We start from the raw sequence: 144,179 nt of genomic DNA, 5'->3' as shown, positions 1-144,179 counted from the left end.
CTCTGTGCTTATGGTTGACCTGTGGGCTTAAACTCCTGCACTTAGTACTGGTGGGTGGAATACATAACCACTACACTATAGTGTCACACATTAAGTTTACTCATGTTAATTCAATACATGTAAATGATTTTTAGGGAATATAATTATAGTCCAAACAATTTATTCATTATTATTGGCACAGTAATAAAAGCTAAGCGCATTATTTACATCTGTAATAATAGTTTAAATATCGACTCACCGTACAATGAAGAACCTTAGGTAACATCCCAGCATGACTTTTAGTCAAAAACAAACTTGTTTAATTGGTACACACCTGTCAGCTCTTAATGACTTCTGTTCACCATACTCTCTGGCGTTCGCACCGGCATTTAATTACCTAATTAGTGTGGTAGTTAAAAATACCTTGCTTGCACTTCTGTGTTGTTGTGAGTTTCACAATTCAGGGTAAGTAGACTGTAGATGGGCAGTAATAATGGGCATGGTTTTAGGATTTATTTTCTTATGCTATAATCACTTTTATTAAAGTGGTGTTTTTTGCCCCTACCTTAAAAACACATTAGCACTCTGTGTTTAGTGTTTCACTCCCTTCACATTTGTACGCCACATAAAGGTCAATCTAACTAATCTGATTTGTGAAAGGGTCTATGGCGATGGTAAGTATCACGTTTGCAAGCACTTTGGTGGTGGTTCTATATGACTATATGGAGTGTGGACAATTAATAGGGTTTGTTTATGTAAATATGTTAATTTTTTGTTTTTTTTATATCTTAAAATCTTTTGACTAGTAAGAGATATAATGCTCATGAAGCCGTATAACTGAAAGTCACCTATTAGTAATAGGTATGTGTCTTGAGAATAGTAGACTCTGCGAGGTGTTAAAATATTAGTTAGGTGCACTTTGCCAATCTGTAAAGTTTATTTACCTTTGTTGTTGAGGCATTAATGGAAATGGGTAGTTTTGTTTGGAGGCTAATTATACAGTATTAAGACGTTGTAACCTTACTATTTGGCCTAGATTGTAGTTTGCCCTCATATATTAGAATGTTTGCATAAAATTTTTATGACGTATAGTTGTAGTCTTAAAAGGTTTAATTTTATTTTTTCTTTCCTCTCTTCCTACATAGGAGACAGTGCGTATCCCTCCTGCCCTTGGCTCCTCACTCCTATATTGAACTCACACACAGAGCGGGAGGAGGCCTATAACTCGGCTCATAGGGCCACCAGATCGGTAATAGAAAGGGCTTTTGGAGTTCTGAAGGCTCGATTTAGATGCCTGGACCGGTCTGGTGGCGCCCTGATGTATGAGCCGAGGAAGGTTTGTAGGATCATCGCTCTGTGTGTGGTGTTCCATAATATTGCCATCAGGAGTGGGGCACCAGGGGTCATGGACGAGGTTGCTGGGGTGGACGAGGCGGAGGAGGATCAAGTTCCCCCCCCCCCCCCTCGTGAAGCAGTGCATGGCTCAAACTTCAGGAGCTATGTTGTCGATCGGTATTTTTGAGGTAATAATTTTTAATGCACTTTTTAACCCTTAACATTTCAAAGCTGTGTGTTAAAATCATCGGCAAGCTTATTCAAGGTTAGATGATATAAGGTATGTTAAGTTCAAATGCCAATATGAATCTACATGGACTGGTGTGATACTGAAATGTATAATATGTGTAATAATTTGTATTTCCAAGCTTTGCTACCTGTTTTTAACCTTTACAATGTGTGTAGAAAGTATAGATTCATGTCTGTAGGTTTTGTCTCAATGTCTTTTGCTAAATGCACCTTAGTGTGTTAGATTTAATCGACAGTTTTTTTTTTTCTTTTTAAAAATATTTTTGTTTAATGTTTGATACACTTTGGCCAGTCCAGACTTTGCACACTTGATGCTTGTATTTGCTAAGTCACAAAAGGCATTAATGTTGTAGTATGTAGATGTCCCCTAGTGTCATAATGTGGTTGCTAAATTGTGACCATGTAAATGTGGCCTAACTCTGGTTATTTATCCATGCGAGGTTTATAGGTAATTGTTTGGCACATATAGTGTGTTGTAGTGGACATTTTTCTAACTGTGTTTTTATTTTCTTATATTTACAGCCTGTATATAACACCTGGCCTGGAGTGGTGGTCTTTGTGGCATTAAACTCTATATTTTGTTTGCTTTTTGGAGTGGTGCAATTCGTGTCTCACTACATGTTGAAGTATTTCTCCAGAGCTCCAAGGCTGCTTATGTCTCTCTTCAGTCTGGCCCCATTGGCATCTCTTCATCCAAGGATCTTTGCCACACACAGACCATTAACTTCTTTGCTATGTTTTTGTTAGCCCGTTTGGATTCATATATGTAATAAATATATCTTATCCTGCAAATGACTCTGCAATCTGTTGTCATGCCATTTTGTATAATTACTATAGTGCTGTGATTTCTGTTTGAATACACACAAATCCTTGTGATTTGCTTTCCTAACTATTGTGTAACAGGTATACTTTGAAAATATAATATTATTATGTGTGGTTCTTTTGTCCTTTGCCACAGACACAGCACAGCCTACAAACACACTCTATGGTGTTTATGTTCAGTTATAGGAAATGAGTTTAGTTTGGAGGTTTGTATGTGTGTTTGGTTGCTTAGTAGTTAATTTCTGGTACACTTTACAGCTTTTAGAGGGAACATGGTAGGTGCATAGCAATATAGGCATTATAAAATGTGTAACGCATACAAATAATGAAAAAATGTTACCGGTTGTCACGCTGTAGGCCTATGAAGCTGAAGATGATATGACACTAACCGGTATTTGTGCCACTGATCGAACAGGCGCGGAGTCTAACGTACCCCTGGTGTTCACCAGGGACCCCCGCAAGGAGGTTTGGACTTCGCAGCAGAGAGCACGTAGGTCGCAGTCCTGTTAGCCAGTTAGTTTAGGAATCCACGGCATCCTTTGGGATTACCGTCGTATTTCTCTGGGGTTGGAATCCGTAGTGTTCTAGAGGTAGCCAGTGCTGCGCTTGGTGGAACAGCAGCCGGAGCAGGATCAGGAACTGGGGCTGCTGCTTGAGAAGTGCTCAGGGCATCCAAGCGGGAAATCACTCCTTGTAAACACTGCAAGAGTTGTGCTTGGTTGGCCTCCTGGCGTTCTACCCGTACTCCTAAATGGATGAGGAGGTCTCGGGATGAGGGTTCTCCGGTACCGTCAGTCATGGCCAGAGTAAACTGTCATGCTGTAGGCCTATGAGGCTGAAGATGATGTGACACTAACCGGTATTGATGCCACTGGTCGAACAGGCGCGGAGTCTAACGTACCCCTGGTGTTCACCAGGGACCCCCGCAAGGAGGTTTGGACTTCGCAGCAGAGAGCACGCAGGTCGCGGTCCTGTTAGCCAGTTACCAGTGTAGCGTAGAGAGGTCAGACGGTTCCGGGTCACAGCAATCAGGAATATCAGGTACAAAAGGGTAATCCAAAGAATAGTCGCCAAGCCGAAGTCACAGTGCAGAATGGGTCACACAGAAGAGTAGAATGGTCGCCAAGCCGGGGTCACAACAGGTAACCAGGAATCAGAATACTCAGGAGTATGGAGGAAATAGGGAAGCCAGGAACACTGGTGGTGAACCTGTTACTCTGGCACCCTAATGGCGCCAGAGGCAGGTTTAAATAGAGTCTATACTGACTGATTGGTGGAGAGCGGAGGAGGCAGCGGGAACAGAAGCAGCATCCCGTTGCCTAGCAACGGAACTGAGACCAGGACGCATGCGCCCGCTATCCGGAAGTCCAGCGGCAGCCGATGGGGAGATCAGACGTCCGTTCCCCATCTGACAGGGGAATCAGCGGGGACAGTACCCCCTCCCCTCCTCCCTCTCAGAGAAGAATTGCCTTTCCTCAGAAATTTTGCAAGGAGACGAGGAGCATGAAGGTGGAGGAGGAGCAGGTTCTCTGAAGAATTCGTTGAGAATCAGCGGTTTCAACAATGAAATATGAAATGTGTTATGGATTCTAAGAGACGGAGGTTATGCAAGTTTGAAGGAGACGGGATTAATGACTTGTGATATGGCAAAGGGACCAATAAACTTAAGAGCCAATTTCATGGATGGAACTTGAAGTCGAAGATTGCGTGTAGACAACCAAACACGGTCTCCTACCCTTAGTACTGGAGCAACTCTTCTATGAAGATCAGCCGCTTTCTTCTGTCTCTGTACAGAAGTGAACAGTGCTTCTTTGGTTTGAGACCAGATTTGAGAGAAGTCATGGATGAGAGTATCAGCCGCCGGTACTAGAGAGGAGGGAGCCTCGGACAAGAGAGGAGGAGTGGGATGTCTGCCGTAGATAATAAAAAATGGAGAACGCCCAGAGGAGGAATGTAGAAGATTGTTGTGGGCGAATTCGGCCCAATACAGAAGATCATTCCATGTCGTTTGATGATCAGAAGCAAAACACCGTAGAAAACACTCCAAGGGCTAGATTTACTAAACTGCGGGTTTGGAAAAGTGGAGATGTTGCCTATAGCAACCAATCAGAGTCTAGTTTTCATTTATTTAGTGCATTCTACAAAATGACAGCTAGAATCTGATTGGTTGCTATAGGCAACATCTCCACTTTTTCAAACCCGCAGTTTAGTAAATATACCCCCAAGTCTTGATTCACTCGTTCTGTCTGTCCGTTTGTTTGGGGGTGATATCCGGAAGAAAATTTTAGACTGACTGCAATCTTTTTACAAAAAGCTCTCCAGAACTTAGCGACAAATTGTACTCCTCTGTCAGAGATGATCTCTTGAGGGCATCCATGAAGACGGAAGATGTTCTTTACAAACAAATCTGCGAGTTTAGGGGCTGAAGGGAGTCCTTTTCAAAGAGTGAAGTATGACATTTTTGAAAAGTGGTCTACCACGACCCAGATGGTATTGTAGCCATTGCTCAAAGGAAGATCGGTGATGAAGTCCATCGTAATGCTGGTCCAGGGAGAATCCGGAATAGGCAGAGGAAGGAGAAGACTAGGAGAACTTTGTCGTGGTACCTTGTGGCGTGCACAAACCGAACATGCAGATACGAATTTTTGAACATCTGAAGCCAGTTTAGGCCACCAATAATATCTGGAGAGGAATTCTTTGGTTCTTTTTGTAACCGGCATGGCCGGCAAATTTGGACTCATGAGCCCAACATAGTAGTTTAGAGCGGAGATGAGGTTCCACGAATGAACGCCCTGGAGGGGGAGAGATAACTGAAGAATTGGTGATGGCCACTGTTTGTATTGGATTTAGAATCATCTTGTTGTCTAAACAAGTGAGAGTACTGTCATTATCAAAGGACCTGGAGAGATCATCGGCCTTGGAATTTTTGGAACCGGGATGAAAGGTGAGAATGAGTTGAAACCTGGCAAAGAAAAGAGACCAGCGAGCTTGACGGGGGTTAAGACATTGTGCTTCCTGGAGATAAGTAAGATTTTTATGATCTGTCATGACCGTGACGGGATGTAAGGCACCCTCTAGTAAGTGATGCCACTCCTCAAGGGCAATCTTGATGGCTAATAATTCCTTGTCACCGATTCCATAATTTAGTTCAGTGCTAGAGAATTTCTTAGACAGGAATCCACAAGTTTCTAATGTTCCTGAAGCAGATTTTTGGGAAAGTATAGCTCCAATCCCGACTGAAGAAGCGTCCACTTCAATAAAAAAACGGTCTCCCTTGGTCTGGCTGTTTGAGTATAGGGGCCGAAAGAAATGCTTCTTTAAGAGTTTTGAAGGCCAATATGGCTTCGACAGGCCATGGTTTGCTGCAGGCACCTTTTCGAGTTAAAGCTGTAATTGGACAAATAATGAACGAAAAGCCTTTAATGAACTGCCGGTAATAATTGGCAAAGCCGATAAAGCGTTGGGTAGCTTTGAGACCAATAGGTAATGGCCAGTTGACAATGGCCTTCACTTTCTGCGGATCCATCAGCAGGCCGGTGCCAGAAACTATGTATCCTAGAAATGGAACTTGTGAACGCTCAAAAAGGCATTTCTCCAGCTTGCAATATAAGGAATGTTTCCGGAGGCGAGAAAGAACAGTCTTGACGCTGAGACGATGAACATGTAAATCAGATGAAAATATCAAAATATCGTCCAGGTAGACAATTACAAATTGATACAGAAGATCCCTGAAGATCTCGTTGACAAAATCTTGAAACACTGCAGGGGCATTGCAAAGTCCAAACGGCATGACTAAGTACTCATAGTGCCCGTCACGGGTGTTAAATGCCGTTTTCCACTCATCACCCTTTCGAATGCGGATTAAGTTGTAGGCCCCTCTGAGATCTAATTTAGAGAAGATTTTGGCTCCTCTAATCCGGTCGAACAATTCAGTGATCAATGGGAGCGGATAGCGGTTCTTGATAGTAATATCATTAAGACGGCGGTAGTCTATGCACGGTCTTAATGAACCGTCTTTTTTCTTTACAAAAAAGAATCCGGCTCCTGCTGGCGAGGTAGACTCTGATAAATCCTCTTTGAAGGTTATCTGATATATATAAAGACATTGCCTTAGTCTCAGTGAGAGCTAGAGGATAAACTCTACCTTTGGGAATAGTTTTGCCGGGAATTAGCTCAATAGGACAATCCCATGCTCGATGTGGAGGGAGCGTCTCTGCAGCGGTTTTGCTAAACACATCAATAAAGTCTAAATACGGCTCTGGTAGTTTGAGGTGAGAATCCAGAGAGAGACAAGGAAGTTGGTTAGGAGGAAGTATTTTTGAGAGGCATTGATTGAAGCATGAGGAGCCCCCGGAGGTAACTTGAGCGAGAGCCCAATTGAATTGTGGCGAATGTTTCCTGAGCCATGGTAGCCCTAAAATGATGGAATTAACGGACTGTGGGATAACCAGGAACTGAATCCACTCTTGATGGAGAACCCCTACCTGCAACTGAACTGGAGCAGTAGTGTCAGTGATGGAACCGTTGCTGACACGGTTACCGTCAACTGCAGTAAGAACCAGAGGTTGCGGCAATGGAGTGCAGGGTATGTGAAGCTTCGACACCAGAGTGGCAGAGTTAAAATTTCCTGCAGATCCGGAATCCACAAAAGCAGAGCAATTTAGGGAAGAGTCCGAAAATGTGAGGGTGACAGGCATCAGAAAACTGTTATCTTTGGAAGGAGAGGGAGAATGGAGACATGAACCTAGAACAACCTCCCTGGTGTTGCCTAGGCGGTAAAGTTTTCCGGCCTCTTGGGACAAGAAGATAGCAGATGGCCGGATTTTCCATAGTTCAAACACAAACGATTCTTGATCCTGCGTTCTCTCTCATCCCGTGACAGACGAGAGCATCCAATTTGCATCGGCTCTTCCGCCGGGAGAGCTGGAGATTGAAAACGAGGAGCCAAACGTAAGGTGCGACGACCTTGGACCCTCTCCTGAGAGCGCTCTTGAAGGCGAATGTCTACCTTAAAACACAAAGAGACCAAGTCGTCAAGCTTGGATGGAAGCTCTGGCGAAGCCAGTGCGTCCTTGATAGGGTCTGACAGGCCTTGCCAATAGGTGGCGGAGAGAGCTTCATCATTCCAGCCTAATTCTAAGGCTAAGGTACGGAACTGAACCGCGTATTGACCTGCAGTTAAAGAACCTTGGCGAAGAGCTAACAAACTGGATGCAGCCGAAGATACACGACCTGGTTCATTAAATACCCTCCGGAAGTTCTCAATGAAAGTGTCAGAATGAAGGAGAGATCCATCTCTTCGTTCCCACAGTGGCGAGGCCCAAGATAGGGCCTGTCCCGTCAAGAGGGAAATTATATAGGCCACCTTAGCTCTCTCAGATGCGAAGTTTTCCGGTGAAAGTTCAAACTGGATGGAACACTGGTTTAGGAATCCACGGCATCCTTTAGGATTACCGTCGTATTTCTCTGGGGTTGGAATCTGTAGTGTTCTAGAGGTAGCCAGTGCTGCGCTTGGTGGAACAGCAGCCGGAGCAGGATCAGGAACTGGGGCTGCTGCTTGAGAAGTGCTCAGGGCATCCAAGCGGGAAATCACTCCTTGTAAACACTGCAAGAGTTGTGCTTGGATGGCCTCCTGGCGTTCTACCCGTACTCCTAAATGGATGAGGAGGTCTCGGGATGAGGGTTCTCCGGTACTGTTAGTCATGGCCAGAGTAAACTGTCATGCTGTAGGCCTATGAGGCTGAAGATGATATGACACTAACCGGTATTGATGCCACTGGTCGAACAGGCGTGGAGTCTAACGTACCCCTAGTGTTCACCAGGGACCCCCGCAAGGAGGTTTGGACTTCGCAGCAGAGAGCACGCAGGTCGCGGTCCAGGAATATCAGGTACAAAAGGGTAATCCAAAGAATAGTCGCCAAGCCGAAGTCACAGTACAGAATGGGTCACACAGAAGAGTAGAATGGTCGCCAAGCCGGGGTCACAACAGGTAATCAGGAATCAGAATACTCAGGAGTATGGAGGAAATAGGGAAGCCAAGAACACTGGTGGTGAACCTGTTACTCTGGCACCCTAATGGCGCCAGAGGCAGGTTTAAATAGAGTCTATACTGAACTGATTGGTGGAGAGCGGAGGAGGCAGCGGGAACAGAAGCAGCGTCCCATTGCCTAGCAACGGAACTGAGACCAGGGCACATGCGCCCGCTATCCGGAAGTCCAGCGGCAGTCGACGGGAAGATCAGATGTCCGTTCCCCGTCTGACAGGGGAATCAGCGGGGACGGCGTCTGACACCGGTGTTACGTCCAACACTAAACTTTTGGCCGTTGCACAAACAGGATAACTATCTTTCGCCTGTGCTAGTGGCACTTTGTTTAAAAGTGGCCCAACACCCACATGGCACACACAAAACCAACTCTAACAATGATGGTAAATGCGTTAGTGTCCTAAGTTAGTGTAGTGTTGCTACAAGGGCAGATTAACATTATGTGTAATCCACCTTTGGAACAGCTAATAATACAGTATACACCCTTTTCATGGTGTCTTTACAAAGTTTCATTGTTGTGATAAGTGATACTTCACCTAGTTTGGTAATAGCTTCAGTCTGCAAAATGTCAGATTACGGCCAACACACTTATTCAAAATTAGCACTAGTTACATTTGTCTGATTACACACATTGTTTGCCAGCTGTCACATGACATGTTTGGTGCCCCTGTCAATGCTTTTGTTTATTTATTGTGGTGTATAAATGTGTAATTATTAGACTATCCAAATATCTGTTACATTTCCCTCTGTAAATATAACATATCGACAAAAGCCACATTCCAGCTTGGTTGGACTACAAATCCTATGTCAGTGTGTGTGTCACTAGTAAATTATGTTAGTTTGGGCCTGATTAGAAGCTATGACTGTTTAAACATGCTACTACATGCGAAGAGTCTTTTGCACCTCTTGCATTGTAACATGGTTTTCTCCAGGACACTGAAATAAGGATACAAAGCTTTGAACATCCTTATTCATTCTGGGCCAGTGATCATGTGCAATGGGTACCTGTGTCTGTCTATACACGAAATATCCACCTACCAAAAGACTCAGCATTATAATTTGCACGTCATGTCAACTAGCTTGCCCTTGCGTAAATAAAATCCAGCACTGGAAGGAAGCAAAAATGTATTGTCATGGCCAGTATAGCAATGAATGAATGAGTTTTCATAACTAAATAAACTATAAGGTCTGTTTAGGCAAAAAAGGTATTAAGGCATCCAAATTGTTTTGAACTGTCATGCAATTGTGGAATGAGACCATAGAGTTTTGTTAAATAAGGACTTGAAATCAATGTATCAATGAAATTGGGTGAAAAACTACCTCTTGGATATCCATCACGGGCAGCACAGTGGCGTAGTGGTTAGCACTTTCACCTCACAACACTGGGGTCATGAGTTCAATTCCTGACCATGGCCTTATCTGTGTGGATTTCTCCCTGTGTTTGCATGGGTTTCCTCCAGGTCCTCTGGTTTTCACACACACTCCAAAAACATACTAGTAGGTTAATTGGCTGCTATCAAAATTAACCCTAGTCTCTCTCTCTCTGTCTGTGTGTGTATGTTAGGGAATTTAGACTGTAAGCTGCAATGGGGCAGGGACTGCTGTGAATGAGTTCTCTGTACAGTGCTGCGGAATCAGTGGCGCTATAGAAATAAATGATGATGATGATCACTAGGTTATGTAGATAATGTTGTGTATACTTAATTGAATTAGAGGATGTGTTTCTTTGGCAGAGTAAACCATAATCAAACTCGCATGTTTTTAGTGTCCTCATGACATGATTAGCCAGGCACACAGCAAACAGCTCACACAACACAACATACACCCTTATATAGTGTACAAATGTCACGGCCATCTGTATTTCTTGGTCCGATTATGGGCCCTTGGGACTAGCTGGAGCTGGACTGAATAAGAACCTAGCAGACTGGATCATCTTCCTGCTCATGTTCTTGATGATTGTCTAATATAGCAGGGGAATGAGCAGTCTGCAAATGTGGCCAAAAACTCTGCTTTTGTAATGCAGCCCAGAACACTGGAGGCAAGACCTATCCTCTGGAGAGAAGTGTGTTCGGCCAATGAACAGATCACAGCAGCAGATTTAAATAGGGTGTCCCAAACAACTATTGGCTGATCAGTTAATGTGATCTGAGCTGGTGATTTTGGTTGGTCTGGAATGATCACCTGACTGCATCCAAGCTGCCCACGCCCATGCAGCAGAACAAACTGTGTGTTTTCAAATGGTGGTGTGGAGGACGGGAATGTTGCAGACTAACAGAAGGGGCCAGGGTAGACGTGATATGACAGAGGTGGATTGGGTAAGTGCACCTAAGAACCCAATTTAACTCACTAACTATATGTGCTTAGTGCAATAAGGACATTACGTAACATTTAAACAAGCGTTAGACTAAAGGGTGATTGGTGTACCATACACTGTGCATTAGTATTATTCTTAAAGACAAATGCCTTGATTAGATCTGTTTAAATTTTCTACAGTCAGAATGGTTCAGAATAGTAGTTAACAATACTTGACCTGTGGCATTATGGGAAATAATCTTAGGAGTATTTTGGCGCTATTTGCACCTTTTTTTTCAGGCTACTTTGTGTCAACTTACAGTTCACAAAAACAATACTTCCTTTACAGGATCATTTTTGCAACCTATAAAGGCCCACTGTAGTAGTGCCACGCTTGATTTAAAAACATTTACTCACACAAATAAAGAAACACTGTGGCAAAATCATTTTGAAGCTTAGTTTGATAAACTTCTTGTTTAAGTCTTCTTGACCAAACCATGGGCCTGAATCATTCTAGAAAGTTAAGGCAAAGTAACTAAGTCAGGCCAAACCATGTGGCATTGGAGGGGTATGTTTTAAAAATGGAGCTTGCTGTTTCTTATGGGGGGGTAGGAGAGGTCCTAGATGAACTTTTAATTACCATCTACAAATAAGCTAACAAGTATTTGTGAACAATATTAAGATACAGACAGTATGTAAGTTTTTAAACAAAACGGGTGATATTTTACTACCCTGACATTAATTCATGGTTTCTAGCAGATTATTGTAATAAGGATCCTTTCCATTTATAACCCTGAATCAATCTGCCACCTTCTTTTGGATACCACACTGAAATTAGATACCTATTCCTTAAAGAACCTTAATGATTCCGCCCGTGTGTTCAGAGGTAATATTTTGCTTATACTTGATAACAAGTATTGCGTACAAAAAACCATAATAGATGATGTAATAATAAATAAAGTAACACATACTTGTTAATAAAAATAAATTTAATTATGAAACAATACATATTTTTTTATCAAAATATGAAATAATGTTTTGAAACCAAAACAATAAATTATTTTCTCTTAGGCTTTTTGTAAGGAGTCTGAATGGGCTGGCTCCGACTCCTACTTCTTGTCACCCGTGATGTAGAGCAGTCAGATGAAGCAGCCAAACCTGCATGGGAAACGGTTTGTGTCCGACGAGGTGAAGGTGCAGCCTCATGGACAGGGGATTGGGAAGGGACCACGACAGGGGATTGGGAAGGGACCACGACAGGGGTTTGGCCGAAGCCACGGGCAAAAGCAAAACACATAAGACGACAGAGGGCTGGGTCAAGGAGGGGGGACGCAACAGAACCAACAGGGAGGGGGGACGCAACAGAACCAACAGGGAGGGGGGACGCAACAGAACCAACAGGGAGGGGGGAGTCAGACACAACAGGGAGTTTGGAGCCACCAGCCAACTGGGTATGGGGGCTGGTGAACACAAAATCTGAGCTGGGTGAAGGGAATGTGGCGGAGGTGCGTTGGGAGTGGGCATGCAAGAGATCACCCAGGAGTGTTTCGATATGTGACATTGTTTGATTTAAATTTGTCATTTGGGTGTTGTGTGTGGCCATTAAAGAGTTGTGTGTGCTCATTAAAGAGGTGTGTGTGCTCATGAAAGTGGAGAGTGTGCTTATGAGACTTGTAATTTGCTGATCCGTGTGTTGGATAGTGCTCGCTATAAGTGCCAGGTGATCATTCTGTGATTCTGTGGCGCAGTTAAGTCTTTGTGATGCGTCCGAGAGTGCCCGCTCCCATGCATTTTGAGTTGGATCCACCTAATCCCCCTACACATCATGGGCAACTTCTGAAACTGCTTCAGTGACCTGCTGCTCGGAATCTGTAGAGAGAATAAAAACAAACACTAAGATATTTGATAAAAACATTTGGGAACAATAATGTTTTTTTTAAACATATTGAGGTACGCCTGATGTAGCATTGGTCAAGTCTGAAATCACATTTGATGTGCTTGCAGCCCTTTACAGTCACCCAAATCAGACTTTAGATTATTTAATTTATTCAAATTATGCACAAAACTGTATATATAGAGGATTTTTATCTTCACTGTCTACATTACATTTCCTCAAATGTGATAGGCTAAGATATTGTGCAATCAAAGTTATCCTTCAGACACATCCAGAGAGTTTACACATTTGCTCAGACATATAGAAACATTTACAGTCATTAACTAAGCACACTCATCATTGTACCTAGTGGAGCGGAATCTCCTCTTCGGGGTGGGCTCTAGCCAGTGTCTATCCCCCCCCCCCAACAATCTCCACAAGAGAAATTGCGGCCCTTGCATTCCCCTCAAGCGGGTTCAAGGAAATGTCCATTGGTGGGCCACCCCCAGTCCCGTGCGCATGCCGGTGTTGTCGTGCTAGTTTGCTTTTCAGCCTAGCTTTATAGTCTGCCCAGCTGCGCAATAGACAAACATTATGGTGTTAAATATCTGGCTTTTGTAAAGGTTAAAATCAATATACTAATTAAACCACATTTATTAATGGCACATTGTACACAGGGCCGGATTAACCCGAGGTCTAACTGGGCTATAGCTCAGGTGCCTCGGGCATCCAGGGGGCCCTTCAAACTCCTCAGCAGCATTATTGATCGGTCGGGGGCGGGGGCGCCCCCGGCCCGATTAATGCTGCTTAGTACTGTCAGTGCAGTCCTCCGTCCCAGCGCGCTGTAGTCTGCTTACTGAGGATATCTCGCGAGAGTTCATGAACTCTCGCGAAATCTCCTCAGTACGGAGGACTGCACTGACAGGTAAGTGCTTGGGGGGGTCCTCGCGGGGGCGGCGGACAGCTCACATTGGGGGCCTCGCAGGGAATGGAGGGCCCCTTAGCCCAGGGGCCTCCATTCCCTTAATCCGGCCCTGATTGTACACTAATGTCTTGGGATTTACAATCGTGGTTAATGTGCACAACTCATTATGTAAATGTGGCCAAGGCCCATGCTGCGTGGAACCATCACCTAAGGCCCTGATAGAAGAAAAGATTATACACGCAAGGCTGCTTTTTCATCACACTGGCCTAAGTAATACTAACACACAATGTACATACATATCTATATATATATCTATATAGAGAGAGAAACAAAAGCAAATAAATACTACTCAACACAGTCAGTCACATTCTATAGCCCTTTTTTACAAACATTGCCTTTGTACTGTTTCTGGACCTCATGCACTTTTCGTCCATGGGGCGATTTATCATTAATAGCTTGCGTAATTAGCTCCCAATGGCGGTGACGCTCCGGCCCAGTAATCTGCCGCTCCTCCGAATGGAATCGTTCTAAAACCTCAGAGACTAAAACCTCTAATTATTCATTAGAAAAGGTTTTTTTGTGCATACTTGGGCGCCCAGGTGCCTGCTCCCCACTGGGGCCTGGGTCACACATATTCCTATTGGAAAGATAATTAAATTAGGTTTTGGCAATGCAAACAATCAGGTGCCAATACAGATTGTATATCCATCCACCCCCTTAAAAGGTTTAATTTGGGAAAGTACTACCTAGGTATAAAACACATGGCCCTTATTCTATTCAACATTGTTGCTTCTATATTGAACCAACATTTACTTTGTCCACTGTATTTTTACATTAATGGTCAACAAATACTACTTAAACATTCAGCTATTACTACCAGTTGCCACTTTTAAAAGCCTAACCTTGGTAAACAGGTTTAGCCACATACATAAATTAATGATATCACATTAAGTTTGTCGGAGTAGCAAACCCTATATGGTGCTTGCAATATTACTTTGGTAAATCAAATCAGCTGTCACGGGCACTAGGAGTCTTGCCCAGGATTTCACCAGATGACTGGGCTTACCAGAGTCGTGAAGTTCACACAACGGTCCTCTGGTAGCGGGGTGACTAGCGGAACAGATATCACAGCAGATGGAGAGAGAATACCAGTAAATAATAGGAAAGTCAGTGACTTGCAGCAGTCTTTGGTCAATGAATCAGCCTCTAGCTGATAGAGTGGAAAGGCAGATTTGAACACGGAGATCAGGATGGACGTGAGTAGGTGCAGGGAAGTCAGTGGTCTGCGTACAGCAAGTTGTACCACTGCTTATGGTGAGAAGACTTGTCCAGGTGCAGGTAGGTAGCGGGGAAGTCAGTGGTCTGCGTATAGCAAGTTGTACCACTGCTTAATAGGTGAGGATGTGTACAAGTGTTGATGAGTGGAAGCATACAAAGATAATAGGATGCAGACAATGAGAGCACAGAGGAACTTGATCCCAATAGGTATGCATCGTATCCAACAAAGTCTATATAACGGTATGTGTGGCGCTGCTTGGTAGAGACTTGCTCAGCACAGATATGCAGGCCAATAATGGATAGTCAATCACAGTTATGCATATAACTACTGAGTAGTACGGTTAATTCCAAACAGGTAGTGCAGCGTAACAATAACAGTCTATAGCGGGTATGGATACCGCTGCTGAGCGTAGAGACTTGTCCTAGCGGATATGCAGAGTAAACATAGAAAGTCAATAACAGATAGGCATACCGCTATTTAGTAGAACAGTCTGTCCACAGGGAGATGCAGGAACTGCAGAGACGCTGGACGGTAGAGACGAGTGTAGGAACCACAGGTGAGTAGATCCAGTAATCAGAGTCCAGCTGAGGACACATGCAGGAAACAGGAGACTGTAGCAGGTATGGAAACCAGTGATGAAAAGCACAGGGAATCCACAGGAACTGAAGACACTAGTAGTACACAGGAGATAGTAGCGGGTATGGAAACCAGCGATGAGTAGATCAGGAATCAGCAGGAAACTGAAGACACTAGTAGAACACAGGAGACACCTTCAGAGATTCACAGGGAATGAGACTCCAAGATCAAGCAATGAGGTAATGCACACAGGTGCCTTAAATAGGGAGTTGCCTGATCAACCAATTTGGATTAAAAGCAACAGTCACAAGAGTTCTTGGGAGCTGCGCATGCGCAGACCATTAGGATGGCGGACGGCCGCGGTTTAGGACAGGTGCCAGCAGGAAGGCTAGGGAGCCACGCACCAGCGCAGAGGCACTCACGGTCTGGTGAGTGACATCAGCCAGCAACACACTTAAATGTGTACTACAAATGCTATTTGTTATGTAAGCGTCCCAATACATTTAAACATTTGGATGCATGTGTCCCTCAATGCAATAAGTCAGTTATTAGTGTGTGGGATATGGATAATCTAACAGTACTTAGCATAGTGTAAGCTACTAATGCATTCTTTTACAGTTAAATGTGAGGCCAAGGCCACTTCTGGTCACACTCTCATTACAGCTAGGACACACTTTTTTGTGCATACACAGATGGCTAAATGAGCAGGTACAAACTATTGGTATATAATACAATATATCTGACCTATTTATACTTACTTTTATATATTTGCACACACAGATAACAAAAAATAAGATTACAACAGTGTGTAATGTTTGGGGTGGCCTGCAAAACAAAAAATTACGTTTATTAAAATGCAAGTTAAGATTATGTTATCAACAATGCTAACATCTAAATATTATTGAGTGCAAGATTGATAAGGTAAAAAAAAATTAGCTTATTGTAGGCAAATATACCATTAGTGCCATGTTAAAAAGTGATGGCAAGGCCCCTTTTTATAGCAGTTTTATGACAGCTAGGACACACATATTTAATACAAAACAGAAGGCTACATTAGAAGAGACAAGCACATTGCATATATTACAATCTTTTACTTACTTTTGTTGTTACTGTTTGTTGTTTGCTTATTAGGCAAAGCATGTAAATGTTTTCACTGTTCAATGTGTCCTGTTCAGTCAAATCAGCTACTGAACAGGCAGTAAGGCAAAGCACAGGTGGGTTTAAATGGAGGTTTGGATTAATAAACCAGGTGTACACTCTTCTTCCTAATTGCAACGCACAGAGTACTCGTATCATCGTAGGGGGCCGCCATGTTCTTGGTGGGAGAGGCACCCATTACAAAGACAGGTGTGTGAAAGATCCGCATGTGAGTTACGCCCATACGTGCTCTGAGAACCAATCGGAGCTCAGAATACTGCTGAGTTGGTTTCTGTGAGGAAAAATGAGGGCCAGTATTTTCACGAGGCGTGAGCTCCGTGTCCTCACAGAGGCCATGGACAACGTGCCCTCTGGGCGATATGTGTCCAATGAGGGTAAACTGCGGACATATCAAAGGGTCCGCAGACATTTCCGCCTGCTGTATGGGATACGCAGGAGCGTCGTCCAGCTCCACAGGCGCTGGAGCGATCTCCGGCGCTGTCAGCCCAGGCTCCTTGATGACCTCCGGCAGGAGATTGTAAGAAGTGAGTTCTGTATTAATCGCAAAAACCTTCACATGTGTACATATATATTTGCTATATGTTTGTAAATAAGTTCACCCTAATCACCTGACATGGCCTACATAACAATGTGCAAGCACACTCTAAAGGACATGCCCCTTCCAGTGTACCCAAAATGCTTTGCTTCCTGTCTCCTACATTTGTCTGCTGACAATTTAATGACCTAAATGTTTTATTGTGAAAAATCTGACCATTAAGGGTGGGTTTTAGAATCAGCCATTGTAACTCTTGACCCGTGTGCTGTAGCTTGCTGGTCTAACCTTAAAAACATTTTGTAGTGGCAGATGTGTTGTCATTATTCGGCAAAGATGTAAAAGCCAGGTTTCAAATTCCAAACACCTTAGTTTATAGACTAATTTTTAAAAACTCCCATAAGATGCAAACAGATTACAGAGTGTACTAGATATAGCTAATCAATCATTACTTAACTGCCTATTTTGACTATTGTAGACTGTGAGGTAGTCCCAACAAAGGGTGATTTCCAAAGTATACTCAACATTCTAAGATTTGGAGCTCCATCCACTAATTCTGTGGTCATGTAAAGAGAGAACTAATTGACATCATTACCAGGGCCATGGGAGTTTGCAGACTTAAATTCACCGACATGAAAAAACATACTAGGGCCAAATTTGTACAAAACCAAATTAGGCGGCCAGTAGTATGTTTGGGGAGTGTGTTAGACAACACATGCAAATATGGAGCAAGCCTCCAAACTCCACACATATGAAACAAAAATCAGGGAGTTAAACTCATGACCCCAGTGGTGTAAGGCAGATGTGCTAACCACTAGACCACTGTGCCGGCCCGACAAGTCATGTGAAATGCTTTGTGTTCATCATGTTTAGCTCCTTGCATTGTTAGTAGCTAATATTTCTGTCTGCTGACAATGTAAAGTTTATTAAATATGTATTATCACCTAATTGTCATAATACTATCAGTTATTTCAAATGGTGATTGTGTTAACATGTCCATTTGTTTATATTTCCTTGTTTCAAACAGACCGGGCACGCTGGGAACGCCGGCAACGCCGCCGGGCAGTGGTGGAGGCGCAGGCAGCGGAGGAGGAGGAGGAGCAGCCAGTGGCGATGGCATTGGCACTGTCCTCGGAGGAGGAGGAGCCAGTGGCGGTAGCAGTGTCACTGTCATTGGAGGAGGAGGTGGACCAGCCAGTGCCAGTGGCAGAGGTGGAGGAGGAGGAGGAGGTGGTCCAGCCGGTGGGAGTGCAGGAGGAGGCTGACCCGGAGGACCAACAATTGGAGGAGGCAGCATCGGGCAGCCAAGAGGCAGTGGCCTCTGATGATAGTAAGTATTTGGCAAAAGTGAGGGACCTAATTTGATACGATTGAGATGTCCATTATACTTGTACATAATCCCTGCTATGACACATGATATTGATTAAATGGAGACATAAATGCCACCGGTTTAACACATAATATCTGCCTATAATTTTGATATACATGAAACACTCAAACCACAGCCAGAGACATATTTATATATATCAATTTATATATATATCAATGTGTCCTGTTCAGTCAAATCAGCTACTGAACAGATTATTGTTAAATGCTAGTTTTCCTAGCTACACATGGGCACGCAGGGCAGGGCCGTAAAAAATGTGTCCACTAGCCTGGTCAACTTGCCAGTATATTAATGACTTGTTTTTAAATTCAAACATCAACCCAATTCTTTTTAATTCCTGTGAGTGATTGTGTAGGTAGTGGCCCATGGTAGTGCTTTGCCCTGGGGCCTATAATGCTGAATAAGACAACCCTGTCCATGGCCCTCTCCCCGTGGCTCACCAGAATGTAGTACATTGATCCAAATGCATTATCAACGTCTAATGTGCGTCTAAATGGTTTGGTTGCCACAAGCCTAACATTTTAAAGTAATGTAACACTACACATCTCTAGTAAATCCTGTCTGTTTGATCAAATAGGTATACATGTCTGTAATGTTTATTTTATGTTTTTTTGCAGCACACATGGAGCAAGCTGACCATTGGCCTCCCCCCCACCAACCTTGTCAGAGTTGAGGGCCGACATTCTTGCCTCGTGGCAACGTATTAAGGACCTCCAAAAAGAACAGGAGCAACACATGGAGGACATTGAGACCAAACTGGCCTACTGTGTTGCTTTATATCAATAGTTTTTTTTTTTCTTTTTTTTTTTTCTTGTCATGTAAATAGTTTAAAATTAAAAATAAACAAAGATGTTTCGAATTGTAAATATGTAAAAAAAATATAAGTTTAAGTTAAAAAACATTGGTGTGTGTGTGTTTATTCATTTATTTATCCTACTTGTGGTTGTACGGATAAAAGAGAATATATATAACCCGAAATATATATATCTAAAAAATATATATATAATAAATAAATAATAAATAAACAAATACATAAATATATAATTTAAAATATATATATATATATATAACAAAAAGAGTAACATTTCAGCAAGATGCTTTTGGCCTAAAATAATTTCTCTAGCAGAAAAGATTTTTCATTTCTGTGTGCATTTCATCCAAAAGGAACATGTGCCCTCCACCAACAAGCCACCCCTGTAAGAGGTATGGCATTGTAGGCCCTGTGTGCAAGATAAATTCCCAAAGGTCAAATGCCCTAGCTAGTTTTCAATTTTCAAAAATCATGTGTCATTGTAGTAATAGTCCAAAGTTACGTTCAAGTGTCAGAGAAAAGCCAGTCACACATTGAAGAGAACATGGAAACATGGAAAGTGTACCCAGGAGTGGCGTAAGTGGTGTAAGGCAGAAGTGCAAGCGATGCAAAGCTCCATGGTACTGGAGTGTGGAGATCGGCCTATTTGGATAAAGCTGAGTACATGACATAACGTGTACGCCGTGGATCCAGATGAAAGTCTGTTTGCTGACAATGTTGCATGTAACTCCAAGGAGGCTGACCCCTACAATCACCCCCCCCCCCATCTTAGTCCATTTGTAGTAAAAAAATGTAAGCATGGACATAATAATGTGCATGTGTGATGTGTTAGCCCTGCGGCTTGTATAAAGTACACCCCCAAAAATGTAAATCTTACCATACAGGAACAATATGAGGCCTTATTTTACAATGTGGGTGAGCACTTAAAACAAAACCCATTTCAAAAATGAAACCATTATGTCAAGTTCATGTGTTTCTTGTTAGCGTCATGATTCCATTCCACACAAATGTTGTGGGTATGCTTGGTATTTGAACTCATGTCTGGTGTGTTGTGAGTCCAAAGTGCAAACCAGTGAGCTAGCTGTGAGATGGGTATTTTGAGAGTAATTAGTGTGAATAATGAAGAGTAGTATTACGTGTTAGTTGCCTGTGTAGCACGCATGCTGTATGGATGGTGTTGTGTGTGTTTTTTCACATCTGAGGTTGGCCTAGTGGGTAGCTGTCCCACTTTGCATACAGTTATTCCTGAGTTCTGGTCCAGACAGAAACCCTTCCTCTGTGTGGAGGTTGTATACACTCTTGTGTGTATCCTTTATGGAAGAGTATGCTGTGCATTTTGCTGAAAAGCCAAGATTTATTTACACCACATACATTTTGATACACTCGTTATTCATGTGTTTTTAATGTTGCCATTGTCCATGCATTTTGCGCACTATACGGCGACTTGAAATCCTAAACACAGAAAGATCGTGAAGAATGTGTTTGTTAACAGTGTGTATTACACTAATTATTAGCAAAGGAAAAACAAGGTTGAGAGTGTTCCAGATTATTGTTAATTGACAGTGATTAATGAGTAAAGAGCTATCTCGTAAAAATAAGCCCCAGGCATGTTTGTTGTGTTGTATATAAATAAACTGTTGGCCCCTCCCACAGTGGGCGTGAAGTATACATTGCTTAGCTTGCCGTCAATCAGTTGAGAGCCGTCGCTTATGTGTGTAGCATGTTTAAAGATCCGCAGGTGGGTGTGTTTTCTAACGTTTGCACTACTTATTTGCGTCACTTAGTTGTAATGGACCCCAAGGTGGTGTGTTTTCGCTGTTTGAGGTGCTTTTTTCACTCGCAAATCGGTTTGCGTCACTCAAAGTATGCAACGCAGATGCGTGTGCGTTTGCGTACCTTGATGAATCAGGGCCAGGGTTATCACACTCGTTTTGTCACACCCCCTATTTGGATTCCAGGATTTAGCCTTTATAGAACCATAATCTAGCAGCTGTTTCTCCATTTGCAGTACAGACTCTGGAAACACTCATCTTTGGCATGAGGCCTGGGGACTTTTGTTTCCTCATAAATCTGGTCATGGATATTCATACATACATAGTAACATAGTAACATAGTTGATGAGGTTAAAAAAAGACACCAGTCCATCAAGTTCAACCTATTTTGGATCTCCTGCGATCCTGCACTTATATTTGAAATTAATCCAGAGTAGGCAACCGCCCATCTGTTTCAATTTTGAAAATCCCCCCAGACTCAACATTGCAATCCAATTTTTACCCTATATCCACTACTATCCTTTATTTTAAATTAACGGTCGTATCCCTGGATACACCTTTCCGCTAAAAATTTGTCTAACCCTTTCTTAAACATATCTATTGAATCTGCCATCACAACCTTCCCTGGCAATGAATTCCATATCTTGACTGCCCTTACTGTAAAGAAATTTCCTCTCCTCTAACCTTAGGGGATGACCACGTGTCCTGTGTATGGTCCTTGGGGTAAAAAGTTCCCATGAAAGCTCTCTGTATTGACCCTTAATGTATTTGTACATAGTACTCATATCTCCCCTTAGACGCCTCTTTTCTAAAGTAAACATGCCTAAACTGGCTAACCTTTCCTCATAACTTAATGACTCCATACCCTTTATCAATTTTGTCGCCCTTCTCTGAACCCTTTCTAGTTCCAAATTATCTTTTTTATAGAGTGGTGCCCAGAACTGTACTGCATATTCAAGATGAGGTCTTACCAACGATTTATACAGTGGCACAATTACACTGTCTTCCCTTGCATCTATGCCCCTTTTTATGCATGCCAATACTTTGTTTGCCCTTGCAGCTGCTGCTTGACATTGAGCACTATTGCTAAGTCTACTGTCTACGAGCACTCCCAAATCCTTTTCCATTATAGATTCTCCCAAATTAATTCCATTTAATTTATAGATTGCGTTCTTGTTTTTGATCCCTGAATGCATAACCTTACATTTATCTGTGTTAAACCTCATATTCCATTTAGCCACCCAATCCTCCAGTTTATTTAAGTCCCTGATATTCGTAGGCAAGGTAACAGCCTTTGGAAAGGGCAGTAGCTATTCTCTTCAGTAATATTAGATTTGAACCAAAACTAAACAAAGGCAATGGTAGCACATTTCCCTTTTATTTACAGAAATACTTTCCAAGATTTAATAAAAACTTGATCTTAGATCTACAGCAGACCTAATGTGGGATAACTAAGTACTGACTTGGGTGCAGGTCAGCAGTAACCTGATCAAATTAATCCTTGAGTGTTGGAATCTTGTGAAGTGGAGCGAACCTCCTACACAATTATAACCAAAAAGTCCAGTAAACCATACACTAGGGCAGGGTTTCCCAAACCCAGTCCTCAGGGCTCCCCAACAGTGCAGGTTTTCTGGATCACATGTGATGTAATTAGGACCACCTGTGGATCTGTTACAATGTGTCAGGCAGTAATGAATACACCTGTGCTCCAGCAAGGAGATTTGGAAAACATGCACAGTTGGGGAGCCCTGAGGACTGGGTTTGGGAAACCATGCACTAGGGTATAGTTTCCATGCTTACAAATCTCTGTTTATTTCAAGTTAAAGAAGAAAATATTTCAAATGTTTCAAAGACATCTGGCTGCAAAATTCAGATCTAAAATATGCATTCATAAAAATATCACTTATAAAGTGGAAAACTAATTATAAAAAAATTAAAAAGTTATTGCAGGAGATATTTTGACATTTTTCTTCAGCAGAGTTTAGCAAATTAAATACACATGTGGTAACCATTGCTTTAAAAAAATTCTGTGTTCCTGCACTTTAGTCAGATATCCAGCAAACACTAAGCACAGATGTGTATCTCTGTACATTACGTCACCTGATCACAATTACATACAGGGCAGATTAACCAGATGTTTCCAAATGGCAGCAACAACTGGGGAAGTGTAAACACAGTTTGCCTAAACAGCAGAGGATTTAAGAATAATATCTAGCTCAGAAATACAAATTCTTCCACTAGTTTACAATCCTTTTTCCATTTTGCATGCAACAACTCCATGGAGGACTACTATGTAAGCCACAAGTTGAAATAAGCAGTGAGGTGCACATGGGGTTAACTCAGTAGTGGGTGGTTAGGTGGTTTAAATCAGTACTTATCTGTCATCATGGTGGAGGAGGAGAGATTCTGAATACAGTCTGTTGTTTGAAGATATTGCTGACAGTTCAGGTTGCACAAAGAACAGTTTTTAATTACTTCCCAGGGCCAAATTTGATTTTTTTTTTGTTAAAGTAAAGAAACCACATGCCACACACATTTTAATAAGAGCATGGCTGTATACATTATGGAATGATGGATGTGGTGAAAACCCCCCGGAGTCAGCTGGAAGGGGCATGGCTGAAGCAGGTATCCTGCCTGCCATAGGTTTTGATGTATTAGTCGGGTCTGAAGAAAAGCCTTTGACATATACTTATATGGTAATGGCAAGTGAGGCCATAAGTGGAACTCACATAAACGCATCTGTTTGAGCCAAGTTATTCACTTACCTATTAGGAGTTCATTTTCACTGAATACTGAAGCCAATAGTATTATTCCAGAGGAAGGACCTGTAATGGCTCTATATATTCTTCCCCCAGTGACTGTTGGGTCTCTTTTGCTGCACAAATTCATTGGAACCGGATTGCACCAATGTTCAGACGTAGTATTGAATTGCTATATTTAGACTCATTTGCTCTTCTCTGTTTGTATCCTTTCGGTATGCTTGCTTTCTGTCTCTTGTTCCCCTTTTTCTGATTTCTTTCCCCTACCTTTCCACAAACCTCATATCACCTTCCCATATATCCACCGCCCCCGCCTTCATACAATTCACCCGTTTGCCATTTCCGTCACTCATCCTCCCTGCTCGTTTCACCCACCCTGTTGCCCCCATATTTGATTTTTAGTTAATTGCTTTATTCACGTCCCTTGTAAGCCTAGAGCCCCTTACCTTAATTTCCTAACTTTCCTCACCCCTTCTGACTTCACAAACCCCCTGCTCTGCCTTTGGGGAGCTATCTTTGTGCCCTTGCCTTCCACCATACTGTAGCCGGCAGTGGTAGAACTGTTTCCCCAGTTGGTGCCCCCCACATCTGTCACCTCACCACAGCCGCGCAAAGGAGCGTGGCCATCACTGCCGAGGCCGTGCTCAGGGAATTCCAAGTACTACTAACTCAACGGCCCCAACACGGCACACATGAATGCATGCTCCACAGTGGGGGGGCCATGCAGCCTATCTCCTGAAGGTGCAGACCCCTGCTCCTGACCGGTACTGTACAGAAAGGAGTGAGGGTTCCCTTTTACAGCCGCACCAACTGCCGCAAGTTGGAACTACCGATAGGGCTAACACTATGCCACCAACAATGTTTATATTGTCGCCCCCCCCCAGATATAAGGGGGCAGGTTGGGAACAACATCCAATACAGACCAATCCCACAATGCTGGAACCACGGCACCCCCAAGACTGTTTCTGACACCCAGTTCATCAACTTCTCTGCTGATCAGAAACCTAAGTGTCCCCTCCCCTCGGCCACCCAATCTTTTGCCCCTCATAACAATGCACCCCAGTTTTTCATTGGGGGACTTGGTACATCTGCCCCTGCTTCTTCTCACAGGGTCCCCCCCACATTGGCACAAGTGGCCTGTCCACCAGGTATGTCTCATCCGAATCCCTTGCTTTTAGTACCGCACCCCCATCCTCTTTCCCTTCCGCCCAGCCAGTATGGTTGGTTCCTTACCCCCTGACAGATTTCCATTTTCCCTAGGCTTTCCTGCACATTTCTACCATTCCATCCAGGGACAAGATCAGTAAGGGAGTATACATGAACATGTATGCCCTCATGGACATGGTCAAGAAAGACCAGCTAGCTTTGAGCGGACAAGGGGGAATAGGTGAAGGCACATTCCGGTTTTGCCCCAACTACACCTGGTAGAGTTAGCTACACCGGCAGGCACTTCTGTGAGGTTTCCAGAGTAGGGGAGGTATAGCATTCTTTGTCTTTAATGAAGTATGGTGCGCTCAAGGTGTAGAGTGCAAGTACCGGCACACATACGGGCATTGCCGCAGTTCGCACCAGCGTGTGAGTGCCCCAGGTGCCCCCGGATGCCTTCGGCAGGGGTCGGGGTGCCTACGGGGGCCCTCTTTAAGGCCCGTTCCCTGATCATCCCTCAAGAGCTAAACAAATGGCTAAGGCTCTTTCCTGACTCAGTGCATGCCTTGTTCTCAGAGCAGATTTTTTGCAATGGTTTTAGACTTCCTATCGGCTGAGCTATTCGGTCGGTAGCTGCGAAGAATTTGCACTTGGCGTAGCTCTTTCCTGAAGTGCTGGCTGAGAAGGTCCACATAGAGATTTGTTTAAGGCGAATGGTGGGCCCTTTCACCTTTTCCCCCATTTCAGAGTTAGTTATTTTGCCTGTTGGGGCTTATTCATTACCTCTTCCACTCACCTGGGGCATTGGTTACATAGCTCAGTTAAGCTACCATTCCTTTGAGTCTGCCTTGCATTTGTTTTCAGAGTTCGGTAAGGGGGCCCTATAAGCTGGACATTGAGTCCATTTTTTGCCTGCGGACTCTACTCCTGGATTCCTTACGCTATATGGGCTTCTGGCTGCCGGACAGTTGTAGTGCATAATTCAAGAAGTCTTGCTCCTTCCTGCATTAGTGTGTCCATGCGGGAACGAGTCACTCAGGCAGCGCCCGTTATCTGGATGATTTCTTGTTCAGAAGCCTTGCAGGCTCCTCAGCAAGCGTGGATACCCTTTTCGCAACTAGAGCGTTGTTTGCAACAGTGATCGTTATGGTAGCACAGAATAAAATCGAAGGCCCCTTTACCTGCCTGTCTGTACTTGGCATTGAGATCGACACCATTGCTGGCTGCTGTTATCTGCCCAAAGATAAGATAGATAAGTTAGAGTCTCTGATTCTACTCATGCAGAGTTCGTGCAAGGTCCCACTGATGCAGTCCAGTCGCTCCTCGACTTTTTCGCCTGCTGCATAATATCTATATGTAAATTTCTTTTGCTGGAATATGCAGTTGGCCACAGCTGGGTTCACGTGACCCCATTTTTGGCTGCTGCTGTCCAATGAAATAAAAGGGGAACTTCGGGTTTTGGCTATAATTTCCGAATGACGTTCGTATTTGGCCAGGCCCGGTGGTTTCTGATCATCAGACTTGCTTACGGATGCCTCAGGATTTAAAGTTTTTGGAGTTTACCTTGATAGGGACTGGTGCGCAGCACCTCATCCTGATACCTGCCATCGCGCAGGCTTAGTACATAACCTGGTAGTTTTGGATCTGTTCCTAATCGTAATGGTGGTCGAACTGTGGTTGGCATGTTGTGCTTTGGTGTGACAATCTAGAAATAGTGCAAGTCATCAACAAGTTTCATGTTGCATCTGCGCAGATACACTGAACTAATGAAAGCTTTTTGGATATCCAAGGCCGTGAAGGGTTGGGCTAGGTTGCGCCCAGCGTTGAAAGATTGCAGGAGGCCGATAGATATAGGAATCCTACTGCAAACGATTTCTGCTCTGGCAGCAGTCACTACTGACATGTATAAGACTGTAGTGTTTAGCGTGGCTTTTTCGCTAGCCTTCGGTGCTTTTCTGGCTAGCGAGATGGTTGAGCACTCCACATGAAGTAGGATCAGTGCTGCTAGCTAGGCAGATGCTTGTACATGATAACAGGATTTCTTGTAAACTCCCCAGGTCAAAGTCGGACCAGAATGGACATGGTCAGTGGATTCAGATACAGGCTCATGGTGACCATGATATATGTCCGATTCAGATGTATTCTTGATTTCAGGGTATTAGACCCATGGAGGGGGCAGGGGGGGGGCGAGCAGTTTCCCTGTCCCCATAATGAAGATCTTGGTCAAGAAGGTTAACTGCTCCTTGGCCCATGTATTTAGGTCACTTGGGGGAGGGGGCAGTGATACACCACCCATTACATTGAAGGACTCCAACTTTGTCAGGAAAGCTTTTGCGGTCAGCGACTGATACTTTCGAGGTAGTGTGGCTCTTGCTCTATTTGTGTGGGGGATCCATTGACCTGCTTTGTGTGGACACATCATTGTGAGTCCAGAAAGAGAAAAGTCACTCTGATGCCAGATTTAATACCTGCCAAATTGTAAAGGAGTTTATCCTGGGATCAGATATTAATTGATGGTTGACCTGCAAAGAATTTTTGCTGCCACCATAATTTATGTCATTCAATAAGCTGTGACTTTTTGTCAAATCTCAAATTGGTGTCAATGTCTATATTTATTCAGCTGGGGGTATTACGTTAACAGGTAGAATAGTTTGTGCAATGAGGAGAGCCATCACCAGTATGTAGCTTATGTATATGAATTGTTTGAAATCTTCGCACCAGCAAATATCATTAAATTTTCTTGTGCTATCTTTACCCTCCTAGTACACACAATGCTTAATTTTGAGTTAGCTATTAATATCTCCTTTTTTATTTTGGATTTAAGTGTACTGGGGTGCTGCCACTGATAAGTTATATAGCATACAATCTGAAGTCAAAAGTAAAAAGTTATCCTAAAGTGGTGCACTGAGGAAATCTCTGTGATTAATTTAAAATTGCAATCTTTATTATATTTTAAAATCACAGGGTGATCTTCATATATTTTTAAAGGTGAAATATTTTCAAATCATGCAAAAAAGTTGTGTGAGAAATATTAGTTGTGTGTTATGCAATTTTATTTTTATGATATATATACAGTCATGGTCAAAACTTTTGAGAATGACACAAATATTATTTTTCACAAATTCTGCTGCCTCAGTTTTTAAGATTGCAATTTGTATATACTCCAGAATGTCATGAAGAGTGATCAGATGAATTGCAATTAATTTCATAGTCCCTCTTTGCCATGACAATGAACTTTATCCCAAAAACAACATTTCCACTGCATTTCAGCCCTGCCATAAAAGGACTAGCTGACATCATGTCAGTGATTCTCTTGTTAACACAGGTGAGAGTCTTGACGAGGACAAGGCTGTAGATCACTCTGTCATGCTGATTGAGTTAGAATAACAGACTGGAAGCTTTAAAAGGAGGGTGGTGCTTGAAATCATTGTTCTTCCTCTGTTAACCATGGTTATCTGCAATGGTACAGGAATAATCATCATTGCTTTGCGCAAAAAGGGCTTCACAGGCAAGGATATTGATGCTAGTAATATTGCACCAAAATCAACCATTTATCGGACATCATCCAGAACTTCAAGAAGAGAGGTTCAATAGTTGTGATGAAGGCTTCAGGGTGCCTAAGAATGTCCAGCAAGCACCAGGACCGTCTCCCAAAGTTGATTTAGCTGCGGGATTGGGGCACCACCAGTGCAGAGCTTATTCAGGAAAGGCAGCAGGCAAGTTTTAGTGCATCTGCACGCACAGTGAGGCAAAGACTTTTGGAGGATGGTCTGGTGTCAAGAAGGCCAGCAAAGAAGCCACTCCTCTCCAGAATAAACATCAGGGACAGACTGATATTCTGCAAAAGGTACAGGGATCGGACTGATGAGGACTGGGGTAAAGTAATTTTCTCTGATAAATCCCCTTTCAGATTGTTTAGGGCATCTGGAAAAATGCTTGTACAGAGAAGGAAAAAAGAGTGCTACCATCAGTCCTGTGTCATGCCAACAGTAAAGCATCCTGAGACCATTCATGTGTGGGATTGCATCTCAGCCAAGGGAGTGGGCTCACTCACAATTTTGCCTAAGAATACAGTCATGAATAAAGAATGGTACCAAAACATCCTCCAAGAGCAAATTCTCCCAACCATCCAAAAACAGTTTGGTGGCGTACAATGCCTTTTCCACCATGACGGAGCACCTTGTCATAAGGAAAAAGTGATAACTAAGTGGCTTGGGGATCAAAACATCAACATTTTCGGTCATGGCCAAGATACTCCCCAGACCTTAATCCCATTGAGAACTTGTGGTCAATCCTCAAGATGCGGGTGGACAAACAAAAACCCACAAATTCTGACAAACTTCAAACATTGATAAGGATAATATGGGCAGTCATCAGTCAGTATGTCGCCTAGAAGTTGATTGACAGCATGCAAGGGCTAATTGCAGAGGTCTTCAAAAAGAAGGGTCAACACTGCAAATATTGACTCTTTGCATAAATTAATTTAATTGTCAATAATAACCTTTGACACTTTTGAAATGCTTGTAATTTTACTTCAGTATACCACAGCAACATCTGACAAAAAGGTCTAAAAACAATGAAGCAGCAAGTTTTGTGAAAACCAATACTTGTTTCATTCTCAAAGTTTTTGTCCATGACTGTATATATGTTTATCTATATATATACACACTATAAAGTATTTGGCCACACCTGTTAATGATTGAATTGAGGTGATTCAATCAGACCTGTTGCCAGAGGTATATAAAAATAAACCCTGAGCCATGCAGTCTCCATTTACAAACAGTTGTTAAGCAAAATGGGTCATTCTGAAGAACTCCGTGACTTCAAGCGTGGTACTGTGATAGGATGCCACCTCTACAATAAAATGGTTAGCAAAATTTCATCCCTACTAGATATTTCATGGTCAACTGTATGTGATAGTATTAGAAAGTGGAAGCATTTAGGATCCACAGCAACTCAGCCACGAAGCAGAAGACCACGTAAAATCTCACAGCAGGGTATATGATTGCTGAGGCGCATGATGCGTTAAAGTTGCCAACACTCTGCTGATTCCATAGCTGAAGAGTTATATTTTTCTACTGGCATTAGTGTAAGCACAAAAGCTTAATGAAATGCCAAACGTTGGATGGAGTGGAGTAAAGCACACTGACACTGGACTGTGGAGAAATGGAAACATGTTCTGTAGAGTGATGAATCACTCTGTTTGGCAGTCAAATGGGCGAGTTTGGGTTTGGCAGATGCCGGGAGAACGTTACCTGCCTGACTGCATTATGCCAACTGTGAATTTTGGTGGAGGAGGTATAATGGTATCAGGGGCGCACGCAGGATTTTTAGGGGGTGGGGTTTCCCCTCCACCCAGAAAAATTAGCGAGAGAGCTTCTGCGCATGCACCCACGCATGTGCAGCAGCTGCGTTTCGTCAGCACTGTACTATACAGCACCGCCGTGGACACTTCTTTGACAGCACCGTGGCTGCTGTATAGTACAGTGCCGCACTTTGTTAGCAAAGGGGAGGGGTTTCTGGAGACCCAGAAACCCCCCCTGCGTGCGCCCCTGCGTATGGGACTCTTTCTCAGGGTTTGGCCTAGGCCCCTTATCTCTAGAAAAGGACAATCTTAATGTTTCAGCATTCCAAGTCATTATGGACAATGCTATGCTTCCAACTTTCTAACAGCAGTTTGGGGAAGGCCTTTTTCTATTCCAACATGACTGTCTCCTGGTGATCAAAGCAAGGACTACAAAGACATGGCTTGATGGGTTCGGTGTAGCAGAACTTGACTGGCCCACACAGAGCCCTGGAGAATGAATAAGCACAAATTCCAACAGAAACACTCCAACTGGGTTGTGGAAATCCTTCCAAGAAGAGTGGAAGCTGTTATCGCTGCAAAAGGGGGATCAACTCAATATTAATGTATATGTATTTGAATATAATGTCATTACAGTCCCTATTGGTGTAATGGTCAAGCATCTGAATACTTTTGTCCATTTAATATAAATATATATATATATATATATATATATATATATATATATTAGTATGTGGCAAAGAGGCTTATTTGCCACACCTCTCCTATGGGGAAACAGGTAAAAACCCCAACTAGTCTGCAGGAGCAGGCTGCAGACAGGCTTAAATTCGCTCTGGGTACTTCTTCTAGTGCACACAAACAGGTGTAGTATGGGTGTAGAAATTGTGCTAGGGTGGAGGATAAAAACACTGTTTGAATTTGTGGGCAGGGCCAGCTATTAGTGAGGAAATTGCTGTTTATGCTATCCCTGACACTTTCCAAATAAACAGCAAGATTGATTCAGCAGTGCAGTGTTTGCCGTACTTTATCACATGTGGGGGTAAATGTATCAAGCTGAGAGTTTTGCGTCGGGTTTGAAAAACCAATCAGACAATAGCTATCATTTATTTAGTACATTCTACAAAATGATAGATAGAATCTGATTGGTTGCTATAGGCAACATCACCACTTTTCAAACTCTCAGCTTGATACATTTACCCCGTGGTGTAAGAAGTGGGATCTAAAGGACAGACAAAACACCACTGTCCACCCAACCTCCATAAGCAAAGGTGGTGAGCATATTATATGTGAATGCCACTGATATACATCAACTTGTTATAATGCTGTTGATGCTGTGGAGACACAGAGGAAAGTCCAATCAACCTGTGTACTTGGGACTGATTTGCAGCTGCGTGGGTTGCAAAAAAAAGAAAGCAAGGGTTTAAAAAAAAAAAAAACTGCTTGTCATTTTAGTGCAATTTGTTAAATGTAAAAAATTTTTTTTTCCTATCTGCTAGTGTGGATTCCTAAAGCACTTGTACACTTTGGATAAAAAAGAAGTTGTAAAAACTGCTGGTAATTGTAATGCCACACCTGGTGGGTCACTAAGTTGTGAATTGGGTGTGGTGCAGAAAATTTTATTATTTGCCTGTGAATGCTGAGAGAAGCTAGATTCCACTTTCTTGGACAATCTGCTGTGGGAATGGAAGACATTTTAAGAACCCTGGTGAATGTGGCAGCAGTACAGGAGGAGAATACTCATCTACTCCTTGAGGAGATCACTCAGGGGAGAAGGAACATGGAGGCTCCAGCTACCCCCAGGCACAACCAACTTAGCTGCTGTACTATGAGTCCACTTACCAGAAAGTCCTGTTTGTTTCACGTGGTGGTGTTTGTGATTCACAATCTGGTGCTGACTCTAGTAGATTCAGGTAGTGAGCTGTTGTTAGCTTCCAGTACCATAATTCCAGAGAAACTGGCTCACAAATTGTCCAAGGTAAAAGTACTCTGTCCACGAGAGGGCCGAGGAATATGACAGGACTCTTTTGCCTGTGACCATAAACGGACAGACAGTCACGGTAAGAGTGGCAGTTGACCCAAAACTGCCATACCCTTTAATCCTGGGCAGAGACTTTCCACTGTTCAATCAGATTCTCCAAGAGCAAATCTAGTTGGAAACCTCGGCAAATTAAAGCACCGGCTGAAGGTTCAGCCTTGACGGAGGCGCTTGAGCTAAAATCAAATGGAAAGTGCCATGAACTACCATGAATCCTGAACCAGAAAGTTTGGGAAAATACACCTCCTAAGAGGTTGGAGAATAGACAAAGGAGAGCTGTACAAGTGCCAACGCATAACCAGTTCCTGGCTTTGCTTGTTGGCGAGACCTCGGGTGAAGCAGCCACGCCTCCCAGCGAGGGCTCAGATTGTGTAGAATTGTCTAACTTATTTCAATTAAGAGATTTTAACCGAGACCAACTTAGAGATGTTGCCTTACTAATTTCTATAAGAATGTAGTTGAGATAAATGGGGTAGAGAAGGTTGACAAGCATGCAGAAATTATTGCCTATAATATGGTAAAGAATGATCTGTTATACAGAGTTGCCATTGTACAAGGTAGAACTGTAGAGCAATTGTTAGTGCCACAAATCCATACACCACATCTGTGTGAAGGACACATGAGGAAGATAAAACATGAGAGCATATTTTGCTCAGGTTTTATTGGCCGGGAGTTTACGAGACAATAAAAAGGTTTTGCCGGACATGCCCAGTATGTCAGAGAAAATGTACGAAGCCAGACTACCAGGCCCCGCTAGTTCCCATCCCTGTGGTTTGAACAAATTGGTATGAATTTGGTAGGCCCATTAGAGAAATCTGCCTGTGGCCATCAGTACGTACTGGTCATAGTGGACTATGCCACCAGATATCCAGAGGTTATACCTTTGCTCAATATAAACTCCTGTACAATAGAAAATGTACTCCTTCTGTATTGTAGCAGGTTGGGCATCCCCAAAGAAATCTTGACCGATCAGGGTACTCCATTTATGTCCCATCTAATGAAAGAGCTGTGCCGGTTATTAAGAGTAGAAATGTTGCACACATCAGTATATCACCCGCAGACTGATGGGTTAGTGAAATGTTTTAATAGAACACTAAAACCCATTGTGAGAAAGGCAGTGGCACAGGAAAAACGGGACTGCAATGCGTTATTACCCTATTTAATGTTTTCAGTAAGGGAGGTACCTCAAGCATCTACAGGGTTCAGCCCCTTCAAATTGTTGTATGGCAGGCAGCCAAGAGGCATTTTGGATGCTCTCAAAGAGGGATGGGAGCAATAGAGTCCTAAAGAACTCAATGTGATCCAAATTGTGTCCCAAATGTGAGACGGGTAGGGGGTGATCTCCCCATTGGTACAACAACATATGCATGAGGCATAGTCGAGGCTACTAAAAGTCAAATGTATTTAGAGCTTTCCAACCAGGTGACAAAGTTCTTGTGCTGGTACCCACACAAGAGAGCAAGTTCTTTACACATTGGCAGGGGCCATATGAAGTGATTGAGGCTGTGGGGCATGGTAATTATAAAGTCCGGCAGGAAGGCAGGAGAAATTCCAATCAGACATATCATGTCAACTTGCTGAAAACATGGCACGATAGGGAGAAGCCGCTTTGGTAAAATAGTTGTGCTGGAAACCAAAGCTCCCATAAGGAACGATCTGTTAACAGTTCGGAGATGACAGACTGAGTAAATGGTTCAGAGGAACCATGATGTGTTTTCTGAGGTACCTGGACATGCCACGCTCATAGAACACAACATAATTACACCTCCAGTGGTGGTGGTGAGAGTAAGACCATACCGCATCCTGGAGCTAGACTTGTAGCTGTGAAACAGGAGATTAAAAAAATGTTGGACCTCAATGTCATTGAGGAATCCAATAGCAACTATTGTGTTAGTGGCCAAGGCGAATGAGAGTATTCATTTTTGTAATGATTTTAGAAAATTAAATGAGGTTTCCCATTTTGACACTTATCCGATCCCCAGATTTAATGAACTGGTGGAAACTTTGGCCAATAGTCGGTACCTCACCACGCTACATCTAACCAAAGGCTACTATCAGATTCCCCTAACACCATCTGCCAAGGCTAAGACAGCCTTTTCAACCCCAGATGGGTTATTCCAGTACAAAGTACTGCCTTGTGGGCTACATGGGGTCCCGCCACCTTCCAAACAGCCATGAATTGGCTCTTAAAACTACACCAGGAGTACGCAGCTGCATACTTAGATGACATAGTCATCCACTCCCAGATCTGGGAGACACATCTACCCAAAGTGTAGGCAGTATTAGCCTCACTCAGGGAAGTGGATCTAACTGCAAATCCTGAGAAGTGCACATTGGCCATGCGTGAGGCCAAATACTTGGGGTATGTTGTTGGACAAGGTCAGGTCAAACCCCAAGTTGACAAAGTAACAGCTGTCAGGGATTGACCTAAGCCTATGCGGAAGAACCAGCTGAGAACCTTCCTGGGTCTAGTTATGTACTATCAACGGTTTATGGCTAATTTTGCCACTATGGCTGCTCCTCTTACCAAGCTTCTAAAAAAACTTGACCAGACAAATTGGTTTGGTCAGAAACAGCAGAGGCTGTGTGGTGGGATCTTCGAGTGGCTCTGTGTTCGACACCAATACTCCAAGCACTGGATTTCAGCAGGAGATTGTATCTACAAATGGATGCCTCTGGAGTAGGTTTGGGTGATGCTCTCTTGCAAAGGTTTGATGGGACAAAGAAACCTATCCTTTATATAAGCCAGAAACTTCTGCCTAGGGAGAATAAATACTCCATACTGGAACAAGAGTGCATGGCGATGAGATGTGCATTGGAGCCTCTCAGGTACTACCTGCTGGGTAGGGAATTCACTTTAGTCACCAACCATGCATCACTGAAGTAGATGCATAGGAACAAGGAGGTGAATGTCCGCGTAACTCAAAGGTTCCTAGCGCTGCAGCCCTACCACTTCACAGTGGAGCACATGCCAGGGAACCTGCACAAAATGCAGAAACCCTATCTCACAGAGATGAGGTCTCTGCAATGTCAGCATCACCGAGGTTAGTGACACTAAGGGGAGGGGTATGTGCAAAGAGGTTTATTTTAGGATAATTTCACCCTTTCAAGCACCTGCTATAAACTTAGAAATTGATTGAGCAACTTACATTTCTATATTGTTTGTTTGATAGGCATGTTAGTATCAATAGCTGATGGAAAGTGTTGCTGCTGCATTGCCATTTGGAGATTTTTGGGGCACCTCTTGGTAAGTTAGCTCTCAATTTAAAACACATATTTATGGCTCGATGTAGGGACTCTCACTGTTTAGAGTTAAGACCAGCCTATTAGCCGAAGCGCTGTGAAGTGGCAGGTGACTTTCCATACATTTGCCAATGTGTGCAAGTGAGATTTCTGCATTTTTATGTACAAGTAGAAGTAGCAGGTCCTTTGCTAGTTATACTAATGTGCTGGAGAATTTCTTTCCCTGTGTTTGTTCCTTTCAGGATAATCCCACCCATTCAAGCACCTGCTAAATTAATTGAGCAATTTCCATTTCTGTACTGTTTATTTGCCACACCTCTGCTATAGGGAAACAGGTAAAAACCCAGCTAGTTTGCAGGAACAGGCTTCTGGGGTACCTCTTTGGTAAGTTAGCTCTCAATTTAAAAACACATATGTATGGCCCAAATATATGGAACTCTCATTGTTTAGAGTTAGGACCACCCTATTAGCAAAAGCGCCGTGGAGTGGCGGGTGGCTTTAACATACATTTGCAAATGTGTGCAACTAAGACTTTTGCATTTTTATCTACAGAAAAAATAACAAATATGTTGCTGGCTATAGCAGTGTGCTGGGGGATCTCCATGTGTGTTTGTTCCTTTTAGGATAACCCCACCCTTTCATGCACCTGCTATAGCCTATAAATTGGTTTGAGAAGCTTCCATTTCTTTATTTGAAATTGCCATTGAGCCAACTTCATCATTTAGGTAACAACAACAGGTTAGGGAAATTATATGCCGGAATAGGGATGGCTTCTCTCCCATTCCTGGGTACACTAATTTAATCTAACACAACGAGGCTGAAGCCATACCATATTCCCACAGTCAGAAGGTCTGTGGTGAGAAAGGAGATTGAGAACTTGATCCAACTGAACATGATTTAGGATTTCACAAGTGATTGGAACAGTACTATTGTGTTTGTCCTGAACCCAATGGGAGTATTCGGTTCTGCAACGACTTTAGGCTGGTAAACAGCATATCGCAGTTCGATGCCTACCCTATGCCATGGGTGGACTAACTGCTCAGAAATCTAGCAGGTAGTAACTATGTTGTCGAAGTCAGCAAATTGGATAAAGTCATTTCAATTAAAATCAAGCAAACTTGGTTGTCTTTGTCTGAAAAGATGCGTACGGTACGCTACGACGTACAAGGACACGCTACGGCGTGGAAGGGTGTACGCAGCTACAACACGTGGCAGCAACAGTATTTGGTCTTTTACCATACATTCGCACAAACACGCATACTTGTAAAATAGTACACATTAATGGTAGTTGCAACACATAGTCAGTTATGTCGAAATATAGTAGTATTTATGTGTTATAATATGAGTTATATGCACATTAGTGAAATATATGGAACAGGTTGAAGGCATCATATCATGTGTGGTATCATAATAAGCCTCTTAACATTTGCTACTGTTTGGTTCACTCTGCGAAGAAATCGCAGAGTGCATACACAAGTTATGAATGATAGGGAATTATGAACTAATTAAGACTAAGGAATCTTGGCGGGAAGAGAAGAGCATACCCCCTGGAGAGATGACCCCCTCCTTTGGATTCTTTAGGATGAACTAGCCAATGATTGACAACCCCTTGGATCTTCCCGAAACCTGGACCAATAGAAGCAAGCTATACCATCTTCATTGTATTACTCTATTCCTGTGTGCATATAAGCAGCAGCTTCACATCTAGTGTTCAGACATCTTGTCCCCAGACTTCAGGATTGAATGACTGCACACTGGATCCAGAGCGCCTGCGATAAGTAACGGCTGTACTTATTATTATTTCGCTTGAATTATTCTGCTACTTTTTGAGAATAAATCTTTGTGCTTTGGAAACACAAATCGAGGTTCGACAATCGTTATTGGTTAGCGACAATACGCACTTAACAATTTGGGGGCTCGTGAGCTTTGGAGGTTTCGTTGCCAGATGATAAGCAAGACCAACGGATTTCGGTTCCTCAACAAAGGGTGGAGACGCCTCATATACGGGTAAGAACGCAATGTGTTCAAAACCTGAATTTTACTCTGTGTTGTGAAACCGAATGTCTGTTTTGCATTGTCTAGGGCACGCTAACTAGAACCTAGGGATAAAAGAGAAAACTGTTTCTTTTTACTGTCATTGTGCGTTTTAACTGCATTACATTGCTTAGCGTATGTGTATTTCCTGCTGTGCATACGCGGACTTCCGGTAGATTTGCCACGTGGTTAAACAATCGTTTTGATAGTTGTTATACATGCATAGTATAATTACTTGTTAAAACCTCTGGGACATTATTACTATTGTTGGGAACTTCGATTTTCTGCGCAGAAAAGGTGTATGTCGTGTGATTTGTTGACTTTAAATACAATAAGGTTTTATCTATCATAAAATAGATTGTCAGTTGCTGTTTGACGAGGCAGGTGCCCAACTGGTGTACGGTATACATGGCAGGTATACCGGGGGCGGAAACTGAATAAGTTTTCGCGACGTGCACCCAAGGGTAATCATATCGCTTACAGATTAGCTTTAAGCGTTGCGACTGCACCGCACGGCAAAAAAAGCTGTGAGTGTGACTTGGGAGTAACGGGGAGGAATTACGTTGGTAAGGCTGGTAATTGACTTTACCGGATGCTGCCAAGCGTAATAAACTCAACAGATTTTGTTGGAGAGTCAAGGGTAATCGAGGAGCTGATAACCCTTTAGTCCGCATTGATATTTCTGTATTAGGGGTCCTCGTTTAATACGAGAGGAAGCGAGTGGACGCGGCTTGTAGCAAATACGTTCACAGGCCGGTAAAATATCTCTAGCGGTAGTGTTGAAATCAGTGGCAGGATTTTGTGTTATTTCTGGAACCCTATTTTGTGGCAGGATATTGTGATATTTCTGGGACCCTATTGTTCAACATGGGTGCTAAGCATACGCTAGAGATGACCAAGGTACTGCCTAAGGAAGGGCCTATTGGTTCAGCGAGGTTTCTCATGTGTAAGAAATATGGTGCATACGCAACTGTGTATTGTGACACGTGGGTCAAGATGACCAAAGATTGTGATAGGCCTTTCCCAACAATAGGGAGTTTTAATGCAGAGGTACTTAATACTGTAAAAGATAAAGTATGGTTGATTAAGTCAACAAAAGTGAGGAATAAACATAATGATTGTTTAAAATTGTGGCAAATGGAAGGTAACACGTGGCAGAGCAGCGAATGCACAGCAGAAGTAGGCGTGGTGAAAAGCGCGCGCACGGCTGAAGTAGCCATTGAGAAGCGTGGCGAACTCAGCGCAAGCGCGCCCCCGCCACCTTATGTGGCGGGAGGGGTAAGTACAGCCGTTATTAAAACTGGAAAAAGAGAAATTGCTAAGTTGTATCTTGTTTTAAGCCAGTTTAAAACAAGTGTATCAGAAGATGAAGATGAACCTACTGTGATTTCGGCCATTGCTCATGCTGTTAATATGCTAGAGGTTCAAGTATGGGAAAGGAGCAATGGCTGAGATAGGTGAGAGTAGTGTGATCACTAGGAGTGATAGCGTTCTAAATCTTGAAACAGCAGATCCGGTAGTGACTTCTGAAACCAGTAAACCAGTGAACCAGTGGGTGCGTACCCAGTCCACACAATATCAGTTCCCAATGGGAAACCGGATAAGGATGGTGTAGTTCCTTTAAGAAATGTTACAATGCATTGTCCTTGGACTAGATCAGAGTTATGTTCCATTATGACTGAATTCCCAGATCCTAGAAAAGAGTTGGCAAAGTGTCAGAAATTTGTTAAAGACTTAGGAAATGCACACGAACCAACCAATAAGGATTGGCATGTAGTGTTGAGGGCGTGTCTTCCTCCCCATACTGACATACAAAAATTTATTAGAGATTGTTTGTTGGACGAAGATGACACCTTGACTGATTAATCAAGAAAATATAGAACAAATTGTGAAACAGTTAGCCATCTATTTTCCAGTAGTAGTAAATTGGTGTAAGATTTTCACCATAAAACAAAAAGATAGTGAAACTGCAGCGGACTATTATGGCAGAGCTCTTGCATCAATAACACGGTTCACTGGGATATCCAACATAGGTGAAGACCCACACCACAGAGAGGTAGCTGTAGGAGTATTAATGGATGGCCTCAGAGAAAATTTAAAGACGAGAGTACAAACCTCAACCCCTGGTTGGAGGGGCAGCACAGTAGATTCTCTTAGAGAGATTGCTGTGGAACACGACAAAAATATTTTTAGAAAAAGGGAAGAAAAGAGTGACAAGTTGATGACGGTGAGTATACAGGCATTAGAGGGAATGCATACACAACCATCAGCATATAACCCACATAACAGGAAACGCAGAATATTGAGATGTTATCACTGCAAAGAAGGACATATGAGAAAAGATTGTAAAAAGGGAAGGTATAATCCTAATGAAGGGTCACATAGATATCCTCCAAGGAGGGATTCACATAGACTAGAAGACTCACACCTGCCCGCGCATGTTACAGCAGCAAATGCTGCGCGGGCAAGCAATAGTCAGCGCTAGGGGTCAGGTCATACCTGTAGTCTACAGCCAGTGAGGTTAACTGAGAGTCAGAGAGAAGAACCAACAATGATAGTTGACATAGCTGGTAGAAAACAAACTTTTCTTTTAGATACAGGGGCGGCCCGATCTGTGATAACCTCTCCTTTCAATCTACAGGTGACCAGTAAAACTATTCCAGCTATGGGGTAACGGGAAGAGTGTTACATTATCCTCTAAATAAACCCGCTGAAGTTACTATCGGGCCCCTGCATACCAAGCATTCATTTCTCTTGGCTGCGGCGGCTCCTACTAACTTGCTGGGAAGAGACTTGTTATGTAAAATGGGATGTGTCTTATACTGTACTTCAGATGGTGTGTTCTTAGATAAACCGGAGAAGGTCGCACATGAGGTGCAGGATATATTGGACACCCCTCAAAGGTTAATGTTACACTCTCCAGTTATAGAACAAAGTCCATCTCAAGTAAAGGGGATGTTGCTGGAAATACCAGGTTCACTATGGACCAGAGATGGACAGGACACTGGACTGATGGCAAACGTAGCCCCTGTCATGGTAAATCTAAAAAGTGGTAGGATAGCTCCAAAAATCCCACAGTATCCATTAAAACCGGAAGTGGAATTAGGGGTGTATCCTGTTATTGAGAGGCTGTTACAACAAGGGATTTTAATTCGTACAGCCAGTACAGCAAATAGTCCCATTTTTCCCTGTGAAGAAGAGTGGGGGGAGGGGCTATAGATTAGTCCAGGACTTAAGGGGAATTAATAAAGTTGTTGAGAGCCAATTCCCCGTAGTGCCGAACCCAGCTGTCATCCTCATGCAGATTCCACCGTCTGCTAGTCAATTTACTGTCATTGATCTATGTTCTGCTTTATTCTCAGTCCCTCTTCACCCTGACTGCCAATACCTTTTTGCATTCTCCTACCGGGGAGTGCAATACACATGGACCAGACTGCCCCAGGGGTTCATTGCCAGTCCCAGTATTTTCTCCCAAGCCTTACATGACTGTTTGCAATCCTTTAAACCCCACAATGGGTCTGTTCTAATTCAATATGTGAACGATTTGTTGCTGTGCTCTGATTCTTTTATGTCATGTTTACATGATACTAAATTGTTGTTGCTTCATCTTTCACAAACAGGGCACAAGGTGGCAAAGGATAAATTACAGCCATGTCAGACTAAGGTCAAATACTTAGGACACTGCCTCACTAAGGGGCTAAGACACCTGACAACGGACAGGATTGAGGCTATACAACACATGACTCTGCCGCAGAGCCAGAAGCAGATTCGTACCTTCCTGGGGATGTGTGGATACTGTAGATCCTGGATCCCAGGTTTTTCTATTCTGGCATAACCATTGCAGGAGCTAGTCTCTTCCTCAAAACCAGAACGTGTTGTACACACAGAAGAGTCAGAGCAAGCATTCTTTAACCTTAAAGATAGTCTGACTAGAGCACCTGCATTGGGAATACCTGATTACGAAAAGCCTTTTTAGCTATACTATACTGTACGGAAGCTGATGGTTGTGCAGCAGGTGTCCTCACACAGAAACATGAAGACGCTAGCAGACCAGTAGCATACTACAGTGCACAATTGGACAATGTGGCAAGATCACTCCCAACATGTCTCAGAAGTGTAGCAGCAACTGCTCTTCTGGTAAGTAAGAGCGAGGACGTAGTATTAGGACATAATTCAACTGTCTATACACCCCATGCTGTATCAGCTCTGTTAATTTCAGCCCAAACCAGACATGTTTCTTCAGCTAGATTCACAAAGTGGGAACTAGCCCTGATGGCACCCTCAAACATCACCATCAAACGATGTAGCACCTTAAATCCAGCTACATACCTTCCGTATGTGTCTCTAGAGACACAAAGGGTGGGAGGTGAGGAGACCCTGGTTGATGATGAGTGTGAGGAAACGGGGTACTACTGGACTGAGAACTATGTAATCATCACCCGTTTCTCACGGTTTATTGTACTTTTTAATCCTTGGCCCAGTCTAAGTATATACACCAGAGCATTGGTGTATTATGTGTATTATTATTTCATGTTATTAGACACATTTTGCCCATACTATTACCTGTGATATTGTATGTAGTATAAATAGAAACAATATTGCCATACTGTGTGAAAATATCAGAACAACAGCAGTCATTTTGCTTGTGGTAGCTAATGTAATTACCATTTGTCTCAAATGTGTATTGTATGGGGTGCAGCTGAGAGGAGGTTTGTTATCAGAACAATGTCTGAGTTAACTAGCTGGCAGCCCATGTTAATTAGCTAGGTCAACAGATAACCTGAGAGGTAATGAGGTTAGAACTTCTACTCATATGCAATGTGCCTCCACAGTAATATATTGGTTGAAATAGCATGGGGAAATGTATCAATATGTGTCAATATAAATGTAATTGTATCAAAAGGTATCACAGACTTATATTGTGTAACCCTGCTGATATCATGTGTCAAAAGTCTTATTGTTCCATGTAAGCGTGCAGTGTCATTCCTTGATGTACTATTGTAACCCCATGTGTAGTGTATCCAGCCAAAACAGCTAATTGAGTCAAGCCATTCTATTGTCTAATCAAGGTAACAGGGACAGTATGTCTAGCAGCTAAATTGTTGACTGGGAGGCCCCTTCTGTAAAGGGGAGGTTGGAGACATTTGACCCTATTTCCTGGGTAGAGAGAAAATAATATAGGGCGAGGAGAATGCCAGGGGGGATGCTAGTTTTGAGGATCCTGGTGTAGAAGACATCAGTGAAAAGGACTCTGGGCCAGGAACTGTGGTGCCGCTGGAGGGAACCCTACCAGGACAGGGTTGGTGTGAGCTAGTAACCCAGGCTAGGAGACACCATAACTGTTTTGCTAAACGGTAGTGGTAATATTGCGGGAGGATAAGACCCTGAAAGGGACAGAGATTATGACTTTGGAGTGCTGACTGCAGGAGGCTGCTGGAGGATACGTGCTACCATTTACCCTGTAACTTGTGAACGTCTTGTGGTGTTGTGCTGTCGTAATAAAGTCTTATTTTGGATATATCTTGGTCTACCCGAGTGAGTTGAATCCCACAGAGGGTAACTTCCATCCCAGCTAAGGGTGGTATCCTCACAATGAGTTAGGCAAGAATACTGACACGCATAACTGTATGGAACACCTGAATCAGACCTTTACTGCAAGGCCTGACATAAGTGACACCCCCTTAGAAAATGTAGATTTTACGTTTTATACAGACGGAAGTTGCCATAGACAGACAGAGACAGGAGAGCTATGTACTGGTTACGCTGTTGTAGACGATCAGGATGTGGTAGAAGCTGAACCCCTTGGTCCACCTCACTCAGCCAAGGTGGCGGAACTAGTAGCATTAAGGAGAGCGTGTGAGTTGGCAGAGGGTAAATCAGCCAATATATATACTGACTCTAGGTACGCCTTCGGGATAGTGCACGATTTTGGGGCCCTTTGGCATCTTAGAAACTTTACGACAGCAGCAGGTACGCCAGTGGCACACTCACAACACATAAAAGGACTTCTGACAGCGATACAGTTACCCAGAACAGTAGCCGTCATAAAGTGCAAAGCCCATACCTTTGAAGAAGACCCAGTGTCACTGGGCAATAACAGGAAGGACGAAGCTGCTAAATGGGCAGCAGGGCAACCTATGACTGTATCGACTGAGACTATGATGGTTTTTCAGACATTAGACATGCAGAAACTAATTGAAATGCAAGATTTGTGTTTCCTGCAGGAAAAGGCGGTCTGGAAGGTGAAGGGATGTGGTCAAGAGTCCTCAGGACTCTGGAGGGATGGACAAGGTAAGCCTGTAGCTCCCCGAACGTACTATCCAAGCCTGGCTGAAGCAGCACACGGCCTGACTCACCTGGGTAAAGAAGGTATGTGCAAACTGGTGAGAGCATACTGGTGTGCTCCTGGATTTTCCTCTCAGGCTGTTAAGAAGGCAATGTCATGTCTTACTTGTTTGAGGAAAAATATCGGGAAAACTATTCCAACTGAGCCATCCCACATCCGTCCTACAGACGGACCTTTTCAGGTAATACAAATTGACAATATCCAATTACCACCGTGCAGGAATCTAAAGTATGTGTTAGTTTGTATTGATGTGTTTTCCGGTTGGGTAGAAGCATATACGGCAGCTACTAATACTGCTGTGTTCACTGTAAAGAAAATTGTACAAGACTTTGTATGTAGGTTCGGTATCCCTAGAATCATTGAAAGTGATAGGGGCACCCACTTTACTGGTGATATCTTCCAAAATATGTGTAAACTCATGGGAATCGGTAGCAGACTTTACACCCCTTACCGACCACAAGCCAGTGGTAAGGTGGAGAGAGTAAATGGTACTATAAAGAACAAGCTTGGTAAGGTAATGGCTGAAACTGGGTTGGCATGGCCTGAGGCTTTGCCATTGGTCCTCCATAGCATTCGGACCACTCCTAGACCTCCTCTTAATCTGTCCCCCTTTGAGACACAGTTCGGACGACAACCTCATTTGATCGTGAGTCCACAAGACGACCTGAAGTGTAATAATGAAGTGACTGTACAATATCTTATAAGAATGAGTAGACAGCTTAAGCAACAACAACAAAAACTAAAAATGCTGTCACCTGGTATGCCAGAAACGAACTGTCATGATGTTGAACCTGGAGACTATGTTATGATCCGCAATTTCTTACGTTCAGGTTGTTTAACAGACCGTTGGGAAGGCCCGTACCAAGTGCTGCTGACCAGTACTACATCACTAAACGATGCAGAGAGAGACACTTGGGTCCATTCCACCCACTGCAGGAGAGTCCATAATCCGGAGAAAGTGCAAGATAAAAGCAAGATAAAAATCAGACCGACGACATAAATCTGTCACTTGCGAGTCTGTTCCGGGAGACCTAAAGCCTGCAGTCGAGACACCTGAAGCAGAGACGTTGCCTCAGAGCTATCTTTCCAGCGATGGAGTGTCGATTTTTGTTTTTCTTTTGTTCCAGGATCTTCCTTGTTTTTATTTTTTTCAGGACATTCTATTTTTGTGAAGGAGGATGGAGGACGAAGGAGGGTTCTGGTAGTGATGTGGATGAGATGGAGGCAGAGGAAAAGTTATTAGGATACTCAGAGCAGCCCATTATCAAGCTTGGTCCGGGGGTTATGAAAAGGTCTGCTAGCTCAGGAACTCGGAGGCAGTGTGAGGGGCTATTGTCTGATGAGTATTGTATCTGCAAGTTCTGCGACTCCCTCGTTGAAGAGAGATGCATCCAGCGATGTCAGTCCACCAGTAATCTGAAGGTGGGCGGGCATCCTTTGGAGGATTATCACTCCCTGGTGGGTAAGGTGCTAAACCAAACTGAGTGCTGGGTGTGCTCTCATGTGCCACAGGGGCAGCATAATATAGGACTAGTGCCATTCCCCCTAAACATTTCTGAAGTACTCGAATTGAGGGGTGGGAGGCCCCTAGACGGGAGGTACAATAACACTAGGTCCCCTAGTCTGACGCTTTGACAATACTCCGTAGGCAGATCTTTGCTGTGCCTAAATATATCTCATGCAAAGCGCCTGGAGAATTGGGAGGCTGACCTATCAGATCAGACAATGGCTCGCCACGCTCATGTTGGAGGGAGACTTACAAGATCACCCATAAGCAGGAATGTTGATGGAAGTCACAAATTAGGGCGTATAACCAAACATAAGAAAGTAGCCATTGGAAAAGTCTCTATAGATAATTGTAAGAATGTCATCCATGCGGACACGTGTCTCGAGCAAATGGAGACACTAGGCATGGGTAGTTTTATCAAAACTCTGTGTGATATAATTAATGGACATACTGTTCCTTATGTTCTCCCTGATAATGTGTATTTTGTTTGTGGAAGAAAAGCCTATTCCTGGGTGACTCCAAGTTCCAAGGGCTTGTGTTTCTTAGCTAAACTGGTTCCTGAAATCATGACTATTACTCATGAAGAAATGGTTGGTATTCACAAGACTACATCACCACTATACATACACACACAGTATGAACACCGTGGCAAGAGAAATATGATTCCTGGTGAGGAACCCATAGCTATAAAATTGATTAGTGAAACTGCTGGTTTTCAAGTTATGGTTGCTCTAGATCTCACCAGGACCGCTCGGGGAACATTAAACTTTAAATATATCCAAGACCTAGCTAAAATAATAGATCATATCACCGAGATGTATGATGACACTTTCAGGTATACTGGAAGGGAGCTACAAGCGTACAAGAAGGAGTTGGTGCAACATAGACTGGTACTAAATTATCTCACCTCTACTACTGGTGGGTACTGTGTAACACTGGCCACCCAGTTCAGTGTCAAATGTTGCACGTACATCACCAATAATACGGATGACCCCCAAAGAGGTTATAGACCGGAAGATGGATGAAATTTTGCAACTGAAATAGGAATTTCGAAAGAACCATAATTCTTCGTTATATGAGGTCGGGGAAAAGGTGGCAGGCTGGTTCTCATGGTTGAACCCTGTGAAATGGTTCTCTGGTCTGGGGGAGTGGGTACAGGAAATGGTTGCTAGTGTAGGTAAGCTCCTTCTCCTTATACTGGGTGTCATCTTAGCAATTGGTTTATTTGTCAAATGTGTTCCTACTGTGTTGAAGTGTGGAAAAAGGTCTCATAGGAGTAACACTGAGAAAGAGACTGAAAGGGTGGTACCAGATACCGAGATCATGGTCTGTTAAGAAGTATTGTATAAGCCTGAACTTGAAACGGTGATTGGGTGATAGTTTATTGCACTATCAAAGGGTGGAGCTGTCGAAGTCAGCAAATAGGATAAAGTAATTTCAATTAAAATCGAGCAAACTTGGTTGTCTTTGTCTGAAAAGATGCGTACGGTACGCTACGATGTACAAGGGCACGCTATGGCGTGGAAGGGTGTACGCAGCTACAACACCTGGCAGCAACAGTATTTGGTCTTTTACCATACATTCGCACAAACACACATACTTGTAAAATAGTACACATTAATGGTAGTTGCAACACATAGTCAGTTATGTCGAAATATAGTAGTATTTATGTGTTATAATATGAGTTATATGCACATTAGTGAAATATATGGAACAGGTTGAAGGCATCATATCATGTGTGGTATCATAATAAGCCTCTTAACATTTGCTACTGTTTGGTTCACTCTGCGAAGGAATCGCAGAGTGCATACACAAGTTATGAATGATAGGGAATTATGAACTAATTAAGACTAAGGAATCTTGGCGGGAAGAGCAGAGCATACCCCCTGGAGACATGACCCCCTCCTTTGGATTCTTTAGGATGAACTAGCCAATGATTGACAACCCCTTGGACCTTCCCGAAACCTGGACCAATAGAAGCAAGCTATACCATCTTCATTGTATTTCTGTATTCCTGTGTGCATATAAGCAGCAGCTTCACATCTAGTGTTCAGACATCTTGTCCCCAGACTTCAGGATTGAATGACTGCAAACTGGATCCAGAGCGCCTGCAATAAGTAACGGCTGTACTTGATATTATTTCGCTTGAGTTATTCTGCTACTTTTTGAGAATAAATCTTTGTGCTTTGGAAACACAAATCGAGGTTCAACAATCGTTATTGGTTAGCGACAATACGCACTTAACAATGTCATGACTCTTGACTTAACAAAGGGTTATTGGCAAGTTTCCCTTATCTATTTAACCAAGCTAAAGACAAAGTGCAAGTAAAATCTCAACTAGACAACATGGAGTCAGTGAAAAACAAAGGCACACTTGGTCAGGGAGTAGAGGCTCACATGGGCAGGGGCACACATGGACAGGTTGGCAGAGGAACACATGGGTATGGAAAAATGGAGACAGGAAAAGGTAAGTATGGATTGCATATGGGTGAGCTGACTTTTACTGTGCACCATGAGGAAGGTACTCACATTGCCTTTAGTCAGGCCCAGCCAATGAGAGGAAAAGAGGAAGTAGAGTGGGGATGGGGACACACATCTGAAAGCTAGATGCAGCACTGTGGTTCCTGTGTAAATGACTGCACTTGTGCTCCTGCACATAGAAATGCCAGCCCAAACCAGAAGTACATGAGCTGGTGGGCCCCAGAGAATGGGGGGGTCTGGAGCATGTGCCCTCTCCCCTTAAAAAGCTCATGTTTTTAATATGCCTTTGTAGGTTCACATCTGTTCTCTGTATGCTTTCTCTAAGTGATATAACTTCATTGGGTGACATGTTTGGTGCAGTAATACATTTTGCTGCGCTTCTGTGTTTGTTTGTGGAGTATGAAACAGTGCTGCTGGGGACTGAGAGGTTATCGCTCCCTAGCGCACCAGGTGTTAGTTATAGATATAGCTTCCTGTTGCTGGTTTGGATACTTGGCACAGCTCTCACTACTTTCTGTAGTTGTGGAAGACCCATTGCTAGGCAATAGAATGCTTTCTTCTTCCTCTCCAGGCCTTGTCTGCTGCACACATGTGCAGTTCATTTGCATCTTCATTGCTAGGCAACAGCACATTTCTCAGCACTTCCTGGTGGCGGTCAGCTGTTCTGAACGCAGAGCCCACTGCCACCAATCAGATCTCTGGCCTCTCTATTTAAAGCAGTCTCTGGCACCAGGTAAGTGCCAGAGTATCTATGTCTCCTATGCTCCAGTGTTCCTGCTTTGTATTTAGCTTCCTCCCTGACTACTGGGATTCTGATATGGCTTCCTCTGAATCTGTTTTTGGATTACCCCTTGGCTTGACTGCTAGTTCTGGTTTGACCTTTGGCTTCCTGACACCGCTTCTGTTTGCTCCTTCGGTACCTTGTGTGTCCGCTTGGCTTGACCCTGCTACGTATGATTACTACACTTGTTCACAAACTGCTTTGCTGGTGGCTAACTTGGAGGGCCGTATCCTGCATGTCTCAAGCAGCAAAACCCAAACTCCCTTGTGGGTTTTCCTGGTGAAGGACGAAGTTGTGTTAGACTCTGTGCATCCTAGTTTAGCAACATCAACACCAGCAAGTAGCCTTCAATTTTGGTAAGAATTTGTGACAATCACCTTATCCGTCAGCAATAATATCAGATGCTTATTTGATTGTTTTTGTGAGTTTGAAACGTCAATAACATACAGCAGTAATAAAAGGTATATATAATCACAGCTCCATATCACCTTTGATTTGATCAGATGCTTAGGGGTAAGTTTATCAAAGACATTTTTCATTGAAAACCCCCGAAAACTGCTGTTTTCGGCAGTTAGCCACATATTAAAGTATCTTCTTAATTTATAACTAGGACATCGCAGCAGATATCAGAGATATCTACTGCATTCCCTGTCACTTCAAACGGAAAAGCAGTCTCCATAGTTTGTATGGTGACTGTTATTTTGCACCATTTAACAAGATTTTAAAGTTTTCTGGAACTTGTGTCCGATGACTTATGCTGGTGTTAGCCATTGAAGCCTACAGGGAGAGCATTGCGTTAGAGGAATCTTCAGATCCCTTACTGCAACTTTCCTCCTCTCCTCTCTGGTCACTATCGCAAAGGTGACTACTTTGCGATAGTCACCATAGCCCTGTCTCCTGGACACAGGAGACAGGTCTTTTCATGAACAGTAGTTTTTCGTGACTGCTGTTCCTAGTGAAGAATTTTAATATATAGTCACAATATTGTAATCCTTATCTTTGTGGTAAGGATTGAAATGGATCATGTTGAAAATGCGGTGATTAATAAATATGCATCTAAGTCTTTATCTAAATCTGGGATGGTAATTGTACAGCAATGGTACAATCCTCTTGATCACGGTTACAGAACCATTTGCAGAGTTCACATCTCCGTTCTGGGTAAAAATGTTCCCTTTACTCGAAAAAGATGGTTCCACTAGTGTCTTATACTTGACACTCTGATAATATTTTCCGATCAGCTCAAAATCAGTGCAGGCAAAACCGATCCACGGAATGATACTTAATTTCTCCTCCGCTACACCTACTGACCCGTTTTGTTACTTCATTCAACATAAGAAAATAGATTTTTGTTCATTCATCAGAAATTCATTTTCAATTCACCATTGTGATTTATGTGATGTAGTATTCAGTACATTGGTAGAACCATGAGAACTCTAAATATATGTTATTTGAAACATAAAAGGTATATACTTAAAACAAATGCAGCACATAGTCTGTCAAGACATTTTATTTAAAATAGAACAATTAAAACCAACAACGAGAGAGGGTGATCGATTTGGTACTCTATTTAATAAAGAGACAATTTGGATATTTTCATTGAGGTCTCTTTTTCCTCAAGGTTTAAATGAGTTTATTGAACTCAGTACAGTTTAAGAATACTTTCAATCTATCATTAGCTGAGCCACATTCAACATGATAGGAGACTGTGGATCATCTGATTACGACACAGTTCTGTGAGGCTGAGATTAGGACTTTGATACCTCCTCTGTACACGGTAAGGCTGTTTTGAGATTAACCTTATATTTGTTTACATTTTTTTCTGTACTTTTTATTTTAATTTAGATTGTGTTTTCTTTGTACACACATAAGGACAGTCTTGACGGATTAGATTTAAAATTCTTATGATATATAGACTGCTGAAGAGAATTATGTGAATAAAACATGTGGAGCCAATGTGAATCTAGGCCCCTTTTTTCAATGAATGAGATCCATCAAGTAAGCATTTGGGAGTGCCATTTCTAACATCTGAGGGTATATTTACTACACTGAGGGTTTGAAAAAGTGGAGATGGTGCCTATAGCAACCAATCAGATTCTAGTTAGCATTTATTTAGTTTTTCTACAAAATGACAGCTAGAAACTGATTGTTTGCTATAGACAGCATCTCCACTATTTTAAATACGCAGTTTAGTAAATATACCCCCTGGGATTTAAAGCTGAGTATTTGGATCTAACCTTTTAAAAATGATTACACTGTAAATTTTATATAATGCCATCCAGATATAAATATGTAACCGTGTAATTTTTCTATCAAGCTTTGGGCCTGTTGTATGATGGTCCTAGTATAGTCGCTTCAGCAGAATCTCATTTGCAATCTTTGAAAGAGGGACATCATACAGTTGAAGAATATTGTTCAGTTTTTCAACCTTCCTAATTTTGAGTGGAATGACATATTTCAGTTGCTTGCTTGATGGCACTACCTAATCAATTTCTGGACAGTCTTGTCTCTTTTTGTTAGATTGGTTAGATTGTCATATGATCACCGTTTTACAAAAGCTCTTGACAAAAGTGCTGTAAATTGAGTAACTCTATACAATACTATAGGTCTAGGACACCCATGTATATTAAAAATATGTTCCAGAAAAAAAATTGCAATACGTGTTACATACGGTAAATTTTTCAATGGAACAAAGTGTGCCATATTTGTAAATCGATCCACCACTACCCAAATGGTATTATATCTCTGCAGCAAGGAAGTTCTATATATCTCTCCAGGGTTCCTGTCAGATTAAATACATGTCAAAATCTGGTAAGGAAACCATCTGTCTGAAGTTCGTGATTTTTTTGTTTCAACTATGTATGCATGTAGGGTACATTAAAATTAGTGGTGTCATTTCATTTTCATTTTATAGTATACAATTAACATTTTAGTTTTTGACTGAATTTACACCACAAGCAGTACCCTACATACATAAGATAAGGCACACAGGACATCTAGATATATTTAGTTAGTTATCCAAAAATCATTGACCAGTTTCATCTATCTCGTCATACCTCAATAGTGCTGAATCATTTGTATATTTGTTTATTGAAATATAAGTGCCTTTGACTACCATATATTTTCTGATAAAGCTCTGCGCATGCTCAGAAATTGACCTTTGCTAATGAACGCAATTGCATGCACTTCATGTCTGAAGGCAAATGGCTCTTGTGACTGCCTACGACTTAAATGATGAAACGGGGGATAGAAAGGGCTTATTAATGTAGTCAATGTACAGGGCGCACCAACAGCATGCCAATGCAGATGGCACACAAGTCCTGTGTTTCTTTTAAGTCTGTGTTTTTTAGCCATATCATTTGCAGCAGCTACAGGGCAGGTGTAAGTGCCGATTGGTAGTGATTACTGACATGGTATAGTCTTTGTATTAAAAACTACACATATGGGTGCCACTAGCTAGCACAGAACATGTACATGATAGTAAGAGAGAATATAAAAACACATTATATGTACAGTATGCATTAAGAACATCCTGATTTTTGTATTTACTGTAAACAAAAATGGAGATAAAATTGTGCAAATATTTTTAATAATAAATATAGTTTTAAGTACTGTTAATTTATTTTATATAAATATATTTTTTGCATATGTTCTAATGGGACTTTATATTGCACATATGCAATCTCTTCTGTCTGTCTACATATGGCAAGTAACGGTTAGCAAGAGCATACTTATACCCAGATTGAAATAGAATAATATTTTGAAATCTGTTTGTATTTGAACATGGTCGAAACTTCACTCAAGTCCCATGCTTGTTTGTTAAACGCAAGTTGCAGGTTGCGTCCAAAGATGAAAAAAGCCCTCTGTATATTAAGAGAGAGAATTGGGTAAACCAAATACTGTTGGCAATTTCACCTTATGTTTAGGGGATATTGTGAATTGTTTGAAAAAAGTGCAGCGTGTCAATTTTTTCCACTGTGTTTCAGGGGCGCATGGAGGATTGTCGGGGGGGGGGTTTCTCCCCGCCGACCCGACAAAAAAAAATTTCGAGAGAGAGCTGCTGCGCATGCGCAGCAGCTCCGTTTCGCCAGCGCAGTCCTACACAGCAGCCGTGGCGCTGTCTAAGAAGCGTCTGCGGCGGTGCTGTATACAATACAGCACCGCCGCGGACGCTTCTTTGACAGCGCCGCGGCTGCTGTATAGGACAGTGGTCACTTAGTTAGTGCAGGGGGGGTTTCTAGAGACTCAGAAACCCCCCCTGCGTGCGCCACTGTGTATTGTGACACAACACCGAGCAAATATATATTTTTAATTTCAGATATAATGTAGTTGCAGAGTAGAGCATAAAAAATGTACACAATAAATTATGTATTTATGTTTAAAGCAGAAAGAGTTGTAAGCCACATTTTTTCATGCATTTAAAAATGTTGTAAATTCCTCTAGTTGTTACAACATTACATGGCAAGAGTTTAAATCCTCTCTGACACAAACTATAAGTTTAGCATTATTAGCCAATGTGACTGCCTAGCAACACAATAAGGTTCACAAATCAATTATCTTTGGCAGGAGATGAAACTGAGGGGCAGGGGTCCCATCAAAAGTTTGCATTGAGGTTCAGTAAATCCTAAATATGCTCCTGGTCTGCGTTTTAAAGTAGAACAAAGGAACACCCATTAGTAAATAACAAAGGTGCAGCGATTAGCATGGTTTTAAATAACCTCTTTAAAAGCTAATGTCTTCTTAGATCAATGTATTTCTTACACAGCTAAGCTGGAAGACAAAAAGTAGTGCTACTGTTGATGACTAACACTGAGTAGACAGTCTAAAGGTAGTCAGAAAGGAATGAGTAGTGACTCACTTAAAAAGCATTCAAAGGAGGTGTGGGAGTTGATTTAAGTAAAAGGGGATGGAAATCTACTGTTATAGAAATTTGTTTCCAGGGGCACATGGTGGGAAATATGACAGTTAAAAAACTAAAAATGTTATAGTGGAATACAAAGAAAATTGAAACTTCTTTAACTGCAGCTGCCAAAATATCCCCCTGTGTAACCCAGTGGGAGGAGCTGACTTTATTACACACTAGTATCAACTATAACTTATTGTTCAAAATTCAATGCAAGAGCCAAGAAAAATTAAAGCTACTTCCAGATGTTACATTCATTTGCTCTATACACTATGACCAAATTAAATTAATTTGAAACCCTTGCTTTGTAGTAAACAATAGACAATCAATTCACAGTGAAGAGACTGCAGCGAGTTATCTAAGTCAATGAAAGAGGTGTCTTATGTTGGTCCACTTGTTAATCTTTCTTATCTTTTTCGAAATATTAAAAAGTTGAATGGGTGTCCCACGTAACTTTCAGTAAATTAGCAACAATTTGACCAAAATAAATTAAAGAGATGGAACACATTACTTTAGCCAAAATATGTTATAAACATGTTTATATTGTAGACATGGCTTTACATTAGGTTTTAAATGGTTATGCAATTAAATATTTTATTTTATGTTATTACATATTTGATTTTATCAATCTATTCATACAGGATATTTCCTTTAGAATGCTTTGTGGATGTTTGATAATTGTAAAGTGTAGGGGATCATCACAGTTAGATAACTCATTTATGTGGGAAATGCACCCGTTCGGTTAGCATATACAATTAAGGGGTAATGTGGAGTGGCATACCTTGCATTAAATCCCTCTACACATACCCAGAAAGTGGGCGAACGCATATGCGCCTAAACAGGCTTACGTGATCCTGGCACCTCTGCACCTGGACAGGGGAGGGGAGAAGCATTCTAACATTGGAAGAGTACAGTAAAAGCATGTTTATGCAAATGTGGCTGATGCAGACATGCAGAAACACGCATTGTGACAGGATGGACCGCCTATGCCACCCTGTCTGTTGTTGCTGCGAACCGGCTGGGCTTACTTTGCCACCGTTCCCTTCTGTTATCCCAAATGCACCTCCTTGCCGCAGTAGGAGGGGCTTATAATGCTGCCACCACTGAGCTCCTTTATGGCGCTCAGAACCACGTTCCTTGTGGGTAACTGTCACTGCTAGTGTACTCCTGTGCTGGTACACTTGGGCTGGTAACTCCAGAACTCTTACTATGGATCCGGGTTGCTGTGGATGGATCCTCCCTGGACTATCACACTGACCAGAGCTGCAGGTAGCAGGCAGAGCGGTGGTACTGGAAAAGCTTGGGTCCAAACCTCAGACAGCCGGAGAACGGATTAGATTTTAGGGTCTAATCTGCAGGTCACAGGATTACAGCAATATTGAAGAAGTTGTCAAGCAGGACTTTGAAGCAGAATGATGTTTATTGCTCAAGTGTCCTGACAAGGACAGTTCCACTGATTTAAGGTATCAGTGGTCAGGTCAGATGGAACATCAGAATGATACATTACATGCTCTCACAGCTCATCTTTTATACAGTAGTCTATTTTTAGAATCAGGATGTACTCTATTTACACAAACATGGATTTACATGCATTGCCTCCAAAAGTGCTCTCGCACGGCCGAACGCCTCTGGAGGAAATCTCGTTCCCTGGCTGACTTCCTTCACTTCAAATTCATCCTCTCCTCTTTCTGCTCTGCCTTGTCCCTCGCTAAACAATCCTTCTTTAAGTCACTCATTTCTTCTCAGTCCTCCAATCCCGCCCGCCTCTTTGCCACTTTAAACTCCCTCCTCTCCCCCCCTCCCACTGTCCCACTTTCCCTCTCTGCTTCTAACTTCGCCTCGTTTTTCACTTCCAAAATTGAAGCCATCAGACTGAACATCTCCTCCACCCACCCCTCTCCAGCCACCCTCATCGCTTCACCTCCCGCCATCAACCAGCTGTGGTGATCCTTCATCCCCACATCAGGTGAAGAAGTTCGCTCCCTTATTCTTTCCTCTCCACCCTCTACCTGTCCTCTCGATCCCATCCCCTCCCACCTCCTTCGCTCTCTCTCTCCTACTGCCTGCTCTTACCTCGCACACCTCTTCAACCTATCACTCTCCTCTGGTAATGTCCCATCCTCATTCAAACACGTTCTTATCTCCCCTATCCTCAAGAAACCAAATCTTGACCCCACCTCTCTTGATAACTACCGCCCTATCTCTCTTCTCCCATATGCCTCCAAATTACTTGAGCGGATTTTCTGCAGCCGCCTCACCAGACACCTCTCTGACAACTCCCTCCTTGACCCTCTCCAATCCGGCTACCGCCCCCTCCACTCCACCGAAACAGCCCTGGCAAAAGTTACTAATGATCTCCTATTAGCCAAATCCAAGGGTCACTACTCCATACTCATCCTCCTTGACCTCTCTGCGGCCTTCGACACCGTCGACCACCCCCTCCTGCTGCAAACTCTTCTCTCTCTTGGCCTCTCTGGCTCTGTCCATGCCTGGTTCACCTCATACCTTGCCAACCGCTACTTCTCTGTATCCACGTCTGGTTCTTCCTCCACCCCCTCCCCTCTCCCTGTTGGAGTCCCTCAGGGCTCTGTTCTTGGCCCTCTACTCTTTTCGCTCTATACTTCCTCCCTTGGAGCTCTCATCTCCTTGTTCGGTCTTCAGTATCACCTTTATGTTGATGATATTCAACTCTACATCTCTTCTCCTGACCTTTCCTCCTCCCTCCTCTCTCGTGTAACTGACTGCCTCTCAGCCATCTCCTCCTGGATGTCCTCACGCTTTCTTAAAATTAACATCTCCAAAAATGAACTCATTGTCTTTCCCCCACCCAGACACTCTTCCCACCATAACCTCTCTATCGTTGTTAACAACTCCACTATCTCCTCTGTCACCCAACTCCGCTGCCTGGGAGTCACTCTCGACTCCTCTCTCTCTTTTGCCCCCCACATTCAATCCCTTGCCCAAGCCTGTCGCTTCCAACACCGTAACATTGCCCGCATCCGTACCTTCCTCTCTTAAGATGCCACCAAAACTATCATCCATGCTCTCATCATCTCCCGCCTCGACTACTGCAACCTCCTCCTTACTGGCCTCCCCTGCTCCCACCTCTCCCCCCTATGCTCTATACTCAATGCAGCTGCGAGACTCATCTTCCTCTCACGCCGCTTCTCTTCTGCCTCCCCTCTCTGTCTTGGCTTACACTGGCTCCCCTTCCCCTTCAGAATCCTTTTCAAACTCCTTACCACCACCTACAAGGCTCTCTCCCAGTCTACTGCCCCTTACATCTCTAACCTCCTCGCCATTCACACTCCCGCCCGCTCCCTGCGCTCGGCCAATGATCGCCGCCTCTCCTCCACTCTGATCACCTCTTCCCACTCCAGAATCCAAGACTTCTCCCGCGCTGACCCCCTTCACTGGAACGACCTCCCTCGCTCCATCCGTCTCTCACCCAATCTGTGCTCCTTCAAGCGGGCACTTAAAACTCACCTGTTCCTCAAGGCCTACCAACCATCCACTTAGCCTCTCATCTCCTCTGTTTCTCCCCTGGCCCCTTTTTTTTCTCCCCCCTTTGCTTCACTGGCTCCCTTCTGTGCCTGATTTGTTTACCCTCCCTTAGGATGTAAGCTTGTATGAGCAGGGCCCCCCTTCCTTTCTGTCTCCATACCTGTTCTTCCGCTCCGTCTCTACTGTATTTGCCTGCCTGGAGTTTCTGGAGAACTGGTACTTTGTGTTTATTGTTCTGTACTGTTTTACCCTGTATAGTCTACTGTTCGTACTGTGTACGGCACTGCGGAAACCTTGTGGCACCTTACAAATAAACAATAATAATAATAATAATAATTGCCAAGCCACTAATATTTATACTTAGCTATGAAATTCTTAACAACCTTGCTGTGATTTCCTGGATCTTATTTCAGAGTCAGGAGATTCACTAGCAAGTCAAAAGGTCTGACTGGCATGAATACTTCAGACAGTCGCCAAATACACATTTCCATAGAACAACAAAAAAAAAAAAAACATGCCACTACCCCACATCACAATACACCAAAGGCTTGGTAAACACAGGCTCATTGTATCAGATGTATAAATCAGAAATAGGCATATCCTATAGCAAGGTTAAACAGAAAAAACAACTTTTCAACCCTGGTCTCAGAGATAACGATTTCCTATATCACAATATACACAATATCAAAAATATGTGCAAGTGCAATTACATAAATAAGTGCCCTGCGCTACTTGCTTTAAATAAATTTTTACCAAAAGTTATTTAATAGTGATCCAGTCACACGCATATACACCTGTTAGGAGATGTTTCCATTGCACCTGCTATAGGGCAAGTGCAAATTTGATGATGACTTGCAATAAACCATATCTCGAGATATGTACAGCTCTGCATGAGGGTGTAAATACACTACTTTCCCAGTCTCATTTTTTAGAGTAATTTACTCCCATTTTGCAAATCTATATATATAGGCAAACCATCCATGATCGTAGTGAAAGGTGGGTCTAAACCTTCTGGTGTCCCAAAGATTTAAATTGAAATTGTACACTTCTCATCAAACTAATCGGCACAAACTAATGAACAAAAAACTAAGTTGAGCAAACAAATGCAATATTTTAAAAACCACATATATATCGTAATGTTCGTTTTGGCGCTACCAATAAATATTGTCTAATGCGATTATTGGGGTTCCAACGCAAAAGAGAAAAGCAAAAATAGCAAAGGATAGCAGGATTTACAGCACGCCATGATGACGCATAAAAGGTATAACAATAACAAGGAAAGTATAAACAGAATACATTACATTACGCAAGCGCATCCTGGGCCCAGGTCCATATTCAGCCATGTAGTGTGCAGTCAGGAAGAGAGATTTAACACTGGCCCAGGGCTTGCTTATATGCAGTTTGAATTACCATAAACAGTGATGATGTCACAAATATGCACAGATAACACTAAGGGAGGTCTTCTTTAGTACAGGGTTAACTATGTTCCAGTAGACTGCTGGTCATAGGTCAGTTCATTTGATCCGTTCTCAAAGGAAGGGGCAACTAACTCTAACTGTTGCATACATGTCTTCCCACCAAATAACCACTGCCATTTTTGGGTACCTAAATCCATGACACTTTGTGGGGAAACCAGTTACCACATTATCCTGAACTTACTTCTAAAGGTTTTAAGGTAGAAAGTGTCACAAAAAGCGATGTTGGCATTAGGCTAGGGTTAAGATCCGACTAAGTGAAAGTTTGCTGAGGGTTTAGCACACCATGCAAGCAGATGTCTGAGCATTGGCCAATGTCCCAGGAATAGGGGGACCACAGTGAGGTGACCCCAGTAAGTGTAGTGGGTCTACCCCCACAGTGCAATACATTAGCAGGTCCCAGCCCCAATGCAAATATGGTCCTGAAGAAAGGAAGAAAGGGCCCTAGCAGTAACAGCATAGATGGGGGCACGCTTTTATACCTCCAGGACCCAGAGCTGTCGCTATCCCCAGAGATAAATGGGTCTCTTCGCCCTGGGAGCACCTCTACATGGTCTGGAATGAGGTCAGCAGCTGGAATGGAGTTGACAAGCAGGAAAAGTTGGGAATTCTGTTTCACGTGTTTGTGCAATGTCAAGCTGAGGCCAGAGTGCAGCACATGGTGAAATTGCCTGAGTGGAAGAAGGGAGTGGACAGCCCATAAGATGTTACAATTGAGCCAAGAGATTCAAGCGCTTAATTCCGAGGTTTCAAGTCAGCAGGGAAAGAATGCTGGAAAAACTGTGAAGATATCAGGGGCCAATACCATGGGGCACTGGGAAAACTATTTCTACACCTTTCCATATGCAGAATTAACAGATGAGGAGATGTTGGCTGAGTGTGAGCCTGAGAGGGCACTGGCACAGCAAGAATGACCAGCCTTACAACCTTTGGAGCACTCTAATGCAGCTTTAAATCTGGGGACCCAGGATCACATTCCAGAGACCTGCACTGGACAATCCACTCTGGTTTGCTGCCAGGAGGACAGGTCTGGGTCCAATGCGCCAGAGGCGAGGGAAGTAGTGCAACAGTTGGATTTGGTAGTGCACAGGAGTGGCCCAGATATAATGTTATCTCATCTTATGACACAGGACAGCATAAAGCCCCACCCCAGCTGGGTGATATGATATGCAAGCACCCATGGGACCCTGGTGGGCAATTGAGGAACTGTGTACCACTGTCTTCCTTACCATCAGACCCAGGTGGAAGCACAGTAGGCCAGAGACTTTGGACTTCAGGGAGAAAGGTTTACTTCATCATCATCATCATCATCATTTATTTATATAGCGCCAACATATTCCGTAGCGCTTTACTTGGGGCAAGGGGGCCACTGGGGAACAGGGGCTAATAAAAGTGGGCGAGGAATGTGGCGAAATCAGGTATTAATATCACCCTAACCAGCCTGTCTCATGTTTCTCACAAAATGTGTATTATAGCATGTACTTTTTACTGTCCTTGCTTTTGTTCCCCAGCTCAACAGAGTACTGGAAGCTGCAGGGTGGCTGGTGGCTCTACCAATGAAATACATTGGAAGATCCATGGGTTGTCATGTTTGGACAGCCAGGTGACTGTAACTCCTTAAGCTAGTGGTGTAAAGGACAGATGATATGGTGAACCTGCCTGGCATTTATTTACTGTGCGTGCATAATAGTCTAGTGATTGTTTTTGTTACAATAAATTTACTGTTGTACTTTTCTAACTGCATTTGCCTGAGTGACTATACAAATCCTAGAAGGTACTGGGTAGAATTCCCTGGTATAGTAAGGCACCCCTGGGTGGCCAGTCAGCATGAAATGGGTAGAATTGGGCCAGAAAACCCGGTATCTTCACACACTTACTGTCTTCCACCCCAGGCTAATGCCTAAAATGCACACATTACAAACCACCACTGTAAACTTTAAAAGAAATTCAACTAAAGAGTGAAAACTAAAAGGTCATTAGATAAAAAACTGAAAGAAGCCAGCAGCATTATTCTGGGATGTTCATCACAGCTTTAGATAGCATCTTGAAAGGTAACCTGCAAATGTCAAGATGTTTAATCAATCTTTTTAGCCTGACAAGAAGGAAGTTGTTGAAGGCAATGGAAATGTGGGTAGTATATTTTTTTTATATCAACTTGTGTTTGTAAAATTAATTCTTATTGCGTTCAATCCCCGTACATGTAATATTCTGAGGATCTGAGTTATATTTTGAAACAAAACATTTGGACATGGAATAGTTTTAACTTTATTTTTGTCATTCATTACATGTTCTTGGATCCCCAATTGTTAGAATCGTTTTGTATTTCCTATATAATTAAAACCACAAATGTATTCAAGTAAGTATATCACTGACAATATTTGGCAGTTCATTAATTGTTTAATTTCAGACTTCTTACTGTTATCAAAGTTGTAAAAGAATTTCCTATCTGGATTTACAAATTTACAAACATTACAGTGGTAACATGTGAAGAAGCCACTGCTTCTGCTAAGAAAGAGTGACTTAATATTCCTAGCAGATTCTTTCAGCAAGCTTAGGAAGAGAGTGTCTTTTAAATTGCTACTTTTTCTGAATATTATAAGATGTTTATTTTGGATAATCTCACACAGAATGGAATCCATTCATAAAATAAGTGGCTCTAATTATTGTCTTACATCAATTCTAATGCAATGAAGCTGATCTTTATCTTCTTAGCATCTTTACACTGACTCTTAGGGCTAGATTTACTAAACTGCGTGTTTGAAAAAGTATAGATGTTGCCTATAGCAGCCAATCAGATTCTAGCTGTCATTTATTTAGTACATCCTTGCAAAATGACAGCTAGAATCTGATTGCTTGCTATAGGCAACATCTCCACTTTTGCAAACCCGCAGTTTAGTAAATATACCACTTAGAGTTAGAAATGATTGAATTGTCCAAAGTCTATATTACCTACTGTATGTTCCTTCTTTTGTGTGCTGTTGGAACCCTCTCCCCCCACACGTTTTCTTCATCATCTACAAACCTTCTTTTTAATGGTGAGACTAGTTTTATATTTTCTTTCAGTGTGTGTTTCTGGTGTATTACCATATTGTGTGGGATTCAAGATAAACAAACATCATTATCAATATCGCTAGTAGCCCATGGTGTATCTAGGGCAGTGAATCTCTTCATGACGGTAATTTTGTCATCATGTGCCACAGTAAAAACTCTTTGGGGGTGACTTTTAGGATGCTGTTTGTGGGAGACCGCATTTTATGCCTTAAATGGATGTGATTTTCTGACAGAATTAAAATTTGATCTAGTGGGGAGTGGTTTGTGAGTCGAAGACAGCGGATGTAATATAGGAAAGCTCTGAACCCCAGTCCCTTAATCTGCACTAATCTGGGGCTCTCCCCTACCCCAGAAGAGATTTGGTTTATCCACTCTGAGCTCCCTGAAGCTCTTGTCTCAGGACCCTGAATCTTTGCATCGAGGTGACTCCACCATTCTGGGACCTACCTCTCCGTTCCCCGACTCGTGGAGCCTGCTACTAATCATCCCTCTGACTGTTGGCGAATGAGGCAACTGGCCATAATCCCCGTTTTCAGAGCTGCGACAGGGCTAGCTTGATGTATCTTGGCCACTACACCCAGTCCCTATGGAGGCTTCCCCAAACACCTGCTCCTTGCCTGCCCATCGCCTGGACTATGGGGCAGCACTTTGCTTCCTACCCATAGTCTTGAAACATCTGTGGCCTGATCCTGGCACCTGAGACTTTGTTTGGCGCTGGACCAATCGACCAGCCAGAAGCTGATTCATATGCTGCATTGATGAGAACATGTGCTCTCTTAGTACAGGCCCCGGGGAAGACACCAGGACAGTCAAACATGCTGACTGTCGTGCTGCAGAGTTCGCCTAACTCATGGTCCCAATCTCCCTGCATACCCATGCTCTGGCTGAAAACTCTCTTCCTCCTACCCTCTGAGTGAAGCACGTTTTGTGCATCTGCTATATTGCACTAAACTTACTTGCAGCTGGAGCTGACTCCACCCCAACGGTCTTCCAATCTTGTTCCCTGCTGCTCATCATTGGGACGCCTGACTTGGCTTGTCTGCTCTACAGCCGTCCCATCCCGATCTTCAGCTTGTGACTCACAGTGAGTACTGTCATCATAAGCCAGAATACATGATTCAGTTGTGCCTAACTACCTAACACACATGACTTTCCAGCCCCACTACTGCTTGTTTGTTTCTCCTCTGGGCTATCATGCTACCCAAAAAACAAATATATCTGAGCATTTGGATTGGGGGGCCAAAAAACATTTTGACCCCCCCAATCCGATTCTATGGAAGGTTCTCCCTCAACCGCAAAAGGCAACTGCACCATCGGTTGCTCCTCTCCCCGACCTCAGGTCTGACGTGGTAATGGATGACCTGATGACAGCTCTTACTTTACATCACATGTTACGGGATCCTCATGAGACGACGACTCTAGAAGACCTTCAACTATTCCGTGACCTCTTCCTCACTACAATCAACAAAAGGCGGACCATGCATTTGGTTACGAAAGACCTGCGGACCAATGACTTTTTCTACCGAGGGGATTCCCTGTCAAGCTGCTGGTTCACTATGAAGACTCTGCCTATATCATCTCAAACCTTGAGGTCGGATCTAAGCCTCTTGAGGAATGACAGATACCCTTGTCCCCTTCCACCATGACAATCAAGTCTCCGCCTCACATGGAATGGACACAGGTACACAAAGACTGAGCTCTCATGTTCTCACCAGAGTCTTCCTTTTGCCTATGTCCCCGACTAGATAAGTATGGTATACCCTGCTCTTTGTGATTCAATGAGGCTTCTACCAACAGATACCACGCCTGCAGTCACCTGCATGCAGGCCCATTTGGCTGGGCACCCACATGTTTTGTCCACCTTCATGGGACCTACACTCCTCTTGTGGCTTAGCAAGACATTAGTATACTGATCCCCTTTGACACCTTGGATGACATTTCGACATGATGGTTGATGTATCACATTGGGGACAACCTTTACACCTTCAAGACTGCATAACTCCTCCCATGCCATTTTTGTTTTTGTCTATTGTTATGCAATGCTATTAATGTTATATTGGTTGTATCTCTTTTGCACTTTTCTTTCCTTGTATCATTATTTTTGCTATTTCTGGTTGTTGCATGGATGGTGACCTGTCTCTCCATCCCCCCCCCCCACATGTTACCTATTTTGTCACATGCTTCCCTCTGTGGCAAATACTCTGACCCATTTTCTCAGGTCAGTTCAGTTGTCCCTCTTTTGATCATTTCATCTTTGCTATTCCCTGTCTCTCCTCCCCTCTCCCCTGGTCACTCACATACTGAATATGTAGTCTGTGCTGTGGATTCTCCCTCCCCCCCCCCTTAGTTAATTAAAAATCAGGTTCTACTGCTTGAATGTAAAGGGTCTAAATTACTCTAATAAAAGCCGTCTGGCTTTCACTATATTCCACAAATGCAGAGCAGATGTTGTAGCCCTGCAAAAAACAGTTCTTATCCCAGGCCCCTCCACTTCTAACGGAATCTAGGTTCCCTGATAGATATTTGGCTAATGGTCTTTTTTAAGAGGAATAGGGTCACCGCCCAGTTGTCCATGTCCGCTTTCAGCTCCAACTAAAAGTGGAAGGTAAGTCCGGTTGGTTTTTGATCCTGGTTGGTCTCTTAGAAGACAAACTGGTGATCATAGTCTCCCTCTATGCCCCTAATTCCCAGCAAGTTTCCTTCCTTAAACTGTTTGGTAAGGAGGTACATAAAGTATACAAGGGTCATTTGGTTATGTTAGGGGATTTTAACTTGACTTTAGATCCCAAGCTAGATAAATCCAGGGCCCCTAGACTGATGGGCTCTGGTCCTACACTCGGACCCTCTTGTGCATTTTGCAAACTGTTAGCGGAGCAGGATCTATATGACATCTGGCGAGTTTACTCCAGGGGTGCAAGGGAATATACTTATCACTCTATGGTTCATAATACTTCCTCAAAGCATCTATATGGTACTGTCTGATAAGTGGACGCTCCAACATACTGGTTCTATTAAAATACTCCCCACCACATAGTCCGACCATGAACCAATAGAGTGGTCTTGCAACTTACATCTCGCTAGAGTCCCTCCGAGACCCTCGCACATGCCGACTTACCTTCTACCTACACAATTATCCCTGAGAAAGCCTCAGTCTATGAGGTGAAATGCGTTGGTTCAATACACATCCTGAACTCTAACACTACTATTCCCTACTATCCAGAGAGCTGAAATATTGTTTGTACAGAGACTAGGTTCCCCTTCAGAGGAAATAAAGGCAGGACACACATGAGCATGCAGAGTTCCTAAAACACGGGTCGCTTCAGCCAAAGCCCTTGCCACTTGGAACAGATGACGGACACCGCGAAGATCAACCGAAACTTGACTCTACTAACCATGAGTTCGCATGTGGACATACACTTTTGGGGCAAGACTATAATTTCATACTTGGAACCCATTGTGACTGTATCATTATCTGCCAATAACGATTGAAATATAACGGAGACTAGCAACATCACGGTTATAAGGAACAATCTTTTTATACATATGACTAATGTGGACTATATCATATAGGTTCATGTAGAACCAAATAAGCATATGGTAAACTATACTCTGGCCAGAGATACTACATGTTTATGTGTTTTAAATAAAAATGTTGTATATAAGTACATATGAAGAGTGACAGATAATTTATAGAGTGGTGGAGCGCCAGGGAAACAACCTTTTTTTGACTTACCTTCTTACTTCTTTGGAACCCAAGACTGCTCTTTCAGATGCCTTGTCGCAATATACCAAAAGTAACAGTCAGAACGATACATCTATCCCCACACATTGGTGTGCATTGAAAGTAGTCCTCCATGGTAAGCCATTCAAATTGGCTCCCAACTGAAAAAGCAATTTATCACGGTACCAAGGCTGGATATTGGATCCCTAGGCTCTGCTGAGCAAGGCTAGGCCCACTCACGGGCGCAGAGTCTAACAGGAAGTTGGTTTTCACCAGGAAGTATGGTCTTAGCGGCACCAAACCTGCAGGTCGCGGTCCTGCGAGTGAATGGACAGCAGAGGGTTGTGGAGGAGTCAGATGATGCTAGGAAGGCAGACACAGGTACCAGAAGGTAAGTGGTACTGGAACAGTGGTAATACAAGGTCGGCCTCAGAGGTGAATGCAGCGGTGGTGACACAAGACTATAATAGGGAAGTCACAGAAACAGCAGAAGCTTGAGAGGCAGTAGAGAGAGGTCCGATGCTGACACAATATAGTACTCAAGAGGTAGTAACCGAAATACTTGAGACAGTGGTAGTTCTATACTGGCCACAAGCTGAAAGTAGACTGAAGTAGCGATGATAACTCGGGACAACAGTTGAGGAGTCACAGAAAGAAATAATCAAACAGCGCTGAGTGTGATTCGGCAATCCCTTACCAATGAGATAAAGTATGGTATTGATTAAAATAACATTTTATTTGGCATGTGCAAACACCAATAACACATTAACCCTAAAAAGACCAGCTGGTAACAATATCAAAGTGATGACAATAAACTCTAATGAGTCGGCGCTCTGAGAATGTCCAACACGAAGTGAATGAATAATTTATGGCCAATAAATCACTCCTAGAAGGACTCTAATTCAAAAAAGTCTCAAATGCTCAAACTAGAGCTGATAGTATTCAAGCGCCACCTCGTAGGCACATAGAGCAAGTGTGCCTAGTAAATATAAAGTACTTGTGCATATACGGATCAACAAGGTGTCTATAAAGCCGATGAAGTAACTCAGTCCAATAAACTAGGTACGCTCAAAAGTTGTTTGCTAATATTCTTGAATAAATAGAGACAGTTGTAACAGTTCATCGGGTATGATAAACAGTGGAGCCAATAAAGTAACCAATCAATCAAAGCCAATCCAGGGTCTCTTTGAATGAATAAGTCAATCTCTATGTGAGAAAATAGCGTGACAGTAGGAGCAGTAGCGGTTCTGAGAGGGAGCGATGAGAGAACCGTAGCTGTCACGATGTAATACTCAGGAGATGGTAAAAGAGATACTGGAACAGCAATAGTCAACACAGACCACGAGCTGAGAGCAGACTGTCAGGACAAACGCAAACCACAAAGAAAACAGGAACCAGAACCACAGGCTGCAAGAAGTGAGCTTGAAGAAAAGGCATCAAACAGGTGAATCCAGGAGGTTTAAATAGTGCTCCATAATCCAATAGCCAATAAGGAAAGAGAAGATGTCTTAAAGGGGTACAGACTCTGCACATGCGCAGATCTGACTGCATAGAAACTATGGTATGTGCCTGATGCCAGGTATGCCGGTTTCATGGTCTGTGAGAGGCAGGTAACGGGACAGGTACCCGTATGTGGGACCAGACTGTGACACAATTATTCTTCCATCAACAAGACCTTGAGCTCCAACTAGTTTGTTTGGAGATGCAAAACCAGAAACAAGTAACAAAGGGCTCCAATAGGAGGGATAATAACAGTTTGATATCAATACCTCCATTCCCTGGTCTTTTTCCCTAAGGTCCCTGCTCAACTACATTGGGAATCGTATCTACACATGACTTTTACCTCACAACAATGGAAAACCATCTATTCTACCTCTCATTGTATGTCTAAATGCATTAACCACACTGAAATGCAAGTGAAACTCCTGAACCAGTTCTACCTCACCCCAGACAGGTTACATAGTATCTGGCCGTCTCCATTGAAAATTTTTTGGCGCCAATGCACTCAGGTGGTGGACACCTTCAATGTATCTTGGTCATGCTCCACCATCAAACCGCTTTTGGGTGAGGTATTTGACTTAATAGCAGATGTTCTGAACCACACTGTTGTCCTGGATCCCCGTCATAGCATTCTCCCTATGTGTACCCAACCTCTGTCCATAAACATGATAGGTATATTCTGGGACATATATTAATAGTGTCCAGGGCCACAATAGCCCAAAACTAGAATTTTTCGCTCCCTCCCTACCCTATCTTGCTAAGCCTTAATGCCCATATGCCAAACTTGCATAGTACAATACAGTTTATTTGTTTCTGTTTTCTCACTGGCTGCTGATGCGACTGTTTTATCCTAATTGAGTGACTATTTCACCCTCCCTGCGTGGGAGGGTGAAAATGTATTGATTTTAAAATTTGATTTAGTATCTGCCCCATTGTTCACAAAATGGGGTAATTACACTGAAGCATAAACTCCCATAGTCTTTGAATGACATTACACGCCCATAAAAAATGGCAAAATGATCCATCTACTGCTGCACATTTTGGGACAAGACATATCAGATCCAGGGATAAATGTACCAAGTAATTTTGGAGTTAAATAACCCCTATGTTGCATATAAAGTTGTATTTGATAAAGTTTTGCTGATGGAGTAGCCTACTATGCATATATCAGGCTATATATTCATTCTAGATTTGTCAAGGCTCCCTACTCACCTTCCCATTTTGAATGAATAGAGACTATGGTTGTGGCATCCGATTGGTTTATTATAAGGTGTAAATATATTTTTGCATGTTCTTGAACTTTTTGTGCTTCCCATTGGAGACATATCAGAATATCAAAATATTGCTGCTACTATAGTGGATCACATACTTTTAAATAATAGTAATCTATTGCTAGTTGTTATATCATATAGCATTAGATCAATATTACATGTGTTTTATTGCTGAATGGGTGCATGGATCAAATCTCCTTGCCCTGACATACCCCACTCCACCTCAAAAAAATCTAAGTGTTAAAAAAAAGGTTGAGGTGCATGGCCTGGTAGTCCAAGTAGATGAATGCGTTCTGAATGAGCTCTGAACTGATTTTGTGGATATTCGGCACCATCCTCAGCTTACCCATCCTCTCTTTGTTAAACTAAGTATAGCAAGGCTTGCTGACTGATTGAGGGCATCTGTTACAAAATCACCCAACCAGTGAGTGCATAACCGGCTGTACTCTATTAGACCACTACATTGGGGTCTGATGGCCACAATGCCCTCATTGCCTGCCAAGATCTGCTCAGACTCATCACATAATCTGAAATCCAATTGTATTGGCCAGTCTTCCACTAAGGGGACATCTATCAGGTAACATACTTGTTCATGAATGTCCCTGGAAGTTCACTGAATGGACACAACTTTCCACTCTGGCCAACTTTCGAGCTTCTGTGCCACTTGCTTCAAGCCACTCCAAAGGCAAGCAAGTTTTTTCTCCTCTCCTTAGAGACACCGGGTACCAATACTCTCCGCCTCAATTCTGTGGCTGTCTGCTTTCAAATGCTGCTGAGGCCTATATAGCCAATCTCCAAGGTGCTCTGGCTTCTAGACTTCCTGGACCTACCTGTTACTCACCTGCCACACCAACAATGAGCTCCAACAGATCTCTGATTTGGCTCATAATTTTGTCTGCATGTGCCGGGTGCTCTTCTCTATTACTGGAAATTGACTATCCCAAACCTCTCTGTCAGAAATTCCCAATTTTCAAAAAAGGAGGTAATGCACAGGCAGTATTAACCAGGTGCCTAGCAGCATTGGAATTGGGCCAGTCTTGCACCTGACTCACCAGGAGCGGCATCCACTTAAATGAGTTTAATTAACAGGTCTCCTTTACCAGCATTAGTTTATAGCATCAATCTGGGACATGACTTCAGAAAGAGATCCAGAATGTGGTCCTGTATCTGGTCTCTGCTTCTCCCCTTCCAAGGATTAGCTCTTCTGCAGTATACCACCTATACTATGACTGGAACAGACAGTTAGTTTATTGTAGCGCAAATAAGTTGGTTCTCAAATGGAGCTCCAGATACAAGTTCTACTGCTAAATTAACCCACAATTACAGGAAAACTCCAGCCACTGTCAGCTCCTGGAAAGCACTTTAAGATTGGTAGTCTCTGATTCTTAACTCATAATGTGTATACAGTCTCTGTAGTCATGAAACAGCTGTACATTTATGCATATAGTGTCCACTCAACTTTGTCATTTCATATAGACATGGAATATCCTTTGGCGTTTATGCAGGGTGCCAAAACCCTCACCTAACAAGGAGACCTGCAAGAGCTCACATGTGATACCTTCCAACCACATTCTCCATCAGCAGATATTTAACCCCTAGGGTTCATCCCAAAATACCTCTGTTGACTACAGCCTCCAAAAGTTCTTTGTTAAACTGCTAATTAAAAATGTGGAAAAGGGAGCATCCCTCAAAATGCTAAATCAAGTTTAAATAAAGTGTTGGCCTCAGATTCACATCAGAGGGCCTGATTCATCAAGCGATGCATACTGAACGCAATTTGCGTTTTGTTTAAAATGCACGTAAATTGAGTCTACGTATGTCCGGATTCAAAAAGCAGCTGATCTAAAGATGCGTTGGTTGATGAATATAGTAGTCATTTCCATGCTGTTAAAAATAGCGTACGTATCACTACTTCTTTCAGAGTCTTTCTTTGCTCCGCTAGCAAGTTCACAGGCACACGTACACTTGAGTACAGCATGCATTTATATTACCAACCGTAGGAAATCTCAATGTTCTAAATTTAAGAGCTTGCTAAGGGACAGAGTTATTAGGAGCTAGTTTAGTGTCGTCTCCCAGGGTTTTCATTTTGTAAACAATCCAGGGATGTATTTCAGATGAAGAACTTGGATGTAGGAGGGTATCTGAGGGTTGTGTAGGGGTGTTTTTATTTAAATTAAAATTATGTTTTTAATAGAGATGCTCAGGCTCGATTCCTCAAGAACCGAACACACCCAAACTTAGGGGATACTTCTGCGCTTTTTCGGAATCGAAAATGAGGCAAAACATCATTGTTACGTTGTCGGATCTCGGATTTCAGAGCTTTGAAATCTATAAATATCGCCCTCCACGGCGATCTAGCACCATTTGAAAGAGAGACACAGAAGGGGTAGCACACTGTGTAGAGCAGTTGGTCAGCCAAATAGATAGAATTGAAAGAGGAGGGGGTAGCAGTGTTCAACAAAGTCTACAATGACATTCAGGAGAGCTCCATTGCTAATTCTCAATACAGAAAAGTACAAATACTAATGCTGTCAGGATTGGTGTAATTCTGCAGTCAAATTCTACTGTGTTATATAGGTAACACACAAAGAGAAGAGCTCCATTGCTTCATTGCTAATTGCCATTTCTGAAATACAAATACTAGGCCTTGCAGACTTTTCTTCTGAATTTGCAGTCAGATTGTACAGTGTTATATAGGTTACACACAAAGAGGAGCACTCCATTGCTAATAGTCATTACTGAAACACAAATACGAGGGCTAGCATGCTCCTCTTTTGAATTTGCAGTCAAATTTTATGGTGTTATATAGGTTAGACACAAAAGGAGTGCTCCATTGCTAAGAGTCATCGCTGAAATACAAATAGGAGGGCTAGCAGGCTTGTCTTCTGAATTTGCAGACAAATTGTACGGTGTTATATAGGTTACACACAAAAAGAAGAGCTCCATTGCTAATTGTCATTGCTGAAATAGAAATTTTAGAGCAGGGTGGCTTACTGTACCATAGCTCACTCTGAAACGGAAGAGGTGGTAGGGTTCAGTGCTGGATCAGAAATTGTAATAATAGGGCTGTTAGCGTTCTTAAAAGTCTCTAGTGACATTGTACTGTGCCATAACTCATACAGAAGCAGATGGAGTGACATTGTTGTTGTCACTCTCCAGTCTTAGACATGATGATACTAATCCCTCTACCTCATGTACTAAAGCCTATGTTCAAGTGCATAGTGGTTTTAAGTCAGGGAAACCAAAATGAAAATAAAAAGCTTGTACCTTTTTAAAGAAAAAAAAAACCTCTCTAAAAAAGGTAAAAGTTTAGTGTAATATTACCAAGCATACCAGCATCAGGTAGCTCCCTACTCTAGCTAGATTTCAGCACCTGCAATGTACACTGTCATCATATCCACCCTCATCATTGTGTACATCTTCCTCAAACAAAACTAATTCATCCACGCTGGAATCCACCGAAGTCTGTGTACTTTGATGTAATTTGATGTAATTTCCGCTAATGGCCTTCCTCATGGAATTTGTAGTTCATTTAATGGCAGAGCTTTCACGATTTTTGGGCAATTCTTTTAGACTAGCCCAAATGTCAAAATGTTGTACTTACTCATCTGCATCACCACAGGGTGTCTTGGGAAAGCTTAGTTTTCTTCCTAAAAGCAGTTGCCAGAGAAACTGAAGGAGGAGACGTCATTACAAGATGATGATAACTCTTGGATCCTGACAAAACAAATTAAGTAATTAATCTACAATTACAATATAGTTAGCGGATTTGCTTTGTTTCATTTCCTTCTTCAATTTCTCTAGCTGCTTCTCAAAAATATTAATTAGGGCAATCACTTGACTCAAGCTAACCGTGTCTGCTCTCTCTTCACAGATGACTACTTCGCTTGACTAAAGTACATTCCCCCTCAAATTCTATTCTTGTTGCAGCTGCTGCATTCTCCTGCATGCTGTTGCACAATCCCGAACAAGACCATAAATATTTCGGGACACAGACAGCATCTCCTGCATGTCATTGTAATTTTTAAAAAGTTCTGTACCACCAAGTTGATTGTGTGAGCAAAACAGGAAATGTGATGGAATTCACCCCCGCTGTAATGATCTAACAATATTGGTGGCGTTATCAGAAATCACATATCCTCATGAGAGTCCAAGCAGGATAAACCATGTTGCAATGACATCCCTTAGTTTTTAAAAGAGGTTGTCAGCAGTATTACCTCTGACCTGTGCCTTGTCTCGTGTCTGATAACCACCTTTCACTCCCACCTTCAAATCTTCTCCAGTGCTGCTCCCCACTTATGGAATTCCCTACCACACTCATTCAGACTTTCCCTCAGCCCTCAAATCTTTGTATGCTCTTTGAAAACCCATCTCTTTTTTAGAGGTGACCTTATCCTTGATAACACTAGTCACACTAATGCACCCTCACAACTATCCCAATCTCCACTCTGAGCCACACTCACTCCTTTTGTTTCAGCTGTGCCCTCTTCCCTTTAGAATGTAAGCTCTGTAATGCACATGGTCCTCCATAACCTTTGTTTTCATGTCTCCATTCATTTTGTCTGCCTTGTCTGTTATTGCTTTATGTATGTCCTTGTCTTCCCTACTATACGGCGCTATAGACCACTATGGTGCCTTACAAAGCTATGATGATAATAATAATAATAATAATAATAATAATAAAATATGCCTCTTAGTGAAACAGATGATACAGAGTAGTCTGCCTCAGAAAAATGTGACGTACTTGGTGCTGCTGTTTCTGCTGGTGAATGCGAATCACCGACCCAGTGGGCTGTCACAGTCACATAATCTTTAGTTTGCCCAGTTCCGCTTGTTCCCATATCTGTGGTTAAGTGTATAGTGGGTACAATGGCATTTTGTAGCCCAATAATTACATTTTTACGAACCTTCTGGTAGAGGTGAGGAATAGCTTTTCTAGTAAAATGGTGTCTTGATGGAATTTGGTAACGGGGACACAAGACCTCAGGTAATTGTCTAACACCAGCTGCATTAATAGTGGATATTGGACGCTGATCTAATACTAGCATAGTTGCCATGGCATCTGTGATCCGCTTTGCGACTGGGTTACAGCTTTCTTACTTTTTTCCTCTTGCAAAGGATTGTTTAACAGTCACTTGTTGTAAACTACTAGTAGTCATCTTCTGGGTTGAAGATCCACCCCCAGTAGCAGCAGCAGCGGGACTATCGCTCAATAATTCTTCAGAAGAATCATGGTTAGTGGAGGAGTCATCTAGCCTTAGCAACTTGAATGCAGGACTAACTCCCATCACTAGTGAGGATATTGATGATGAAGGTGTTGGGGGTGTAGATTGCAGGTTCTGCAATTTAGATGAGAGAAGGGAGGTAGCTGATGGTGAACTGCTTGTTGTTATTTTTTAGCATAAGTTTCTAATTTTCCCAATAGGTTTCCATGAACTCGCTTCAAATGGCGTAACATGGATGAGGATCCTAGATGGATAAGGTCCCTAACTTTACTGACTGTGGCTTTACAATGCTACAAATGGCTAAACAACTCTAGTCAGAATTTAGGTAAAAATAATTACACACGTAAGAGGTGGATTTTTTGGTCTTATGCCTAGGCATGACAATGGTCTTTTTCTTATCACTGGCAAGAACTGCTGCAATCTTTGTTTGAAAATGTATAAATAATATTGTGACCTCTGAGGTGGTCAAAATTGACTGCAAATGACTTGAAATTAGTGTTATTGAGGTTAATACTAATGTAGGAACAACAAAAAAATAGCAAAATTATGTGATTTTAGCATATTTTAGCAATTTTTGTAAAAAACACAGATCCAAAGCCAAATCCAAAACCAAAACACCTGAGGGCGGTTTTGCCAAAACCAAAACCAAAACACGAAGCTAATCCAGATCCAAAACCAAAACCACTTCACGGGGGTCAGTGAGCATCTCTAGTTTTTACACAAGTGTCTGTGTTTCATTTACATATTTATTTGGTGCACTACAGGTCTTAGCAGAACTTGGGTGTCAGGGCATGCTGGCACTTGTGACTCCTAAAGTACCAGCATGTGCTGGCAGCCATGGTATGCTGGTGCTTCTAGTACTACAAGCACCAGCATACTCAGTCACTTGATGGCAGCCTGGTAGTGCACCAGAGACAAAATGTATTTATATGCTTTATAACTAAATATTACCCCAGCCCCACTGCCCAGGGTAGTTGGACAAGCACTATTGCTTTCAGCATAGGGCTGGGTATTCCTGTGGGGGGGACTTTTTTTTTTGTGGACCCGATCTCCCTACAGAATCCAGCCTGGTGCTGACCAGTGTGGGGCTGGTTTGGCATTATGGCAGTGGGACTCAAAGCTATAGTGCCACCAGTCCAGGATTGCAAAGCCTAATGCTGGTGATAGTAAAATTTGGTGACCCAATGCTTCTTGGCACCCTGATCTTGCCAGTACTAGCCTAGGCCAGCAGCACTAGAGTTGGTTAAGCTGTGAGGGCGGGGGCACACCTTTTTTTTTTTTATACTTTTAGCCTTACTTGTGGGGTTTTCTTTTTTTTTTTTAAATGTATTGCCTGTATAAATGGAAAGATTTATGTCAAAATTGTGACTGCATCCCAAACAGTGATAATGGAATAATGTCTGTGCTGCCATATACTTTGTGAGGAAAGTAAATTATTATCACCCACACAAACTGTACCACTTTTATAACACTAAAAGGGGGCACGATAATATACTTTCTAATCCCTGCTAACTTATTCATACACTTCATTTTGTTTTCAACAGTGTTGTAGTTAATACCCTGTCAAAAGGGACAAATGTATTTCAGACATTCGGTTATGTTAAAAATGTACCTTCAGTATGGTACTAAGGTACCTGACACATTTTCCTTTTACAACCAGAAACACACACATACACACACCAATTTTTATAAATTGATAAATAATTTATATAGTAAATATTTTATTGAAAAATAAAAAAACAGATAAATGGAAAATTATAACATATTTCTTCAGCCTTTCAAAAAAAATGTTTTTTCCCCCATGGGTGAGAGGAAGGGCTGAGACAATGCCAACTGGGTCATGGGGCCTGGAAACTGGGGTTAATGGGCTTTTCAACTGGGGCTGGAGTTCTGGTTATTTGGATTTCTTCTTGAGCTGTAAAGAAAAAGAAAAAAAAAAGAATTGCAATCTTAGTACATTTTTAAAACTTATAGTAGCTTTATGGCTGTACTTTGTTCATGCATTTTCCAAGCTCAGCAGTGTTCATTTAGTGGTACATGAAGTGAAACTCTTTGCAAAGGTTCATGTTATACAGAACACAGCAGTAGCCAGAGGACTACTGCTTTTTGGAGGCACACTGCTTTTGGATATACACTATATGGACAAAAGTATTTGGCCACACGTGTTAATTATTGAATTGAGGTGTTTCAATCAGATCCACTACCAGAGGTGTATAAAACCAAGCACCTCTCCATTTTCAAAACATTTGTGATACAAAATGGGTCGTTCTGAAGGGCTCAGTGACTTCAAGCATGGTACTGTGATAGGATGCCACCTCTAAAATAAGATGGTTCGTGAAACTTCATTCCACGGTCAACTGTAAGTGATATTATTTCAAAGTGGAAGCATTTCGGAACAACAGCAACTCCGCCACGAAACGGAAGACCACATAAAATCACAGAGCTGGGTTAACGACTGCTAAAGCGCATACTGCACAAAAGTTGCCAACGCTCTGTTTATTCCATAGCTGACTAGTTCCACACTTCCACTGGCATTAATGTAAGCACAAATATTGTGCAGCAGGAGCTTAATGGAATGGGTTTCCATGGCCGAGCAGCTGCACACAAGCCTCAAATCACTTAACAAACTAACAACAGTAACAAGAATAGTGCCCTGTGGTCAGAGGTATGTATTGCAACCCTTTGATTAGATTTTGGGTAATCTGCAAGTTGGCAGGATAATTTAGATCTGTTAACTTTGCATGTTATTATTTTGGAGGTGTTTGATTCCATGTAGCATTAAAATTAATGAAACTCCTGGATATTGGCAATGAGTTTATTTTAATGAAAATAATATGGGGATCATAATGCACAATCGCATACGACTCAAAAATGTGACATGGAAATTCCTACTTGTGTAAGGGTACACAGGATCTGATAATTGTCATCAGAACTGTTGTAACACTACACAAGGGCTAAGTAGAAAATAACACAACTGTATGTAACGTGGTTATTTAGAATATTGGAGAAACCCCAGTGTAGTACAACACTTTTTGTTGACAGCAGACGAAAATGTTTATAGTTTATGTCTATAAATACCTGTAAAATATAATTAAATAGAATATAACCCATGGTATGACAGTTTTATTATCAACATCAAGTACATAAGAATACCAAGATAGGCACATAATCAGTGCAGCTACCTGTCAAATAGCTGCCCACTGGAAGAACCCCACACCTCCAAAGCTCCAGATGGTCTGTGGTCGAGTCTGGCACACTTATCAGATGGAATACATCACCAGCGTGCTTAGGGGCTCCTCCGTGTCCTTCAACAAAGACTGGTCTCCATGGGCTTCATATTACAACCAACCCATGCTCCAGTTCTAGTCGAATCCGTTTTGTTACTGGAAATCCCAGATGGAACTATTACCTTCTGCTAAAAACATAAAAGCGTGAATCCCTTCTCCCTTCCCCTAACCCTTCCAATCGGTACTATCCCCTCCCCCCACTTTGCCCTGTACCACCCCCTTACTCCCTCTTCTTTATCATCTTCTTCTTATTTGTATAATTCAAAATAAAATAACATCTTCATGGTACCATGCTCATATGAAGCTGAATTTGTTTTGTAAAATCACTGTGAGAGAGTGTCATACACACTGTTAAATTTTTATGTGCATTTGTCATCTCACTAATGTACCTTTCAAGAGTTTAATATTTTGTAATGCTGTTCAAGATAAGATGTTACTAATAAAACGTATTTAAAAAAAAAAAAAAAGAATACCAAGATATAGAGAATTCTAGAGAAGTCCAGCAAAAACATATGAACAAATATGAGGTAGGTAGCACTTCAAAGCATGGTATACAATGTCAGTATTAAACATTCCCCAATGACACTTTCACATTATAGAATCAACTTAGTGCCAGTCTTGTACTGCAATGATGTTATGTTTTTAACACTATAAACAGGAAGAGGGGGCTTATAGGGTAGATAGGAAAAAGAGGAAAAGTACATGGATGTAGGGGGGGAAGGAGAGAGGGATTAGATGAGGGGTATAGGGGAGTAGGTTCATGCGAGAAAAATGTAGATATGATCGAGATTGGAGGTCTGGTAACAGGTTCGGTACCAGTTAGAATTGAAGCAGGAGTTGATTATGGTAGGAAGCCAACAGGATCAAATTTTGTAGAAAGATACGGAGGAGCCCCTCAAGATGCTAGTAATATGCTCCATCTGGTCGGTGTGCCAGACCCGACTGCAGACCATTTGAAGTGTTGGAGGCATGGGGCTCTTCCAGGAGGCATCGATTTGGCAGCGATTTGACCTAATAATATTTCTGAAAAGTTTATGAGCGTGAGATAAGAGGTCTGGGACAGGCAGGGGAAAATGCACGTGTTTGTGATCAAAAGGTAGGGGGATACCAAGGACTGTTGAGGCAAAGCAAAGGACAGCAGCCCAGAACAGGCATAGGCTGGGACAGTCCCACCATACATGCATAAAGGTTCCAATGTGACCGCAGTTTCTCCAGCAAGCAGTGCTTGTTTGTGGGTATATAGTGTGCAATCTGGAGGGAGCATAGTGCCACCTGTGGAGCAATTTATTGGCATTTTCTTTAATTCAGACAGTAAGCAGTCCATTAGTAGATATCTTACCACTCTACGTGGTCCAATGACACCCCCAAATCTGCCTCTTACTATGTCTGTAAACAAGTGCATTTGCAATTATATCAATTGGTGCCTGCACCACTACATGAAATAAATTTTTACCATAAGTTACTTACAAGTTATCCAGTCACAGGGAGGCCTGTAGCATTTTGAGGACTGAAGGGGAGAGTATGAAAAAGGTATAGCAATCTGGAGAGTAAATTCATTTTCACTGAGGTGATCCAGCCCACCCATGATATCATAAGTTTGTCCAAGTCTTTTTTAATACAAGTTATAAGTGGGGGATAATTGGCCTGGTAGAAGTGTTCTATTTTCCTGTTGAGTCTTTAACCTCCATAGTGAGAGGAAGTATATTATTGTACAGCACACATATGAGGCCTTTTGAGGAAGGTTCAGAGAGACACAAGTTCTCAAACACAGTGGGCGCTCTAGCTGATAGCTGATTTTTGACTGCCTGGTGTTAGTGCCTAATCTGCAAATATTGATGTAACTATCCCATTGTGAATCCACAGTGCTCTGCCAGATCCAAGAACTGTGGGAATGATGCCCCTACCTTCCCATTTGTTGTGCATAGGACAGGAAAAGGCCAGGCGAGAAAGCAGGGTTTGACCAGAGGGATATCAGAATCGGTGGGGTGGCGGGTTCGATAGGGAGGCCATTCGATTACATTGGGACCAGATATAAACGGAGAGGGCCATTACCAGGCGAGCAGAGTCTGGGCACTGTGTAGCAGGGAGCCAAAGAACAGAACAGATCGGTGACACATCTAGGAGATCTGTGAACCCAGACCCTGTTTCCAGGTGGAGAGTGCCACTGTACACATTAGACTACGGAATGAATAGCAGTAATTGCAGAGGTTGGGGATGCCGAGGCACCTGCCATGTGGGAGCATTGGAGGATACGGACAGGGATCCTGGGTCATTTATTTGCCCAGATGAAGCACATGAGGGAGTGTGACAAGATGGACCACCTAAGCCACCCTTTCTACTGTTGCTGGAACTGTCTGGGCTTACTTCGCCACCATTCCCTTATCCCAAATGCGCCCTCTTGCCACAGTAGGAGGGGCTTACAAACTCTGCCATCACTGGACTCCTTACCGACATCCAGTTCTTGGCTTCTTCTGGGTAACTGACGCTGCTAATGTACCCCTTGCTGTTGTACCTGGGCTGGTACTCCTGACCTCTTCCTATGGATCAGGGTTGCTGTGGATGGATCCACCCTGACCTATCACACTGGCCAGAGCTGCTGGGTAGCGGGCAGAGCGGTGCTACCAGAAAAACTGGGTCCAAACCTCAGAATCAGCCGGGAACGGATTAGATTTTATGTCTAATCTGTAGGTCACAGGAATAGAGAAGTTTCCAAGCAGGTCTTTTAAGCAAGTGATGTTTATTTGCTCACACTGGTTGAAGGTACCAGGAGCAGGTCAGATGAAGCAAGAAATAACAATTTTCAATTCAAGACAGGGATTTTTATACAGATTTGGACATAACTCTTGTCAGAGGGTAAGCCAGCCCTCCTGCCTTCCAACCAATCCAGGTGCTTCATGCAGACTATATATAACTTAGCCTGTAATGGTTCAACACCTGCATACATTACTCACGAGTTGCCACTTCATCTCAGGCTTTCTATTGAATGTTTAAAATCAGAATATAACATTTCTATAACCTTGTTTCTAAAACTATTTCCCTTGCAAAATTCACAAATACTATGGGAGTCTCCCAGTACATATAATGACCCCCTTCTACTCTTTCAGCCTAGAGGGATGTATTGGTCACTTCACATGAACAGGTCTAATTAACATGAGTTTACACATCCCCTCCACGAATATGCTTGCTTAGGACTTCCTATAGAAAAGTTAAAACCGCAAACAAGACATTCAGTCTCTGAAAGTCAATGCATTTCAATAATAGACCCATGCCGATGCGAAAAGACAAGTGCATTTGCAATTATATCAATTGGTGCCTGCAACACTACATGAAATACATTTTTACCATAAGTTACTTACAAATGATCCAGTCACAGGGAGGCCTGTAGCATTTTGAGGACTGAAGGGGAGAGTATGAAAAAGGTATAGCAATCTGGGGAGTAAATATATTTTCACTCAGGTGATCTGGTCCTCCCATGATATCATAAGTTTGTCCCAGGATGCTAAGTCTTTTTTAATATAAGTTATGAGTGGGGGATAGTTGGCCTGGTAGAGGTGTTCTATCTTCCTGGTGAGTGTGATACCCAGATATCTGATGTGGTCGGAATTCCAGTGAATATAAAAATTTAGCTCCAAGAGCTATTTCAATTTGGGAGGGATGTTAAAATCTAGGATGTCTGTTTTCGCCGTGTCTATTTCAAAATTTTAGAGGGTGGAGAAGATTTCTAGTTCCCGAAATAAGTTAGGGAGTGAAATTAAGGGGTTTGTGATGGTAAGGAGAATGTCATCCGCATAGAGTAAAATCTTGTGTGTGTTAGTGGGCAATTGTATACCGGTGATATCAGAATTTAGGTGGATTTTTGTAGCTAAGGATGCTGTGACTAGTGCAAAGTGGATGGTGGACAGAGGGCAACCTTGTCAGGTCCAGTTTCGAATGGAGAAAGAGGGGGAGGAGCAGCTGTTCACCTGGACTGTGGCAGTGGGGTTGTAATATAGGGCTGAAACCCTGGTGAGAATATGATCTTGAAAGCCGTAGGAAGTGATAGTCTTCAACATAAAGGGCCAACCAACCCAGTCAAACACCATGCTAGTGTTCAACAGCAAGAGGAGGGAGAGTTGTTTGCGCTCATTAATGTAGTGGATAAGGTTTATGGTCCATCTGGTAATGTCTGCGACTTCTTTGCCCTCTTTCAGTATGACTGTGATTCGGGCTCAGGTTGAGTCAAAGGAGGCTCCATTAAAATGGAATTGAATCAAAGAGTAAGCTTTGGACTAAGAATACCAGCAAATGTTTTGTAGTATTTAGCTGGGAAGCCGTTCGGGTCTGGAGCAGAGGCAACATTCATGCAGCATAGGGCTGCAGTGGTTTTCATTTCTGTTATGTCTGAGCTAAGGAATTTAATATCTGAGTATGAGAGCTGTAGGAGATGGCAGGAGCCCAAATAAGCATCTATTTTCCCTTCCAGGTCAGGTGGTGGTGGAACTAAGGTGCTCAGGTCATAGATCCATGAATAGTAGCTTTGGAAATCTTTAAGAATCAAGTCTGGGTTGTATGTTAGTTGACCCTGAGAGTTTTAAATTGAAGAAATCATATTACGTGTGCTCCTCTGTCACAGCCTTCAGACCAGAATGGAGTCTGCCTTGCTGCTCTTCTTGAAGTCGTTGGGTCCATTTAAGGGTATGGGCTGTCTTTTTTGAATAGGACTGCTTTGAGCTGACCCCTCACTTTTGCTAAGATATAGTACAGCGCGGGACAGAAGCATATATGGGGAGAATAATAACAAGAGACACCATGGGGTTTCCACCAATAAGATCCACAACGATTGCAAAAATAAATATGGTTTAATAAAACATAACACAGTAAATAAATATAAAAATTACGTTGATCAGCTGACCATACATAACACATATAGAAGCATACAAAAGATAGAGGCAGACTGAACAGATAAATAATAATTCAGTATAATGTCCTTGTGTACATTGTTAAGGTGTAACAGAATGGATCACTATAGTAGGTACCTCGCATTCATGGATAGAAATAAATAAAAAGACCAAAATGATCTCTCTAAACGTAATGAGATCCGGGGGTAAATGTATGCCTTGTAAAGGGAAGTTTCCCTTTACAAGGCAGCGGCGCTTTAAATTTAAGCTGCGAAGACGCCGAACTCGCGGGAGTTGATACATTTACCCCACGGTGTGTAGTCCGATTATTAGATAATCTCAGATAAAGCTCTGATGAGATAGCGATCTCCAGAAACAAATGTATCTTTATACTGTGGAAATTAGCAACATATTTGCAGTTAGTCAGAAGTCCACTTGAAGAGCAATCCCTGTCACTGGTCTAATATCCCGCGGCTCTAGGACTCCAAATGATCCAAGGTGCGCACCTCTCAGGGCTCCGGATAGTGCCGCTGTAAGTAAGTAATGTTCCGTATGGAACTAAAGCAAGATTGTTCCGCTCTCCAATAATGCGCTGGGCCACTATAAAATAATTTCAGTATGTTCCGCCAGTACTCTCGGCGATAAATCTTCAAATAGGTCTAGCCATACAATAATCACTTGAATGCTCTGTATAGTCTGCCCATTCAGCTCAGGTAAACATTAGCGACGCGTTTCGTCCTCCTTGTGAGGACTTTTTCATAAATCTTAAGATCCCTGATGCTGGGTGAGAAGAGAAAGGAGTCGTGTTTCTAATGAGGCTATCTATTCCTGTTTTTCCTGTGTCGAGCGTCCGCTATACTAATAAGTCACCCACGCATAGTGGCTTTGTGTGCTTCCCACACCAGGGATGTGGTAACATCCAGAGTCTAATTTAGGGCAAAGAAATCTGTGAGTGCCTCTGTCAATTGTAACCATGTAGCAGGGCTGAGTATGAAACAGTCATCTACTCACCATGTCGGACAACGTTTGGGGAGGTTTGTTATATCTAGCCGGAGGGATACTCCCATTTGGTCTATCCAGGTAAACAGTAGGACCTCAGCTCTGAGAAGCTTGGTGGCAAGTCAAGAGTCTACTAGGAAGTAGTCTATATGGGTGTATGTCCCATTGGGATGTGGGTAGAAGGTATTCCCTTTATCTGTGACATTCATCACTCTCCAAACATCTAGAAGGGAGTATTCTTTAAGAAAGGAAGCAAATCAGTTGGCCAATCAGGTAGTGAGAGCTTGAGATGGAGAGGCATTTGTGGTCGTTGGAGATCTATCTAAGTTTGAATCTAGGATCATATTAAATTCGCCCCCGAGGAGCGGATGACCTTCAGCACGTTTATTGATAAGGCTAAGGAGCTTCTGAACAAAGGGAAACTGGTCATTATTAGGGGCATACCAACAGACTAGAGTGATGATGAGTTGATCTAGGGTAGATCTAGAGATGGCTGAGGCAAAAAATGTTTGAGAGAAAAGCTTGCTTTGGAATGTCACATGCGGTGAGGTAAGATGAGTTTCTTGTAGAAAGACTATGTCCGCATGTGACTTCTTTAAGGCGGCCAAAAGAATGGAGCGTTTCTTAGGTGTATTCAGCCCTTTGACATGCTTAGAGGGGAGTGTGAGTCAGGATATTGAGGGGCTCCTCTGGAACAGGGATCCATAGTGGCCTCCAAAAGGCAAGTAGGTAGTGGAAAGATCATATATCTCGTGAGGGAGATTAGAGAACATTTAAGTTAAGAAGAAAGAGGTAAAGGTAAGATCAAACTGTTGGCAACCAACCAGGGAGGGAAGAACAAAGCCGGTCATGGCGGGCCCAGCCTATGGTTGCTCAACTTCGGGGAGGAATAAGGGTGCCATGACAGGTGGCAGCACCGGAGGGAGCAAGGGGGATCTGGCTAAAGGAGTGTTAGGGTAGTGTTTTGGGTGTGAGAAAGGGGCGTCAACAAATGTGTTTTTAAATGGTGGATACAACATTAACAATTATGAAAACAATATTATCAGAACATGTGCAGAGTGATAGTACAACTTTGTATGGACCACCAGTGCAAGTTTAGTGTGTAAAGAAGGTAAAGTAATCAGAAAATAAAAACATCAGTAATGCACGAATGTCCATAAAACATGTAACATGAAAGAAGGATGGAACCGTAATCTCTGGAGGGGTGATGTTCCTCAGTGGCAGTAGATGATGATTCCGGTTAATGAGGTGAGGTGTCTTCCCCAAGCAGTAGTACAGGTCATGGTTGATCATTTTGTATTGAGCTTATTGATGTGTGGTCGTTGTGAAGATACATGGTTCCCAAATCACTCAAACACAGTATTAGAGGAAAAATAGAAGGATGATTTATTCTGCAGAACAGAATTAAATACAGCACGGCCCCCTTAATGATACCAGGTCCAACAAGTGAGGCTATCATTTCAAATAAATCCAGTTGGATAAATACAGCACGGCCCCCTTAACAGTAGCAGGTCCAAAAAGAGAGGAACTCAGTTCAAATAAATCCAGTGGGATAGGGACAGCATGGTCCCCTTAACAATAGCAGGTCCAACAAGTGAGGAAATCAGTTCAAATAAATCCAGTGGGATAGGTACAGCACAGCCCCTTAACAATAGCAGGTCCAACAAGTGAGTAAATCAGCTCATATAAATCGAGTGGGATAGGTACAGCACAGCCCCCTTAACAATAGTAGGTCCAACAAGTGAGTAAATCAGTTCAAATAAATCTAGTGAGATAGTTTCACAGCACATCTCTGGGAGAGCATCACCTCTTGGCCAAAGTCAACCACATACATGTCCAGCTCCCAGTGTAGCCTCTTTTATCACCTCATAATCCCACCTTGGGAACTGCCTGCCCAGGGGAGTGTCACACGCCGGGGACCCGCTATTCGGGACCCGGTTCACTAACCACTCCGGCGTCCGACGGAGTCCCGATGACGGCCACCATCTTGGATGGGTCTTCGCATGCGCAGACCCGATTTCTGTTTTAAGGCCTTCCACTGCCCTCTATTGGTTGGAGGATCTCCCTCCAGTATTTAAATCTCCCTCTTCCTCTACTCTGAGCCTGTTCTTAGGTTCAGTTAGGATTCTTCCTAGTGAATTCTCCTGCTCCATAAAGCTTCTCCGCTATCCCAGCGGTCATCCTGCAATCCGCAGTCCGCAGCTGCTCCATACAGTTTCTCCACTATCCCAGCGATCATCCTGCAATCCGCAGCAACTTCAGGCTTCATACAGGTTCTCCGCTATCCCAGCGGTCATCCTGCAATCCACAGCAACTTCAGGCTCCATATAGCTTCTCTGCTATCCCAGCGGTCATCCTGAAATCCGCAGTCCGCAGCTGCTCCATGCAGTTTCTCCGCTATCCCAGCGGTCTTCCTGCAATTCGCAGCAACTTCAGGTTTCATACAGCTTCTCTGCTATCCCAGCGGTCATCCTGCAGTCTGCAGTTTCTCCTGCTTCATACAGCTTCCGCTATCCCAGTGGTCATTCCTGCTACCTACAGACCGTCTCAGCTTCCCGCTTTTCCGCTATTCCTGCGGTCATTCTTTGATCCGCTAATCTCTAAAACTCTCCGAAACTCCGTGTAACCTGCCCCATAACCAGAGGACCGCGACCTGCGTGGCGGTTGCCGCAAAGTCCATACCACCTTGCAGCGGTTCCTGGTGAAGGCCAGCTGCTACGTTAGACTCCACGCCTCTGGTGAGTGTTAGTCTTGGCAGGTCAGAGGTCCGTATTCCAGTGACCGTGATAATAAGAACAGACCATGACGGACAATACAACGACAATTATTGCAGTGCTCCCGAACCCTGGTCCCCCGAGTGGATTCCCTGCAACTCTCTGCTGCTCCTGCGGTTGTGGATCCCCCTGTTGCCGCTCAGCCCACTGAGCACCTTTCTGCATCTGCCCCGTCTACCCTCTGTTTTCCTACTCCTACTAAATTTGAGGGAGATCCGAAATCTTGTCGGGGTTTCCTCAATCAATGTTCTATCCACTTTGAGCTGCAACATCAGAACTTCCCCACTCATCGCTCCAAGTTGGCTTATATTATATCCTTGCTCTCCGGACAGGCATTGGCTTGGGCCTCCTCCCTGTGGGAGAGAGACAAACCACTTCTGAGCGATAGCGCCGCTTTCATTGCGGCTTTTCGAAGAATATTTGACGAACCAGGTCAGGTTTCCTCAGCAGCCTCCAGTCTCCTTCGGCTCCGTCAGGGTACTCAGGCAATGTCAGACTACATCAAAGAGAACCTCCACCGCGGATTCATCAGGCCCTCTACTTCTCCGGCCGGAGCAGGCTTCTTCTTCGTCAAGAAGATGGACGGTACCCTACGACCGTGTATTGATTATCGAGGCCTTAACGCCATTACAGTCAAAAACCACTACCCCATACCGTTTATCACGGAACTCTTTGATCGTATCAAGGGCGCACAGATTTTCACCAAGTTGGACCTCCGCGGGGCCTATAACCTCATTAGGATTAAGGCCGGCGATGAATGGAAGATGGCATTTAACACCCGGAATGGTCACTACGAATATCTCGTTATGCTGTTTGGATTGTGTAACGCCCCGGCCGTCTTCCAGAGCTTCGTGAACGAGATCTTCCGGGACCTTCTCTACATTTGTGTGGTCGTCTATCTGGACGACATATTGATATTTTCTCAAGACCTCCTTTCTCATCGGAGACATGTGGCCGAAGTTCTTCTCAGACTCAGACAGAATCAACTATTCTGTAAATTGGAAAAATGCACCTTTGAAATGGAAAAGTATGAGCTGTCTTACAATGGCCACGTCCCACAAGCCTTAAAGCTATCCAGTGCTTTTTTAAGCTTCGCCAATTATTATCGGCGCTTCATTCAGGGTTTCGCCACCATTGTTGCTCCCATAACTGCCCTCACCCGCAAAGGGGCCAATACTAAATCCTGGTCTCCCGAAGCCTTACGGGCATTCCAGTTTCTGAAAAACACCTTCTCCTCTGCTCCGGTGCTTCAGCAGCCTGAGACGTCTCGCCCATTCTTTCTCGAAGTCGATGCTTCCAATATCGGCATAGGGGCCATCCTGTCCCAGAAATCTGGAGAAAACAAATTTCATCCCTGCGCCTTTTTTTTCAGGAGCCTTCTGCCAGCCGAGAGGAATTACACCATCGGAGATAAGGAGTTGTTGGCCATTAAGGTGGCTTTGGAGGAATGGCGATACCTCCTGTAGGGAGCTCTGTATCCAGTTACTATTTTCTCCGACCATAAGAATTTGTCGAATCTACAAACTGCTCAATGTATGAACGCTCGGCAGGACCGTTGGTCATTGTTTTTCTCCTGCTTCGAGCTCATTATCACATTTACACCTGCCACCAAAAACAAGAAAGCTGACGCCTTATCTCGGGCCTTCATTCCTACCTCTGACTCGGAAGAGCCTGTTAAACGCCCTCTCTTGGATCCTAGATGTGTGCAGTTGTCTGCCTCTACTCCCTGCACTCCACCTGTGGGTAAGACATTTGTTTTATCCCGCTCTCCGAAAGAGGATCCTTTTTTGGTACCACACTTCTCGTTTCTCTGGACATGTTGGAGCCTGGAAGACCCTGGAAATCATATCCAGAAACTACTGGTGGCCTACTATTCGAAATGATGTAAAGGATTTTGTAGACGCTTGCGGTACATGCGCTCAATCAAAACCCTGTCATCAAGCTCCGGCAGGGCCGCTCCAGCCGCTACCTATTCCTTCTCGGCCTTGGTCCAACATTAGCATGGATTTTATCATGGACCTCCCTCCCAGCAAGAGATTCAACACTATCTGGGTCATCGTAGATAGGTTCTCCAAGATGGCTCATTTCGTTCCTCTGGTGGGCCTGGCTTCCTCTCCTATTTTAGCCAACAATTTTATCAAGGAGATTTTCCGACTTCATGGATGTCCTTCCGAGATTGTGTCAGACAGAGGAGTACAGTTTGTTTCCAATTTCTGGTGGGCCCTATGTAAAGTGTTGGGTATCCACTTATGCCTGTCATCTTCTTACCACCCACAATCTAATGGACAGACTGAGAGGGTCAACCAGGACCTTGAGACCTTTTTGAGGATCTTTTCTTCTGCTAACCAGGATGACTGTGCGGACCTTCTACCTTGGGCAGAATTCGCGCATAACAATGCATACCATGAGTCCACGTCCTCTACTCCTTTTTCCTGAGCTTTCGTCCCTCCCTCCCACCCAGATGCCTGCCGTGGATTCCGTACGTCAAAGATTCTCATCCATCTGGACTCAAGTTCGGTCCGCTCTCAGGAGATCATCTTCCCGATACAAATTTTTCACTGACAAGCGGAGACGGGCAGTTCCTGCTTTCAAGGTGGGGGATCGAGTCTGGCTTTCTACGAAGAATATACGCCTCAAGATTCCGTGTATGAAGTTCGCTCCCCGTTATATAGGTCCTTATAAGATCCTGCAAATTCTTAATACAGTCTGCTTCAAATTACAGTTACCCCAGAGTCTTCGTGTCTCAAACTCCTTTCATGCCTCCCTGTTGAAACCTCTTATCGTCAACCGTTTCTCCACTACCTCCTCTACACCTTCTACTGTCCAACTCCAGCGGGATGAAGATTTTGATATAACTCACATCTTGGACTCAAAGATTTCCAAAGGTCGCATTTGGTATCTGGTCCATTGGAAATGATTTGGTCCTGAGGAGCGCTCCTGGCTCCGCGCAGCCGATATCAATGCTCCAGGTCTCCTGAAGAAATTCCATTCCAAGTTTCCCGGTAAACCTTGGCTGAGTGTCCGGCGTCCACCAGTAAAAGGGGGGGGTACTGTCCCGATGGGGACCCGCTAGTCGGGACCCGGCTCACCTACCTCTCTGGCGTCCGACGGAGTCATGATGACGGCCACCATCTTGGATGGGTCTGCGCCCGATTTGTGTTTTAAGGCCTTCCACTGCCCTCTATTGGTTGGAGGATCTCCCTCCAGTATTTAAACCTACCTCTTCCTCTACTCTGAGCCTGTTCTTAGGTTCAGTTAGGATTCTTCCTAGTGAATTCTCCTGCTCCATATAGCTCCTCCGCTATCCCAGCGGTCATCCTGCAATCCGTAGCAACTTCAGGCTCCATATAGCTTCTCCGCTATCCCAGCGGTCATCCTGCAATCCGCACTCCGCAGCAGCTCCATACAGTTTCTCCGCTATCCCAGTGGTCATCCTGCAATCCGCAGCAACTTCAGGCTTCATACAGCTTCTCCGCTATCCCAGCGGTCATCCTGCAATCTGCAGCAACTTCAGGCTCCATATAGCTTCTCCGCTATCCCAGCGGTCATCCTGCCATCCGCACTCCGCAGCAGCTCCATACAGCTTCTCCGCTATCCCAGCGGTCATCCTGCAGTCCGCAGTTAATACTGCTTCATACAGCTTCCGCTATCCCAGCGGTCTTTCCTGCTACCTGCAGACCGTCTCAGCTTCCCGCTGTTCCGCTATTCCTGCGGTCATTCTTTGATCCACTAATCTCTTAAACTCTCTGAAACTCCGTGTAACCTGCCCCACTACCGGAGGACCACGACCTGCGTGGCGGTTGCCGCGAAGTCCATACCACCTTGCGGCGGTTCCTGGTAAAGGCCAGCCGCTACGTTAGACTCCGCGCCTCTGGTGAGTGTTAGCCTTGGCAGGTCAGGGGTCTGTATTCCAGTGACCATGACAGGGAGTTGCAAATGGTCATGATTGGTGGGCTTCTCACATTATCCAGCTCCTACCCCTACCTCCCCAGGTGTCCTCCCTCAGGTGACCCCTGCTGGGTCCCGCTCCTGGCTGTCTGTAGAGCTCACTAGGGGACAATAGGGAGTAAACAGAAATAACAATGGTAGCTTAATTCACTCAAATCCTGAGTGTTCCCTGTGGAGGTGGGATTTAACCTATGAAGTACTTTTCCAAGGAGATGTTATAGTTCTATCACTGATACTTCCTGATAACAACATGGCTAAAAAGTGCAGTCCTTGTATGGATTTGATTAGGGGTTGTAACACTGGGTCCATACACCATACCTGTTTCTTTACATTCCTCCCCCCACTTTTTAGCCCATGTATTCCATGGTGAGAGAGGCTGGCTGGACAGCTCCAGGGGCGCAACGAGGCTTGCAGTCTGGTTCCTGCTGACGAGACAGACCATTCACATTCCCATGATCTTTACCCTGTCTGTGAGAGATAGAAAAGTTATAGTTGTAATGCCAAGCTCCATCTCAGCAACTGCCCATTGTCCCCTGCAGTGTGTTGTAGCCAACAAAGGAAATTATGATCTGTGACCACCAAAAACTTGCGCCCATATAAGTATGGCTGCAACTTTTTGAGAGCCCAAAATATGGCCAGGCACTTCTTTTCAATAGTGGCATATGCTATCTCGCGATCAACAAGTTTCCGGGAGAGATAGGCCACTGGGTGTTCGCAACCATCCTCCCCTAGTTGACACAAGATAGCTTATATTCACAGCCCGAGGCATCTGTTTGCACAATGAATTGCTGTCGGAAATCAGGGGCTGCTAATGCTGGGGACCGGGACAAGATATCCTGAAGCTGGGAAAAGGCCTGCTTACAATCAGTAGTCTAGTCAATATATCGGGAGTACTTTTTGGTACAATCAGTGGCCTGGCAATGGTGCTATACTGGGGCACAAACTTAGTACCCTGCCATCCCAAGGAAGGCGCGTACAGTTAGTGATACAGTGATAACAATACAGTTGATTTGGCATGTTTCCATAGGTTCAGGCTTCAGGACAGTCCAGTGAAATGCATGTCATTGGCTTTACGGATGTGTTTGACAAGGTCCAAGCTGAACTTTTGCCCCCCCACCGCCCTTGGGATTGTCCAATTGAATTGCTACCCTTTCACAGCCAGAAACCTCGGCTATGTCTGTATACATCAAAGAAAACCTTCAGAGGGGATTAATCAGTCCATCTGTCTCTCCTGCTGGAGCGGGTTTCTTTTTTATTAAAAAGAAGGAAGGATCTCTCCGCCCCTGTATTGATTATCGGGGTCTCACCGCTATTACGGTAAAAAATCGGTATCTTACCCCTCTCATTACCGAATTGTTTGACCGTATCAAAGGGGCCAAAATCTTCTCTAAACTAGACCTGCGAGGGGCCTACAACTTGATCCGCATACGCTCCAGAGACGAATGGAAGACAGCTTTTAATACTCGTGATGGTCATTACGAATACTTAGTGATGCCCTTCGGACTTTGTAATGCCCCAGCTGTCTTCCAAAGCTTCATTAACAAGATCTTCTGAGACCTGCTCTATTCATATGTAGTTGTTTACCTGGATGACATCCTCATATTTTCCCAGGATATTCATTCTCATCACCAACATGTCATTGAGGTTTTGTCTAGGCTTCGGAAGAACCAACTATATTGTAAGCTAGAGAAGTGCTCATTTGAAGCTACATCCATGCCATTCCTAGGGTACATCATCTCCGGTTCAGGGCTACAGTTGGACCATGAGAAGGTTTGGGCAATCTTGGATTGGCCACGTCCAGCCACTCTTACAGCAGTACAAAGCTTTTTGGGCTTCTCTAACTATTACAGGTAATTTATCCAGGGGTATTCCACCATTGTTGCTCCTATTATGGCTCTTACGAAAAAAGGGGCCAATACCAAGAACTGGACGGAGGAGGCCGTAGAGGCATTCACATTCCTGAAGCAAGCCTTCTCTTTTGCACCCATCCTCAGACAACCCAATCTTTCACAACCCTTCTTTCTAGAAGTCGATGCTTCTGCCATTGAAGTTGGAGCGGGACTCATCCAGAAGTATCCTCCTAACAGACTCCTTCCTTGTGCCTTTTTCTCCCACAAGTTTCTACCCGCAGAGAAGAATTATACGATTGGAGATAGAGAGCTGTTGGCCATGAAATTGGCTCTGTCAGAATGGCGGTACCTTTTGGAGGGGGCTCAGCATGTGGTTACCATTTTTACGGACCATAAAAATTTGTTGTATCTACAGTCTGCTCAGTGCCTCAACCCTCGCCAGGCTTGTTGGTCTCTGTTTTCTTCCGTTTCAACCTCCATGTAACCTTCAAATCTGGTCACCTTAATAAAAAGGCAGATGCACTCTCCAGGGCATTCAGTTCCGATCTGAATTCTGATTTTCCTCTCAGTCGTCCCATCCTGCATCCTAAATGTTTAATAGGACTCACTACGACTAATTCTCCTCCTCCTGGGAAAACATTTGTTCCTATCTATCTTCGGAAAAAATTGCTCCGCTGGTCTCATGCCTCCAGATTCTCCGGACACGCGGGGTTCCTCAAGACCTCTGAGCTAGTTTCCCACTCCTATTGGTGGCCCTCTATTCGATCAGACGTCAAAGATTTTGTAGCTGCTTGTAATGTATGTGCCCAACACAAGAGTCCTCGTGCAAGTCCTATGGGTCCATTACAACCATTGTCCATACCCACTAAGCCCTGGACTCACATCAGTATGGATTTCATTACTGATCTTCCATGCAGTAAAGGATGTAATACCATTTGGGTCATTGTGGATCGCTTCTCGAAGATGCCTGTTGAAGATACCATCCACGACTTTTCCACCATATGGACTAAAGTAGTTGCTAATCGTAAAAAGACCTCCTCACGCTATAAAAACTTTGCAGACAAGAGGCGCCGTGCTGTTCCAGCACTCAAGGTGGGAGACAAGGTCTGGCTATCTACACGAAATATCCATTTTAATGTACCATCTATGAAGTTTGCCCCTCGTTTCATTGGACGCTACAAGATACTTCAGGTCATCAATCCAGTATCATATAAACTTCAGCTGCTCGCTTCCCTCCATATCTCTGACTCCTTCCATGTTTCTCTTCTCAAACCACTCATCATCAACAGGTTCTCCATTCCAGTTTCCACTTCTACTGTTCCCAAATTCTATCAGCAACAAGTTGAAGTATATAGGGATCTAGTCTCTAAGGATCTGGATAGATTATTTCTGAGAAGAAATAAATCTCAATCAGGTAATTTAAGCAGAGAAGAAACCTTGGCACTAAGAGAAATATCAGAATGGGAAGATATTCTAATCAAGCCCTCTGATAAAGGGGGGAATGTTGTGTTGTGGCCCAAACAACAGTACACAAAGGAAGTCTATCATCAATTAAATGTCACAAACTGTTATAAACGGATTATTTTTAATCCTACTGCTAATTTTTTAGCTAATTATAACAATATCATTGATCAAGCTTTTCAAAATAATACAATATCCAAAATGGATCATGATTTTCTTAAAGTGACCAACCCCAGAATTGCCACAATATACACGTTACCAAAGATTCATAAGAATGAACAACTACCCCCTGGGAGACCGATAGTGTCGGGCAATGGAAGCCTTACTGAAAAAGCCAGTAGGTTTATTGATCATCATCTGCGCAAACATGTCATATGCTTGGATTCGTATATATTAGAGACACAAAGGATGTATTGTCCAAAATAAATAACATCACAATTAATTCCACCGTCAAACTTGCGTCTTATGACATAGAGTCTCTTTATACTAATAGACTACACATTAATGGACTCTATGCAGTCAAGTATTTTCTCAGCATGGAAAGAAATACTGAATTTTCTGATTTTCTAATCACTCTGCTTCAGTTCGTTCTAACAAAAAATTACTTTGTGTTTGAAGAAAAATTATTTTTGCAGATCCAGGGAACAGCGATGGGGACGGCTTGTGCTCCCACCTATGCCAATTTATATCTGGGCTGGTGGGAGAAAGAGGTAGTCTTTCACCCATGGAATGAGAAATATACAGACCACATATTAATGTGGTTAAGGTACATAGATGATGTGTTCCTGTTGTGGGATGCTGATGAAAGACTATTTCATGAATTTACAAATTCCCTAAATGATAATAAACTTAACTTAAGATTAACATCGGAAATACATGATTCATCAATTAACTTCCTCGATTTAACCATCTTCAAAATTGCAGATGGAAGTTTACATACAGACGTATATAGGAAGAAAACAGCTACGAATAGCTTATTATATTCATCCAGTTTCCACTATCCACCGGTTATTTCAGGAATACCCAAAGCAGAATTGTTAAGAACTAAAAGGAATTGTTCTGATTAATCAACTTACAAACAGAGAGCGAACAAATTGAAAGGCAGACTGACTAGAAGGGGTTATGATGGAAGTACCATTAAAAAAGCTGAGAATAAGGTGTCCAAAATTGATAGAGAAACTCTAATCCATTCTCATGTTGATAGAAGAAATACGGATAGTACGAACTCGAAACTGAGAATGGTTGGCACCTTTTGCTCAGAATGGAGGGCAGTGACACAAGTTTTACAAAAGCATTGTTTTTTTTTACAATTGGATGATGATATTAAACGGACAATAGAACCTAAAATCTCCATAACATGGAGACGGTCAAAGAACCTCAGAGATCATCTGGTACATAGCTTTCTGACTCACAGGAAAAAGATCTCGAATATTCTTAGTGGCTTCTTTAAGTGTGGGTCATGTAAAGCCTGCCCTAATATGTGTCAGGTGAAGGAATATAAAGACAGGTTTGGGAAAACGTATAAAATTCCCAAATATTTGAATTGTAACTCTATCAATGTTATCTACTGTCTTTCCTGCCCATGTAATTTAAAATATGTGGGGATGACAAGCAGACCATTTAAAAAACGAATTTTGGAGCATATTGGGAGTATAAAAAGAGCTATGAATGATAGGGCTAACTTTAAACAATTGACAGTAGTGGCAAAACATTTTCTAAAGTGTCACCAAAGTGACTCTAGCGTTCTATCGGCATTTGCGATGGAACAAGTCAATTTGGGCCTCAGAGGAGGGGACCTTCAGAATGAACTATTAAGGAGAGAAACTAAACTCATATTCTTAATGGGCAGTATGAATCCAGATGGTTTGAATGACCATAGTAATTTTTCAGCCTTTTTGAATTAACGTACAAATCAGGTTCTAGCTGAGCTAGTTACCTGAGATCAGTTTTTAATTAACAATTTAACAATGAGGTGGTTAATATAGACACATTTATCCTTATTCACAATGAGTGATTTTTGTAGGAGTTTGTTTAATAAATGTTAATCACATTTCATTTTGCTCATCGGTCTGAATCAGATCGTCTTTCCTAAAGTAATTTGTTTATCACCAATTTTCCCAATTGGATCATCTTGGTCCATATTCACTATATTTAATTTATAGATATGTGATTTTATAGAAAATCATTAATTCAATTATTATTTTGTTTATGCACTTTTATTCAATTTATGAATAAAGATTAATCTAATCAGATCAAACTGATTTAGAATTTCTAGAATAAAAAAATTGAAGAGAATAGTATAGGTAGTTTTTTTTCACTCTTTTTCACTTTTATTAGGTATATAATATACTGTATTACTATTTGATTAATAATCAGGGTTTTTTACACCAATGACACCCAACATGAATGTTTAGTTAATAAAATCTGGGTCTGTGGTAAAATGCAGTGGATATGAGGCATTAATGTGTGTGCCCAATATCAACATAACCTGTCTATGTCCCTACTAATGTAGGTCTCCTGTCTCTGGGAGATCTAGGTTTATAATATGTAAGATGTCCTTATCATTATGGGTCTCCTGCTCCTAGGAGTCCTAGATCGGCAATTTGCAAGATGAGCCAAAGAGGTTCTCGTTAGTTTATTTGAGTGACATATGTATCTTTTAAACCCTTGATATATACTTCTCGAATTTGCAATCTCTCCATGGGTCTTTAATATTAAAATGAGGGAGCTTCTTGTTTGTTTTTCAACTTACTTGTAGTTAGGATCGGATATAGGATCCATCTTAAAAGTCAGAGAGGATAATCCACTGTTTGGATTGACAATTCACGCCACTACATACCCAGCGGTAGACATGGCAACCGCTGTTGCCATAACGTTGCTAACGATGACGTCACCATAGGGGAGGGCTCTCCCCTATTAATATCCGATCTAGCCATACCCTCGGCTTGCCTTAGTAAAAGCCTTAGCGAAACACGTGTCGGCAGACGCAGCACTCGGTGCTCTGTTCAATTTAACTTAGGCTATTCAGCGGTATAGAGTTTACTTAGTTAGGAATCTATCCTATGCTGCTCGCTGAGTGAGAAGTTGATAGAAGCGAGACAGCTAGATGGAAGGACAGCAATAGTTAGCGGTTGCAAACCAATGGTACACACAGCCTATTTAGCAGGATGGTTCCAGCAACTATCACCCCACCTGAATTCAATAGTAATATTATCTAGGGAATAGCTATCCCGGTATTCAGGCGAATATAAGGGATTAATATTTATGTGACTACTAGCTATTTAAAGGGAAATAAGCTGGTATACAGTGGCTATAAGAAGAAATATATTTAACACCTATAAGTGTGTAAATACCAGTAGTACCTTTCTAATCCTTATCAGTCCATTTCACCACATTGTTTCTGGTTGATAAGATGTAAGAATAAAGACGACTTTATGTTACAAAGTTTTCCCAGAGGGATGTGGTATGAATAGAACACGAATCACACATGTTACACGATAAACTATCAAATCAGATTCCTAATCAGAGCAGTGTCGCGGTCAGACAAATTAGCATTTGTCTTTTTAACAGTTACTTTTTATTCATGGTGTTATTCAAATACAAGTTTTATATTTCGCTAATGGAATGTTTTAACAATGAATCAATAAAGGAGTATTTAACAGAATATTATTTATATAAATAAAAGAATTTCTGTCCATTTGAGTGCCCCACTTAGATCATTTCTCTTTTCTTTTATGTATATGTTTCTAGAATTTGAGATTACGCAGATCCTGGATTCCAAGGTTTCCAGAGGTACCATCAAATACTTGGTAGATTGCAAGGGCTTTGGTCCCGAAGAACACTCTTGGGTCAATGCTTCCGATATCCATGCTCCAGCTCTGCTACGAAAGTTCCATGCGCAGTTCCCACAAAAGACTTTGTCTAAGCGTCCAGTGGCCACTTTTAAAGTGGAGGGTACTGTAACGCTTCGGTCCCGCAAGTAGTACCTCTTCCGTTACCCGCATGTCATTTGTTTGGAAACTGCCATGTTCCAGCATCAAACAAACTTCATTCATTTCATTCAACTATACTCAGTTCAGCACAGGTGCAAATCCATTGCACTTCTGGACCTTCCTCCTTTTCTCATTGGCTGAACATTCCTAGAGCACTATTTAAACCTCCTGGATTCACCTGTCTGATGCCTGTTCTTCAAGCTGACTTCCTGTAGCCTGTGGTTCTGGTTCCTGTGCTCCATGTGGATCTTCTGCTGTTCCAGCTTGCTCTCAGTTCGTGGCCTGTGTTGAACCATTGCTGCTTCAGTACTCTTCTAACCATAGCCAGTGTACTTCATTGTGACAGCTCCGGTTCTCTCATCGCTACACTCAGAGCTGCTATTACACCTGTGACTCCTCAGCTGTTTCCACGAGTTGCCTCCGCTATTCCTGGCTGCTCTCAGTTCGTGGCCTGTGTTGAACCCTCGCTGCTCCAGTTCTCTTCTAACCATTTCCAGTGTACTTCATCGTGACAGCTCCGGTTCTCTCATCGCTACACTCAGAGCTGCTATTACACCTGTGACTCCTCAGCTGTTACCAAGGGTTACCTCCGCTACTTAAGTCTGCTCTCAGTCTCTGCCTGAATTGAACTATCGCTGCTCCAGTACCACTACTACCATCTTCAGTGTACTTCATCGTGACAGTTCCAGTTCTCTCATCGCTACCACTCAGAGCTGCTACTACTATTGTGACTCATCTGCTGTTACCACGAGTTACCTCCACTACCTCATTCTGCTCTCAGTCGTTGCCTGAGTTGAACTATCGCTGCTCCAGTACTTCTACTACCATCTTCAGTGTACTTCATCGTGACAGTTCCAGTTCTCTCATCGCTATCACTAAGAGCTGCTACTACTATTGTAACTTATCAGCTGTTGCCACTAGTCATCCCTGCTGCTGCAGTCTGCTCTCAGTCTCTGGCTGTATGGAACTCCTGCTGTTCCAGTACTGCTATTTACCATCTCAACTGTACCACATTGCGACAGCTTCCATTCTCTCACCGCTATTACTCAGAGCCGCTACTACTGCATCTCATCTATTGTTGCTACGAGTTACCTCGGCCACTTCAGTTGCTCTCAGTCTCCTGCTGTATTGAACTATTGCTGCTCCAGTACTATTATACCACCTCTCCTGTACTTCATTGTGACAGCCCCAGTTCTCTGACCACTACCACTGTGGACCACAACTTCCTCGGTGACTCATCGCCTGATTTCCCAGTTATCTCCACTTCCTCGTGTCGTCTGCACAATACCAGTGCTATACTCCAGCTGTACCAGTTCCTCTACCTATTTCCCTGGTGACAGCCTCTGCTTCTCCTGGTTGCACCACAGGACATCTACTCTCATTGTGCCTCATCTGTAGCTGCCCGTGTCACCTGGCTCCTCCATACCGCTCTGCTGTACATCCACTCACAGGACCGCGACCTGCTGGTTTGGTGCCGCAAAGTCCATACCTCCTTGCGGGGGTTCCCGGCGAAAACCACCGGCCTGTTAGACTCCGCGCCTGTGGGTGGGCTAAGCAATGTCCAGCAGAGCCTAGGGATCAATTTCCTATAAGCCAACCGTGACAGCGTGATCTATTAGGTGATTGAACTGGACATCTGAGGATAAATAGGGGATTAGAATGATACTAGACATGATATGTTTCCTGTATCTCGAACTTTAGATTTCACTAAAGTGTATATAACATTATAATATTTAACTATAAACTCTGCTACATTTCATTGTAAATGACTATGTGTTAGAACTATTTTTTAACTAATTGCAAGTGTATGTGTTTGTGTAAATGTGTGTATAAGTGTTCGCACGTGTTGTGGTTAATTACGCTCCTCCACACCATAGCGTGCTATTCGCATAATTTCAGACAAAGACAATCAGATTGATAGATATTAATTTGAAATGACCATATCCAATTATGTGACTTCGAAAGATGTCATGGGCTAGTGCTAGTAACCGGCGACAGTATCAGCTGTTTCCTAGCTACTCCTTGCTCTAGAGGATTAGCCTTGGCGGGCACCCAGTACAACATTCCTTCTTCCCACATGATCCTATCCTCCTGAGATCCCCAATCTGTCCTTTCTGCCGCACTGCGGAGACCATGTAAAGATGGGTCAGTTTGATGGGTCAGTTTGTTGGGCTTCCCTAAATGCAGTCCTATCTACCTCCCCCAGATTCATGTCTGGTAAGTCTTGTACAGCGTTGCTAATCAACAGCGGTTCAGGTTGTGTGGCAGCTAATCCAAACTGGACTTCTGGTACTGGTATGGGTGGGCCCTCTGGAGCTGTCTCTAAAGCTCGTACTTGACTCCATGTGATAGCTCCCACAAAGTAACTGACCAATCCACCCCCCAGATCATTCTCCAGAATAACGTGGGTAGGTAATCCATCCAAAAGTCCCACATTTACCTCCCCCCAATCCAAATTAACCCTGGCCATGGGGATAACTGTAATCTGGCCTCCCGCCATCAAAATTTAGATTTTTCCTGTTCTTTAGCCATTGTTTAGTTGGGACTAAACTGGACCATATCAGCATCATAGAAGCCCCTGAGTCCCAGATTCCCTGCAGTTCCTGGCCCTTCCCTTTTACAGGCTGCAGGTGTCTCTTCATATTTGCAGGTGTAGCCTTCCCAATTGCCGCGACCACCTCCAACTGATAGACTACTTCCTCCGCCTCTGGCGCATCAGGATCATAGTACACCTCCCCACCCTCAATTGATGAATTGATGTTCCTTGGCACAATGTAACTCGGGCACAGCTGGTCTCAATCCAGAGAACGGTATTCCTCCCCATTGGCAATTTCTTTGTATGTGTCCCAGTTGTTGGCAAGTGTAGCACCTCCTAGGGTTGGATACTGCAGGACCACGAGGTCTGAGCGCACTAGAATGCGCAGCTGGGGTACATGGGGACATGGGCCGTGATGTAGCCAGTGGTGTAAGTCGATCAGATGGGGTCCTTCGATAAGTCGCCCATTCACCTCCGAGGTGAATGTTCATTTATGCAGTGGTCTCACGGTATTGAGATTCAGGTATACAAGTAAGAAGTTGCGGCAGCAGTGGTTGGGAACTAGGTCACAGAGTATCCAGAAGTGGCCAAATATACTGTGAGGCTGGATACAGGTTTGTTTTGTCTGATTTAAGATGACAAATGCAGCTGTAGTTTTCAGGCTGGACACTAGGTGGCAGTAGTGAATTGCAAAGAAGAGACAGGTTAGCAGACACCTGTGTATTGCAGGGATTAACTCTTTAATGGCTAGTTTTACTTTGCGAATGTAAAGTTAAACAGCAGAAGCTCTGAGTCTTTTTCTCAAAATGTGTGAGGTAGAATGATTGGCGGCATCCAAAAGCAAGAGAGAAAAGCTGTACTTACCCCTTTTAGGATGGGATGAGAGGCAAACCAGTTGATGTGTGCTCAGGCTGGGCAAATAGTGTGTGATATAGCTGGTTACCGGTTCTCCAGACCCGAGGAAAAGCTGTTCGTCCCCCCAAATGCTATACTTCTATTCACGAGAGAGCACTGATGAGGAGGGAGGACGGTGCACAGACCTTCTTTGTGGATGATAGAGGGAGGTTCCGATGGAGCGGGCAGTGCAGTGACTCGCGGCTCCAAATGGAGACCGCAGATTTCAGATGCAAGATAGGCCTCAGTAACTCCCAGATGGCAGGAGGTGGCGGAGGTGTCCTAAGTAGTCTGAAAGTAGGTATTCGTAAAGAAAATAAAACAAAATGGTAGTTTAATGTTTTCTTTGTATTAACCTTTGCTGGCCACTAATAAAATCAGTAGTAGTATAATGATCGGCTACCCAGCAAATGTGGTAATGCACAAACTTTCTAAAGCTTTTAAATAGGTTTTTCAGTTTCAGATTACTATCAACAATGGTAAATATGTACATTTATAAACAATGTGTATCCTTGGAGATAAAATTAGACAATGATGTTGTGTGACATAAAAATATTATGTATGCTAACATTTATTTTTGTCTTCACGGGTTATAAAGATCAAGATTCCACTATTTTCTTCTCCCCAATTGCTACATAGATCATTGGAAAAGAGAAAAGGGGGTCGCGGGGGATAGTGCATATAGGGCAGGGTTTCCCAAACCCAGTCCTCAGGGCTCCCCAACAGTGCAGGTTTTCTGTATTACATGTGACATAATTAGGACCACCTGTGGATCTGTTACAATGTATCAGTCAGTACGATCTGTGGATCTGTTACAATGTGTCAGTCAGTAATTAATACACCTGTGCTCCAGCAAGGAGATATGGAAAACCTGCACTGTTGGGGAGCCCTGAGGACTGGATTTGGGAAACCCTGATATAGGGTATAGAATTTCCCAGATGCAGGGAATTTTTTTTTTTTTATGGAAAGATAAAAAGATTAGGCAAGCCACAGATCCCTGATGCTACCTAGTGGTTTAAATTATGTGAAGTTCAAAGGATAACAAAATATGATCTCAGGGTATGGAAGGCATCTCGGAACTTCGTGCATCCGAATCTGGTATACCTATTGTTGCGCTGCAATTTAGTCTGACACGGATTTTCCCTTATCAAAGGGTCTGCTCGATTTATGGTCTCTCTCTATATGGGAGCATAGAGCTATACATTCTAATAGACCATGGATATAACTGTGTTACTATGCATCTAGGGAATACTAATACAGATTTGATCAGCAATTTTTTTCTCTATCTGTGTTTATCAATTCGTTGTGATCTATTTTTATGAGCAACATTGTTTACACAGTTATTAACCTAGATTAACTCCTTATTGGCGATAACAGAGAAGCCATGCAACTAAAATTGCATTTTTTAATTTTCACCTTGCACTTTATTTTATAAATCACTATTTTTATTATTATTTTTTCACTTGTTTATATTTCGCTCTATATCTGTCCTCATTCTTTTATATATAAACCATTAAAAGTTATATGTTAATCCTTTATTATCCAGGAGTGCCTCTCAATACACTTGCTTTGTTTCTTTGCTACTTTTACAACACAGCTCATTGAGTATATTATAAATACATCCAACTGCACATTACCACCTAATTTTGAGTAAAAATACCCTGATAATTACATACTTATCCGAATGAATCATACTCATCCCTCATCAAATAATGCCTCTACATGAGTCCCACAAGCTTCAAAGTAGTCCCATGTGCACTCAGATTCGCATGCATACTATAAAACTCCCCCAAAATAGTTTAGCAGCATCTTTGCCACTCTTTACCATACATATCCCCCTCCCTTTTCACCATGCATGTCCCCTCCTTCTTCACAATACATGCCCCCTCACTCTTCACCATACACAACCCCTCCCTCTTTACCATACATACACTCTTCCTTCTTCACCATACATGCCCCTCCTTCTTCACCATACATGCCCCCTCCTTCTTCACCATACATGCCCCCTCCTTCTTCACCATACATGCCCCCTCCCTCTTCACCATACATGCCCCCTCCCTCTTCACCATACATGCTTACTCCCTTTTCACCATACATGCCGCCTTCCTCTTCACCATACATGCTCACTCCCTTTTCACCATACATGCTCACTCCCTTTTCACAATACATGCTCCCTCCCTTTTCACCATATATGCTCACTCCCTTTTCATTATACACAGGCACGGGCTGGCAAGTTTAAGCCCGGGGAGTGCACAGTCGGCCGCATCACGTGACACGCGATGTGGCCGCGTAATTGATGACTGGGCCACATCGCGCGTCATGTGATGCGGCCGAGGGTAATAAATAGGTAATATTGCATCTGGGGAGGGGGGATGCTGGCCCTAACAGCGGTTGGACTGAGCGGCCCGGGGGAACGCTGCCCCCCTACCCCCCGGCCCAGCCCGCCCCTGACTGTACATGCCCCCTCCCTCTTCACCATACATGCTCACTCCCTTTTCACCATACATGCACCCAATTTACTTACCTTATTCTTTACGTGATGTCACCACACAATTCCAGCACTGCATCACGATGCGGAGGAATGCTGAGTCACGCAAGTTAGACTCCAGGCCCGGACAGACTAGGGGAACCGAACAGACAGAGTTATTAATAAATGTGAAAGTTGCATTTTCTACATAAAATCAAATTAAATAACAAAAGCAAATATAAAACACAAATACAAATTAAATTATATTACATTAATCTAAATAAATATAAAAGTTAAATTAAATAGAATATTGTTGGTGTGTAGGAGTGCTTTCGCTCCATCTCCTGTGTGTTGCCATGGTTACCCTGCTTTCCCCGGTGGTCTAGGAGGACACAGGAAGTGGGGCAGGACTCCAATGTCCGATTTACGCTACTGCGCATGCCCAGACCTCCGAAACCGGAAGTTCGGCTTTTCGTGCCGCACTTACTTTACAGATAGTGAATGGGACAGTCGCAGCTATAGAAGCTGCCTGGCACCAATAATATAAAGTTCCCAAAGTGTCCTAAACTGTGAACCGGAGGCTCCCCTAATAATAAGAGGAGAATTTGTGCCACACCACAACAATAAACTGCATGGCTGTGCAGTATATCTGCCTAAGAGTGCATCTGCATAAGAATATCTACAAGAGTGTTTAAGTAAGTCTGCATATATTCTGTATTGCCTAATTGCTGCAATTGTTGATACTGCGGAATACTGCAGTACTACAAAAAACTGTGAGTCACTGCATTCATCTGTTGTTATCATCTTTAAATAAACAGCAACCTGTTTAAGTTACAAAAGCGTTGTGGCTTAACATCCACATTAACACCGCTGAACACCTTTAGTAAAATCAGAAGGTATAACCAACACATATCTTGTTTTCCATTTAAAATGACTTGAATTCTTCTTTCCTGCTGTAGTCCAATGGAATTGCCACTTAAGTAATATGAATGGAAGAACATAATTTTCTATAAAATAGCCATGATACTAATGATTTCAGTTAAAGGAATGTAATAAGCAACCACCAATGATAGTGTTGTTTATAGTAATCATTATTATTGCATATTGCTGCACCAGCCACACAGCACCTGACACAGCCTCCTAAACACATATCTTCTTCAGATCTGTTCATTTCTAACTATATCGCAATTATGTGAGAATGTCCTTACTGAACTAGCCTACATCATCAAGACCAATGCCAAGCGTTGGGTGGAGTGGTGTAAAGCACACCGACATTGGACTGCGGAGCAGTGAAAATGTGTTCTGTGTAGTGACGAATGACACTTTGCTGTTTGACAGTCAGATGGGTGACTGTGGGTTTGGCGGATAAAGGGAGAACGTTACCTGTCTGACTGCATTATGTCAATTGTGAACTTTGGTGGAGGAGGGATAATGATATGGGGCTGTTTTTCAGGGTTTGGGCTAGGCCCCTTATTTCCAATGAAGAGTAATCTTAATTCTACAGTATACCAAGTCATTTTGGAAAAATTTGCTATGCTTACAACTTTGTGCCAATAGTTTGGGGAAGGCCCATTTGTATTCCAACATGACTGTACCCTGGTGCACAAAGCAAGAACTACAAAGACATGGCTTGATGAGTTTAGTGTGGAAGAACTTGACTGGCCCGCAAAGCACCCTGACCACAACCCCATCAAACACCTTTGGGATGAACTGGAATGGAGATTGCGAGCCAGGCCTTCTCATCCAACATCAGTGCTTGACCTCATAAAAGCTCTACAGAATGAATGAATGAATGAATAAGCACAAAATCCCACAGAAACACTCCAACATCTTGTGGTAAGCCTTCCCATAGGAAGCTGCTATTGCTGCAAAGGAGAGACCAACTCCATATTAAAATATATGTATTTGAATACAATGTTATTACAGTTCCTGTTGATGTAATGGTCAAGTGTCCGAATAGTTTTGTCCATATAGTCTACATTCTTTGTGCTCTTGCACAGTATGTAAATTGCATCTTACATGAAAACAACAAACAGATGAACATCCAGCTCTAAATTAACTTCTTAATGTTTACATGTTAGTGTTTTTTTTTGCAGAGGTATATTAATGAAGCAAAAGGGATATATAGCTTACCTTATTTAATGTTCTTGATGTATATTTCTAATGACCTCGTGTCAACATTAGAAAACATTGCTAAGTGGTCAAAAAGACAATTGCTCTAAAACATCTAAGATGGGGACCATCTACAATGCAAAAAAACTTCCAAAACTATTTTAAAAAAAGAGGTTCCCAAATGAGAGGGGGATGTGTGTATGAGCCTATTGTAAGTACTTGTCTTCCCTCTCCTAATAAACATATATTCAACAACTATGGGTTTAAGCATTACCCTATTTCATATATTGTCAGGACCAATACTGGACATTAGAAACAATAATAGTATAAATAAGATTAAAATTTACAGTTTTAAATAATAAACTAACTGTTTCTTATCTTTTGTTACATGTATTAAAGTGTTTTATTTTTATTTTGGAGTTAATTTAAGTGTATGTTTGGTTATAAAATGATCCATTTAGCAAATGTTTGAAGCATTCTGCTGAAAATTGTCTTTCTTTACAGGTGAAGGAAGTCATAATCTTTAGATAGAAATAATATGTTTTTACCTTAACATGCAAGCAAAGAATTAGGAGTGGTGTTCACAACTCTTGTAAAATGTAAAAAGAAACCATTCATTTGTTGAAAAAGCCCCATCCCAGACAGTGATGTTATTGGACTGGAATTTAAGAAGCAGACAATATAGGGATGTTACAGCCACAGTTGGTCTAGGAAACAGTGCTGGAAAATTTGACCAACAGATTACAGCATAGACACTCTCATTACTGTACTCACAAATCCTTTGACACATACAATATCTGCACAAAAATTTAGTGTAGTAGAAATTTTACTTTTCATTAGAGATGCTCACTGACCCCCGTGTTTTGGTTTTGGTTTTGGATCTGGATTACCGTTGTGTTTTGGTTTTGGTTTTGGTTTTGCCAAACCGTCATTGCGTGTTTTGGTTTTGGTTTTGGTTTTGTTTTGCTATTTTGTTCAAAAATCAATGGTTTTTTTCATAAAATAACCAAATTTAGTGTTCCACCTGTTTCTTGGATAAGTAATGTAGTTGTAAAGCTAATAAATTATGAAAAAAACTGTTTAATTCCTGGTAGGCCTTCATTAATTCGACACACAAACCAGATTGTCTTCTTCTCCATCTATGCATATTGGCAATGCAGCCATCGTCTTTGGATGTATATTACACCCTACACTTATAGTTAAATATGTAAAGAAATGAACAAAGGCAGTTTGGTTTCTGTCTCTATAGGCCCCCCTCCACTTGTATAAAATGCCCAAAAATTCAGCCGTTATAGACTGTACAATATTAATTGAAATGGAGAAAGCCAGTTTGGTTTCAGTCTCTCTAGGCCTCCCTCCACTGGTATAAAATACCAAAAATTCAGCCGTTATAGACTGTACAATATTAATAGAAATGGACAAAGACATTTTGGGGTCACTGTGTGTATGACACTCTACCCTTAAGGATAAATTGCCCAAACAGCAGCCTTTCAAGACGGTACGTGATATGGAAATGCCCCAAGTCCCTTTCCTCTGTGGGGGTAGATTGCACCCTACACTAACATAGAAAGTTTTAAAAAGATGTTATCGTCATCATCTTCAGCTTCATCCTCACCCTCATCAGTGTGTACGTCATCATCACAGACTATCAATTCATCGCCGCTTAAATCCGCCATTAGAGAACAGTCAGTGCTTGCATGTCCTGGATGGTGAAGACCTTCCTCGTGAAAGATGTAGTTAATTTTTATAAACATCATTTTCTCCACATTTTTGGGAAGTAACCTTCTACGGCGATCACTGACTAAGTTCCCTGCTGTGCTGAACACTCGTTCAGAGTACACACTGGAAGGTGGGCAGCTTAGGTATTGCAAAGCAAATTTGTACATGGGTTTTTAAAATTGCCTGCTTTTCTTCCCAGTAAGGAAAGGGACTGTCTGACATTTCCATATCAATTACCTCTTGAAAATAATCCTCTACTATCCTTTGCTTTGAATCCATTTTAATAAGGCCAAAGCACTTGTAGTTCTAAATATTGTTTTAGATACTGCTGACAAATAGGACTTTTGACAGCCAGAAAAATTAATGCAAAAGAATGGGGAACACCCCAAAAACACTTGGGGGTAAATGTATCAAGCTGAGAGTTTTCCAGCGGATTTGAAAAGTGGAGATGTTGCCTATAGCAACCAATCAGATTCTAGCTATAATTTTGTAGAATGTACTAAATAAATGATAGCTAGAATCTGATTGGTTTTTCAAACACGCCAGAAAACTCTCAGCTTGATACATTTACCCCTTGGAGTGCTTAATATTATTTTTTTAGACTGCTGACAAATAGGACTTCTGACAGCCAGAAAAATTAACGCAAAAGAATGGAGAACACCCCAAAAGCACTTGGAGTGCTAAATATTTTTTTTTTAGACTGCTGACAAACAGGACTTTTGTCAGACAGAAATATTAATGCAAAAGAATGGGGGACACCCCAAAAGCACTTGGAGTGCTAAATATTATTTTTTTAGACTGCTGACAAACAGGACTTTTGACAGCCAGAAATATTAATGCAAAAGAATGGGGGACACCCCAAAAGCACTTGGAGTGCTAAATATAATTTTTTTAGACTGCTGACAAACAGGACTTTTGACAGCCAGAAAATATTAATACAAAATAATGGGGGGCGCCCCAAAAGCACTTGGAGTGCTAAATATTATTTTTTTAGACTGCTGACAAATAGGACTTTTGACAGCCAGAAATATTAGTGCAAAAGAATGGAGAACACCCCAAAAGCAATTGGAGTGCCAGAAACTGCACAAAAAACCCTCCTCTATCCTCCTCTTACTGCTGTAACAACTGGTATTAAGATTACAATGGTATTGCATACAAACAATAATGTGTCCAATTACTGCTCTGTCCCTGCGCTGATATATCCAGTGTGACCTAACCCTGCTTTTTCCCTCTGTCAAATGGCGATGGATTGCTGTGGAGACTGGTATTTATGCTTTTCAAATCCCGCGAGAACCGAGCTCAGAAATACGAATACGTCATGATGACGTTTTGCCTCGATTTCGAATCCGAATGGACGGGAGAGTACCGAGCGTGCTCGGCTCGGTACTCGGATAGGCTAAATTCGGATGAATTCGGATCTCGGGGAACCGAGCCCGCCTATCTCTACTTTTCATGCTACTCATGTAATAGACAATGTGGTTTATTTGTCAGAATTTTTTCATATTTTGGACAAAGGCACAATATTTTGTCATTGTCTTAGCTAGCCTTTGTTCTTATGGACACTTTACTTTTAATACTTTACTGCTCAATACACTTCAAAAATCTTTTTTTAATTAAATGAATTCTAAAGTTTGACTGAAAAATGACTTTTCTGTTATACTATTAAATAACTATTAAATTGCCACACAATTATTTGTCCAGCAAATAGTAACAGAGGCACTGCAGACTTTATAAAAATAACTTAAGAAGCTTAAAAGGTTGTCTTTATAGGTAGTACGTGTCCTTTCAAATGTGAGAATAAGACACACATATTATGAGTAAGGCATTGATTGATACTAAAAACCAGTGTCATATTCATAATTAAAAACACACCCCTGTGACACTTGAAATCAATCCAACTCTTACTTGCATGAGTTGTTTAATATAATATGTGAGGAGGTTATAGGGCAACTAACATATTTAGGCCATGTTGATCAATTGAGGAGGGAGGACCAAAAGGATACAGATAGGAATAACTTGATATGTTTTTGTCTTTGTTTGTTTGTTTTTGTATGTTACTATATAGCAAGACCACTGTAAAGATACTGGGTTTTCTGGCCCAATTCTACCCACTTCACACTGGCTGGCCACCCAGGGGTGCCTTACTATGCCAGGGAAGCCTACCCAGTACCTTCTAGGGTTTGCACAGTGACTCAGGCAAATGCAGTTAGAAAAGTACAACAGTACATTTATTGTAATAAAAACAACACTAGAATATTATATACAAGCAGTAAATAAATATCAGACAGGTTTACCACATCAGCTGTCCCTTACTCCACTAGCTTAAGGATTTACAGTCACCTGGCTGTCCTGACTTGACGACCCATGGATCTACAGATGTATTCCACTGGTAGAGAATGGCAACTCAAAAACCAGCCACCCTGCAGCTTCCAGCCATCAATTCGCAGAATGAATAGCCCTCCTCCCCTCGAGTAGTTCTCTATATGCAGGGACAAATTTCCTCAGTGATTTTCCCTCCTTTGGCAAACCCCTGTCTCTCTCTCTCTCTTAAACATTGGTGGGTGCTAGATCAGGGGGTTGGAGGGGGAAGTAGAGATGAGCTCTGCTTCTTTAGAAGCTCCCCTGCTGGGTTGCAGACAAAATGTCTTGGCTAGTCCTTTGGAGGACAATGGATAGTAATTGGCCTTCCCCATCTTCAGATATAAGATATCAGTCAGCCACTCCTGAAATTAACCCCTTCCACTACTTTGTAATATCGCAGGGTCCGCAGCTGTTCCTTGCTTCCTGTAGAGAAAGGAGTGGGAGAATGAATGTAGCTACAGCCCCCTCACCTGTATCCTGGAATCCCATCCTTACCCATAACCCACCTGGCTTCACTTTAAGAACAATAAATAACAGCTTCACTGTAATATCAACAATAAACAATAACCAATGTACATATTTACAATGAGCTACAATGTCCCCTTATCCACATGTAATTAGACACTGCAGTTGTATTCTGGTTAATGGGGACTAAAATCAGGACTACAAGTCATAATCCACATTTTGTGAGAAATGAGGGACAACCTGGTTAAGGTGTTATTAAACTCATTTTGTCACAGCCACCCATAGGGGGACACATCAAAGTCAGAGAGTTGTTAGACAGAGCCAAGGGAACTCTGAGTCTTTGATATTAGCCACCATAACGCTCTGATCCAAATCTGCATGCAGCTCATAGAGTCTTGGGGTTAAATGTATCAAGCTGAAAAAACAGTCAGTATTTAACTTATGTGCAAAACAGAAATCTAGTTTGCACTCCTTGCATTGTAACATGGTTTTGTCCAGGAGACTGAAATAAGATACCTCTTCATTTAAGATCCTTAATGAATCAGGCCCCAGAAAAGTGTGATGTGTGTCCAGGGACAGAGACTCTTATCTTACAGTCACACAGAACCTCCATTATAACTTTAACCAACTGCCACCTCAGATACTGTGAAGTGAGGCACATAAAGCCAAATGCCCTTAAACTTATCCACATGTTCAGAAACATAGCACTTATCCATTGAGGGTTAAGTTGTTGGAGATCTCCAGCCAATAGAATCCTGTGGGAGTGTTTAGGTTTGTGTGCCCATATATTCTCACGCAAAGGATGCTGGGTCTCTTCCATCACAGAAATCCTTAGGGAATAGCTGTGTCAGGCTGAGTAGCTGCATTTTGTGATTTAGCTGTATTTTAGCTGTCCTTACAGTAGTGTTTTGAATTTAAGTGTTATAGTGGTATTGGGCTTGTATTTACTGCTGTTTCTCTAGCCTTACTGCTGTGTTATTTCTGTTTATTCCTTCCCATAGTTCTAATAAGTTATTTTTCCCATTTTGCTTTTATTCTCTCTCTAGCCTATTTCTGTCTATTTTGGTCCCCTTTATTTGGTCTTATTTGCCCCTCAGACATGTCCCGTCCGAAGAGAAGCGCCCCTGCCCCCTCTAGATTTACTGAGGGAACTGGTTCCCCTTACTACGGTGTCGTCCCCCCCCGCCTCCTCAGCAGCCCAGACGCCTGCTGTTTCCTCCGGCGCTAACAGTGTTCATGCGCGCCGGGGAAGCAGTGGGGTGAAGCGCACGGCAGCGTGTTTGCGGCCGGGCGGGGAAGAGAGAGGGACAGATGCTCTTCACGCCCTGGCCACTTAGCAAAGGGGAGGGGCGCAACTCTGGAGGCCATTGACAGGCGGGCGCATGCGCCGGAGAGGGAGGCTTTGCTGCCTGTCTCTGGCGCTTCAGTCCTTGACAGTGTCAGGCCGGGTACAGCGAGGAGAAGGTCCTCTTCTCCTGTGCGTGCTCGGTCTGTTACAAACAGCGGTGGGGCACTCAGTATCAACCCTGAAGGGGCAGGAGACAGAGGACAGGGGCCCGCAGGTAGAAGACAGCGGGGGAATGAGGCTAGCCCTTCATATGCACATTCTGATGTAGGAGCAGTGAGACAGGTGCAGCCTCAGAACAGGAGGCCCAACAGCGCCCACCTCTCATGTCTCTAGTGTGTCAACCATGGCCAATTACTGTGTCAGATCAGGCTGCAAGGGATTTTGCTCTGCCTGCCCAAGTGCCTTATACCAGGGCTAATCAGAATGTACAGGCACAAGCCAGTCATGGGCAGAGTTATATTAGGGATATGGGAAATCCTTATACTCAGGCCCCTTTTTCTAGTATACATGCAGATGGGGTGTGTCCTTTGTTGTTTTCCCAGGATGTTTGTGGTTTGTCATATAGCCCGTTCCCCCCTCCTCAGACTCTCTCTCAGGTTCCTATGACAAGTTGGCATAATAATGGGACAAGGTTCCCACATTTTGGCCCCGCAGGAAATGTGTTTCAGGCTCAAGTCCCGCCTCATACATGGGAGGTGCCACCTCCGGCAGTAGTTGGTCCCGGCACTTACTTACTTACCGGTCCAAGGTGTGTTTCCCCATCCCACATAGGTACAGTTCCGTCCCGTAGCGCAGACACAGACTCAGTATATGACGCCACGCAGGGATGATGACACAAGGGAATGGTCCGCTCCTTACCCCGCTCCTAATTTACACATCTCTCTCCCTACCCCCTACTCAGGGTCGTTAAACCCTGCCGTACCCAGTGCCCAGTTACAGATACCACAAACCGCAGTTTTTCAACCACAAGAACCGGCTGGCCGGTCTACAATGCTGCCCGGTTTCAACTTAGGTCCATTTCCTGCTCGGGGTCTCGCTTCGGGTTCAAGTTTCAATGTGGGGGTGGGTGAGGGTGTGAATTTGAGGAGCAGTCCTGCTGTTGATATGTCTTCTCATTCAGTATTGCAGAATATGCCAGGATGCGAGTACTTCTCTGGAGAAGGTTGCGGAGAATCGGCAGGGCAGGGTGACACTTCAATGCTACAGAGGACTTGCGTCTAGGCAGGAAGCAGCAGGCAGCAGTGAGTACTTAAATTGTTTAATTCCTATAGATCAGGCATGTAGTTCTCCTATGTCATCCTCGGGCAGCAACGAAACTGACACAGAAGCAGGGCCGCGCAAGCTCATGAAAGTGTTGCAGCAGCATTTTGGTGGGGCAAAAGGGGTTAGGAATTCAGAATTTGCAGAACCCACTTATGAAGAGGTCAGGGATGGTAGTGACAAGGTGCGTTGCGCGAATACAGGTCTCACTTGTGGAATCAGGCCATGCGTGAGGGATCGAATAAACAAGGGTTTTTATGTTGACATTTTTGCAATTACAGGTCGTGCTAAGAAAGATTTAGAGAAGGCGGCAAGTAAGGGTGGTAAAGACGAAGAGACCTATAAGACGTTTACGAAGTGGATTTCGGTTTCTGCTCATTTGCTGCGGTATATTTGGAAACCAGACTGGATGCCATGTGTGATATACTGCGTTATCTGCATATGATAACGGTAATGTACGAGTCAGATGCCCCATTTATTTGGAGGGAATATGATCAGTTGTTTAGGGAAAGATTAAGTGGAAGAAGGGATATCCCGTTTGGTACTAAAGATGTGGAAACGTTGGATGGATATGGTTCGACGTTTAGTCTTGGAATTAAGGGGTAATGCGGGACCCAGGTTTCCAGGGCCCGGGAGGCAGGGTGCCTCCTTCCCCGCTCACAACAAATGCTTTGCATTCAATAGCGGCACATGCTCAAGGGGAGTCGCTTGTAAATACAAGCACATTTGCACCCTATGCAGAGGGGCTCACCCTGCACGGGACTGTGCAAGAAATAAGGAGGGGGCAGGCAGAGGGGGGCCATCATCAGGTGCTAAGCAATAAGGCACACTCGCCAGTAAGGGTGCAGGCATTGGCTAAATGGCTACGCCTCCACCCGGATGAGCAGCTAGCCGAATTGTTTTTAGAGGCTTTAGTTGTGGCTTTAGTTTGCCTATCAAGGGCGTTATGCGCGCTCAAGCTGCAAAGAATTTGAGGTCTGCATATACTTTTCCCGAGATTCTGTCGGAAAAGGATTTAAAGGAAGTGGCTCTAGGTCGCATGGCAGGCCCATTTGCAATTTCTCCAATAGCTGACCTAGCTTTATCACCAGTAGGCGTGGTCCTGAAGAAACAGGCGGGGAAGTATCAATTGATACAGCACCTATCGCACCCTCAGGGAGGCTCAGTTAATGATGCTATAGATCCGGAGGATAGCTCAGTGACGGATCAGTCGTTTGAGGAGGCATTAGAGTTGGTTAGGTCATTTGGGAAAGGGGCGTTATTGGCGAAGCTGGACAAAGAATCGGCTTTTAGGTTATTGCCTCTGCATCCAGAATCTTTCCGTTACATGGGATTCAAGCTCCCGGATGGTATATATGTTGACTTTTGCCTCCCAATGGGGTGTTCTATTTCCTGTGCTTATTTTGAGAAATTTAGTTAATTCCTTCACTGGTGTGTGCAGGTAGGATCTGGTCATCCGGGTATTGCTCACTACCTAGATGATTTCCTTTTAATAGGGCTGGCCAATTCCCCAGTTTGCTCAAGCGAATTGCGCGATGCGCAGTACTTATTCTCAGTTTTAGGAGTTCCGGTAGCGCAGGATCAAACTGAGGGGCCTATGACCTGCCTGTCTTTTCTAGGCATAGAAATGGACACGGTTATGGGATGTTGTAGGTTACCATCTGAAAAAGTTACCATGTTAGTGGCTTCAATTCAATTGGCCTTGTGGTCTCGGTCCCTAAAGCTGAAGAGCATACAGTCTCTATTAGGTTCTCTTAACTTTGCGTGCAGGATTACCTATGGGGAAGGTCTTTTGTAGGAAGCTGCAAATGGCAATCATCGGGTTCACTCGCCCTCACGCTTGGGTGACACTGTTGCGAGAAATTAGGGAAGATTGGCGCATTTGGTTGATGTTTATGGTTAAATTTAAAGGTATTCGTATCTGGCCCAGTCCCATCACATCTAATGTGCAGCTGAATCTACACACTGATGCAGCTGGCTCGATGGGTTTTGGAGCGTTCTTTGACGGCGAATGGTGTGCGATGTTGTGGCCTGATTCATGGCGACTTAGGGGATTAGTGCAAAACTTGTTAGTTTTGGAGGTTTTTCCTATAGTGGTTGCGGTGGAGTTGTGGTCAGATAGGCTGGTAGGCAAACAAGTCGTTTTCTGGTGTGATAACCTGGGGGTTGTGCAGTGCATTAATAGGCAGAGTTCTTTATCTCTACCTGCCATAGCTTTGCTAAGACATTTGGTTCTGCGTTGCCTGGAAAAAGACATTACATTTAGCGCTAGGCATGTACCGGGTGTACATAACAAAGTAGCAGATGCCTTATCGCGCTTTCAATGGTCTAGGTTTAGAACTTTGGCTCCTCAGGCCAAGCTCACTGGCTCTCCGTGTCCCCCATCTATCTGGCAGATTGTCGAACAGGCTTGCAAGACCTAGCTGAATTATCATTGGCCCCCTCTACTAGGAGAGCGTATCATGCAGCCTGGCAGCAGTGGTTTGGTTTTCTGGAATCAAAGGGTCGACAAGGTGGAGGTCAGCGAGAGGACATGGTCGCTTTTATTTGGGAGCGTTTCAAAGAGGGTGTATCGAAGGCGGCTATGTCATCCATGCTGGCGGGCATCTCCTTTATGGCTCGCTTATATGGGTTTAATGACTTAAATATCAAAGGCTATGAAAGGATGGTCGAAGGAACGGCCATCACTTGAGGATCAGCGAAGGCTTATAGATGCGAGCTTATTGAAACAGTTGCTAGCTGCGCAGGCTAGTGTTACAAAGTCTGATTATGAAACTATGTTGTTTTATGTAATGCATTTTCCCTTGCATTTTTTGGGCTGTTCAGAGTCAGTGAGTTGTTTTCTCCTTCAAAGCATGATATTGGTAATGCACTTGTGGCTAGGTATGTTTTGCTTGCACATAATGTCCTCTCTTGTAAGATTCTCAGATCAAAGACCGATCAAATGGGCAGAGGGCATTGGATGTCGATAAAGGCTCAAGAGGATCAGAGTATTTGTGCAGTCATGCTATGCTGTAAGTTTGAGGGGGTCCGACCACGTGGATCTGAACCATGGTTGATTCATATGGATGGGGCTCCATTGACAAAGTTTCAGTTTAATGCTGTACTTAAAGCTACGATTAAGCATGTTGGTTTAGATCCAGCGCTGTATGGCACTCACTCCTTTAGAATTGGGGCAGCTACTGCAGCAGCTGAGAGAGGATCGTCCATATCTGTAATTAAATCTATGGGTAGATGGAAGTCTAATGCTTATAGGAAATATATTAGACCTGAACTGAATTAGTATGCCCCTTCACTGTACGTTAGCCCAGGGCTTTGCTGCACCGCTTTTAGCGGGGGCGTGGAGGGATTTTTTCCCATCTTTCTGGATCAAGGCCTGATTAGTGGTGTGACTCCATGAATTGATGAGTTTTTACCTTCACCTGGGTCAACGTTCACCCCCCCTAATCACTTTACTATTAATTTTAGTCTTATAATGTTACTGCAAATGTTTTTTCGTGATATCGGTAAGATTGGTTTTATGGACGTTGTTCCCCACAATATGAGGTTAAAGGATTGTATTGGTGCCGACTGTATTTATACCAGTGTTAGTAAGCAATATCCCCGGTGTTGGGCTGGTAAATGGATGGTAAGAGGTTTTCCCTGACGAACGGGAATGGTGGCAGCTGAAGGAGTTTGGAGTTGTTGGTAATTGGAGCAGGTTTGATCGTTGTGTGCGATCCGGTATTAATGCAGATTTTATTTGCAGGTGCAGCGGATCTAGAGAAGCAGATATGGTTGGTAGGTCATTCCTACGTGTACTGGGCACCCAGACATGATAGGGAGGTAAAAGGTTCAGAGATACCTTATTCATTTCAAATAAAATGGTTTGGGAACAGAGGTATGCATTGGAGTGCTCTTATCCCTTTGCTAAAAAAACTGGAGCGTAGTGAAGGGAGACCGGACATTTTAGTGTTACATTTAGGGGGTAACGATTTGGGTAAAGGGAAGTCCCTGGATCTGTTTATAGCGATACGGGAAGATCTGCGTTCTATTCAGGCTTACTGGTCACAAGTGCGTATCTGCTGGTCTAACATCATACCCAGGCTTAAGTGGAGGTCCCCAATATCGATGGCTATTATGAAAATGCTGCTTTCAAAAGCCAATAGAATGGCGAGCAAAACGTTGCAGTCCCAAGGAGGGGTAGTTATTCCTCATCCCTTGATTACAGCTGGGAAAGCTCATTTATATAGGCAGGATGGGTGCATCTGTCAGATGAGGGGAATAGTTTGTTTATAGAGCAGATTGGATTGTCTTTCGCCATAGTTGTGAGGTCACTTGGTAGCGGGCTGGCTGTCCGTTAAAGGACATCAGCTTGGTGGGAGAGCCCTTGCATTTGGCAGCTAGGGCGTACGGTGTTATCGCTGATTGGCTAATGCCACCACATACTTCGAAGGACCCTGGTTCGTGGTTACCCGGTACGGGGACCCGTTGATCTGCATTGTACGGCAATTCATTTGTGAGCCCTGAAGTGATGTGGTCACTATTACGCCAGATTTAGCACCAGCCAATCGTAAGGGACTAGGTCTCGGTAAAAGTGGTAAACCGGGTGGTCGTACACTGTTTGGTTTAGCCTTTAGTGGTTAGCTGAAGACAAGTGCTCTCACCACCACCAGGTTTATACACATTAATAAACTGTGACCTATTTAGCCAAAGCTGAAGTTGTCAGTGTCTTTATTTATTAGTTGGTAAGAGATATGGTTATACCTGAGGAGAGGTTGTGCGTGGAAGAATAAATCTGTGGTATGAAGTTTATTTATCCATCTTGGGGTTAGCATCCATACTGCCTAGCTATGTTCATTACCAAAAAATACTGTTGATTGTTGATATAGAAAGGAAAAGTTTATTTGTTTTATTTGATATGCTGTATTTAGAAATATAAATCCACTGTGCAATTCTCATCACTGTTGCCAAAACAGTCAAAGGCAGTGAATATTGTGTTATATTAAGAGTAAGTTATTTGTGAGTAGCATTACTTATAACTAGAAAGATGTAATTATATGGTATTTGTTGCTAATCATTATTTGCCACCCCCCCAAAAACAAAAACATTTTAGTAATATATTGTTCCTGAATAATAAATTTGCCATTGACTGTTCTGGATCAGCTCCTTCTTTGACGGTTTCCCCAGCCGCTCAAAGTGTGCTGCAAGATGTAGTTTATCACTTTTGATAGCATATGTGCTATCACACAGCAGCATCAGTGTCACATAATCATCTAGTCAGTGTTAGTTTTGAGTGCATGTTGGCACAGTAGTCCTTACATATCAGAAACATAGAACAGAATCAGAAGCCATAGATACGATGTGGCAAAAAGTAGAATGTGAATGGAAAACATGGGTCTTCAAATTTCAGAGTTAATTTTGGTTATGTTCTTTTATATTTATTTGCCAATCTGTATTGAAATATCTGTTCCACAGGAAACTGAAAACCAATAATATAATATATGAAGCCATTCCCATATACACATGTGGCACCATAGAAGCCGATAAATGGTGTGTTTGCTTAAAGTCGCACTGCACATGCACAGAACCAGACCATATGCCAGTGAACACAGCAACTTTCAATTCATCTTAGAGCACCAAGAATCCTTACTACAGCCTATGATTTCCAAAGGGACTGGGCTTATGCACGTAGTCAATGTACAATAAGGGTGTGCCAAGCTCAAGAGCATGCAGCAGCATCTGATTCAAGCTTTGGGCATTTCAAAGGTACAGGTTTTTCTGTCATATCAGTTATGGTCCCGTATGCATGCTAGAATATATGCTTGCAATCAGATGCAACTGTAAAAATGCATTTCATGTACAGTAGACATTAAGAACATCCTAATAAATGTATTTTATATATGTATAAAATATATATTTTTTTATAACTAAATTGTCATTGGTGAGTATTTATAACAGGTGACAATAATTGGATATATTTTTGGATATATCCTGCTGTGGAACCAGACCCGTATTAATCAACAGATGTTTCTTTACATCTGTTCCTTGTTGAATACAGACGTGCATATGCCCGTTATGCGTGCATTTTTTAAATGATCATTTATCAAAAGAATCAGGCCTGTGATGTTTTCTAGTGGTCGCACAAAACCAAATTTAAAAAGTTACACAAAGTGCATGTGTGACAGGATGGACCGCCTATGCCACCCTGTCTGTTGTTGCTGGGAACTGGCTGAGCTTACTTTGCCATCGTTCCCTTTTTTTATCCCAAATGCGCCCTCTTGCCGCAGTAAGAGGGGCTGCCACCACTGGACTCCTATACAGGCATCCAAAACCGGGTTTCTTCTGGGTAGTTGATGCTGCTAGCGTACTTTGTTGCTGGTGTACCTAGTCTGGTAGCCCTGACCTCGCACGATAGGTCAGAGTTGCTGTGGATGGATCCCCCCTGGTCTATCACACTGACCAGGGCTGCTGGGTAGCGGGCAGAGTGGTGGTACTGGAAAAGCTTGGGTCCAAACATCAGACAGCCGGCGAACGGATTATATTTAGGGTCTAATCTGTAGATCTGAGGAATAAAGCAATACTGAAGATGTTTTCAAGCAGGTTTTGAAGCAAGATGTTTATTTGCTCTCACACACTGGTGGAAGATACCAATGTGATCAGGTCAGATGAAAATCAGAAGAACAAGTTTCAAATAAAAGCTGATGCCTTTTTATACAGTTCAGAAACAGTCTATTTTCAGAATCAGGATGTAACCTGCTTCCCAAAACATAGATTTACATGCATTTCAAGGCTAACAAAATTTACACTTATCTATGAAATTCACTTAGGACAAAAGGCCACAGAGTAACGACCTCCTGCTGGGCCTTTTAACAGATATTTCTAAGGTAATGCTCCATCCAATACTGGTAATAATAGTGGTTTTGATCCTGTTGATTGTGTGGAATTGTTATTTGTCCTGTAAGTTTAGAAAAATGGTTAATCAGGCCATGACTCCTGTACCAACATATTTTAATCAAACTCAAAAAGTATGTACCTCATGTAAACGGAATAACCCCTATGAAGCAAAAATGACGTGTATACTGCAGTGAAATACTGCTAGGGAAAGAATAAAAGATGCAAGGATACCTTCTATGGTGAAAGATTGATTCTCTATCCACATGGAGATTTTATGTCAAAATCTGGGTAAATGTAGCTGGAGAAATAGAAAGGTAGCCCTGTATCATGACATGAAAGGAAGGGTCAGGAAACACATGTACATTTGTTTAGTGGAATAAAAAGAGGGCATTGTGAGAGTATAAAACAATGAATAGTTATAAAAGGTACAAATATGTGTGTGTGAAATATCTTAAAAACACTATAACTACAGATATTAGAACTACGCCCTTGAAGAAAAGAAAAGTGTTTCCTATGGAACAGACAATAAAAGGATGCAAGACTAAAAACAAATGGTCTGGCATTCACTACGTAGTACTGGACAAAGGATATTGCCTTATATGTATTTATTATTGCAAAGAAATATTTGCTGAGCTAAAAAGATTTCTTTATATGTACTTACTGTTACAAAAAAAGATTTGTCCTTATATGTACTTGTTGTTAACCAGTTAATGCTCAAGCTTAGGTATAAATAAAGGAGCAGTCTGAGAAGACCCCCAGAGCTGATTCTGAAACTGCAACAACTTGTTTGTGTTTCACTTCCTACTCTCCTGTCGACAGAATTATGCTAATAGGAAATCAGGTTTTCAGAGATCGATAATGGGGGCACCAAGCCTCGGTACCCCAATAGTACGTACAGCAACATTTTGCCTATAGTTCTGCCAACAACAACGCCTTTCTTGGCGTGTATATGTAAATTTATGATGTCTCTACGTCTGTCACGTGGTGCACTGTCAAAACGTCAATAAAATAGGAATAGTGTTCTTTTAATGTTGAAGCAATATATCTGCTCCAGGCCCAGGCGGCTTTCTGGAAAAATACTATAAAAAGTTTGCAAAAGTCCTTGTCCGGCACTTAACAACCTTTTATAAACAAATTTTTGATGGGGTATCCTACGACTCTGTCACTACTCTTGCTAACATTGCGGTCATTCCAAAACCTGGAAAGGACCTTTTACTTTGTGCTGCATACAGGCCAATTTCTCTCCTCAATTTAGATCTCAAACTGTATGCAAAAATTGTAGCCACTAGGCTCAATCCCCTACTTCCATCCCTGATCCACCCAGACCAAGATGGTTTCTTTCCCGGGGAGACAAGCCCCGGATAGAGCTAAGAGGACCATCGACCTAGTGCAGTCCATTTATTATGGCAAACTACCCTCTCTAGTCATGGCACTGGACACCGAAAAGGCATTTGATCACATTTCCTGGCCGTTCATGCTTGGCGTGCTTGCCTCAATGGCTTCTCTGGCAAATTCTTAACGGGCATTTCAGCTCTTTACTGGTCCCCCTGTGCCTCTGTGTCAGCTAACAACCTTACCTCTAAACCCTTCACAATTGCTAATGGCAGTCATCAGTTTGCACTTATAATTGAGACACTAGCTCTAAGAAATCCTTTTCGGGCATTGGGGTCAGTTGTATGGAAAATAATATTACCTTGTTTGCAGAAAATGTCCTCATTAGCATTTCCCACCCAGCCAACTCGCTTTCCCCCCCTACTTTCCGAACTGAACACTTATGGACATTTTTCGGGTTCCAAAATCTATCCTGCTAAAACGTAGACCCTAGACTTTTATACCTCACAACCTGATAAATTAATATTAGATCGCACATTTCTATTCCCCTGGAATCTCCATAAAAAAAAATAATTAGGCATCTACCTGACCAAAAATCTTTCCCAGCTTTTTCAAGCCAACCTCCCCATACCCTATCCCGAATAAAATCAGACTTGTTCAATTGGTCCCACCAATTTATCTCATGGATATGTTGCATTAATGCGGTCAAAATGAATATACTTCCTAGATTATTATATCTTTCCAAACTATCCCTATTCAAGTCCCCCGCCCCTATGTTTTTATATTCCTCCAACACGAAATATTCAAATTTATTTGGACTGGTAGGCAGCCATGCATACGATTCCGGGTTTTTCAGAGGTTCTCTCAGGGCAGTGGGCTAGGTATCCCAAATTTTTTACTATCTTTAGGCTCAATTCACTCAGTGTGTTCTATGGAACAGCCCTACATCTGCTCGTTTTGGGTTACTCTCGAGACTGAAAGTCTGGGACTACTCACCCCTGCTTCCCTTCCCTCCTATTTAACCTGTATTGTAATGTACTTGATTACGTCAAGTTCCTTTTTTCATGGTTGACAATGTTTTTTGGGGAACTTTCAAAAAGCGTCATGGGCCACAGTTTACATGCACATTATTATGTACATGCTGACATTTATTACTAGGAATGGACTAATAGGGGGAATTTGGAGGGGACAGGCTCCTTGGAGTTAAATGCAACATTGCCTGCAAACCTTGTTTCATCTGGATCTACGGCTTACAGGTTATGTGATGTACTCAGCTTTATCCAAACAGAACGCTCACCACAGTAAAGTAGCATGGTGCTTTGCATCGGTTGCACTTCTGCCTTACAGCACTGAGGTCATGAGTTCATTTCACAAACATGGACTCATCTGTGTACAGTTTGGATGTTCTCTTCAATGTGTGACTGGCTTTGCTTTGATACTTCAAGATAACCTTGGTCTATCACTACAATGGCACATGATTTGGGAACAAGTTAATGAGCTATGGCGTTTGCCATATACCTTTTTGAATTAATCTTGCACCCAAGGCACATTATTTATGTGTCTGCTATTACTACGGATTGCCTAGCTCTTGGAGGGGTGGATTGGTGGTGGGGGGCACATGTTCCTTTTGTTCACATGGAAATAGCAGATGCAAACCTTTTATTCTTCAGCTACTGCTTGTGCTTGGATGTGATTTCAACATCTTCTTAACATAGTAACATAGTAACATAGTTGATGAGGTTGAAAAAAGACACCAGTCCATCAAGTTCAACCTATTTTGGATCTCCTGCGATCCTGCACTTATATTTGAAATTAATCCAGAGTAGGCAACCGCCCATCTGTTTCAATTTTGAAAATCCCCCCAGACTCAACATTGCAATCCAATTTTTACCCTATATCCACTACTATCCTTTATTTTAAATTAACGGTCGTATCCCTGGATACACCTTTCCGCTAAAAATTTGTCTAACCCTTTCTTAAACATATCTATTGAATCTGCCATCACAACCTTCCCTGGCAATGAATTCCATATCTTGACTGCCCTTACTGTAAAGAACCCCTTCCTTTGCTGGTTGTGAAATTTCCTCTCCTCTAACCTTAGGGGATGACCACGTGTCCTGTGTATGGTCCTTGGGGTAATAAGTTCCCATGAAAGCTCTCTGTATTGACCCTTAATGTCAATATTAATGTACATAGATGTACATAGTAATCATATCTCCCCTTAGACGCCTCTTTTCTAAAGTAAACATGCCTAAACTGGCTAACCTTTCCTCATAACTTAATGACTCCATACCCTTTATCAATTTTGTCGCCCTTCTCTGAACCCTTTCTAGTTCCAAATTATCTTTTTTATAGAGTGGTGCCCAGAACTGTACTGCATATTCAAGATGAGGTCTTACCAACGATTTATACAGTGGCAAAATTACACTGTCTTCCCTTGCATCTATGCCCCTTTTTATGCATGCCAATACTTTGTTTGCCCTTGCAGCTGCTGCTTGACATTGAGCACTATTGCTAAGTCTACTGTCTACGAGCACTCCCAAATCCTTTTCCATTATAGATTCTCCCAAATTAATTCCATTTAATTTATAGATTGCGTTCTTGTTTTTGATCCCTGAATGCATAACCTTACATTTATCTGTGTTAAACCTCATATTCCATTTAGCCGTCCAATCCTCCAGTTTATTTAAGTCCCTCTGTAGAGAAGCTACATCTTGCTCTGATTTTATTACCTTACAGAGTTTAGTGTCATCTGCAAAAATAGAAACTTTACTCTCTAAACCATCACCAAGGTCATTAATAAATATATTAAAAAGGAGTGGTCCCAGCACGGAACCTTGAGGTACTCCACTTAAGACCTTTGACCAATTAGAAAATGTTCCATTTATCACGACTCTCTGTTCCCTATTCTCTAACCAGTTTTCGATCCAAGTACAAATTTTGATTTCTAGACCCAGTTCCCTTATTTTATAAACCAACCTCTTGTGTGGCACTGTATCAAAGGCCTTTGCAAAATCTAAGTAGACCACATCTACTGTCCTGCCCTGGTCTAAGTTCCCACTAACTTCCTCGTAGAAACTAATTAGATTAGTTTGACATGACCTATCCCTCACGAATCCATGTTGATTCCCACTAATAATTTTATTGCGTACCAAGTAATCCTGAATACTGTCCCTTAAAATACCTTCCAGTAGTTTCCCCACTATTGATGTCAGGCTTACAGGTCTATAATTCTCTGGTTGTGATCTCGTCCCCTTTTTTTTAAACAACGGCACCACATCTGCTATTCGCCAATCCCTTGGTACTGAGCCTGATGAGATTGAATCTCTGAAAATTAAGAATAGCGGTCTAGCTATTTCCGAGTTTAACTCCATAAGGACCCTTGGGTGTATGCCATCTGGACCTGGAGCTTTATTTATCTTAATATTCTTCAGTCGCCTTTGGACTTCTTCCTCTGACAACCAAGTATTAATTAATGGCATGGTTTCATTTCCATTTTTATGTATTACTCCTGCCATTTGTTCCTCTCTGGTAAATACTGAAGAAAAGAACGTGTTTAATATCTCTGCTTTTTTCTTAGTTTCATTTATCAACTCATCCATCTCACTTCTTAGGGGTCCTATATGATCTTTTTTAATCCTTTTGCCATTTATATACTTAAAAAACTTTTTGGGGTTTGTCTTACTTTCTTTTGCAACGTGCCTTTCATTTTCTAATTTAGCCAATCTAATTTCCTTTTTGCATGTTTTATTACATTCCTTGTACCTATGGAAGGACTCCTCTGACCCTTCAGACTTAAACAATTTAAATGCACGCTTCTTCCTTTGCATTTCTTCCCTTACCTTTTTATTTAGCCACATTGGTTTAGACTTAATTCTTTTACATTTATTTCCCATAGGAATGAACTTATACGTGTATGTTTCCAACAACATTTTAAAGACAGCCCACATTTCTTCCGTATTTTTTCCTTCAAAGGCTTTGTCCCAGTCTATGCTCTTTATAGACTCCTTTAGCATATTAAAATTTGCCTTTTTAAAGTTTAAAGTCCTAGTTGATCCCTTATACTGTTGTTTCTGGAAACTAATTTCAAATGAGACCATATTATGATCACTGTTTCCCAAGTGCTCCTTTACTTGAATATTTGATATTACGTCTACATTGTTTGTTATTACTAGGTCCAGTATAGTCCGGTTCCTAGTTGGTTCTAATTGGGACATGTAATGGTCTTTTAGCGTGCTCAGAAACCTATTTCCCCTAGCTGTACCGCAGGTCTCAGTACTCCAATTAATGTCCGGATAATTAAAATCCCCCATAATTAAAATTTGACCTAGTTGTGTAGCCTTTTCAATTTGCTGTAGAAGTTGGGCTTCCTCAATCGTACTAATATCTGGCGGTTTATAGCATATCCCTATCAGAAACTTCTCTGAACTTTTTCCTCCGCTGGATATTTCCACCCACAATGCCTCTATATTATCACCAATATTCTCGTATATAACTTCCTGAATACTTGGTTTTAATTCTGGCTTAATATAAAGACATACTCCTCCTCCCCTTTTATTTACCCTATCCCTCCTGAAGAGAGAATAGCCTTCCAAGTTGACTGCCCAGTCATGTGTATCATCCCACCAGGTCTCAGTAATAACTATAATATCATACTGCTCATTCATTGCTACTAGTTCTAACTCCCCCATTTTACCTGTCAGGCTTCTTGCATTTGCAAGCATACACTTAAGTCTATTGCCTCCCTTAGGTATTTCTTTTTGCTTTAAAAAGGGCCGCTCCTTATCGGCTATGCTTCCCTTTCCCCCCTCTCCACCCCCTTTACTCTTGTTAAATTCCTCCTTACTACTCTCAATGTCTATCCCATAAATACTTGCTTGCCCCTCCCCCCCTGAGCCTAGTTTAAAATCTCCTCCAACCTTCTAACCATCCTCTCCCCTAGCACTGCAGCCCCCTCCTCATTCAGGTACAATCCATCATGACAATAAAGATGGCAACTGACCGAGAAATCAGCCCAGTGCTCTAAGAATCCAAAACCCTCCTTCCTACACCAATCTTTTAGCCACGCATTAACCTTCCTAATCTCCCGCTAGCTCCCTGGACTAGCGCGTGGCACAGGTAGTATTTCCGAAAATACTACCTTGGATGTCCTTGCCTTAAGTTTGCGACCTATGTCCCTGAAATCATTCTTTAGGACACCCCTTCTTCCTCTAACTCGGTCATTGGTGCCAACATGCACCAAAACCGCTGGGTCATTCCCAGCCCCTCCCAACAATCTGTCCACCCGATCCGCAATATGCCGAGCCCGAGCACCCGGGAGACAACACACTGTTCGGCATGCACGGTCCCGGTAACAGATTGCCCTATCTACCTTCCTAATAATTGAATCCCCTACCACCACAATCTGCCTGGGTCCCTAAATAACTTTGGTCCCCTCTGTGCTGGAGAGACCATTCCCCTGGTTGCTAGAGGAAGCAGTGTCATCCAACTCTACCAATTCTGAACTGCCTTCCACAGTATCTTCATCCAATCTGGCAAATCTGCTGGGATTGCCTAGCTCAGAACTGGCCTGCCACTTCCTCCCTCTGCTACCCCTAGTAACTGTTACCCAGCTGCCTACCTGTGCATCCTCCTCTGTCTCTGCTCCACCCTGCTCAGATAACGCATCAACGGTGAGCTGTAAACTCTGCTCCAGGTTGGCAATGTCTCTCAATGTTGCAATGGTCTGCTTTAGATCAGTTACCTGGGCTTCCAAAGAGACCAATTGCTCACATTTCTCACAGAGGTATAAACCTTGGAACACTTGCTCAAAGTGTGCATACATATGACAAGATATGCATTGAGTGAGATCATCAAGCCTGCTACTACTTATCTTATTATGGCTAACCTAACTTCTTATAGCCTACAGTGAACTTTAGTACTAGCCTTTCCTAGCCACTTACCAGATTAAACCCCTTCCTGGATTCAACTCCTTACTGGAACCAACTCCACACTTTAAACAAAAACAGCACTTGAAATCAAAAAAGCAGTGAAATCACAAGCTCAATGAAATCGCTTGCTACCTCCTGTTCTTGTCATGGCTTATTCTTTAGCACCTCTGACTCCCTGTGCTGGTGTCCTGAGTTGGATTCCTGACCATTGCCTTATGTGTATGGAGTTACTGTTATTCACATGTTAGTGTGGATTTCATTACAAAGTACTTATCTTCATTTGCTTATAGCCACAAATAGTAGGCCTATATACATGTTGCAACGATGATGGACTTGTGTCAAAAATATGTCGCTTAAATTTTAGTATTTTTGGAATCAATTCTTTATTGACCTTAGACCCACATATTGTGCATTTGTAATATATTAATAAAGACACACACAATGTTTTTGGTTCTTAACTTCTGATTATTTGTAGAATAAACATAAACATTTAACTATTAACAAATAATACCCCCAAAACTATTTATAGATTCACAAATTAACATATGCCCATGCCCTTATTTTTTTAAAAAATATTTCTTGTAGTTTTTTTTAAAAACATTTGCGTTTTCTTAAATAATGTTGAATGTCGACCTGCAGGTCTGCGGCCGATGGGGGGAGGGGTGGCAACCGCCATGCTTGCTCAACGTATGCTGTAAAGCAAATAAAGAAACAAATAAGTCCATGGCACACTAATTTTGCAAGCAGACAGGACTTACTAAAGATGTGTACTGTTACATAACTTTAAACTGTTAGGCCTCTTGCTACAAATGCATTTGCCCGCCCACTAGATATTGACAAGGCTTTTGTTTAGCATTTTTAGAGATATACACAATTCTAGGGTGCCCAGGGGCCAGGGGCGTGGACAGGGTAGTCTTAACAGCATTAGAGGCCCCAGGGCAAAACACTACACTGGGGCCCTACCTACACAACCACTCACAGGAATAAAAAAAAAAGGTATCACGAAAAATCCGTTCATACTTATTTTATTTATTAAACAAGTTTTCAAACTGAACTTTAGATCGCTTTATTGCAAGCAAATTGATTTATAATTGAAATAAAAATCAATAGAATAATATACTGACAAGTTGACAAATCTGTTGGGCCCCTCTGCACGTGTGGGCCCTGCCCTGCTTGGCCATGTGTTTAGCTGGCTCTGGCCGTGTATTTGTTTATAAATCTGTTACAAGAAATTGTAGTACCATTATGATTGAAACCTCTGACATTTATGTCCTCTTGTATTTAACATGTGTGACAGCAGGGATTATTTACAAGTATAATGGACATCTTAATGTTTTCCATTTATGTCCAGCATTTAATGCAAATACTTACTATCTCCCAAGGCCTCCGCCTCTTGTTCGCCCACCGCAACCACCTCTGGCCTCTCCTCCACCTGGTCGGCCTTGGCCTCCTCCACCTCCTCAATGGTATCCGGCACCTCCTCAATGGTGTCCGGCACCTCCTCCACCTCCTCAATGGTGTCCAGCACCTCCTCCACCTCCTAAATGGTGTCCGGCATCTCCTCCACTTCTTCCATGGTGTCCGGCACCTCCTCCACTTCTTCCATGGTGTCCAGCACCTCCTCCATGGTGTCCGGCACCTACCCTGTGTCTCTTGTGTCTGTACCACAGAAAATGTTCACTGGTTTTGCCTTTATTTCAAGCCTACCTATCTAGTATGTGCAACAAATAAACCAGAAAGTTGTTTACAAGATCTTTTATTTGTAAACATTATCCACATTTTTTAAAACTGCATATTAAAAATAAAATACAAGTCCTCACATTGCAGAAATCTTAATCTACTAAATAAATACTTTTATAATTTGGTAGTAATTATTATGTTTTTAACTTTTAATCTGGCTACAGGCTTCAAATATAACTTTTTTATACAAGTGAAACAAGTCCAGATATTTTTTCTCCAGTTTGTGGAACCTCTTCTTCACATTTATATTTGCCCTCTGTTCTTTAAAATATTCGTTCAGCTTTTCTATCTTCTCAGCCACACTTGTTATTGATGCTTGTGCGTTCATTCTCTCATTTCGAACTTTCATCAGATATGACGATGGTATCTAAATGAAGAATGGGAAATTAATTTAATTATGTTTAATGATGAATCGGAACACAACATAATTTTTAGCAATGCGCCTACTACCATTTGCTCACCTTGGACACTGCTTGAAATTATTGGCTAGGCATACTGCTGTGCTAGTCCATCCCAACTGATATATATAGAGGCCATTTTTTAATATAATGGTAAAAGGTACAACTTACATTCTCCTATCTTTTTAATGATTTTTAATTACCTTCTTTCAGTTCCTCATTTATTTCCCCAATTTTAATGTCAGTAATTTCTTCTTTTATAGCATCTTCCATTTTAGTTATTTGTGGTGCTACTCAGCAAATTTCATTGAACATTTTTCTTTCTGTAAATAGATGTCAAAGCTTTACTAATCATACTAATTGTTATTGTTAACATTAATTACAAACATTGTTTATTATCCAGTTTTGCAAACTTTTAATAATCCCTTTTAATACTTACTTTTTTTTAATGTTCTGATTCTCTTCAACTTACTTTGCTCTTTGTTTTTGAGATCTGACCATCTTTTCTGAATCTGGAACCTGCTTCTTTTATTTTTTTACCAAGTTTATAACGTAGCATATTAATTAGCTTCTACATAATTATCTCCTTTTGGTAATTGACTTTTGGTATTTCTTCTTATGACAGTCATAGTCGTGCTAGTCTAGCACTCTCACCATCATTTCCATCTCCCTTGGATTCATTGGTTTTGCTCTTTTAGCCTACTCCAATTGCATCCCTTCTTCTTCTCCTCCGTCTCCCTCCACTCCTCCATCTCTTCATTCTTTCATCTGCTCATCCGCTATGTTATCTCGTACCGCTAGCATCAGACTGGCTCTTCTACAATTTTATAGATGTCTATGTGGGCGTTCACAGTTGGTATAGACCAATCATAGTATCTTGAGCATCAGAGTGGAGCATTGTGGGTGAACGTTCATTCGTCTCTATCCCTTGTCCATACAAGGAATTGCAGCTCTGTTTAAGGATTTGGCAGAAATATTTGGATTATACAAATGTTTACACTGATTTATTTATCTATATATCTATTTTCATCAATATTATAGCAAGGTAAGTACTTTATAGCATAAGAGTGTGTGTACATTTTTTTGTGGTGTGTATGTAAATGTATCAAGACATATGTTATTGTATTTTTTAGGAAAACATTTAAGATGGCATTTGAAAAAAAGTGTAGAGCTCATGAAGGACTTTATTGAGGCATATATCGATCCCATCCCTGCTTGTGGAAAACTAAGTCAAACAGGCATAAGAGGAGCTTGACTTTGGATAAAGGGTTGGGTACTATATATTGACTGTTTAAATCACGACACTAATTACCCCGGCACAATGAAACCGAAGACCTCATCGCCGACTGAGTGGAAAGACTGATAGCTTGAAAGGAAGACTTTACCAAATTGCGGCAGCTGAAGATCCCGACAGCGTCCGATGACATCAGATTGAAGGGACACTCTGTCATTCGACCTCTTAAGGTAGTAATTTAAAAAGGAGCCGCCTGTACAATGTACATGGCTTATTAAACAACCTTGTACAAGCGGCGCTTCTTTAAGTTACTACCTTAAGAGGTCAGATTACAGAGTGTCCATTGAATCTGACGTCATCAGATGCTGCCGGGATCCTCAGCTGCCGCAATTTAGCAAAGTCTTTCTTTTAAGCTGTCAGTCTTTCCACTCAGTCGGCGAAGAGGTCTTAAGTTTCATCGTGCCGGGGTAAGTAGTTTTCTGATTTAAACAGTCGTAATAGTGAGTACCACCATTAAAGGGCAGCACAGTGGCCTAGTGGTTAGTACTTCTGCCTCACAACACTGGGGTCATGAGTTCAATACCCAACCATGGCCTTATCTGTGTGGAGTTTGTATGTTCTCCCTGTGTTTGCGTGGGTTTCCTCCGGGTGCTCCGGTTTCCTCCCATACTCCAAAAACATACTGGAAAGTTAATTGGCTGCTATCAAAAATTGACCCTAGTCTCTGTCTGCCTGTTTGTGTCTGTGTGTGAGTGAATTCTCTGTACACCGCTGCGGAATTAGTAGCGCTATATAAATAAATGATGATGAATGAAATGGTGAAAGTAAGCATTTCCCATTATCCAGGGGCAACTGTAGAGTGGGTCAAAGGAACCAGAAGACTGTTTTCAAAAAGTTTTTCATCTTAATAAGTTGGAGGCCTCCAAAGATATGGGGCAGGGGCTGGAGATGTTTATGTGCTCAAGTTGAGTTAATGTGACCACCTGACTTTCACCTGTGATGGCAAAATAGCAAGACAATCTACTAGCAACATGGCCCAGATGGAGAGTAGATCCTCACATGATGTTTCACAAACAGACAACTTACCAGCAACTGGCAGAGTAAATAAACATGCAACATTATTAATGTGTAAAATATTTATTTTCCATTTCTCTGACAATGAACGTTATTCAATATAACATGCAATATGAATGTACATACATTACAAAATGTCAGACTGCCAGGACACAGCACCCTTACCATTAAAATTTTCAAATTAGCCTCCCTGTTTCACCTTGCCATGTGGCTGGCATTTCTCATTTGTGAAGACTCCAATGGTGTCAACCCTACCACTTGCTCAGCTTCCACATTATTCGCCATGATACTAGGTGTGCTGGTGCTTTTACAACTAAGAAAGTTGTGTAGGATACAACAAGCCATCACCACCTTATCTATTTTGCCTAGGCACAGATTTATGGCGGAATGAAAAATCCTAAATCTGTTACTCAAAATACATAAAGCATTTTCCACAATTCACCTTGCTCTTGCCAATTGATAATTAAAGAGCCTCCTTTATGATGTGACACATTTTGGGGGATAAGATTTCAATATTGTGCTGTGCAGTACAAAGGCTTTGTCAGCTACTAAAACAAAATTGAATCCAAATTGTGTTTCAGTGCATGGTGGCAAATTAAGTAAAAAAAAATTAAGTTTGTCATGGATGAGAGTCTGCTCTAAGGCCTCACCATTTGACACTTTTCCATTTTTATCAATGTCCACTGTAGAACTTCTGACACTTTGTGACACTGGCACCCTGTAGACATCAGACACCAACAGCTACTTGCTTGAAAGCAAACTGTGCTTTATTATTCACATCACAATAAACAGCAAACTCATGTCAGGATGACACCAGTAACCAACAAGTTGCCTATACTTCCTGGTGACCCTAATACTAGCTAACGCAATCCAGCTCTCTAATGACTGGCCAACTTGCTAAGCATCAGTCACACACATAGTACAGGTTTAAATATCATAAACCCCTCCCATTAATCTAATTACCTCATTAGACCATCTGTTGGATTTCAGCCTAAGAGTCTTGCTATGCGAATATTTAACCTTGTCTGCCAAGTTAAGCTGCAAATTCCCAGGGACCTCACCTGTCCCTATGCAGGAGAGGTCTGGCAAATAGGCCTCTTTGCCACACTACAAATAGAAATTTATAGTTGGTATGCACTATGGCCATCTGGATAATGCTGAGGAATCCTTGGTAGTTGTAGCAGTTGGATCCACTTTTGAGAGTGGCAAAATTCTCATATGTTTGCTATCTGTGGTGCTACCACAATTTGGGAAATTCCAAAGTGTTTCGAAATCTTGCGCAATAAGTTGCCATACCTCAACTGTTGCTGGAAACTGTAAAAGAAAGATTGTTGTTATGTCCATTTAATACATGCATGTTTACTTTCTGTTTTAATTACAAAGGCAGCTGTGTTATCTGAAGCCGGATTCTGTGATGTGGCAGAGCAATGTTGGTCAACACTGCATGTCATGCAGCTGACAGAAAACAGCCAGAAAATCACAGACCTACCCACAGAGCTAACCACAGACAGACCCACACAGGACACTCTTAAAGCCACCCAGCCACAAGGGGATCAAACTGCCAGGAGGGGAAAAAAAGGGCAAGTGACCATGAACAAAGTGACATGCTTACTAGGAAAATGAAACCAGACTTCAGATTTTCAACACTGTTATACATACTTTATTCCTTAAATATATTAAAATCGGGACATTATAATCCTCTGTAACTTTTTTATTTTTTTAAGCTTGGGCTAATACAAATATGTCGCATTTTGCAAAATGAGTGGAAATATTTCATAGAGACTGTATTTCTAATGACAGATTTATATTCACTGTTGGGATTTATCCATTGGGCTTATATAAATAACTATTAACACTTTCAGTGAGTCAGAGTTTTGGGCTTATCCATGGTCATTTACTTTAACAATTTGTCTTTTTCTGCTAGACTGAATTATACAAATTCATTGACTTGCTTTTCATATGGACCTGAGTCTGAACACCCTATTTTGTCATTTTATTAAAACAAGTTTAAAAAATGTTTTTAAAAAAAATCACAAAATATTTTATGTATCAAAAAATGTTGTAAATTTTCCACATAGAGAAAATAAATATCACTGTGCAGAATAGATATATGAAGCAATAAGTCCATCTGTTTTATCATTTAATTGATTCTGCCTGTGAGCTCATCACTCTTTCCCAGTGAATTCTAGCAATGAGTCATTAATAAGAAATTCCTAGGCAAGGAAAATGAGTATGATGTCTGTAAATGAACATATGTCTACAGATGATTTATATACTGACCTGTGTATTTTTTAGCATTGCTTTAATTTTAAAGAACTGACAAAATTACTTATTTTGATTATAAGATTTAGCCTTAACTGTTTCAGCCTCAAATCAATGAGTTAAAGGGAATGGTCCAGTAGTGTTAACTTAATTTAACTTCTGTGATTAAAAATTTGAAGATGTTTCCTTTAGGAACCTAATGCCTCTGCATTTTTACAGTTATCCATAAAAGAGGGGATAGTAAGCTCTCACTAGCAGGGCCATCTCTAACTCTGTTTCATATATGTACCTTTTTTAATAATATTGTATGTACTTATTCTGTTTTTACGTATGATTTGTTATACCGACGGTGCTGGCACCTTACAAATAAATGATGATGATGATTGTTTTAATTGCTGCTTTACCAAGTCTAATTCGTAAAATCCAAACAATCTAATATATTTTACAAACGAATATATAAAATCAATAATAATAATATAAAAACTAAAATAACTCACATATGCAGCTACAAACCAGAGAAAAAAGTGTTTGTAAAGAAACTATCAAAGCAGACTGCCTCTGTAAGATTTTGCACAACTTATTTATTATAGTCGATTCTGTTTCATTATTACTTTTACATATTTTTTTTTATCAATATAGAATCCTATTGATCCATTTGCAAATCTAATTAATTATTTATTTTCCTTATTTCACTATTATCAACATTGATTTTATATATACTTGAATTACTATATTACATTACTCAAACTGTAGCATAACCTTCACAGCACGTTTAGCATATTCCACTCTTTCTCTTACCAATTCTATTGAATAAATTATCAGTCACTATATTTCATCAGTTTCAATAATATACACTAATATTAATACTTCCACTATACAAAAATAAAACGTTGGAACTGAAAAAAACTTAACATGATGTATAAATAAATCCTACCATTTATATTTAATTGATTTAATCAGTCTATCACACCATTATATTCATTTATCTCCTTTACTTCTACAATTTATCTATATCCTTCCTATAGTCATATCTTTTCCCCTTTCTCCATATATTTACATTCCTTAATTTATTTTTCTTCACCTATTAATTTGTTTTTATTTAAAGTTGAATGTATACAATTAGGTACATATAAGCAGTATATATTCATAATTTCTGTGGTCTGTAGGTGTGTCCTACATATGTCAAACCACAGGAGTATTTAAACAACTGTAAAATTACCTCATTTTCACATGACTAACAAACTTTAAGTTTGATCTTACAAATCCCTCACATTTGGCTGTATCTTAATTGAGAAGGGCTCACCCTGTATAGCGGGTCTAATTACTAGATATGATGAGAATACTTAGCCCTATTATCTTACTTCACCAGACAGTAAAACACATTGTCGTTATATGACAGTGTTTTAATCAGATCTAGTCCTCTGAGGGATTTGTGTGATTTCACCGAAGGCGGTTGGTTCTCTGGTTATGATGGTAATTGTTGACAGATTTTACTGTATACATATGTAAGACTGCTATAAACCAGTCACTTAACCAATCACCACTTATGCGTTTGAGCATAGCCTCAATGATTAGTCAGCGCTATAATGAGAGTAGAAAGGGAGAATAACATTTAGAGCCTCTCCCAGCTCTATGTTCTAAGAGGACTGAATGGTAGGATTGTAGGATACCATTCATTTTAAGGGTGTCATTCCAAGTATTATTTACTGATTTTTTTGGGGGGCATATATATATATATATGTTATCAAATTAAATTTGCCAAATATTTAGTCTTGAGTAGCATCGCGGTTGGACACAAGGAATTCTTTCTTTCTGTCCATTTTATCAGTCAATAATGTACCTTATGGTTAATCATCATACACACACTTTCTAAATATTTTGCTATTAGATATTTTTATTATGAAAATTAATAAAGTAGTATTTAACAGATATTTTTCAGATCAGTAAGTTATCTGATTTTTCAGTCCATTTGAGTGCCCCATGCAATCATTTATTGTCCCTCTGGTGGATTTTGTGTTCGAGTTTTATGTAAATGTGTAGTAAGATGTCCATTATTGAGAGAAAGCATACTTGGTTGTAAATGTATTGAGGTACTATGTCTCATTAATTTCTTTAATTTATTAATTAACTAAACACTCTCCAAACACAGAAAAATGTTATCTATAAACATACAGGACCTGATTTATCTTTGGATGTAAGTCAGATGTAACTTATCACAGCACAGGTGTTAGTCATTTGAAAGACATTTTCATTTGAAATTATCTTTATCCTAAATAGCTAAAAGAACCCCTCACTGCACTGTGATACAATGGGTTCCTGAATTACAAATTCAAAGATCCCAGAATCAACTTTATCATCTACGCTGGGACTGAAGCCTTCCCGCTGCCAAGGTGTGCATAGGATGCGGTTCCTCCTCTCCCTCCTTTCGGGTGAGGCATATCTTAATACAGGCCTCCTGATTCTTGCAATAACTTGTGGCTCCAGACCACGCTGCTGAGATCATCACAGAGGATCCTCACTTATAGAGATCCATTTTCCGTTTGGAAACTCATCGTCGCTTGAAGTACTTAGAGACCCTTTCATCCTAGACCCGTGAGGAAGTCATGAGTCACACATGGTGGCTGTGGTGAGTGGATCCCTCCAATACCTCCTCCAGACTGCAGGACCTAGCCACCATACAGTAGACCTAGCACCAGTCACTACTCAGAAAAGATATCACCAAAGCAGTCAGACAATATGGATACAGGTACTTGTGGTGTTAATCCTTCAAGTTCCAAATTTTTACAGAACCAATGTCTCATGCTTGCAATGATCCATAGGAAGGTGCTATCATCTTGGAGAAGCTGGGCATTGAGAATACACATTCTTCCTCGTTGGCTTAATTGACTTTCCCTTGTTCTCAGAGGCCTTCCCCTTCTCTGGAATGGGAGAAAGATTGAAAAGTACACCTCTGAATACACACTCAACATAGAACTGCCAATCCAAATTTGACCTTAGGCCTGGTGCTACCGGAAACTTTGTCAATATCCACTCCCTACTATTTGAACCCGACCACTTAGAAAATCTTTCTTCCCCTTGGCCCCTCTGTACCCCTGTCTGCCTCATCGTGTACCTCAATCCCTAAGGCACTTTTGATGCTTCCCCTAGCCAAAACTGCTATCATCAAGTCATTCTATGATTAGTTTACAATCCTACCAAATATCAAGCCATGTAGGCTTCTTTTCCACAACTATGCCTCCTAAAAATCCCTTGTCCTTCATCTCCATTCACCATGTGGGTAGCTCCCAGACCCAGACATCAGATTTCTTATGGTAATTGGCACCCTGGGTCATTTACCTGTCAGTCTGTTGCTATGCTCCCAACTTGGTCAAATGTTCTGCCCGCTGAATCTCTTTAGATAGTTTGAGAAACTTGCTCATGACCAGTTTCTCCTGTCAACCTGTCCAGAGGCTGTAATATGATCCTTGATCTTAGACTGGACAGGTCTACCTCTTTGACTGCTCACCCACACTCCTAACACATTTAAAGCACCCCTTAAAGAACACTTTCTCCTAGACTCCTGGAGAATGGTTAGCAGCTCTGACAGAGGTTAAACTATTTACTCTCACCCTTATGGTGTAAATAGTCTGCTTTAATATATTTTTATGTATTCCCATCTTGTCACCAAGTTTGGAAAGCTGGCATTCCAGCCATAATAAGTATTTTGGAATCATGCTCATTAGCATGAAAAACGAACTACCGCCATGGAATACTTCTGTTATCTCCAGGGTGGGATGTATTGTATTTGTTAAGATACATTCTTCCAAGATTCCTCTATCTCTTCCACACCCTGCTCATTAGAGTCCCACCTCAATTCTTACTTCATAGAAAAAATTAATGATGCAATTTATTTGGTCTAGTAGAAACAGCCATGGATTCAGCTCTGCATCCTGAAAAAGTGCCCTGCAGTGGGTGGCCTTTTCAGCCTGATTGGCGCAATGCATTCAATGGCATTCTCCCCCAAGATATTGGATAATAACTTGATTGATTGATTCTCTTGGTCTGTCCATTGGTCTGAGGGTGATAGGCAAACGAAAAATGAAGTTCCACACCAAGGGTTGAGCAGAATGATCTCCGGAAACTTGCTATGAACTGTGACCCCCTGTCAGATATTATGTTGGTGGGAATCTCATGTAATCTGTATATGTGCTGGATAAATAAGGAGGTCAATTCCTTAGCTGAGAGTAGTCTTGGTAGAGATAGAAAATGGGCCATGTTGCTGAAGCAGTCCTTGACCACCCATAAGGTGGTAAACCCATTGGAGGGAATCAACTCTACTATGAAGTCCATAGAAATGGTGGATCATGATTTATTGGAAATGTGAAGTTGCATGAGATGTCCAATGGGGGCTCCTTAATCCTTTAATTTTCAGCACACATTTGACAGGCTTGAATGAATTATTTTCTATTCTTTCACATGGATGGCCATCAAACTGAATGAGACAAGACTTGGAAATTTTTATCGATTCCTGGATGTCCAGACAATTTATTTTCATGCGATTCCCTGAGAACGGCTTTCCTTGGATGTTTTGGAACAAACAGGACATTGGGTGGAGTTTAAGATGGGTCCTGGCTTTGTGATGCCTTTAATTGACAATAGACAAATCCTGGGTTAGAACTAGAGATGGTCACTGACCCCCGTGTTTTGGTTTTGTATTCGGTTTTGGATCTGGATTACCGTTGTGTTTTGGTTTTGGTTTTAGTTTTGCAAAACCGCCATTGCGTGTTTTGGTTTTGTTTGGTTTTGTTTTGCTATTTTGTTGGAAAATCAATGTTTTTGGGCCTAAAATAACCCAATTTAGTGATCCACCTATTTCATAGATAAGTAATCTAATTGTAAAGCTAATAAATTATCAAAAAAACAGTTTAATTCCTGGTAGGTAGGCCTTCATTTATTCTACACACAAAACAGATTGTCTTCCTCTCCATCTATGCATATTGGCAATGCAGCCATCGTCTTTGGATGTATATTACATCCTACACTCATAGTTAAATATGTAAAGAAATGGAATAAGGCAGTTTGCTTTCTGTCTCTACAGGCCCCCCTCCACTTGTTGAAAAAAACCCAAAAATTCAGCCGTTATAGACTGTACAATATTAATTGAAATGGACAAAGCCAGATTTGTTTCTGGCTCTATAGGCCCCCCTCCACTTGTCGAAAATACAAAAATATTCAGCCGTTATAGACTGTACAATATTAATTGAAATGGACAAAGCCAGTTTGGTTTCTGGCTCTATAGGCCCCCCTCCACTTGTCGAAAATACAGAAAAATTCAGCCGTTATAGATTGTACAATATTAATTGAAATGGACAAAGCCAGTTTGGTTTCTGGCTCTATAGGCCCCACTCCACTTGTTGAAAATACAAAAAAATTCAGCAGTTATAGACTGTACAATATTAATTGAAATGGACAAAGCCAGTTTGGTTTCTGGCTCTATAGGCCCCCCTCCACTTGTCGAAAATATAAAAAAATTCAGCCGTTATAGACTGTACAATATTAAGAGAAATGGACAAAGCCAGTTTGGGGTCACTCTGTCTATGACACCCTACCCTTAAGGAGAAATTGCCCAAACAGCAGCCTTTCAAGACGGTACGTGATATGGAAATGCCACAAGTCCCTTTCCTCTTTGGGGATAGATTGCACCCTACACTTACATAGAAAGTTTTAAAAAGATATTATCATCATCATCTTCAGCTTCATCCTCACCCTCATCAGTGTGTACGTCATCATCATAGACTATCAATTCATCGCCGCTTGAATCCGCCATTAGAGAACAGTCAGTGCTTGGATGTCTTTGATGGTGAAGGCCTTCCTCTTGGAAGATGTAGTTAATTTTTATAAACAGCATTTTCTCCACATTTTTGGGAAGTAACCTTCTACGGCGATCAAGTTCCCTGCTGTGCTGAACACTCGTTCAGAGTACACACTGGAGGGTGGGCAGCTTAAGTATTGCAAACCAAGTTTGTACATATGTTTCCAAATGGCCTGCTTTTCTTCCCAGTAAGAAAAGGGACTGTCTAACATTTCCATATCAACTACTTCTTGAAAGTAATCCTCCACCATCCTTTGCATGTTAATACTCATTTTGGATGGAGTTATGGGCAAAGTCACACATTTTCTAGAAAAATCCTTCAAGCCAGTCCAGATGTTAAACTGTTCTGGTCTGCCCTCTATGTCCTCCCTGCTTTTTTGGGGAAAATTAAATTCTTTACGAGCAGCAGCTGCTTGAGAAACTGAAGGAGGACACGTCGGCAAGACAAAGACCAGTTCAGCGGACAATTAGCTGAGCAATAGCTCCTTGCAAAAGTTCACATCTCGTTCATTTTGAAGCAAAGACTCAATGTAGGTCTTAAACCTTGGATCAAGCACAGTGGCCAAAACGTACTGATCCGAGCTCAAGATCTTAATAACTCGAGGATCATTGTAAAGCGAATTAAGTACTTGATCGACAAGGCCAACATACTTAGCGGAATTGCTTGATTTCATCTCCTCCCTCAGTTTCTCAAGCTGCTTTTCCAATAGTCTAATTAAAGGAATGACTTGGCTCAAACTAGCAGAATCTGCACTCACTTCACACGTCAAAACTTCAAATGGTTTCAGCACCTTGCACAGCACTGAAAGAATTCCCCACTGTGCAAGACTGAAATACATACCCCCTCCTTTCTCAATGTCATGGCTTGTGCAATACGCTTGGATGGCTTTGCGCTGTTCCTCCATCCTCTGCAGCATGTACAGGGTGGAATTCCACCTAGTTACCACCTCCTGCTTAAGTTGGTGGCAGGGCAAGTTAAACTGCTCTTGGAACTGCTGCAATCTCCTACATGCTGTTGCCGAATGCCTGAAATGGCCTGAAATCTTACGGGCCACCGAAAGCATCTCCTGCACCTCACGGATACTTTGTAGGAAGCTCTACACCACCAAGTTGATGGTGTGAGCAAAACAGGGAATGTGCTGGAAATCACCCAGCTGTAATGCTCGCACTATATTGTTGGCGTTATCAGAAATGACATATCCTGGGGAGAGTCCAAGTGGTATAAGCCATTTATCAATCACATCTCTTAGTTTGCGTAACAAATTGTCAGCTGTATGCCTGTTAGTGACGCCGGTGATACAAAGAGTGGCCTGCCTATGACAAATGTTACGTAGTGGTGTACATGCTGCTGTTGTTCCTGCTGGTGAAGGTGAATGACCAACCCAGTGGGCTGTCACAGTCATATAGTCTTTAGTTTGACCACTTCCACTTGTCCACATATCTGTGGTTAAGTGAACAGTGGGCAGAATGGCATTTTTCAGCGCAATCTCTACATTTGTAAACACTTTTTGGTATAGTTGTGGAATAGCTTTACGGGAAAAATGGTGTTGTGGGGGAATTCTGTAACGCGGACACAAAACCTCAATTACCTGTGGAAAACCAGCTGCGTTTATTGTGGAATTTGGACGCAGATCTAACACTAACATGGCAGCCATGGCGTCTGTGATTCGCTTGGCGACTGGGTAACTGCTGTCATATTTGCTTCCCCTAGCAAATGATTGTTTTACAGTTAATTGTTGAAATGTAGGACTGCTCTTTTTCTTGGTCTTCCTCTGGGCTGACGATTCACCCCCAGCAGCAGCAACAGCAGCAGCAGTGGGACTAACACTTTCTTCAGAGGAATCAATAATAGTGCAGGAGTCATCCAGCCTTAATAATTGGGATGCAGGGCTAACTCCGAGCGCTACTTAAGATATTGATGAGGATGGTGTGGTGGGTGTATTTTGTAGCCATCGGGATGTCAGTGAGCAAAGGGTCCTAGCTGATGGTGGAGTGCTTGTAATTTTTTCGGGAAGAACTTTCAGCTTTTCCCAACACTTTGCCATGAACTCTCGTCAAATGGCGTAACATAGACGAGGTTCCAAGATGGTTAAGGTCCCTCCCTCGACTGACTGTGGCTTGACATACACTACAAATGTCTATACAGTTGTTGTCTGGATTGGGGTAGAAATAATTCTACACATAAGAAGTGGATTTTTTTGTTTTATGGCCTGGCATGACAATGGCCTTTTTCTTGTCACGTGCCAGAACTGCTGCCATTGATGCAGGACTGACACAAACAACCTCATGCTCATCAACATCCTCATTAGCACCTTCGTCACCTCCACAAATCTCCCCCTCATCCTCTTCTATTTCCAAAGTGGCACACATCAGCAGAACTGCTGAAAGGGTCCCTCTTTATGGGTACACTAACAGAATGCTCACAATTAGACATCCTACTGTTGGATGGACTCTCCACAGGGATTGGTGTCATTTGTGATTCAGAGCAAACATTATCCTCTAATGCCTTACTGTTATCTTGCAGCCTGGCTTTGACCCGTAACAATAGTTTTGCACCACTTGTAGGCTCGGTAACATTTTTTGATCTGCCACTAATAGAGAAAGGTAAAGGCCTCATTCTCTCTTTGCCACTGCGTGTATAAAATGGCATGTTGGCAATTTTTTTTTTATTGGCACTTAACTTTTTCTCAGTTACACTTCTTTTGCGCTTCAACACGGTAATTTTTTTTTTGGTGTGTGTTTTTTTGACGGATTTCAAAAGGCTGTGTAGTTTGACATCGCCTTGCCCAGATGACGTACTGGGAACACTACCATCAGGACTGGTGACAGAACCTGGTTTCTCATTCTGGTCATAGGTGGACTTTGACATAGGTGGACATAGGTGCTTTGAATCCATTCTGAGCCCAACGCACTTGTAGTGCTACAAATTGTTTCAAATACTGCTGACAGATAGTACTTTTAACAGCCAGAAATATTAATGCAAAAGCTCTTTGGAGTGCTACAAATTATTTTTTCAATCTGCTGACAGATAGCACTTTTGACAGCCAGAAATATTAATGCAAAACAATGGGGGACACCCCAAAAGCACTTTGGAGTGCTACAAATAATTTTTTCAATCTGCTGACAGATAGCACTTTTGACAGCCAGAAATATTAATGCAAAAGCTCTTTGGAGTGCTACAAATTATTTTTTCAATCTGCTGACAGATAGCACTTTTGACAGCCAGAAATATTAATGCAAAAAGAATGGGGGACACCCCAAAAGCACTTTGGAGTGCTAAAAATTATTTGGAATATTGCTGGCAAACAGGACTTTTGACAGCCAGAAATATTAATGCAAAAGAATGGGGGACACCCCAAAAGTACTTTGGAGTGCTAAAATTTTTTTGGAATATTGCTGACAAACAGGACTTTTGACAGCCAGAAATATTAATGCAAAAGAATGGGGGACACCCCAAAAGCACTTTGTTGTGCTAAATATTATATTTGAAGTCTGCTGACAGATAGTACTTTTGACAGCCAGAAATATTAATGCAAAACAATGGGGGACACCCCAAAGCACTTGCAATGCCAAATAATGAAAAAAAAGACTCCTCTACCCTCCTCTCTTCTCTATCAATTGTTATCAGAATTGGAATCAGAATTGTATTATCTAATCAGCCTGTGACTACACCCTGTTCTTTCCCTCTGTCAAATGGCGATGGATTGCTGTGGAGGCGGGTATTTATCATTTTCAAGTATTGCGAGAACCGAGCCCCGAGATGTGACGACATCACGATGACGTTCGGCCTCGTTTTGGGATCCTAACGGGCGGGAGAGTACCGAACCTGCTCGGCTCGGTACTCGGTTATGCAAAGTTCGGGTGGGTTTGGTTCTCGGGGAACCGAGCCCGCCCATCTCTAGTTATAAGGTAGAATGCTGATAAAATGAGTAAGGGGAAAGTTCTTGTTTGAGTTCACAGATTGTATTCACTAAACTATATTAAGGTTGTAGAGACAATACCCTGCAGTCATTCTTTTGATATAAGTATGAATTATATAGAATGTAATATGTAAATAAGTAGTTCCCCTGAATATTAAGCACCACCTTAATATAGGTTAGTGAATTCTGAATATGAACTAAGGCAAAGAGAAATCAGAAGTACATAAAAAAAAATGTATTATTTCATGTACACTTCCTTTCATGTACACTATCAATGTTTTTATTTTGCTGAGTGTTAATGAATATTTCACTGTAATAAATAAGTTCTAAACAGAAATAATTAAGATCATGTATTAATATTGGTATTTGTCAAATAGTGTTTCACTCAACTATCTTCTTTGAAATATTACAATTTAGTTACAGTGATGGCAGTTCTGAAACATTTAAATTAGAGGATTATTTCCCTAGAATAGAAAATATATTGAGTAATTTTGCTATGGTAATTGCACATGATTTTCACTGGTGCATTTATTTCTCTGTATCTTGAAGTTTTTCCTGCCAGTACTGTCTATCCTTTTTTTATGATGCAGAGGAACAGTCCACCACCAAGCATGGGTGTCAGGGATAGCTGTTTCTACCTACTCCCCTTATCTGATATCTTATCATATATTCAAACAGTTACAAAACATATCATCTCTATTAAGTCAGAAAACCTCTCCTGACCACCTTTACCTGTCAGAAACCACACTCTGCGCCAGGGCCGGACTGGGACTAAAAATCAGCCCTGGCATTTAAAGCACACAGGCCCACCGGCCGTGGGCTCCATGCACGATATTGTTGCACGCTGATGTGGCATCGCTGGTGCAGTGCAACATGAAGCATTGGCACAATCTTATGTATCACGCTTGGTCTTATGCCCACCCTGATCATTTCCCTTGTGGTGCAAAGCACCTGCAGCACCAGGAAAATGTATAAAACCATAATGTTTAAAAAAATATATACAAAATTAGTGTTTCTTAACCCAGCGGTACTTTATTATAAATGATAATAAATGATTAAATAATAAAAACAAATAATGCAACAAAAAACAAACCTCACTTTATATTGCATTTTATTTTTCCTTCCCCCTACAGCACCTTTTTCTATAAATACCAGACTGCAGGGCCAGTGCAAGGTTTCTTGGTGGTCTAGGCAAAGCTTCAACCCTCCGCCTATCTCACCATAAATCCCACTTGTTTGCCCCTCACACACTGGACACTTGTAAAATAAAAATAGTAACTCTTACCTCCTCCTGGCTGGCGGTCAAGGCTGCTGTCCAGGTGCACGGATGTCTGATGCAGAATGCTGTCCAGACTTCATTGCTGCCCAGGAGCAAACACAGGATATCTAGAGGGGGAGCTCAAAATGTTACATTTCGAAACAAAAAAACAAAACCAATCGCTCACCTGTTACACACTATGTCCCCAGCTGCCCACCAGCTTTTCTCACACATGCCACCCATACCCATCAGCTCTTGTGACACATGCCATCTCCATTCCACCAGCTTTTCTCACATGCCCCCTGCCCATTAGTTTTTCTTTCAAATGCACCCCTGCTCTAGGTGTCCTAGCCAGATTTTTCCACACACATCCACTGCCCACCAGCTTTTCTCAAACATGCCCCCTGCCAAACAGCTTTTTTTCTCACATGACCTCTTGCCTATAAAATGTTAAATAAACAGCTTAGTGGGGTATGTTTCACATTTAGATTACTTTTATTTATGTGTTAATGTATTCTTCAGATTTAAATTAATTCTACTAATAGATAGCAACAGGGGAGAGCCCAATAGTGTGCAAATACTAATAAAATAAATGGTATCTGAAACCATAAGTTCCTTTAAATTAATAGTATGTAAC

At 42.3% G+C, this 144,179-nt stretch overlaps 1 long non-coding RNA gene across 1 annotated transcript; it reads right to left on the bottom strand.

Moving 5' to 3' along the window:
• Window positions 1–75,095: 75,095 nt before the first annotated feature.
• LOC142096973 (uncharacterized) lies at window positions 75,096–108,728 on the bottom strand. The gene is made up of 3 exons (XR_012678072.1): window positions 108,574–108,728; window positions 102,460–102,555; window positions 75,096–75,232 (listed from the first exon to the last, which is right to left on the bottom strand). It is a non-coding gene; the product is annotated as an uncharacterized LOC142096973 (long non-coding RNA).
• Between the last annotated feature and the right edge of the window lie 35,451 nt (window positions 108,729–144,179).

The sequence above is a fragment of the Mixophyes fleayi genome, chromosome 7, assembly GCF_038048845.1.
Source record: "Mixophyes fleayi isolate aMixFle1 chromosome 7, aMixFle1.hap1, whole genome shotgun sequence".
NCBI classification, from domain to species: Eukaryota; Metazoa; Chordata; class Amphibia; order Anura; family Limnodynastidae; genus Mixophyes; species Mixophyes fleayi.
This window is presented reverse-complemented; position numbering and strand designations above follow the sequence as displayed.